The sequence below is a fragment of the Euprymna scolopes genome, chromosome 31 (assembly GCF_053919585.1).
Source record: "Euprymna scolopes isolate OS-2025 chromosome 31, ASM5391958v1, whole genome shotgun sequence".
NCBI lineage: Eukaryota > Metazoa > Mollusca > Cephalopoda > Sepiida > Sepiolidae > Euprymna > Euprymna scolopes.
Window position 1 is genome coordinate 63,495,076 of NC_136512.1, and position 144,179 is coordinate 63,639,254.

The following is a 144,179-nucleotide window of genomic DNA, read 5'->3' on the forward strand; positions in this document are numbered from 1 at the left end:
AGAAATATCACACATGTCTACCAGTCAAATTAGTCCACATAGTTAAAAAAAAAGTAACTAAATAAAAGAATAAGTTTACTCATGAATATAATTGCAATAACCATTTTGGAACGTAAACTCTTATCTATACGCCTAAAATCTAGGTATTTAGGGGTATTAATACTCATATTAAAAAGCCTTTTTTATTTAAAAAGAAAATACAACTTTGTTATATATGTCGAATATTGCATTCATCTTAAAAAAAATCTAGCTAATTTGCACATTCTTTTAAACATTCATTTTAATTAAATCCCTATTAGTTTGTCGGGTTTTCTTACGGCGTGGTCATCTTTAGTTAACTATTACGTGTAATTATATTCATGCAGATATTCTACACTTACTTGAGTAATATTTGCGTAAAGAGCTATAGTAAACACAAACCTCTTTCTATATATATTTATGTATGCGTATATATATATATGTTGAAAAAATTTTCCTCCAAAACTCGGCTGTCACATTTTGATCTACAGACATGGAAATAATATATAGGACATACGAACCCATGCGAAACCATATATTTAAGTTTTTGACTTGGAAAATAGGTACAAAAGTGTGAGAATTAAAAAAAAAATGCCAGGTGAAGGTCGAATGACGGTATAACGAATACGCACGCGTAACGTAATAGATATTGGTTCATGTTTTAAGTTGTAGACTTGCAGCGAACATGTCGTCATAGCCCAGGAATTAACAGCAAAGGAAAAGGTAAATCCTGAGCTAAATGTTTTGGTTCGCTTCTCGGTGGTGCCGCACCTCTCATCTGTTTGTTTGTTTAGTTTTTTTTTTTTAAATCATTACTATATATTAGGTCAAATATAATATAGTATAATAACAAATACGAAATCTGCATTAATCAAAATATATTTACGCGTATTTTACAACCGGGCAATGCCGAGTGGCCAGCGAGTAAGTTGATAAACAAAACTCATGATGACTTTAGAAAAGAGGTCGTTTGAATCCGAAGATGCGCTAAGATATGTGGTTTTTGTGGATACAGTTTTTAATACTGCAATGTGAATGATGACATCTGAGTAGTCAAAGAAATACGTTCTTTCGCATACCACATGTACTGGTTATTTAATGCGATATGTCAGTATTGCTTTATTCATTTCTCTTTTGATATTAATTGAATTTGTGAGCGTTATTCACAAGCGCTTTAATTGAATAAAGAATAAAAAGATGACACGTTTGAACTTCAGTTATGTTAAGCGTTCGGCATTTATATTCTATTATTCCTAACCAGCCAATCGAACTGACGTGTAAATAAGATCTAAAGGTAAAGCTTTAGGAGGTCACAGTTAGTAAAAGATAATACGACAGAATTTAAAAAAAATAACCGATAAAAGTCAGCGATGATAAATGTATTCAATGTAAAGAAGTCGTAAATAATTTTCTGCGCGAGTAAAAATTACTCCGAATTAATCCAAGTGCGTCAGTTTACAACTATTCAGGTAGGCCGACAATAATGTAAGAAATTGTATGATCGAATAAAATGGACTGATCATTTTCGTAAACACGCATCAACGATTAGCATGAAGGCTTGTAATATTTAGTGTTATATTATAAGATAAATAAGAATGAGGTAAATTCTCACTTATTTAATTACCATCGTATGTAGATATCCTGTAAGATTTGCATCTCAAAGTTGCCTGTTTTCATTTGTTCTTTTTTTCTTAAATGATTAATTAATTAATTAACAAAGCGAAATGGTTTGATATTCTGGGCAAACACCGCAAAGCAATACATAGCGACGTAAAATCGAATGACGCATTACTTCCTGGCGCGTGAAAGATATCAGTTTCTGTTTAATTAACCTAAGAACGCTGCTATTAATCGGATCAAGAATTTTAGAGAATTGTGAAACACCACAGAAAATTAAAATTCTGATGCAATTATAGTGCATATACTTTTTTCTGTAATCATGATCGCGCCATTAATGAGTGACGTCACAAATTAAGTACACAAATTGAAGTATCAGCGAGATATTTATTACGTTATAGATTGTTAACTATAGTGATTTGTGCAGTGTAACCCGGATATAAGAGATTCCCCCAGATATAAGAGCTATTTCCTCTAGTCCAAAATTATAATCTGTGTTAATGTACAGTGTAAGCCGGATATAAGAACCCTGGATATAAGTGGAACCCGGATATAAGAGCTCTGCACGTTCGGCTTACACTGTAATATTTAACACACGAAATAACCATCATATTATACAGCCAGTTCAAGTTTTCAGTCCATCTCTTTCAAAATATCAAGTGCCTTCCTGTCACGATACGATCTTATTTATCGTGTACTTTTTTCGTATCATATCGATCTGCAGGAACAAGCCCGCAATATAGTTCGGATGGTGACGCAGATGGCTCTAATTATCATCCGAGACATGATCATGTCGATTATTACATAATTTCGCAATATGTAAGTCCTTATGAGAAAAAAGAAATATTATTAGGTTAGTGGAAAAAAATATCATTTTCTAACATATGTTACTTTTATATATGATTTCTGAATTAATTCATTGATGTATATAGCCATTTAATATATCATTTTGAAGCGCGTTCTTCTCTCTATCGAATCGTCACTGTTCTCAATCTCTTCATTCATTTTTGCAGGCTTATCAACAGTATGAATAAAATTCAAATCCGCACGATTTTCTAGTTCCAGTTCAAACTAGATCGAAAAGCTGCCGAAACAGCTCGTGATGCGTTTGGCACAGGAACCACTAACTAACGCGTGGCACAACGGTGGTTCAAGAAATTTTGCAATGGTGACAAGAGCCTCGAAGATAAAGATGGTCGAAGCCGGTTGATATCGATTGATAACGAACATTTGAAAGCGTTAATTGAAGCCGATCCTCGTAAAACCACACATGAAGTTGCTGTTGAATTCGAGGTTGACCACTCAATTCGTCATTTAAAGCAAATAGGGAAGTCCAAAAATGTGAATAAATGGGTACCGCTTGAATTGAATGATAATAAAAATAATGTTCTTTTGAGGTGTCTTCTACGCTCCTTCTCTACAACAAAAACGATCAATTTCTCGAGTGAATTGTGACGTGTGAAAAGAAGTGGATTCTCTAGGACAACCGGCGACGTTCGGCACAGTGGTTGATGCCGAAGAATCTTCACAACATTTCCAGTAGCCGAAATTGCACCAAAAAAGATTATGGTGGCTGTTTGGTAATCTCCGGCCGGTTTCATCCATTAAAGCATCTTGAGTCCGGGCGAAACGATCATTGGGGAGAAGTACTGTCGACAAATTGACTAAATGCACTAGAAGCTCCAACGTATGTGCCCGAGATTGGTCAATATGAAGGAACTAATTCTCCTCCGAGACAACGCATGTTGCTCAAGTGACCATGCAGAAGCTGAACGAATTGGGCTACGAGACGCTGCCTCATCCACCCTATTCACCGGACTTTTCGCCCACCGATTATCACTTTTTAAAGCTCCTTGACACCTTCCTGTGCGAAAAAGGCTTCAAAAGTAGAGATTATGCTGAATCTGCCTTATGTGACTCCATCGCTTCCAGAACTCCGGAGATTTTGCTAATGGGATGAATAAAATTGTCTCTCATTAACAAAACTGTGTCGATTCTAATGGTTCTTATTTCGATTAATAAAGATTATTATGAAAGGAATTATGATCTTTTGAATTTGAACGTCAAAAATCGACATTATTTTTGCACCAACGTGATAAAATGTTTAATCAGGGAACTATTTTGTTTAAATATACGCGCAATGCCATGCCTTAGATTGAGAAGTGGTCGTTCGGGCCTCAACTGTAAACTGTAATAAATCCTCGCATAATCAAGATAATTACTCGTAAACGTACTTTGTCTCACAATACGATTCAAGTTTAGTTCTCGGTTTAATTGTTTATTTTTCAGATATCATTTTGTGTTCGACGTTTTACTGCTAGTGGATAGCTGGAATGTAACGCCGGGATACAGCATTTTAAGCTGGCCGACGAAACACTTTCCGTTGTTCTCCAGTGTCACTTTGAATAACGGTTGATACCTATTTTGGTGTGGAGATGTAGTTTTCTTTATAGAAGTTCTGTTATCTTTTTCAATATTATATTTCAATCAGATGCAGCTCGATGCAACCACACAAAGTAATATTATTCAGCTTGACTTTCTTCCTAATCTGCCAACTACTTAACCTTTCCATTAAAAATCTAAACATTAATCTTTTTTCTACATTGTGATTCAAAGTTTGACAATTCTTTAAAAAGACATATTGTATGTTGTACATGTGATATAGAAGACTATGACAAGAGAATACTATTTTCATTATTTTAACTCTCAAGTATATATCAGTTAATATCTTATGTTTTTATAAATACTGGTGTAGTTCTCGATTTATTGACCGTGTCTGTGTCGGATATATACTCGAGAGTCAAAACAGTAATATAAATATTCTCTTGTCATAGCCCTAGTGATAAGTGATGGATTTAAATATTTTCAGAACAGTTTAAAAGAATTGATTAAGATTGTCGGACTGATTTCCTCATCTTGGTTGTTATAGTCACAACGTTCGGCCGTTTTGCCCTCCCGCCTCCATCAGGTGTTTTGTATCGAACTGGGCAACCGTATGTTAGGAGTCTCGAACCCAACCTTTATTATTATTACGGGGGTACCGTGTTCGGACTCCAGCTAGGCTCTGGGACATAGTTGCTGATTCTCTGTTTTGAATGTTACTTTTCACTGCCTTCATTCAGGATTGAACTCAGCACATTTGGGTAGCTGTAAACTTTGATACAACGTCTAGGACCACTCGGCCATATGTCACTGGGACCTGATGAAGGTCGGAGGGCAAAACGGCCAAAACGTTGTTACTATAACAACCAAGATGAGGAAGTCAGTCCGACAATCTCAATCAATGAAAACACCTCATCTCAAAAATTCAGACAATTACTAGTTTAAAAGAATGTTTGTATTTTGATTAATCGGACAAATATTCTCATCTTGAGTATTATTGGCACAATATTTCGGTCGCTGCACCCAGCGATCTTCTTCGGGTGTTGAATACATGTTGCATTGTGTATTCAAAACCCGAATAAGGTCACTGAGTGCAGTGACCGAAACGTTGTGCTAATAACACCCAGGATGAGAACAATTGTTCGATTAATCAAAATAATACAAACATTCACATTTCATCTCCAAAAAATTCTGAATTCCAGTTTAAAAGAAAGTTTTAATACACAAGTTGGGTCGTTTCATACATTTTAACACTCAAGAATCGAAACTTCACCGCAAGATTAAAGTTTTGTATTACCGAAACACCATACAATGAAGTTAAACAAAGTTGAGCCTCGTCATTAGTAAATAGGTAACCAATTTTGGAATTCCAGGTGCTGTATGTAGAAGGACGTCGACACTTCCCTGCAAGAGTTGCAAAAACCTAATGTCGTCACCTCCCCTAACAGGGATATACATGTGACTGGGGACCGCTTATGAATTTCATACTCCCATGAAACTTCCTCTTTCGGAGGAAGGCGGTTACACCCGAATACGGTTAGTGCCCACGCGTACACATACACACCCACTAAATAATAGCTGTTGAGTTTGCTGAGGATTAAAATCAACTAAATGATGAATTACACTAACCAATGCCACGAAATAAATCATAACACTCTATTTTTATCTTGTATAAAAAAGCATAGTATTCCCAATCTAAAATATCAAGAAAATAACTACCCAGGACGTCTACACTTTCATTAATACAGAAAGAATCAGCTGAAGCGTTTTTACAAACCATACGTATTTCGGTTGGTATACACTAGTTGTCCCACCTGTAAAACACTGTTTATTTCGAATGCCGTTCTTAAAGTGCGTAGGTTGAAAATAAGAAAATGTCTTTCGGAATAAACATCCTCAACCTCCCCATATTAAGACCGGTTTTCGGAATAAACATCCACCTACATACCCATGTTAAGAATGGTTTTCGGAATAAACACCTCCAAACTCTCAATGTTAAGGACGGCTTTCGCCATGAATAGCCACCAACTTCTCCATTTTAAAAACGGCTTTCGGAATAACCACCTTTTGCTTGTTCGACAACCAATGCACATTGACACTATATTGTTATCTTCTAACGTTCAGCAAAACTAAACGTGTTCATTTGGGGCTATATTAAGAGAAAAAAAAACATGGAATAAAATTCACCTTTTACTGATTATAAGAGATTAGTTAATTATCTTTTACAACAGAAGAATATCTACGTATTTTTTTTACCTAACATTTTTATCTCTAAGATGATCTCACGAAAACTATACTTGTTTAGGCACAACACTGTAAATTCCAACGATCTATGCTTCTCGTTCGTGAATGAACCTATATACACCATTGTGACAAAAGTACGTAAACATAATTTTTATCACGTTTACTCAAAACAAGGCACATCGCCACTTAGACGTGTAGGGCTAGTATTTGGGTTCATCTTTACCGGAGATGAATAAGATGTGGGTTTACGTTACGTTAGGTAAAGACTTCTGCGTGTCATTACAGTCAGATAAGCAGGTAGCAAGAAAGGAATTCCAAAATTTATCTGTCAGAGGGAAGAAAGATTTCCAGCATTTATGGACCGCCACAATAAATGGGTGTGGTTTTGTTGCTAAGCGGGTGGTATATACATCGAGCAAGTGCAATGAGTTCATCAGGGCATATTTCATTTAAAGACTTGTAAAACAGATGCAGGGATGCAACATAGCGGCGATAAGACAGGGGTTGGAGAGTCTTCTTTGTCTTCTATCCAAGAAAGAGGGATGAGTGGTATATGTATCAGTCCAGATGTGTCAACAGTACTCTATGCATCGGTGAATACTGTCTGTGTAAAGGTACAAAACTCTATTTTATGAGAGTAACCTTCTGGCACGATAAAATGGATCCATATTCTTTTCAGACATGTAACAATAGTAATTTATGCATTTTTTAAAAGTAACACCTCATTTCTTCTGCTTTCATCGACACTAAGAATGCGAAAGCATATAAAGCGGCAATAAAAGTTTAAACACATCGATGTTATAGATTGCAGTTTTTATGCTATATATTGCAATATATATTAAACTAGCTGGACGCCCGGTGTTACCCGGTCGTACAAAACGCTTAAACATGATATTTTAAATCATGCACATTGCTTATGTATTAATATAGAATCAATCCTCTATTTATTATTATATATTATGAAGAATAACTTGCCGGTGGACTAATTCGCAAGAAAATAATAAAAAAATAATAATAATGATGATAATGTCGTTCATCAAATTTCGTCTGGGTTTCTTTACAATATCACCTCAGCTGATATTTGGGTTTGATGATAAATGCCCTGGGAAAGTTATTCTGATTAATGTTTAGTTTTAATTTACGCAAACGAAGAAATGATTTGTGGCGATTTTAAATGTTACCTCTTCTGTTATCGTAAATTGAACCTATTAATGAGAAAAAAATTAAAATAATATGGAAGGGGTGTTCGTGTGATTGAACAGGGGGTCATTTGATCCGTAGTCGAATGCTCTACCACTAAGCTATACATCCAGATGTCAATAATCATGTTATTTTTTTAAAAGAAATGATTTGCTGGAATATTATTATCGCCCTTTGGCTGGTATAACGTAAAATATTCCCTATAAAATGGCTTTATTTATTTATTCATGTAAAAGAAAGGAATACTATTTTTAAGATCGTTTTTTTTTCGGTTTTCGATAATTATCAGCTTAATTTCTAAACAAAACATATTTAAGAACACTGCCAGATTATTAGATTAGCTTTGTGTGAAATTTGCAAAAGATAGGCTCAACCGTTTCAGAACCTATAAGGACGAGACTCATACACACAAAATGTGGCTTTTATATAATAGTAGCAATACTAACACAGTTTCCCGACGTTTCCCGGGATTGCATGTTGATCAACGAACGTTTTACACTCCCATATTTTTTATTGTCCTTGCAGTCTATGAAATCGCACATTTTTTCAATCAAATCGATTGATTGCATCCCCTAGTTGAAAACCTGTCCCAGTGCACAAGAAAAAGGTTTCACATGCCTCTCTGCAGTGACTTAGTCCGCAATATAGTGTAGTCTACATTGCACTGCAGAGAACCTACTGCTTATTTTATAAAATTATTTTTATCTATAACAGCTTGCATTAAAATTTAACTAACAAAGGCCAAGCATCAATCTTTTATTGTGTTTTAAACATTCCGAACGCTTTTCTCATATCAAAGTATCTACTGTTGGTTCATATGCCTGACCTTACTTTGTGCAGTGATACTGGCTTGAGTTAAAGTTTCAAATGAAAAAAGTAATATATCATGATGCATTTATGCTTTAAACAGAAACAATAATTTCGAACGCGCCCCTGTAATATCAAAGAACATACTACTGAGTTTTTTTATGTAGGACCTTTCGCCTCGTGTGATATAAAAGTTCTCATATGCACTTGTGATGTTAGGCTGTGTAAGGTGTTAACTTTGCTTTAAATCGCCTGTTCCTTCTTTCATTGGATTAGTTCGATTATCAGTTATCAATACCCATTGAAGACATCCCGATACACACCTATCTAAGAACACTGCTTGTCACATGAAGTTCCATTCATGCGAAATTTCATAAAATTTCAGTCCATAATGAAAGCACATACACACAAGCTCACACACGTATGATTGCACGCACGTACGCAAACACATACGAACGCGCGCATACACGCACATAAAGTTCTTTTGATACGATAGTAGAAACTTCACTATTTTGATATAACTCCACGGCAATCTGTATTTAAATTATGTGATTATCCAGATTAATTTCGTTTAAATATGGACGTTATCAACATCAAAAAGCAGCAACTCATCAGATTCCATGTTTTACTAGTAAGCAAATGATTGTCGAGTCCATCATGTAAGGAAGATTTCGCCTCTCGCCTACGTTTATCAAAAGTCTCTGACAGCAGTCTCTATTTATGGCTGGAACCATGCTGCGAGAAGACCAACATTTATTGACGTGGCCCGAAATTTAATGCACAATACTTAACATTTCAATTTTATTTCACACTAGTAGGTTTCCCGTCGTTTCCCGATCGCTTAAATATCATATTTTCATGTATGCAAATTCCCTATTGATTATTACATAATACATTTATTATTATACTGTACCCAATAAATGATATATGATTTTGCTGTCATCAGTTAGAATATAACAAATAATACAGCTCTCCAGCCTTAATGGTTACTATCTGAGCTAAGCTGTCCCTGCCTAAACCTAAACGTAGATTCAATGAACAAATCTTCTTTCTTAGAACTGTCTTCCGTTTGCTTGTTTTCCAAATGATTAAAATATGGTCGTCTTAGTATTTCAATTTGATCACATAGTAGTTATTTTACTAGTATTTATTTAGTATTTAATTTTGATCACTTAGCAGTTATTTTTACTAGTATTTATTTAGTATTTAATTTTGATCACTTAGCAGTTATTTTTACTAGTATTTATTTAGTATTTAATTTTGATCACTTAGCAGTTATTTTACTAGTATTTATATAGTATTTAATTTTGATCACTTAGCAGTTATTTTTACTCGTATTTATTTAGTATTTAATTTTGATCACTTAGCAGTTATTTTTACTAGTATTTATTTAGTATTTAATTTGGATCACTTAGCAGTTATTTTTACTAGTATTTATTTAGTATTTAGTTTTGATCACTTAGCAGTTATTTTTACAAGTATTTATTTAGTATTTAATTTGATCACTTAGAAGTTATGTTTACTGGTATTTATTTAGTATTTAATTTGATCACTTAGCAGTTATTTTTACTCGTATTTATTTAGTATTTAATTTTGATCACTTAGCAGTTATTTTTACAAGTATTTATTTAGTATTTAATTTGATCACTTAGAAGTTATGTTTACTGGTATTTATTTAGTATTTAATTTTGATCACTTAGCAGTTATTTTTACTCGTATTTATTTAGTATTTAATTTTGATCACTTAGCAGTTATTTTTACAAGTATTTATTTAGTATTTAATTTGATCACTTAGCAGTTATTTTTACGAGTAGTTATTTAGTATTTAATTTTGATTACTAAACAGTTATTTTTACTAGTATTTATTTAGTATTTAATTTTGATCACTTAGCAGTTATTTTTACTAGTATTTATTTAGTATTTAATTTTGATCACTTAGCAGTTATTTTTACTAGTATTTATTTAGTATTTAATTTTGATCACTTAGCAGTTATTTTTACAAGTATTTATTTAGTATTTAATTTGATCACTTAGAAGTTACGTTTACTGGTATTTATTTAGTATTTAATTTGATCACTTAGCAGTTATTTTTACTCGTATTTATTTAGTATTTAATTTTGATCACTTAGCAGTTATTTTTACAAGTATTTATTTAGTATTTAATTTGATCACTTAGAAGTTATGTTTACTGGTATTTATTTAGTATTTAATTTGATCACTTAGCAGTTATTTTTACTCGTATTTATTTAGTATTTAATTTTGATCACTTAGCAGTTATTTTTACAAGTATTTATTTAGTATTTAATTTGATCACTTAGAAGTTATGTTTACTGGTATTTATTTAGTATTTAATTTTGATCACTTAGCAGTTATTTTTACTCGTATTTATTTAGTATTTAATTTTGATCACTTAGCAGTTATTTTTACAAGTATTTATTTAGTATTTAATTTGATCACTTAGCAGTTATTTTTACGAGTAGTTATTTAGTATTTAATTTTGATTACTAAACAGTTATTTTTACTAGTATTTATTTAGTATTTAATTTTGATCACTTAGCAGTTATTTTTACTGGTATTTATTTAGTATTTAATTTTGATCACTTAGCAGTTATTTTTACTAGTATTTATTTAGTATTTAGTTTTGATCACTTAGCAGTTATTTTTACAAGTATTTATTTAGTATTTAATTTGATCACTTAGAAGTTATGTTTACTGGTATTTATTTAGTATTTAATTTGATCACTTAGCAGTTATTTTTACTCGTATTTATTTAGTATTTAATTTTGATCACTTAGCAGTTATTTTTACAAGTATTTATTTAGTATTTAATTTGATCACTTAGAAGTTATGTTTACTGGTATTTATTTAGTATTTAATTTTGATCACTTAGCAGTTATTTTTACTCGTATTTATTTAGTATTTAATTTTGATCACTTAGCAGTTATTTTTACTAGTAATCATTTAGTATTCAATTTTGATCACTTAGCAGTTATTTTTACAAGTATTTATTTAGTATTTAATTTGATCACTTAGAAGTTATGTTTACTGGTATTTATTTAGTATTTAATTTTGATCACTTAGCAGTTATTTTTACTCGTATTTATTTAGTATTTAATTTTGATCACTTAGCAGTTATTTTTACACGTATTTATTTAGTATTTAATTTGATCACTTAGCAGTTATTTTTACGAGTAGTTATTTAGTATTTAATTTTGATTACTAAACAGTTATTTTTACTATTCTTTATTTAGTATTTAATTTTGATCACTTAGCCGTTATTTTTACTAGTATTTATTTAGTATTTAATTCGGATCACTTATCAGTTATTTTTACTAGTAATTATTTTATAAATCTAATTTGTTATACTGGCCCGAATCCCCTATATATCAAGTTTCAAATCTCTAAAGCGAAAACTGACAGAGTACCTTAGTAGAGATCGTTCTGCACACAGACAGACACAATCAGTTTTTTGTATTTTGTATCAGTTTATAAGAGTAATATATTTACCGTGTATTTAGGACGACGTGTATAAATAAAGCGACATTAAATTTGTATATTTCCTATTAATGTTTTATCTTGGGAGTCATGCCAAGCTTTAAACGTTTAGCATTTATGTTTTTTTTATTTATATATAGTTTTTTAATTTATATATATATATATATATATATATTTATTTATTTATTTTATGTTGTTTTTTGTTTAATTTTTATATATACTTTTTTTAATTTTAAATTGTTGTTTTTATTTTTATGTTTTTTGTTTTTTAATATTTATATTGTTTTTGTTTAAATTTTTATATTGTCTTTTCGTAAGTCTTTTATGTTGTTTGTTTGTTTTTTACTCTTAATAGTGTTTTTTAAATTTGTTATTGATTTTTTTTATTTTTATGTTGTTTGTTTTCTAATTTTTATATTAGTTTTTTGTTTAATTTTTATATTGATTTTTTTTATTTTTATGCTGTTTGGTTTTTTAACGTTTATATGGGTTTTTTATTTTTGTATTTTTTTATTTTTGTATTGTTTTTTAAATTTTTATGTTGTTTTTTTATTTTTTTATTTTTAAGCTATATAATAAAAAATGTCATATCTATTTTCATAGATTCAATTACAACACGAAATTACTACACTCCATTACTATACCAAATAGAATATGATCCAAATACTGTTGCCCGTTTAGCTATGAAAATCTATCTTTATTTTCAAGAAAAAGATTAAATAATTTTTGATGCAAACGGAGATCCAATGGTATTGATCTAATTCAATTATTTGATTTAAAAAAAAAATACATGCATTTCTTGTTTTTTTAAGCGATGTTTTAAAACAGCTTTTAATTAATAAGTTACAGCAGTTATTATGTTAGAGTTTTTGTATCTCTGTGTCTGCTTATATAGAAAGGGCCCGTTGTCTATGTGTGTATGCGTGTGGAATTCGTTACCTATGAACTCCGAAATCGTTTTCGAATGTCATTATCTGTAATAATAAATCTGTATTCCTGTCGTATTTGTTTGTTTGTTTGTTTGTTCATAATGACGTCATAAGATATATGCTATGTACGCTATAATAGCAGATGACATCATGTATGATGTCACGTATGAAGTGACATAGCATACATTCATTGAATATGGGTGCAAAATTGAACGTAGATACCCTGGGCAACTCTGGGCAGCTTGCTAGTAATAATATATGATCATTGTTTTGATGTTGTAAAAAAAGAACTGGTAGAATTTTGTAATGTTTTGATCATAGCGTAGTATCTGTGTTAAGTGTGGCAAGAAGTCCCAAGGGTCAAAAGCTTATTATTAATAATAATAATAATAATAATAATAATAATAATAATAATAATAATAATAACAATTATAAAAAAAACAATAATATTAATTGATTCGAGCGACGGCGTGTCGCTGGATCAATTATTATGATTAGAAAAATAAACAATTACATTGGGAGAAATATTTTACATACAATATAATAATATCGCAAAGGAACTGTAAAAATAGAAAATAGATGTAAAAATGATTTTTGGGTTTGCATAAATAAATAACTAGATTGGGGTTACATCGGCTGTTGATCTGAGTCGCATAACGAAAAACGTGATGAAATGTAGATTTGAGGAGATGCTAGGAGTCTTTAACTGGACATAAGAGAAAACAGACGTCTCGCAAAGGGGAGTTGGCCTCTCCATGGCGCAGGGGGCGGCGTCATTATAAGCAGCTAATTTATAAAAACGTGTAATCTTCGAAGATGGCGACCGGATCGTGAAAATAAATGTTCATAAATAGTTCAGGTATGCGTTGTGTTATGTACATCTGTTAAAAAGAATGTTTGTCTACAACTGTTTCGATACGTCCACGTCACTCGTTTCCTGTTAGAACCGCTACATAAATGTTAAAATATACATATTAGACGATTAGCTAAATGATACGATGTATATACATACACGCATTTACACGTACATGAATCTACAGATAAAATATAAAACCCAACTATTAAACATGTACGTCGTTATAGAACGTGTGGATGCACACTATGCAAGAATTTCGGCACCGGTTTTCCACCAAATGAAAGAAACCAATAAAACATTCCATAAAAAGGGAACCTTCGAAAAAAACAGAGCATTAAAAGAAAAACATTGTCTTCCAAATGATACTAGACTGGGAGAATAAATTAAAGATTATCTCTTACATTGCTATTCTATTATTTTTATTGAACTATGTAGCACAATATTACCGTCTGTGTATTTATTAGTACTTATAATTTGCACTATTTGGATTAGTGCTATATTTAAAATACGATGGTCAATATTTTAACAGAAATGTTCTGCCCACAAAACAAAACTCATTAGGCTATCCGGAAAAAAATATTTGTTTATAAAAACATACTTGTTGATGAAATATATATTTTTATTCCATATAATTTCCACGCGCTATACTAGTAAACATTAAGTGGTTTAATATAACGAGATATTATTTAAAATAGAATAAAATAAAACAACACAGACGTAGCGTAGGTACAGCGAGCTAATCAATAATATTGCACAACTAATAAGAGTTCTTAATGTCTCTTAGAAACGTGTCGTGTCAAAGAAGGTTTGACTTTACGCATACAATAAGTGTAGTTAATAAAGGAGAATTTCTATAAAGCGATAAGCAGGTAAGTAATTTATTTAAGTTCATTAATGACATATTATGTTTACTTTTTTGCAACACCATTATAATACAAATAGAAATACGTATTTTTGGCAACCATTGATTTGTTGTTTTTTTTAGAAAAACTTGTTTACATTGGACTTGAAGATTACTATATTGTAATCAGCTAGAAAACAGGCAAAGGGAAGACAGTTCCACGAGTGTGGAATTCTAAGAAAGAAGCTTTATTCATGGGATCTAGGTTTCGGTTTGGGCACGGATAAAGAGAGAAGGAAATTATTGATAGTTTTTTTTTAGCTAGACAAGTGTTTCTAGTGAAGGTTTGGGGAGGGGTGTGGAACATAGATTGGAGCTCAAGCGAGACTCCTTTACAAAAAAAAAGGATCACATTCCTAACCCGTCTCTGCCTACATTGTAATCAGCATAATAGAAATCTCAGCACTTTACAAATTAATTTTCAACGCACGGGAAAAACAGAAGACACAAAACGCCGTTTACTTTATGTTTTACATCAGGTTAACAATCAGTCTTAATCAACATCAATTTGCTCATCAATTTTTTCGCGAGGAAATGGGTGCAACATGTGTCTCTTGCACAATGCAATTTGCTTTGTCAAATGATATTCTCTAATAACAAGAGAACACTATCGGCAAATGAGATTAAACAATGTTGACAAGTCGGACGATAATGTCAGTTAGAATAAAGCAAATCCGGTGATGTGGAAAATACACGAATGCCTTCAATGAAATTTCTGCATGGAACAGTTAGTTTGTAACAGCTTGTTTGGTTTGCTTACGGCATATCAACCCTTTATAGGGTTATTTACTGCCGAATCCAGTTATTTTCTAGAAGAGTTTTATTCTGAAAGCATTGTGTGTATTGAATATATTCATATTTATTAACAATAAAATTGATTTTTTTTCTTTTAAATTTTTGAATAATAAAATATTCATGTTTAGGAAATTTGAAAGTTTGTTCTTTTTCTTCGTTTTTTCTTCTTGTGTTGATATCGATGTATTTGTACCAAAATAAACTGGTTTTAAAATAGCGACTTCCTTCTTACTGTCAATTTAATATTCCTTTTTAAAAAAAATAAAAATTAACTTTCAAAAACATATTTACCAAACAGTCAACCATTTATACGTATCATAATAATATTAGAATAAAAAGATGGCAAAATTTAGAGTGAATGTTTAGAATGTTTAGGATACATAAAATGCTTCAAGTTTGTAGTGTTTGGTCTGGTTGTTTTATAGTGGATTTTATCGTTTTCTGTTCCATGCCCTGCAGAACATGAATGAGTTTTGCAGTGGGAGAGGGAGCAGGGTAACATTATTAATGTTTGCTACAATTTAAGTTATGAAACCAGTGAAGGAGATAGAAAGAGAAAGAGGAACTGGGAAGGAGGAAAAAAAAGGAAAAGGTGGGTTGTTGTCGTTTATGGTTCTGCAGAACCTAATTAAGTTTTTAAAACGGAAGTAGAAGAACAAAAAGCATCCATGTTAAGTGTAAATCGTCTCAGTGAGCCAATATATTCAGACAGCCTGACCTGGTAGCAGCAGGTAACATCCTGTAAGACCGAATAAGCATCTAGTGGATCTGTCTATAAAGGTATTTGATAATTATAGCCATTGTTTTGCTATATAAGTAAGCTGTAACCTTCTACATCACGAATAGTACCTTGCTTTTATTACATACGATGAACTAGGAAATAAATCACTGCCATACGCTTAGAAATAACTCCATGTTTGAAGACTTGAATGATTTATGTAACGTAGCTTACTTATTTCTTTTATCTTTATTCATTTAATTTAGTCAATTTATATTTCGTTTTTATTGTTAAAAATAAACAGTTCTAGATAATGCGAGCCCGAGTATCGTATATGATAGCTGTAATTATAAATTTAGTATTTGGACTCTTCCAGATAACCTCTTATCGGATGGATAATTACGTCACAAGATTGTCCAAGTTCGTTTAACATTTTAATAAGTTAAACTTTTGTACAAAATGTCAATATTTTTCGCCGTACGATAAAAACAATTTTAAAAAGTAATAAAAAGCAATTCATTGTTTAACACTCGATAATAAATAAAGACTAAACGGTTAGAAAGACCAGACGAGTGTGAAATTATTTTTTAATAAATATTGCTATTTAATAAAATAAAATTGGATTTTTTGGTCCTTCGGCAAAAACGGTGGTAGACCTGTCAATTCAGCATTGTCCGTTCGTCCTTCGTATGTTCTACTGTCCTCACTTTTCTCAATAAGTACGCCTTGGAATTGTTTGAAATTTAGCAGAAATATTTAGCATGATATAATAATTTTTTGGGTAAAATCTGGTTCCGCCCACCTCAACGGTGCCTAAAATTGCTAAAATTGACACCTTTGTGCTTATTATAAAAAAATGATGCCTTGGATTTCAATAAAACATTCTGAAAAGTTGTAACTAACTGATTTCTATATAATTTTGTTTGTCTATACTGTGCGATAATTCTTAGGTGGGCCGCAGGGGCTCTTTTAGGGATAATAAGAAAACTCCATTTTCGGGACTATTTTAATATATCTGTCCAAAATTTTCCGTGCATGTCTATTTAGCAGTTTTGTATGGTGTTGAACTCAAATTTAAATATGTTAAGACCCTGAGGAATTTTGGGACTACATGTGAGAGGCAAACGATGGACTTAGTCATTTCTTTTTTTGCATGGTGCAGAACTGAAATTTGCATATGTTAAAGCCTAAAACTGCGCCGTTTGTTCGTTTTCACTCGGATTTGACGTCGCCTGGGGACTTTTAGGGCTAAAAATGTGGGGAGGCAAAAGCTTAAGTTAGTCATTCTTGATGCCTCGTTTACTGTGTACTCAAAGGGTGGGGGCCATGCCTGCTTCACATGTTCTTTAAAATTTTGTAATAGTAAAATATTTATTTTTAGTACATTGAACAGTTGTTCTTTTCTTTCGTTTTTTCTTCTTATCTTGCTATTGATGAATTTGTACACAAATAAACTGATTTTAAAATAGCGCCTTCCTTCTTACATTATAATAATTGTCAATTAAATAATCTTCTTAAAAACAATTAAAAATGAACTTTCAAAAATATATTTGCCAAACATTCTAACAATTGATACTTAACATAATAATCTATACTATTAATAAAATTCTTAATCATTATTTATTAATTTATATATATATATATATATATATATATATATATATATATATATATATATATAGCGCATAAGTCTGAAGGGTCCTAGAGTGGATGAAACGCGGAATATTCAGTGTAACTTAATCGCCATGTATATTTTATAACTTACTAACCAGCTCTACCTACGTTTTGAGCACTTTTGAAGTAAATACTTACAGTTTACGCATGAATTTATACTTCCGTATATTAATTTTATGTGAGTAAATGAAGTAGTTACATATATATACATATATATATATATACATATATACACACACACACACACACACACACACACACACACACATATATATATATATATATATATATATATATATATATATATATAAAACTTTCGAACGGATGCACCGATGCACCGAATTGAAAAATTCTTTTTTTCCCTTAAAGATGTGAGTTCCGAGATTGTTCTTATCTATATATGGTTCGTTACGAACAACGCCGATTCACACAAAATGCCCGAAATAAGGGGGTTTGGGCCGTTTTGTTTTTGTCGAAAAAGTTTCCTGCCTATGTCAACGGAATTTAACCCTGCTGTATACAGTCGCGGTAAAAACCTTCAAGCGTACGGACAGGACTTGTGGCGTAATGAATAACGCTTCTGACTAAAGGTTACAAGCTTCCAGGTACGAATCCTGGCAAGTTCGTAATAATTTTAATCATCATTTTATCCAATGTTTACTCATTATCCTTACTCTTAGGGTATGTTTGTTTTTTTTCAGTGATTTTGTTTTGTGCATATGGCATTCGCATACTCCGAGTTCGCTGGGTAAGCGTTGTTGGTAAGATGTACTCGATTTTGTGTCTGATTCGGCGTTGTATGTGTCGACACGGCGCAGCCGGTAGTATTAGAATAAAAGATGTCAGAGTTTAGAGTAATTATTTAGAATAACACATATTAAATAAAACATTACTAGTGCAGTTACTGTTCCGTGCTGAAATAATAACGTTAATGTTTAGAAAGCAAACTGATGTTTGTCAACACATTATCCTAAATATGTTTTTAAAAGAAAAACTGTTTTATTAACAACATATATCGATTACCTAATAGAAGCATCGATTAGTATAAATTGAATGGTGGGTATTGATAAATATGAGTATGCGCAACTTGCGCTTTGCTTCATCATTGTTCAAGATTCATGCATTGATCTTCGGTTTCTCATGAAATGCTTCTCCTCAGATTCCAACAGTAGTCAGCCATTATAACTGCATCCAAGTGATCCTGATACCTTGTTTTCATCTTTTTCCGATCATGATGCGTTTTGTCACTTGCTCGTCACACATTGAACCCATTTCCCCTGGAACCCGATCCAATTGTGACAATATGTAATGCATTTTAATGCTCGTGTTGCAGCCCAGATTTCTGAAAGCAGTCACCATGCTGTTGACAAGTCCTTATTAATCGTATTATTTGGATTCATCGGACTACTGTTCTTATCTTGAGTGTCATTTTCACAACGTTTCGGTCGATGTAACCTCCGACCTTCTTCAGTTGTATCATATGTAACTCTGGAACGTTTCTGTTAAACTCGAGAGTTTTGACGGAATTTACAACGGAACCTTTCATTCATCTCACAGACGTAGCGTGTTCTTTTTTCGTCAGCCATGACTGTATAGAGGTCCTAAGTAATTCTAAATTTATACCGTGGTGCAGTGGTTGATGAGCTGTTCCACTTGCGTTAACAGATTTGCCGAATTTTCATTACTAACAATTACTATATTGTCCAATTGACTACTGTACGCTATTTAAGCCTTTTCCCCGTTCAATTACTTCATAACAATGTTTTGTCGCTTCTGCAGCACCAAAAGATGAGAATATTTTTATGAGAGTTTATCAACGATCGTCAAAGATAGTTTGTGCCATCAACTCTAACGACGTCGGTTACTGTATCTATATATCTTAAATGAAAATGACTGTGATAGCGCAATATTTCATCCTTATTTGTAGTGCAGTAATTGATTTTCTTCCTGAATATCTGAGTACAACTTTTTATTATTGATCATTAACTGTGTAACCAACTGAACCCGTCTATGTCAATGAATTGATCGAGTGGAAAATTTTACGAGATTCACAATTAAAGTGGGACACGTTTCATTATTTTCTTTATGTTTACAGACGTCTTATGGTAATGGTCGGGTAGAGCGAAAAGCAAAGGTCAAGTGGGAGGCTGCTGTTCAGTCGTTGGCCCAAGCCAGTCCTATTACAAGTGTCCCTCAGTTAGAGAGAGAGAAAAACAAGATAAAAAGAAAGAATAAAAAGCGATAGAAAGAAAAAGAAATAGAGAGACAGTATATGTTTAAAAACTTGCTTTCTTTAAAAATTTTTCTTAGATTGAAATCGAGTTTAAAACAAGGCCGATAGCCATTAATCGCGTGCTCTCGCGTAATGAATGAATGCTTAAATGTAGAATTGGCATGAAATTCTTAAAAATGAACTAAAATGACCGAAAAAATAGGCTGAAATGACTTAAATAAATAAAAGGTAAATGACTTAGAATGACTTTAATGAACTTAAGGATGAATTGAATGGCCTTAAAAATGACTTGAATGCTTAAAAAAATAACTGGAATCCTTCAAAAACAACTCGAATGATTTAGAGCATTACTTCAATAGCTTTGAGACTGACTCGTTGTAAAGTGGGTAATAATTGTACATTAAATTAATGCATAAAAGTGATCCCCCGCTTTATATCACAAAGTTACAAACATAAGTAAAGCATATAGTAAAAACAGATACTACACTTTGATCTTTGCCAAGTAGCCAAGAAAATTGTATTTATTGCTCCCCCACCGAGCAAATTAGGCGCAAGGCTGATTTTTAATGTGAGGATGAAAGGGGAAATGGGGACCAGCTCCCCGGGAGTTGGGGAGTTCGATAGTGACAATTGGTATAAAGTGCTCCCCTACATTGACCAAGGTCTCATATGTGGGGCTGCCCTCACATATGGTCTTTTGACAATAGACCTTTGATCTTAACCAAAAAGGTCAAGCACAAATGTGTTACGGACAGACCGACAGACCGACCGACTGACCGACGGAGTGACTTATAGAGTCGCTTGCACGCGACTAAAAAGTAAAAAAAAAAAAAAAAAGTAGAGTTTACGTAAAAGTAGTTGTCGTTCGCCATTGTAGTTTACTGAGTAGTCAATTAAAAATGTTGAAGGAATGTTCGACATTGGCGCGAAAATTGCAAAGAATGTCAAAATAATGGCGGACATACCGAAATATTTCCGACAAGACATAAATTGCGAGGACAATTCCGGACGTCGCTGTCGGGTTAGAGATTAAATGTTTACTAGCCAGGATATGATCAAGGAATGGTAAAAACTGACAGGGGTCATCGTGTGGATGGAAATAACGTAAATGCATTCCAGCTTGTTGATTGAAGTACGATCTAAAAAAAAATGAATGAAAAAAAACGAATGGATCTATTCGGGTTTTGTATCTGCTTCATACATTATTGTACTGCTCAGGGGACTATGCGACAAGAAAATGTTTATGGGCCAAGTTTTGATATGCTTGGCAATTACATATTGTGTATTCGTCAACTAATATCGATTTGAATATATAAGTTCCTAGATATAGTATTCCTAAGTAAGGCATGATTAAAGAGTTGGCGGTTAATTTTGTATGTCGTCGTATTTTATAGGAAACTATCTAGAGAAAATTCTTCAGAAGAAAATAATAATCGAAATTAATCGGAAGCTAAAAAGCAAAATAAAAGAAAACCAATTAATGCAGGGTGGCATGATAAAAAGACGACACGATTCCATTTCCTTTGATAAAACAGTTTTTGTATTTTTTTTTTGCAGACACTAGTTTACTAGTTAACCAGTTTTTGGGGTTTTTTTTGCAGACACTAGTTTACTAGTTAGCCGGTGTGTGCAAATCCCTAGGGATAGAGGAGCCTTCTATCATGTCTAAAAGTGACAAAATGTTCAAGGAACGAGATCAAAGCTGCACTGTTTTACAACTCTTTCTCTCTATTGATCCACAACATGACTTTTGCCAGCACCCTCAAAATGCAAATCCGAACAGTTCAACGCTTGAGGGCACAGATCAACGCATATTACGACCAACGATTATGGCTTTTGGTGTGGTTTCAAGACAGGGCCATATTATGCCACCTCCAATTATCGAAGTCTGCTTGAAAGTCAACACCAACGTGTACCTGGATTTGATAAAGAGTGTGGTGATCCCCTGGTGCAATCAGGTGGCCGCTGGACAACAATGGGTGTGTAAGCAGGACTCGATGCCGACTAAAGTGACCCAGGCTTGGCTTGAGAAGGAGTGCTACGACTTTGTGTTGCATTGTTGTATCATAAACGGGGATCGTGTGTGATCGTCTAATCAGAGTTAACGTTGTGTTATCGTCTAGTTGTTCTGTCTATTTGTTCATATGCCGCTGTGTGTGTGTTGTACATGTATTTTATACATACCTTCTGCGTCGAGGATGTTGGTCCATCTGAATTCATCTCGTCTTAGAGGGAGACTGGTACCTGTTTTGGGGACGAAGATGCATTTCACTCCAAACTATGAATTTGTTTTATAGTTTTTATTTCACTTTCCAGATGTCTCGCAGAAGGATGGAAAGTGAATCTTGGCTTATGTGGTATACGTCAGCATCCCCCCAGTGAAGGGGAGGAGTCCAAACCAAATCTCAACGATTCAGCTAACCTGATCACGTGACATACGCAATCCTATCAGCTGATCCTGACATCCGGTCAACGAGTCTACAATATAATTTACACACCTCTATCTCTCTCCCTCTCTCTCTCTCTCCTTCTATCCTTATTTTCCAAAAAAATGTACGCATTTTTAATTCCAATACATGTTTTCTATATCTACACAACCACACGACTAAGAAAGAGCAGGTTAAAAAAAATTTCTTTACTAAGCCCTTTTCAACTAACTTCACAATTATTATTATTTATTTTATTTTATTTATTTTTTATTAGATCAGACCCTCTCTGATCTTCTTGGCATTTACTTTTTGGGTGCAAGGTATTCCTCCCCTGATCTGAGTCAGCTGCCCTTATATCTCTCGAAATTGACGACTCCTTTCCTCCCAAAAGTGCCCTGATCGTATCGTTTGCCCGGTTGTTCTATTAATTATGGCGTTCTTTTTATTTTGTAACTATCTTATCCGGGACATCTCAAAGCTCATAATTAATATTCATGGTTGGCTTACAAATTTTAAGATATACCTGTCATCCACTGATTTACTTGGATTTCCTTGCTCAGACTCTTGAAATTTTTATGAAGATGTAGAGAATATCACCCTTAACTAATTAACTCCTTTCCTTTGCGCCATGATTCCTATTTGCGCCTAATTTCGAGCTATGGCCCGATTTTTTTGATTTTTCTTTTCTCTACTCAGAGCTTCCAAGATCCAGCAGATATATCCCGCATTCATGCATCTCTAAAAATATAAGGTTATATATTCTTACGTACCTACGGTATATTTTACTTTTCTCTCACCTCACTAAGCAATATGTGATTTGCCTACGGAACCGACTCTAATAGGTCCCTGGTACCCTTAAGGATTCTCGTATCCTCTCCACGCCTGTCTCTAATTAATTGAGCCAAATCTTACCTCCTGCTTGGAATCGTCACATGCGACCATCTTTTTTTCTCAAGCACTCAATTCCACCGGGTCCATTTTATTCTCCTAACGGGCATCTCTAATGCTTACCCGGCAAGTTACGCTTCTTGCGAAAATATTTATAGACTTAAAAAAAACACGAAAAACAAGTTATTAAACAAGAAAATCTCTCTTTTGGCTTATCACATTTGTAAAAACTTCTCAAAAATACCCGCTTACGTAATTGCTATTTTAGGCCCACTCTTAAATTCTAATTTATTCTAAGCCAACAATCTTCAGTAGCATCTTATTTTTTCCTAAATCATTTCAATTCTAATGTATATACCTAATAATTACTACGCATCTGGAGAAAAATCCCACGAAAAAATGACACACACAAAAAACATTCTACAACCTTTTCGAAAATTAGAATAAATATCGACTGAACCTTTGACTCTTCCAAAACTTAAGAATTAGTGTACCGTATATTCAACTCAGTAGTGTGTTTTTCTCTTACACTGCTTAAATCTAATTTCTTTCTCTTTTAATTACTTTTATTATTATTACTATCATTATTAATTAATTAACAACATCTTCTTACTTTTTAAATGTTTCATTATTTCAATAAACCCACAAGGCAAAGATTCGATCCTCCATTCTGCGAATAAAATACATGTCAAAGAACAAGAAAATTCTGCAAATACCGGTTCGAGAAAAAATCAATTATATAAAAAAATATATAAAATCTTCTTATAAGTATTCACAAAGTCTCATCTCACCCAGAATAAAATTTCGAATAATAAAACACAGATTCCTGGAAACACAAAATTGTCAACGTCAACAAATTCTGATGTCGGCTGCATCACCTTTACCACCTCACAGAATATCAAAAATAAAAAAACACAGTCGTTTACAAGAAAATACAAAGACATTTGTAATTAAAATACATAGTTGTTTCCAAAAACAAAAAAAAACGACCTACTTATAAACTTCCAGACAATCCTTCACAAGACAAAAGTTCAAATCGATGGAAACTAAAATTGTCCACGTCGCCCAACTCTGTTTTTTTAAAGAAAAAAATCACATTTTAGTTATCCGTGGTTTCCTCTGCCATTTCTTAAAAAAACATACATTTTAACATTTCATAAAATAGTTTACATCGATTTATATACAATGAATAACATTTTTCCATACCAGAAAAAAAAATTGCTAAAAACGAACGTACAATTAGAGAGAAAACTTCATTGACAGAACCTGTTCATTGTTTCTTCACAAAAGACACCGATTTTTACAAAATTGCAACATTTTTAGTATGTATAATTGTGTAACTTCTAACTCATATCAAATATTTTTGATTGACGTGTTTTCTCTCTGGTAAAGTAACAGGCAATTTCACCAACACACTGTAACTAAAGTTCATATGTTCTATTTCTTTTTTTTTCTTTCTGGTTTGTTTTACACATTGGCTGTATTAATATTTTTTTCTTTCTTCTGTGTTTTCAATTATCATATTCAAAATCAACAATTCGTTATCTGTATGTCGATCGAGCTATCTGTTTTTTTCAATTTCTTCTATTTATTTTTTCTACAGATAACGTTCTTTTTACTTCCTTTTTATTTTACACATTGGCTGTATTAATATTTTTCTTTCTTCAACAATCCGTTATCTGTATGCCGATCAAGCTATCTGTTTTTATTTTCAATTGTTCTTAATTTAGCATATAAATCTATCTATATATAATTTTAATGTGTCTATTTTTCTTCTTTTTTCCGTTGTGTCTATATTTTTTCTTACTATGGTAACCTCCACGTTCGATTTTTTACTTTAATTTCTTTATCTTTTCATCGTAATGTCTAGTGTACAATATTTATTTTTTCGTTGTCTCTATATTTTTTCACTGTGGTCCTCCAGGTTCGACTTTTTTCACATCCTTGTATGAGTGCCCTAGTACACGAACAGCGCCAAAATGTGTATTTGTTGTTCGTGTTAGAGTGTTCATGTTGGTGTACAGATATATCTCGTATATATAAAGAGAGAGACAGTTCTGTATATATAAAAAGACAGGGTACATGTTAATACAGGAGAGCCGACGGCATGTAATACACAATGAGAGGAGATTTATGATACATAGATAGATAGACCGAAATTTTGATTGTGATATTGACATTTATACTGTTGACAGTTCTGTGAGTGGGAGTGTTGCTATAACATTGACACATATATTTCTTTACTTATTTTAGAGATGATGATTTTCACAAAGTTCTTATAATATAAATTGACAATACCTTTCTGTTGAATAACATAGCACGAAGACGCAGATACAAAAAGATGGTGATGTTTGTTTATTCCATACGACCGGTCAATGACTTTACATGATTTTCTTCTTCTCCCCCTCGCTTCCAAGGTTCGATGTAAGATCTGTCTCTGACTCATCTTCACCCTTAGTGACTGACTTATCTAACTAAAGCTCTCTATATTGAGAACTCATGACGTAACTGCGTGACCAACATGTGCATACCTGACTCTTGGCCTGACATGCCTCCGTGTTTAAGCATGCATTGTTACTCACATGTTTCAACCCGATTTCTCTAACCTACTTTAAAATATGTTTTATATTTTCTCTTGTTCAGATCTAGATTCCTTATTTTTATTTCATTTCTTTAACAGGGACAAAATTCTCTTCTCTTACTGGCCCCATTCTTCTGCCACAACCATAACACGCTGGACTACTTCATATGGTCACGTCGAGAACATCACCCAGTTTACTTCTCACAACACCAAAAACAGCCTTATCGCCGCCATTTCTAAAGTATTCGCGAAAATCCCGCCGGTGCTTCTGAAAAAGGCCTGCTCCCAATTCTGATCCCGTATCGACGCGGTGATATATGCTGAAGGGGGCTGCATCGCACAGCTGTTAGCTCTATTACATTATCAAGTTACCTGAATTGATTTTTTAAAATAAAAGATGTAATATAAAGCTGTAATATCTTTTTCTTTAAGATAACAGCTTTATCGTTCAACACTGTACAATTATTTAGGTTTCAGTGAAAACAAACAATCTGCCAGGAATGACCGCGTCTATAATTCTCTAGCATCGTATTCCTCGCCGCCAGCAAATATTTTCAGAATATAATTAGGCTTGATAAATATAGTTGTTCTTTCTAAATTGATTGCGTTCATTAGGTTTGATATTTTCTACAAAACGAACACACAACCCTCAGTTTGGGTGGATTGTAGTAAGTGAAAGTTTAAAGACGCTTGAAGTACATTGATTTTGATATGATAATTGCTGGAACTCCTCTGGGATTTAGAATAATATAAAAAATACACAGCAAATGTCACTATTATTTGTTTATTAAAAAATGTTAGTATTGTTTGTTTATTTAAAAAAAAGTTACTATTTAAAAATGCTAATATCTATATTTAACCGTTTAATCTTAGATGATCGATCAATTTATATTTTAAAAACATTGAAAATAGTAACATATGTTCAAACGAATAAATTTGTATTGTTTTGCCATCTGTTATTATACAAATGTGTGTGTCAGTACTTACTCTATCATGGGAGTATGAAATTCACAAACGGTCCCCAGCCGAATGTATATCCCTGGAAGGGAAGATGGCGAGTTTAGGTTTTTGCAACTCTTGCAGAGAGATGTCAACATCCTCGTAAATACAGCGCCTGGAATCCTCAAATTGGTCACCCATTTTATTAATAACCATGCTCAACGTTGCTTAAGTTATCTGACAGAAACCGCTGTGTCAACGTGACTGTGCTGTATATATACCTATGTGTGCACACATATAACCATTTGTATGACCGTTTTTCTACCTTACTATTTCCATGTTGGTCTCATGGCAAATAATAAGCGTTTATTTTTTTCTTAGACTATATTTGTACCGCATAATGATGTTTGGCACAACGATCCCTGTAAGTTCACCGAAGGTAAGCACCGATGAGCCTGGCCAGTACCAGATGGGTGACTATTTGGGAGTTTCAGGTTGTGTATGTGCTCTACGCTTATCTCGGCATTGTTTCCAGACGTCCTGGACTTCTCCTTGCAACTGGACTCAAACAGTGCGATTCAGGAGATGTGCAGTTAGGATTGCGCAACCTTTGCCACACAAACACGTAGCTGTTCCTACAGGGGGTATCTATTGTCTTTTGAGACTGAACTGAAATATCGAGACCATATCTAACAAGTGCCCTATGTGCCAACGAGCTCTGTCTATCAGGTTTAATTCTTCAACAAAGCCCCATTTTGCAATTCTGAAAAAAAGGGAGTAATCATTCCCCAATGTGGAATGATGTCAAAATGCACGATACATAAGAAAGATGGCGGATAAAAAAATTTTAAGAGGAAGTACATATGATAGATAATAATAACATTATTAGTCACCCCAGCAGAGATCTAGTCTTAATTTGGACGCCTTTAATTACAAAATCACAGAAAAAGAAAACATGATATATGCCCATCCCAATGAAGGTAACTTCACAATGCCAAAAAGCACTTTTTTCCTAGAGTTGCCCTCCGTTTACATCGTTTAAAAATGCATGTGTACCGATCCTCTGTTTCATAAAACACTTTTTTTACAAATATTAAGAATTAGTATAGATATCCCGAAAATTTAAGCCATAAAAAATCCTTTAAGAAATATCTTAGTGACCCATGATGATTGAACATTCTTTTCGATCTACGAACCCACCCTCAAACTAACGGTTCGAATTCTTGTAATGCAGAGCGAGCCCTCGTTGTCCTTAGCTGGAAAAGAAGCATGTTCTCAACACACGAAGAAGATCGGAGGTTGTAGCGACCGAAACGTTGTGTTAATAACACCCAATATGAGAATAATAGTCCGATTAAACAAAGGCTTATTTTTTTTCCAGATCTGCTTTCTAGAAAATGGCAGAAGAACTGATCTACCCCCACAATATAAGAGAAAGACTTATATGTGCAAAACCTTGATTAAAAGTGAAACCGAACATTGGTGTTTCTGAAGTATTATACATGCTTACTTGAGTGCATACAGTATCTAGTCTTCCCGAATGGTCACCCATCTGGTGTTGGCCAGACTTTATGCATGCTAGATGATCAAGTTTTTATCTTGTACAGAGTTAATATATGCCTAACAATAATAGCAATGACATTAAAAAATATTTAATCAACAAAAGTGTTTTAACGTTGTCTCTAAAGTGGACGTCTGAATTGTTCATCGATGAAGACTAATGAAATATTAATAAAATTACTGATAATAAACGTCTTTCGAAAACTAATTTATTAAAAGGAAGAATTTAAATGGATAACAGCATTAGAATGAAAATGTTCTGTCAGTTCTCGTTATCGAGATATGATAATTAATTTAACTCATTGATTCAATTTGCAGAAATCATCAAACTAATGCAAATTGACTTCGTTAATAAACGTTTATCGATGCTTTGTTCAAACGCTTTTAATTAATCGAATTATACTTCTATAACACAATCAAATTGATATTATTTCTCTTTCAACTCAAGAAAGCGCCATCTCGATGGACTTAAATATTTCAGAACTGCTAAAAAAAACTCGACGTTGTAAGGAAACATGTTTAAGCTATCCGTCTCTTATCCTCCTTTGTTTCATACTCATTAAATAACGCCATACAAGTATTACGTATAATATTAAACCAAATAAAATGCATTGAAAAGTTCCGGTATAGTTTCAACACGTTGCGAGATCATCCAATTAAACAGGTAAACACGGGAGACCGATGAAACTTCTGCTTACGACACATATTTGTAAGCAGTGGTTTTATATGTATATATCTACATATATATAACTTCGTATTCCTGTATCTGCGTTTGTTTGTTTGTCTACTATTTGATTAATATATACAAAAGGTTCCCCACTTTACTCTCTCATTTATTTATTTCAAACTAGATACAATAAAGAGATCATCTCATTTGCATATACTTTAAGAAAAATATTTTATTAAATAGCGGTATCTTAGTTAATGCTTCTAGCGAGAGAATTGTTATAAGTGTTCTATTTAAAATCGTTATTTAATAAATTTGAAACAACAATTATAATGATAACATATTTAATTAAATTTATTTTGAATTATTATCCCAAGATCGATTTTTTAAAAAAATCTCTGTTTTTGAGTTATTTGTCCCTTCGGAACATAAACAAAAAAATAAAACTATCACCTAATAAAATAATTTTATAATCTCAATAAAATTCTAGCTTTAGAAAAAATAATTCCGAGTAGATAGAAAAATGTTTGGCTTTTATTGTTTTTTTTTTAAATATTCAACAAAAGAAACACTTACGAAAAACTGAAGAAAAGCTTTCATGTGTTTATTTTTATTATTCTATAAACGACTATCCAGAAATCGGTACTTTTTTTACAATGTGACTCACCTAAGAAAAATAAAGATCTATTTTTTGCCTAATACGTTTAAATAGCCTTTATAAATAATATGAAAGAAATTTTGAATAGAAAGAAAATTAATATTTAAGAGTGGTGGAACACTTTACCATATTAATTTAACGTAAAATGAGCACCCACTGGGCGTCCGACGAGACATGTCAACTCTAGCATCTTTTCAAGTTTGGCGATCGAGGGGTGGGGGAAAAACATTACAAATACAACTTGTCTTTGGGGAGGTTGTGGTGATGGCCGAGGGCGGGAATTTCATTTAAAACATAAAATAACGATACATTTAATTGATTTTTATGAGAACACTTTGTACTGTCACGTAAGAATTTCATAAACAAAATGAACCCCAACATATGACAAATTAAATGGGGGGGGCATTACAATGGCGAAAAATTTAATTTAATTGTTTTTGGAATTAATTTTTGGTAGAACTTCATTTTTTTAGTGGTTCTGCGTACTTGGCTACTTTTTTTGTTGTTTTTATCTTACGATCGCAACTTTTGTATTGAAACGAAAGTTGTAATGATTAATTTTTAATTATTATTTTTGGGTGGATTTTTTTAATATATAGAAATTTATATACATACAGGCCCGCGAAAAAATTATGCACTCGAATCCCCCAACAACCTTTGAAGAAAAACGCTTTAACTTTATTCTTGTTGCGGGTTTCCTGAATACATCAGCGATATTTTGTTCTGCTGATATGTAATTTAAAATAATGGATTCCTTTTGCACCTCGTTCTTTATGAAATGGTATTTTTATATCTATATGCTTAGATCTTTGGTTGAGTATCGTGTTTTGTGCTAATACTGTACTGGCTTTATTATCACAATTAATTACTACGGGGATTGTAGTTAATTCTGGCTCTAGAATAGTCTTTAGGATATTTTTCAGGAAGAGTGCTTCCTGGGTCGTGTGTGTGATCGCGATAAATTCTGCTTCACACGTAGAGAGAGATACAATCTTTTGCTGTTTAAATGTCCATGAAATAATAGGCCCATTTTCTGAGAGTCTGTAACAATATCCAGATATACTTTTTAGATCTTCGTCGTTTCCCCAATCTGAATCCGAAATTCCTTCTAATTTTAGGGGATTCTTTTTATTTTCTAAATACTAAATTCTGTTCTTTAGTTCCTTTTAAATGACGAAGGACTTGTTTAGCTCTGTATAAATCCTCCATTGTCGGTCTTGATAATTTTTGTGACAGTTTTGTTACTGTATAGCATATGTCGGTCTGGTCGCAGTCATAAAATATACAAGACTACCTATAAGTTTTCGGTATAATTTATCATTTAATACTTCGGATTCTGTGTGTATATTTTATTAATATCAATTTCGACCGGTGTAAAGCGTTTCTTGCACTCTACCATTTCAAATTTTAATAGTATTTTCCCAATGTATCTCGATTGATTCATCGTAATAAGTCCTTTGCTGTGAGTAAATTCTATCCCAAAAAAAAACAGGATATTTTGCCAAGATCGGTTATTTTGAATTTTTTACTTAATTTGTTCTTAACATCGGTCGAAATTATGTCACAATTTGTTGCGATTAAAATATCATCGACCCAAAAAAAACAAAATCAGTAGTTTATCGTCTTTGTGTTGGGTATGTAAACAGGGGTCTACAGCGCATTTTTTTTTTAATTGTTGTTTAAACATATAATCATGAAATACTGTATTCAAACACTGAGCACTCTGCATTAGACCATATAATGACTTGTTAAGTCGCCACACGTTATTTTTATTTTTCATTATAAATCCCTCTGGAGGGGTAATATAAATTTCACAGTCTATTGGGGCATTCAAATAAGCATTTTTTTCGTCCATTTGATGGATGTTTTGGTCATATTGCGATGCGATTTGCAATAAAATTCTAATTGTCGTCAGGTTTTGGGTAGGTGAAAACATAGAAAAATATTCTATACCGTAAATCTGAGAGTATTCGCTTGCAACAAATGTAGCTTTGTACTGTTCAACGTCTGATGCTGTAGTCTTTTTTGTAAAGACCCATCTTGTAGAAATAACATGTTTATCTTTTGGGAGAGGTACTACCGTATAGGTATTATTTTCGGTCAAAGCTTCTATTTCTTATTTCATGGCTATTTTCCATTGATCACAATGTTCTGAATTAATTGCTTCGTTAAAGCTTTTTGGCGTACTTTCCATGGAAGAGCAATAGTCGATTTGATAATCTTTTATATTGTCGACTATAATAATAAGGTCGCCTTCTATTTCTTTTGGGATATCTTTCAATGTTAACATCACCACCATCATCATCATAATGGTTACTCTTGTCTCGGTCATCTTTATTGTCTTCATTTGTTTTAATAATTTGAGGAAATATAATGTCATCCTCTTCATATGACGGGATTTCGTCTTTAAAATTAAACGTGTCTATGAATCTAACACATCAGATTCTTTTTATTTTATTTTTCTCTGGAAAAATACTAAATTGGCTAGACTGTTTTTTATCGTATCCGAGGAATATACCTCTATCGGTTTTAATATTTAATTTACTCTTTATATATATGCGAAGAAGTTGAACCAAATATATGCATTCTGCTTGAATAATTTTTTTACCACAGAAAGCTTCATATGGGGCTTTAGATAGTGTTTTATTAAAGCACCTGTTGCGTATATAGGCAGCCGCCATAAGTGCGTACGTCCAGAGGTTTTTGTGGAATTTAGATTCAATGAGTAAGCATTTTGCCATTTCAAAAAGTGTACGCCATGCACTTTCAGCAGTCCCGTTTTGGTGTGGCGACCTTGGAGCCGATTTTTCATGCTTGATACGATGGTTAATTACTAAAAGTTCAAAGGCTTTATTAGTGAATTCCGTACGTTGTCAGATCGAATACACTCTACTTTACCGTATAGAGCCATGTCGGCTAAATATTTTTTAGTTGCTAGCAGGATATCAGATTTGTTCTGTAAAAAGTAAACCATTATAAAACCTTAATGGTCATATCTATAATGGCAATCGGTTCCACGGGTCCGTTCAAGTCACAATGCACCATTGATAGGATCGTTTGGCCTTCTTGTTTTGGTGTCTTGCTTTGATAGTTTGTCATTTTCCCTCGCGTACAGACGTCGCAGTTGAAGTGTTTTTATGTTTTTATTTTCATTCGATCAACTACAGTCGGCAACCTTTTGATATAAGAATATTGCAGTGTCCAAGAATTTTATGCCATGTCTGTAGATCATGGTGGGCGATTTTCGATGGGACTACGCTATTTAAATAATATAGTCTACCATTTTCTTTAATGTCGAATACAGTTCCATTCGACTACACTAGTTTTGATTTATTTGGGATAAAGTTTATATTTGCACCTTGTTTAGTGGCAGCTTGTACAAAAATATATTTTGTTTAAATTTTTGAATTAGAAGAGCGTTTTCTAGAATACAGAAACATAAGTCACCTTTATTGTTCCTTAGCGAGATTTTAGCATCGCCTCTTTTCAAAACGATATCATTTACTCGACTCCCGTTAGCTAGTTCTACAAAATGATTTTGTGGCTTAAAGTTGGGATCAATATTGATAAAATCAGATTCCTTTGCCGTGGCGGCACAATCGACAAGAAAATTATTATTGTTTGTTAAAGAGTTAAACTTACATGCAAATAAGAATGTATGTTCGCTAATGAAACTCTCCACATTTTTAATAGAGTCGCCATTCTGAGTCCTGTATTTACATTGGAAACTCTTGTGATTAGGTCGTCTACAATTATAGCAAATAATTTTTGCACTTTTCTTAGGAGCAAAATTGTTCTTGGCAAAGTTGCGGTTTTTATTCCCGGCATGGGTATAATTCGATTTTGGTGGTTTTATGTGTGTATTTTTAAATTACATGATATTTGTAGATTCATTTTTTTCTGTGATCATTTTTTTCAGTTTCCTCGTAAATTCTGGGTGTTTCCTTCAATTGGCTAAAAGTCGTGGGTTTTTCCTTCTGGGTTTTCCCGGTGGTAAATGGCTTGAAATCACTCGGTAATTCCTTAATGACCAAGAAATTAACAGACTGTCGCTTATAACTTCACCAGATATTTTTAAAGAATTTTCAGTCGTTACAGCTTTTATAATATAATCAGTAAGGGTTTCGGCTTCCATTTGCTTTAGAGAGGTCAGTTCAGTATATAAAGAAATAATTTTGGGTTTTCCTTTCGATAAATAATGCTCTCTCAATATATTCAATGTTTGCAGCCATCGTCCAGGACTTCTCTCATTACCAGTGATAGACTTCGGTCATCTAAGCACTGTATTGATTCCGCAAAGACAGTTGCGTTCTTTTCAATGAGTTCAGGTTGAGTTTGAAGTACTTTGTGTAGCTTTTGAATTCGTAGATAACCGAGAAATTTAACTTGCCACAATTCGAATTTTTATTCGGATCCATCGGAATAAAGACGCAGGCTGGGCCCATAACCTCTAGAAGTGTAATCCCTGTTTAGTTCCAGAACAGTTTCCGGTGGTTCGTTGTTCTAAAAAGGTCCCAGCAGTTGACTGGTTTGCAGTGGACCGTTCTCGAGTTGGAATCCACAGAGCAAAAGATTCTTCCGTGTCGAGACGAAAAAAAAAAAAACATATGCGAAATTGCATCAGAACGGCTTAATAGTTATGGGGCAATTCTGGTTTCTGATTGGTTGGTAACAGAACGTGAATTAATTCGATTCGTCAGTTCCTAGCAGCATCGTTTATAAATAGAATCTCCCAACTGTGCGAAATCATATCCCATTATACGACAAATATTGTAACAGGTTCTTTCCAGTGCTCAATATGCGGAGAATAGTTTCTTCTCTTTGTATCCCTTCTGCCGAAAGATCTAGTGGAGAATATATAACATAATAAATTTTGGGGGCGATGTTTTTATCCATTCTTTTATTTTTGGAATTATTGTGGGGGTATCCACGTTGCCCATGACGAAAATGATTAGTATAGCAGGTGTGTTCCAAACGGATCTTCATGTCAACCCAGGCTACGTCGGGTACCCATGCTAGTATATATATATATATATACAAGAGCCATTGCAGTCCACGAATCGGAAGTCCCAGACTCGAGTTTCGCCCTCATTTGTGTTTGTCAGTTAGAATTTCTTGTGTGCGGGGCGTTTACTCAGTTGACAGAATGCTTGTTTCGCATGCAAGCGGCTCAGATTCGAATCCTGAGACCGGGTTGTCTAACGGATAAGCCAAAATGAAGGCGAAACTCGTGTGCACTGCGACGTTTTTTGGTTGTTGAAATTATTATATAATCTCTCACTTATTGAAACTTATATATATATATATATATATATATATATATATATATATGTGTGTATTTGTATAGGAAAATATGCTTATAAAATTATATTTCATATTTTATCCATACCAACTCTTTCATTCATGAAGCTCAATATAATTACAGAGAATATACAAATAAATGACAAAAATGCTATATTCCAAATTGCAAGATGTTGTCCATCCTACCTTGTATTTTTTTCGGCATGTTAAAATGTTTAATTAACGGTTCGTAGCGCAAAATCCCTCGATCTAATTATTATGCCAATTTTGGAAATTATTCTGACCTTACTAATCATAAAAGTAGTCATTCATTAACTTAAAAAAAATAATAATATAAGAATGATTACTGAATCCGAAAACTTCAGGAGAGTAATTGATATTGTGTTTTGTTTTAGTTACACCATCTTTGAATTATATATCCAAATCCAGACAACGTCGCAGCTCACAAGATTCATTATCGCCAATAAACCGAAAGTCTTAAATTCCAATTTCACCCTAATTTGGGTTAATCAGTTAGACATATAGGAACTCGGGATTTTAAACCCGAACCTCTCGGATGAGGTCGGTATCAGGTAGGTGCATTCCACTGTCGGATTTCTCCGCAGTTCGCCTGATCTGTGTAAGTTAATAGGCGTTCTTGTGTGTGTGGCGTGTTTACTTAGTTGGTATAGAGCTCGCCTAGCATGCGAGAGACTCGGGTTTACAAATACCGAGTTCGGAGGTGTCTGACTTATGCGCTAAATTGAGGACGAAACTCGGGTCTTTGACTTACGGTTTGTTAGGTTTCATGGCCCTTTTGAGCTGCGACATCGTACTGTTATGGAAATAATTATATATTCTCTCTCACATTCTGAAGTTTGTATATATATATACATATATATACATATATATGTATATATATATATATATATAGTGAGAGAGAGAGAGAGAGAGAAAGAAAGAAAGAGATATAGGAATAAAACAAGTTATGTGCTCATCAACACGTGTTTTTTTTTTAATAGCGATTCATTCTTATATTGCAAGAAGATTTTATTTCGTAATGTACGCTTACTTTTTCTATTCACTTCGATTTTTAGGTGATTTTTTTATTTTTATTTTTATATATAAAAAAATGGACTCATTTTCCCCCTATGATTTTGACCTTAATAGGATTAAATATAAACACATTTCATGCGAATGTAATATGCACAAACTGCAGTTCAATATCTGAGTTATGTTATACGTATATTACCTCTCCACTTCCTCGATAATCGTAGATTCACATATTTTTCTGTTGAGAATTAATTGCCACAATCGGTTACAATCAATGCAAGTAGTAAAATATTTTCTCTATAATTAATTCCTCCTTCCCCCGCCATCACTTACCCCGTTTCCGGAATCGTTCACAAGGGGCAGTTACGAAGAAACACCGGTTTGGGCTTTCTTTACTTAATAGTTTCTTAAAAAACTGGAATGGCATTTATTTACATTGGCATCAGCACTTATCAATGCCTTGAGGTCCCTCGAGGATAAGGGTTAAAGAGTACACAGTAGAAATTGAACAATATAGTAATCATTAGTAATGGAAATTTGGTGAATTTGTTAACTTATATGGAACGGCTCATCAAAACTTGTTTACGTTAGACTTGAAGACAACCATATTGAAATCAGCTGGAAAGCAGGAACACAGAACACAATTCTATAGGTGTGTAGTTGTAATAAAGAAGCTTTGCTCATGGAATCTACGTTTAGGTTTAGGTACATATAAAGAGTGGGGGAAATTATTGATAGTGATTTCTGCTAGACGGGTGTTTCCTGTGAAAGTTTGGCGAGGGGGGCATAGATTGGAGCTCAGCCGAGCACTTGCCATGAAAATAACGATAAAGCAGAGACAAACTCGCAACATTTCTTCTGTGAAAAAAGAGGTTGCAAGAAAGAGAAAAGGACGTCCCCTACGAGGCTACGAAGTGTATTTTGAGCTCTATCAAGGCAGAATAAGTACTTTATACCAGCTCCTGCCCAGCTGTGGCACTAGTACTCCATCCTTGGACGTAGCTGGCTCTTATATAGATAGAGAATTGCATCAGCAGTGATATTTCTACTGGATCGATAGAAGAATCCCACCATTTTTCCAGCGGCTTTGGCAACGGATTTAATGTATGTGTTCCATTTAAGATCAGGAGTAAAAGTCAAACCCAGAAGCTTGTCAAAACATGAGGCCTCCCCAAGACGAGAGCCATTCATTTTAATTGATGTCAGATGGGGATCAGAGCATTGATGATGTAAAGATAAAAACTTGGTTTTAAATGCATTAATAGTAACCAGCCCCTCCTGTCCCCATTGCACCACATGCTCCAGATGAGAGGAGAAAGAATCAGAATTTTTTTGTTTTGGTTTTTCCAATATTGTTTTAGAATTTTTAACATCGTGTTTTAGAAAAAATAATTTATTAATTAGCTTATTCTTTACTTTACTCCCCCTTACACACACCTTAGAACACCCGGGCAACGCCGGGTACCCCCGCGAGTTGTTAATATTTTAGAAGTAGAATTTCCTGCGAAATCCAATTCTTTTCCTTATTTTTGAAAGACTAGTTCAGAGTCGAAATTTCAAAAAAATTTTCTGATCTTTTTTTAAATGTGGAGATTTAAGATGTTTCCCGCGTGTTTTTTTTTTTTTAATTCAATTATATGTTGAAGGGGTTTCTGTAAACACTGCGATAAATGAAATGCTTTTTTTTACAGATTTTACACTCATCAATTCCCATTTTTATTACCATTTTCATCATTCTATATAAAAAGCGTTCTCGCAGATTTGGATGAACATTTATTCGCCTCTAATAATAAGTGATCAACTAATCAACGAAACACGTGTAAGACTAATTGCACGAAAAAATCAGATGGTTGTATAATAAACTTTAAAAAATGTGAATTCACTACATTTATGGGTTTTCCAATGATAATTAATAGTACACATGCTCTGAATTTGAAAATTCATTTTTATTGAGCTTTTTTCATAATTATAAATACTATTCATAGAATATATACCTCAATGGGATATTTTTACTCGTATATATATATATATATATATATATATATATATATATATATATAAATATATATATATGTATATATGTATGTATATATATATATATATATATAATTTAGTTAAACAAACATTAAAGGCTGTGTATGTGCATAGATGTTTCTGTAATCACCCGTTTTAGGCAGAGTACATTTTCAGACACATAATTTCGCTCGAAATCTGGCTCTGATGACGTAGTTTCCCTAAAAGGGTTGATTATAGAAACATGTACGCACATATGTAGCTATTAATGTCTGTATAAATAAATTTAATATACCTGCTCTGTTAACGCATTGACCACTTTCTGGTATACATTGTTGTATGTACTTCTAGGAAACCAACGTACACTGCCATAATATATATATATATATATATATATATATATATATATATATATATTTATACATATATGTATATATATGTGTGTGTGTGACAAAAGTCTATATTCCAAATTTCAAGGTGTTATCATTATCTCGTTTCTTCTATGAATACATTTAAATGCACAATTTCTGACAACACCTGTTTCGTAGTGCAGAATAGTTCGTGTAACAACTAAAGAAGAGGAAGAAAAAAGAAAATAAGAAAATAAGAAAAAAGGTTGAGGTTAAATTAAAGAAAGCTTTAACCAGACACGACACGGATTTCCAGTACATGTAAAAAAAAGAGATAGATGGAGATAGATGGAGAGAGGGGAGGGGATAAGTGGAGAGAGGTAGAGGGAAGTATACAGTTTAACAAGAGAAAGGTGTGGAGGTAACTAAGATGCGTCTTCTTAAGGTTTGATAGTTATAAGATATGCAAAGAAATTCAGTTCATGTATATAGGTGATAGTAGTAGTAGTAGTAGTAGTAGTAGTAGTAGTAGTAGTAGTAGTAGTAAGAAAAAATATTAAGTATAATAATAAAGATTATGACAGTAACAGAGAACGATACTAATAATAGGATAATAAAGATAAAAATAATAGTAAAAATGAATGAAAATGTGATAAACAAATACATATATATACACATATATATACATATATATATATACATATTCATACATATATGCATACATATACCTATTATATACACATACACACATACATATACATAGTCATACAAACACATACTCATACAACCACATGTATGTATAGAAATAGAGGTGGGATACTAATAAATAGATACAAATAAAAATAAGTATAATTAACTAGGCGGGTATAATTCCAAATGTAACGCAGGTACATACATTGTACACAGAAGCAGACGAAAATTCATATAAACACACATACACACATATACATATATATCCACATCCACACATATATACATATATATATATAATTATATAATAACACAAGCATATACACATACACATAGACATACATATATAAACATATGAATACACATACAAAATATACATACATACACACAGATTTATATAAAAAGGGGAGGGATAATCTAAAAGTCAGATATATAAGTGAGTATAATTAATTAGGTGATTCTTTGTACCAAATATTTCACATACATACATGTGTACACAAGTATACTTAAGCACGTATACATATATCTGCATAGACATATACGCAAGTATACATAAATACGCGCATACACATACGCATACATAAATACAAACACATGCATACAAACACATATATACAGGTGCATACAAACATATATATATACAAGTGCACGTACGCACCCATATATGAACGCATATACACACATATACATACACATAACATATACAAATAAATATAAATAAAGACAAACATACATATAAATATAAATAAATATATACACATATATATATACCAATACTCACACATATACAAATACATACATCACATACAGAAGCATATAGACGTGCGAACACACGCATACGTATAGATTTGGGGACCAAGTAAATAACCTGAATTTAGTAAGAGAAAAATGAGTAAGATGTATTAATAATGACGGTGTTCTGTGTATACTCGTATGAATACATAAATAAGTGGGTGAATTGGTAATATAATTAATTTATGGGTATTTCGGAGTATTTTAGGCTATATTCCTAGAAAAGTAGGGAGGGCGTGTGGCTTCTAGATACTTATATAGTTAATAGTTGGGCGGGATGGTGGTCTCCGGAATGTATAATTATAGAGTTTGAGGAGAGGTCTAGCGTAATTTTATGTTGGTTGAATATTTCACTTATGGCACAAGTTTATATGTATTTTAACTATATTATAAAATAAATTACATTATAGAAAATGTCATGCCCGTACTAATATTGAGATATATGTATAACGTATATACATATGTATGTAGATGTAATATTTTCCAACATGTTGGGGAAATTGTATTGGGAATAGGTGTATAAATTAAACTCAGAATAGCAATGGACGTAAATTACTAGGTAGTTTTAGTAGGTAAAAAGTTAAATTGATAATAGTCGGAAGTCTGGGTTGTTTTGTTTGATTTAGTGTAGAGTATGGTCTGACACAGTGAAAGTGGGGTAAGGGGGTTTGATTGTGTAGATGTTCCAGTAATTAGTTTTCCGTGGTAAATGGTAAAAACCTTTGTGTGTGGAGTGTTTCAGAAAGGTCCAAATTGTTAAGGAGGTGGGATTTGTAATGACGACAGTTTATGGTGGTTTCGTGTTTCCTATTAAGTAATATATCTCTATCTTTAAAATTAAAAAAAAGTTGTTCGTTTAGTCAAAGGGGACATGGAGAATTTAATGATTTACATATACTAGATGTTTTTAGGATTTCTCAAGTAATTGTTCGTGTTCGGTTATTTTGGATTAAATGTAGATAATGGGACGTTGGTGAGGTTTTGTTAGGATGATTGGGGTTTGTAAAGAAGCATATATGTACTCTAAATCTTTCTTTAAAAGAGGTGCCAGCTAGGCCAATATAGTATTTTTTTGTCGTTTGGGTTTTCTATGGAGGTAATTGTAGCTTTATACACTACTTCTTTTTGTAGACATTGTTGATTAGGTGGGCATTCTGATTTATTGGTGCGATTACAATTAGTATTGTTGCTGTTGTTTGTATTCTTATCCATGTTGAGTATAACCTATTATGTTTCTTGATTATTTTTCCATGTTATCAGTACAGCTGTAGCTAAGTTTAATTGTGGTTTTATTAAAGATTTTTGTCGTGTGTGGTTAAGTAGGGAAGTGGGTGTTTTTAAGGTGAAACATGTTTTATCTAGTTTGGTTTTAAGCATTTTATATAAGGGAGGTTGAACTAGATGACATTTCTAGGTCTATTTTTCTTTTTTAAAGTATTTGATGAGTCTGGTTAAGTGTAATTAATGGTAGGATTTGGGTATCCACTTTTCCTAAGTGCATTCTCATAGAATAGTTTATGTTTGTTGAATATTTCAGGCTGAGTCTTTTTTCGACTAAATTGGGGATATGTTTAATGATATGTTTTGGATGGTTTGATAGTGGGTGCATATATAGTGGATAGGTATTATCTTTGGTGTATGGTTCATTTGAGTTATTCAAGAGGTTGAGAGTTATATCAAGAAAGTTCACAGTTTTAACGTTTGACTTAATATCTACATCTAGGCGTATTATACTCGTTGTTTTTTTATTTTCTCACATGTAGGGCTATTTGAATTTCAACTACGATAAGGACATCGTCTCTCTCTCTCTTTCTCTCTCTCTCTATATATATATATGTATATATATATATATATATATACATTAGAGGGAATTAGACTTGGAGTCTAAACAGTAGAGTTTACTTTAATGTACTAGTAAATGTATTAATACTATTTAAAGAAAACAGTGCTCGCTGTACCATAGATATATAATAAGCTCAATAGGTATAGATCCGTTAGAGATATTTTAAGATTAAATAAAATGATTGCTAATTTTGAATTTAAAAAATACAAAATCCACTAGAGTGTACGATTGTGTCAGAAACGATGTTTATTTTATTTAAATTGACAATAAATATTGACAATAATTTGACAAAATATTTTCCTTTAAGAACATCAGGAAAAATAGGCAGGAGCAGTTAAAGACACCTAAAACTAGCATTTTAGCCGTGTGTACGGCAGATTTCCTTTATAAAATCTGTTTCAATTATGATTCAGTCTATCCGTTGCCATGCTGTTATATTTTTCATACATATATAATATATATATATATATATATATATATATATATGACTACTTCATTGAATCACATAATTTAATATACGAAAGTATAATTTATTAGTAAACTTAAAGTATTTACTTTCAGTATTTTCTTTAACTGTGCTCAATAAATAGGTAGAGCTGCATAGTAAGTTATAAAATGTGTATGGCAATGAAGATACACAGAATATTCCGCGTTTCATCCACAGTAATCTTGACGAATTATAGCGTGGATGAAACGCGGAATATTCTGTGTAGCTTTATTGACATGCATATTTTTATAACCATCTCTCTCTCTTTCTCTCTCTCTCTCTCTCTCTCTATATATATATATATATATATATATATATATATATATATATATATATATATATTATTGTTTCTTACGGAGAAAGATTAGCAAACACTTGCGGTAACGAAAAATCGCATATGTACGCTAGATTAAATATGCAGTTTTTATCGCTAAATAAGAAAAATGTAAAGAAAGACAGTTTGGCAACATAAAAATAGATATTTTACAATGTGAATTTAAACCAATATACGATAAATTTTGCCTCATTTCTAAACGACAAAGATGACGTCAGTAGAGATTTGGGAAACCCCAACGACCGATCAACAGGGTGAATCAGAGCAGTAAAACAAATAAAAATACACATAGTAATGAAAATAACGGACTACCGGACATGCATCTGTTGACGACTGAAAATATAATTACATTTGCAACTATAAAGAAGTATGGCTATTTATCGTTGTTTATAAAGCCATACCCGGAATGTTTACTGTGTGATTTAATTATATACACATTTTAAGAACTTAAGTAAGCAGTCTGGTTGGATTGACTGTATCATCCTCATATGTTTACTTTATGTGTAAACACCCTCGCATATACGCGCACCCACACCCGCATAGAAACAACCACACGCAGTATGTTATATTGATATGCAGTATGTAATATTTATAGGCAGTATGTTATATATCATATAACATACACATGTAGTATATTATATGATAAATAGTATGTTATATGATATACATTATGTTATATTGATATGCGGTATGTTATATTGATAGGCAGTACGTTATGTGATAGTTAGTATGTTATATTGAGAGGCAATATGTTATATTTATAGGCAGTATGTTATATTGATACGTAGTATGTTATATGATAGATAGTATGTTATATTGATAGGCAGTAGTTAATATGATAGGCGGCATGTTATATTGAGAGGTTGTATATTATATCGATAAGGAGTATGTTATATTTATAAGCAGTATGTCATATTGATAGGCATTATGTTATATTAATAGGAAGTATCTTATATTGATACACATACTGTTATATTGATAGGCAGTATGTTATATTGATAGGCAATATTGTTTTATTGATAAGCATTATGTTATATGATAGGTAGTATGTTATATTGATAGGCACTATGCTTTTTGTATATGGAGTATGTTATATTGATAAGTCGCATGTTATATGATAGGTCGTAGGTAGTATGTTATATTGATAGGCAGTATTGTGGCAATGAGGTATGCACTTTAAACAAATATTTAAAGACACGCATTGTACATGTAACGTTACTCTATTTTAACTGAAATAGAATCGTGTCTCAACAGAAACTTTATCTTTTTAGGTGAATATATATTTGATTTAGACGAAATGATTAACTCATTGAGTGTTTTGTTTTGCTTTTGTGCTTGTTAACCAGACACCATTGTCATTTATTTGGCTTCAATTACTTTGGAGACGGTTGCGACTTTTATTGATAAAACACATTTTATGTGGACAGAAAATACAAAAGTCGTCGGGAAACTAATTACAAATTAAATGAGTCTATGTTTGGCCACGACATAATAAACGTAAATAGCAACCGTAAGTACATTTCCCATTAACATTGTGTATAAATTGTGTTTGTGTTCGTAAAAAGTATATATCATTATTAAATAAATATACAGCGATTTTAATTTAGTAGGCTATAGAAGTATATATACAAACATATAAATATACATATATATATATATGCATATACATGTATAAATATACATATGTATATATATGCATATATATATACATATAGACATATATATACATATAAACACATGCATATGTATACATATACATATATATACGCATACATATCCATATATATATACATATATATACATAATTATATATATATACATATGAATATATATATGGATATACATATATATACATACACACACACACACACACATATATATATATATATATATATATATCCCAACCACATGTAGTTGCTCGTCTAGCCAAACTGAAAAGTTGTGATATAGCGAAACAGTGTAGATAACTAAAATATGCTCTTATTTTGTACTTGAACAATAACAAACTTCTACCAGCATATAATGCAAGGTTTTTTTTTTCTGTAAACAAATCGAGCTTAAAGTATTGGACAATGTTTTCATTGTGACTAACAAGCCTAAGACATAGTTTAATAGCGTAGGTGTATAAGTGCCAAGTTTCGTCTAGATAGTCGAGTTTCAGAATCACCTAGCCAAGATCTATGATTTTTTTTATTCAATCTTCACCCAAAACAAGGCAAGTGCCACTTTGAAGTATGGGAGCTACTATCGGGGACAATTTGCGGGGGCATTAAGGAGGGAGATGCGTAGAAAGATGTTTGTTCACATTACACTTGAACTTCTGCATATCAGTACAGTAGAGAAAGCAGTATCCCGGAAGGGAGTTCCAAAGACTTGCAGTTCTAGGGAAGAAACTATTGAAATGAAAGTATTTCTTACACCTAGGGATTTCTACTGTAAAAGGGTGGGACTGAGTTGCTTGTCGGGTTTGTCGTAGGTAGTCACGTCGAGGAGGTACAAGTGCTTGCAGTTCGTCAGAGCAGCCACAATTAAAGTATTTTTAGAACAGGCAGAGGGATTCAAAATTTCGTCGATGGGACAGAGGCAGAAGCTTAGATGACAGTTCAGGATCTATCAGGTTGGCGACTCTCTTTTTAACCCTGTCCAGGAGTGAGAGGCAGGCAGCAGATGCACCAGCCCAAATGTGACAGCAATACTCCATATATGGGCGAATAGTGGTCTTACAGAGGTACACAATACTTTCAGGCGTAAGTAATTTTCTGGCACGGTAGAGAGAGCCCACCTTCTTTGCAGCAGCCCTGGCAATGTTCTCAATGTATATATTCCAGTTCATGTTCCCTGTAAACGTTAGGCCGAGGAGTTTAAAGGAAGTACTTTCAGGCAGTGTATTCTTAGCCATTGCTATTGGTGGTAGAAAAGGTTTCTTGTAGTTATTTAAGAAAACAAAGAAAAGCGTCTGTCTATACATGACAATATAATATATATATATATATGTGTGTGTGTGTGTGTGTGTGTGTGTAGGTGGATTAAGATATTTGTTAACTCTACTGAATTAATAATAGGTCGATGTAAATAAATATGATAAAAAAAACTGCAAGTGAAAATACAAATGGAGAAGATGGAGAAAGACGGAAAAAATGCAAAGAAGATTGAGACGAAGAGCGGAAAATAACGGAAGAAAAGAAGACAGTTGTAAAAGATGGAGAGTGAATACGAGTGACTATAACTATTACAATGTATTCTTTAATCTTGATTTTATATAAGGATGGTAGAATTCCTAGAGTAGCTCATGTCGGATATGTATAAACACTATTAAAAGGAACTTTGTGTGTGTGTGTGTGTGTGTGTGTGTGCGTGCGTATGTGTGTGTGTGAAAGTTAAGACAAATCCATTAGAATCGTTAAATCAGTTATTATTCCTCATGTGACTGTGACTAAATATATATTTTCTTGATAAAAATCATATATTTATTTTTAATTCCAATCCCATGTTATGTAAGTTTCTCATCTCCTCCATAAAAAAATTGATAAAACTTATGCAGAAAAATTACTGCAATATTAATGGCAGTTCACGTAAAACTCCGGAATGTGCCGAACTGAAGTTTGATATTTTTTGTGTCAATTTTATCCATAGAAAATTACATAATTTCGGTTATTACGAAGATAACGCAATGAACAACAGTATTCTTTTTCGTATTATTTGGATTTATTGAACTACTGTTCTCATCTTGAGCATATGCTTTTCACAACGGTCGATTTAATCTCCGAACTTCTTCAGTTGTTTCTTGTCGAACTCGGGAATGTTTCTGTCGAACTCGGGAATTTGAACGGAATTTCGAACAAAACCCTTTATTTACTTCTCGGAGATCGCATGCTCTTGTTCTGTCTGTCATGACTGAATAGAGGTCCTTAGTAATTCGCAATTGTGTTTTTTTACGGTCGCCCACACTGAGAATTGAACCTTCAACGTTTAGGTGTATATAACATTTTACAATTGATTTTTGCAATTACCTTTTACAGTGCGCCACAGAGAGAAACATTCCAGAGTTTGTCTAGAGTACTCTATTTATTAGAACCCTGTAGTTCCTGGTGAAAACCGATTAAAATGTTTTCAACAGGTCTGAATACCCTATATACAAAATTTCAAGTCTGTAAATAAAAGTATTGAGTATATAGGTTGAAAAGTGCCATCGAACACACACCTTTAACTTTTATATATATATATGATAGAATATTTTATATATATATATATATATATATATATATATATATATATATATTAAATATATTCATGTACATATATACACACATATATATTCAGAATTTATCCCAAGCATTTCAAAACGTTAAATGTGTCTTTTTGATGACACTTTTCAACCTATACACATGATGAGAAACTAACATAACATGGGATTGGAATTTTATAAAAATATATTGTTTTCATCAAGAACATATATATTTAGTCACAGTCACATGAGGAAGAATAACTGACTTAACGATTCTAATTGATTTGACGTTATATAAATCAACGCAGTTTCACTAGAAAGACAAATGAGGGAGATAATTCGAAAAGAGCGAATAAATTAAATGATCATTATTTAGTAAACAATTACATAGCTTATAATATTACAAATACCAACATAACAAGTCAGGGGTTATTTATTACCAGGATGGAATGATAAAAGTGTCGCCCTAAAGAAAACAATACTACAGCTTTATTTTTAAACTTGTATTGAAAAAAAAAATCAATTCAGGTAATTTGATTATGTGGTAGAGTTGACATTAATCTAATGTAGCCGCCTTCAGCCTTAATCACCGTCTCAACACGGGTCCGGAACTTGGAGTATGCCTTTTCCACGGGCGCCGGCGGAAACTTGACGAATACTCATTCGATGCCTTTGGTGTTGTGGGAAGTCATGTTGGTTATATTCTCGACGTATGACCAAATGTCCAGTGGGTTCAGGTCGGGGGAGGAGGAGGCAGTGGGAGAAAGGTACAAAGTCGTTGCACTCGTTCTGAAGCCAAGCTTGGGTCTCTTTGATCTTTGGGCCGGCGCCAAGTTTGTTGAACCACGCAGAGTCTGTCACTATCCACCTGATTGCACCTTGGGGTATACAACGCTTTTCAGCACATCCAGGTTCACTTTGGTGTTGACTTTCAACCCGACTTTGAAGATGTGAGTTGACATGATATGGCTTTCACTTTAAACACCGCCAAAAACAATAACCGTAGCCGGAAACTTTGTTTTCCTAACCCAGGGCACGTCTCTGTTATTCCTGGAAATCCAGCGATACAATGGTCCTGTTGTCATAACGTGGATCAGTAGAGAACATGAGTTGTACAACGGCGCATCTCCGACCTCGCTCGTTGAACATTGAGTCACTTTCAGACATGATAGAAAGCTCTTATCGCTCTTGGGATTTGTACACAACTTGCCAACTGGTAGATGGTCTACAACAACAGAAAAAGAAAATTGGTCTTCATCAAACGGAAATGGAATTATGTCGTTCTGTATTTCAAAGTAGGTAAAATCAAAATGCTATCAGATAAGATTCAATAAATCGTTTTGCTGTTGATCTTTATGAGTTTGTTCTCTTACACTAATTTTTCAATGTAGGTTTACATTTGATGTTGCTATAATAGACCATTTTATGTCTGTCTGTGCAAATCTCTATCGCAACGATGGTGTTTAAGTGTTTCCAACATGTTTAGTCTAATTGCATACGTTTCTAATAATCTAGAAGAAAAATGTATTCGCCAGAAATATCACTGATATGATCTACTTTAATTAACGAAAAATAAAACATGTTCAAGCATTCGTTACTGTGATTCATTGTCTATTTCGTCATTTAATCATAAGCTGTTGGTAAGGATATTCAATTTTAAATAAAACTTCACGCAAAACATTGTTTTGATTTCTTGTATCAAATTCATAGCACTTAATGAACTTCTGCTGACGATTTACGTCAAAGCGTTAAGATTTTAGTTTTTTTGTTTGTTCAACCCTCCACACAACTTCCATAAGCGATGTTTTTTTCACCTGTTTGTTTTTGCTCCATTTTCGATCAAACTTATGTTAAACAGAATAATTAAAACTAATCACTTAAAATGAGAACAGTAGTCCGGTGAATCCAAATAATACAAACAACCAATACTCCCCCACTCTTTATCTGTGCCTAAATCAAAACGTAGATTCTATGAACAAAGCTTATTTCTTAGAACTGCACGCCTGTGGAACCCTGTTCCGTCTGTCTGCTTCCCACCTGACTGCAACTTGGATGTCTTTAAGTCGAACGTTTACAAATTCCTAATGAACCGCCCTCTTAAGTAAACACTAAATTTCCACACTAATGTACTGTACTTGCAATAACGCTTATCCCTGAGTGGCTTCCGGGCCTTGATAAGTGGTGACCACCATGTAAAAAAAAACTCATCTCTAAAATTCAGAAACGTAAAATCAAAAGTAATTTAGTGCAACCTACTCATTAGATTAATGGTGGCGATTTTGTGGACCAGAAATTATTTTCTTTATTTATTTTGTAAAAAAATATTGGGATCAATTCTTCAGACATTTATTGCCTGTTTATTTTCTCATAAAAGAATAAGCGTTCTCCAATATTTTAACGTGTTTCATTAATTCCAGCAAGTGATTCCCTATGTAATAATTCGTCATCGATTTCTAATCGACCTAACACAACATTACTGACACAATGGATTAGTGTTAAAATAATATTATTTTATAAATAGGACAATGTTTATTGATCACATTCAATGCTGCAAATACTAAGCTTGTTTCCTTCAATAATTACAAGAAACCTTCACTAGCACCATAGCAATAGCCAAAAACACATTACCTGAAAGTACTTCCTTTAAACTCTGCGGCCTACCGTTTGCAAGGAACATGAGTTGTAATAGATGCATTGAGAGTATTACCAAGGCTGTTGGAAATAAGGTGGGTTCTCTCTACCGTGCTAGAAGCTACTTACGCCTGAAAGTATCCTGTATCTCTATAAGGCCACCAATGGTGAACGCTCTGACGAGTTACAAGCACTTCTGCCCCCTCGACGTAAATACCCCTATACAGTAAAGATACCTACGTGTAAGAAAGCCTTCTACTCCAGTAGTTTCTTCCCCAGATCTGCTAGACTTTGGAACTCCCTTCCGGGATTCTGCTTTCCAAACTGTACTGACATGCAGAAGTTCAAGTGTAACGTGAACAGACATCTTGCTACTTATCTTCCTTCATAATACCCCTGCAACTTATGTCCTCGATAGTAGCCCCCTACTTCAAAGTGGCACTGTGCCTTTTAAGGGGTTAAAATTGAATTTTAAAAAAAGGTAAACAGATACCAAACCAGCCCAATATAAATTTAAGTACTTTAAATAAGTGCATAATCAATAAGGAGTCAGTGAATGCTGCCAGGTGAGTTTTCACTTGTCTTTTGTCGGAAAAACCTATTGGGTGATAATCAACTCTTGTTCAGATTATTAGGTCAGATTAGCTTTATTTGTCCATTTATTCCAGAATAAACATTCTGCAATACTTGAATGCGTTTCATTAATTCCAGTAAGTAGGATCTTATACAATCATTAATTACCGATTTCTTATCTTCGACAGTACATTCACTATCTAACACAACATTATTGACAACATTGTTAGTGTTTATCTGCTATTCTATAAAAAGGACCTTTGTCTGCGTGTGTCTGTGTTTTTGAGTTCGTTTCCTATAGACTCTATAACTGCTGGGCCAATTTTAATGAAATTTCACACAAAGCTACTTTATGTGTCTAGCAGTGTTCCTAGATAGGTTTGACATCGGAATGTTTTTGATGGGTCTCGATAAATGATAATCGAAATAATGCGACAAAAGCCGAAACAGACGATTTTGACGGAGTTAACGCGTTACAAAGCCTAACATCATATTTTCATTTAAGAAGTTTTATTACCACAAAAGCCGAGGGGCCCGATATATAAACTCAACAGTAAGTTATTTGATATGACAGTGGCGCGTTCGAAATGCATGTTTCTATTTAAAGAACAATTACACCATGAAACGTGACTAATTTTTATTCTTGGCCTTACTGCTTGTGCGGTGATAATGGCTTAAATATAAGTTTAAAATGAAACTTAAATTTAAGCCATGATCACATCACAGACAGTAGGGCCAAGAATAAAAATCAGCAGTATGTTCTTTGATATGACAGGAGCGCGTTTAAAATAGTTTCTGTTTAGACCAAAATTGCAACATCATATTTTACTCTCGCATTTTAAACTTTAATTCAAGCCATTATATACAAAAGTAAGTTCATAAAATCAACAATTTGTAAGTGTTAATCTTATATGTTTTTCTAAAAATGGGGTGATACTCTTTAAAAGTTAACCTGATACAAAACTAACCCGATGAAATTTAAAGTACAATAAATGCTTTGCGAATAAATCATTTTATCGTTTTGTTTTCATTTTCTTATAACTTTGTTCCTACTGGAAATATGGACATTCTACCGGATGTAAAATATTCTCACGTTAGTTTACTTACTCAAACCGAGATATCTTTTTAACATTTTAACCGTCCATTTCAGTGTTGTTGTTTGTATTTCCTTTGGCACTTGGTTCACCGGGTATATTCGCCAAATAGTTTTTGAAAATCTTTTTCATTAGCCAGGTTGCTCCTATAATGACTTGTATAATTGATCCTTTCTTAAGATTCCAGCTTCTTTTCTTGTCCCACATAAGTCCTTGGTATTTTGTTATTTTCTCCCTATCTGCTCTATTAAAGCCAGCATCATTAGGGACGCTTACTTCAACTAGGGTTGCCACTTTCTCCCCCTTGTCTCATATAACTATGTAAGGCTTAATAGACCCTTTTTCTAGGCATGTGGCTGTAGGAATTTCGTTGTCATAGTTGATAGTCTATGGACTTATTTCTGGTACATGTTCCCAAGACTTGCTACTATATTGCATATTAAAGTTTGTACACATTTTCCAGTGGAGATATTTACACACTATATTGTGTGGTATTGTATAATAGCCGTCCCCCAACAGGACGTTACAACTGGTAGCTCACACTCTCTACTTCTGCGTGGCAGAACCTGCTAAAAGATGACGTTTGTAAAAAAAACAAACAAAAAAAAACAAGGGTTTCAACTCCATAAGATAATTAAGAGTTTTCAAATCAGTCGCAAATCTAGATAAAAATAAATAATAACATCGAAAACTTCTAAGTGCTATCGACAACTAATAGACGATATTTTTGTTGAAGTAATATTTATGTCGTATTATTTTGTTATGAGTCTAGAGAGTGAGATTTAATACAACGTGAATAAACACAACAAGCCTCCTTCATTTATCCGTTTCAGGTTAAGATAATAACAAGCCTCTTTCGTCACTTGAACACGTTCTTATTCAATCCAGAAAGTGATTTCCGATACTCTAAGAAATACGTCTCAATACTTGACCTTTGTGTTCATCGCATCATTAATAACGTTTGTTATTGAATGTTTATTGTCAGTACTTGGCAACATTGGCGAGTAAGAACTATACGTTCGCCCGAAGGCCAAATCAATTAGAAGTTCATTTCATGAACTCTAATATCGATCAAAAGATTTGTTTGGCTTGCTAATGCATGATGTATAACAAGCCAAGGTCAAGTCAATAGCAGACTTCCGCATTGATAACGGAGTTAGAAAGTGTTCATTATTATTGTATAATGGGAGGGACGATTCTAGCCAAGGAACACACATATTTATAAATTACAAATGTATATGTTACATACCTACGGACACTATTTGTTTTATGTGTACGCAATCATCTGTGAGATAACAATCAACGCAGGTCGAAGGATTTGAACCTTTCAAAGAAGCCACCATTGGACCAAGCAAATAAACATACCCCATCGCCACCATTCCTCGCCAAGAAATATAGGGAAACTTTAATATAAATGAAGCTTAACGTTTAATGCAGTCGATCTTAAAGTGATTACGTAGCATACACGCACGCACAAAACATAAAAAATATAACTTTGATGCTATTAGCTAGTATCGAAAGCAGGGCATACGGCTCTCCAGCATCATTGCTTATCAACTGATCTAAGCCCATACGTATATAAGAACTTGAAACATAACGTGGTTGTATGTATGCGCATGCGTTGAAGTAACAAATTTGGTCGTCATTCCGATTAGCGAGTTTGGATTTTTGCAATTTTCATATTGTAGCAGCTATTTTTACCTTCAAAATCGAATTTGTTCTACAAGTCTAAATCCATTATATATCACGCTTGAAGTCTGTAGACAAAAAAAAAGACAGATTAGTTGCATAGAGACCGTTCTGAATACAGACCGACAAGGTACGTTTGTATATATGTTCTAGCAGGTTTCCTGGTGGTTCCCGGTTGTAAAATATGGAATTTTGATATATACATACTGTGTATAAAGTTTTATACAATCTGTATAAAGTAAAATGTGTGTTACGACTAGAAAAAGCCAGAAAATGTGCTAGTACACACACATACACACAAGTATATATATACTAACGCACGTGTATGCTAGAATATACGGACTTTATTTTTTCATAAACAATATCTTCTGAGAAAGACTAGTTACTTTTAACTAGGTGACCGAAATATGCTCATGATTGTGTAACGTGATATAATGCTTAACAATGTAAGACAATAAATAAGTATATCTTGAATGAAGCTCGTAAATAATTCATCAATTTATCAGGGAAGCATTAACCTAGAAATTAAATATATATATATATATATATATATATATATATATATATATTTATATATATATATATAGTCATCCACATAATGTACTGTTTCGCTGTTTCACAGCTCATCAGTGCGGCTAGACAGGCAACTACCTCAAGCCAGGATTGAAACCCGACCGTTTGTACGGCAGTCAAGGCTCCTAACCATTACGCTATTGGCGGCTGCTTGAACGAGTAGTGAGTTTAACGATGTTTTGACATTGTCCGAAATACCTCCGCTCGATTTGTTTACACAAAGAGCGTCGCTTATATGCTAATGGTAATTCGTGTTTCACTTCTCAATATGCTCAACTCAAGGTGAGGAGCATTATAGTCATCCACATACAGTACTGTTTCGCTGTTTCACAGCTCATCAGTACGGCTGGACAGGCAACTACCTCAAGCCAGGATTGAAACCCGACCGTTTGTACCGCAGTCAGGGAAATATTAACCTAGAAATTATATATATATATATATATATATATATATATATATTTCTAATTATATATATATATATATATATATATAATTTCTAGGTTAATATTTCCCTGAGAAAGTGATGAATTATTTACGAGCTTCATTCAAGATATACTTATTTATAATATATATATATATATATATATATATATATATATATATATATATATATATATATATATATATGTTTAAAGAAAAAATAGAAAAAACCGAATGAAATTATTAAAAAATCAACGTTTCGTCCTCGTTTCAGAGGACATCTTCAGGATAATTGAAATAAAAATGTGAGAAAAGAAAAAGTTATAGATCGTGCGAAAAAAGACAGTTTTTAAATCCAACCCATGTCGGGAAAGGACGAATATGTATGCGTATGGGAAGGTTGGGTGGTTTGATGTCTATATATACACTTTTAAAAATGCATTAAAATAAATATGTACATTTTTTTTTCTTCTGCGAAACTACTCATTTTCCTGAAACATTCAAGGAAAAACGGCTAGCCAGGATCCACCCTGCTACCTTGGGACTTCCGGGTGCTGTATATGCTCTCCGCTTATCTTGACATTATTTCCAGTCGTCCTGGACTTCTTAATACTGGGCTCAAACAGTATTGATTCAAGGAATGTTTGGTAAGTGATTGCAAAATCCTTGCCTCACAATTACACGTGCAGCTGCCCCTACAGGGGATATCCTTTGTTATTCCAGATAGAACCGAGGCATCAAAAATTGATTATTATATATTACTAGGAATAATTTGGCCGGTGGACTAATTTGCAAAAGAATATAAAAATAAAAAAAGAATAATAATGATAATATCGTTCATTAAATTTCGTCTATGTTTGTTTACAATATCACGTCAGCTTATATTTGGGCTTGACGATGAATGCCCTGGAAAATTTAATTCTGATTAATGTTTATTTTTAAAATATAAAAAAAAGAAGAAATTATTTGCGGCGATTTTGTTTTGTCGTAAGTGGAACTTATTAATAAGAAAAAATAATATAAAATGATAAGGTACACCGGGCTTAAACCGGGGATCATTCGATCTGTAGTTTAATGCTCTACGACTGAACTATATCTCCAGATGACTGTAAGAAATGGTTTGCTGAGATTTTATTATTTCTCTTAGCCAGTGTAACGTAAAATATTTCCCTGTAAAAATCCTTCTTTTCTCTCTCTATATAAATAAAATGAACTCATTTTTCCCGTCTGATTTTGACCTTAATAGGATTAAAAATCAAGATATTTCATGCAAATATAATATGCACAAACGGCAGAACAATATATGAGGTGTGTCATAGGCTTATTATTTCTCAAATTCCTCGATAATCTTAGATTTCTATAATTTTTCTGCTGAGAAGTCACGGCCAAAATCGGTTAAGATCAATGGAAGCGGTAAAATATTTTCTCTCTTATAAATTCCTCCTCTCCCTGCCACCACTTAACACCGTTTGGGGATCGTTCACAAGGAACAGTTGAGAAGAGAACACCGGTTTGGCTTCGTAGTTCTTTCATGTAAAGTTATTTAAAATCACTAAACTAAGCTGCAGTGCTCTGTGGCGTAGTGGTTAGCATGCTGGACAATTCACATTATATTTTCACGTTCGCGCCGACCTACCGTGGTCGTTTTTTTTTTTTTTTTTTTTTTTTTCCTAAACAACTGGAATGGACTTTTCTTGGTGGCCGAACTGTTAACGTTGCAGATGTTTTTTTTTTTTTCACACTTTATTTTCCTACTTTTACTCATGACTCCGGGTTTGATCCTTCCTACTTACCTACCATAACATTTTTAAAACTCCCCCCCGTCCCGGAAACAAACACTCGGGCAACGCCGGGTACCCCCGCTAGTTATCTATAAGAGAGAAAAGACTCTAATAAAGATCGGATTTTTTCAATTTTCGATACTTATACAAAACATATCTAAGAACACTGCCAGACATATAAATTACCTTTATGTGAAATTTGCAAAAATTAGGCTAAGCCGTGTCGAAACCTATCAGAAGGGAACTTATACAAATTAACTTTTAAATGATATATATATATATATATATATATATATATATATATATATATATGATTTTTTTTATTCATATAGACAACTATTATAAACTCGCTACACTACAAAGTTCCTAATGTTTCAGACGACGGAATAAAGCCTGCGTTCCTCTGAAGAAGTCTGGTTCTTAACTGAAGGAATAGGGGAGATATTTTAAAAAGTAAAATAAGAACGTTTAATTCAAAGGGAAGGGTGTGGGGCAAGTGACATTTTAGACTGTAGACATTGAAAGAAGATAAGAAATATACGGCAAGAGAAAAAATAGAAAGAAAGAAAAAAGAAAAAAGAGAAAAGAAAAGCAAAAGAAAAGCGGGAACACAATGTGTACAAAAGAAGGTTAGTGAAGATTACAACCTCAATAAAACATGAGGACTGTTACGAAAGGACAATTATAGAGAAAGGAAAGAGTTTAATTAAAGAAGGGGCGGAGAAAAATAAATGTAAACATAAAAACATTAATTTAAATATAAACACACACATGCATGTACGTATATATACATTAGCAGAGCGAATATAGACACATACACATATGTGCGCAATATATGAAAATATCTCCACCGCTCTAAAGAAGGCCTGTGTTCCGGACCGACCACTCACTTGTCTGAAACATTAACATGTTCAGTGTAGCGACCATGTAATATTTGTCTATATAAATAAATATATTATATTTGCTCTTTTTTATTGAGCACTCTCAATAACCTCGTTTTACTTCACGTAGATTCTCTCCTGAATACCTTTAAGATGATATATACATATATATATATATATATATATATATATGTATATATATATATATATATATATATATATATAAAGGTATCATATGTCGATTATTGTAATAATGTTTTCTAATCATTGAAATAATTTCAAAGCATTATTACAATGATCGAAATATGATACATTTTTTTAAATGAAAATCAAAACACGGAATAATCAAATAATATTTAAAAATAGATACCAATTGTTGGTGAATTTTCTTATTTAAATATACATCTTCTCTCGTTGGAATCTCTCAACCAATTTTATATACATATACATATATATATATATATATGTGTGTGTGTGTGTGTGTGTGTGTGTGTGTGTGTATATGTTTTATTGTTATCACCGTTTCATATGTTTGGTTACAAACATATGAAACGGTAATAAAAGGAATAAAACACATATTTGCTCTGCAATAGTACTGAGCACTCTTTTCAGATTTTTACTAATTACCAGTTTCACTATATATATATATATATATATATATATATATATATATATATATATATATATATATATATATATATATATATTCCATTAACGTGGCATTTTATTCTTAGACGGGGGAGGATTTAAAAAGTCAAATTTCAAAGGTTAAACTCTACGCTTTCGGTTGTAAGGATAATCAGTTGAATGATATGTTTATAAAGCTGAAAGTTCTATAAGAAACCGACCATTACTCTTACATCCGGCTGCTGAAAGGGCGTATCCAACCATAACGCTTGTATTGCTTCGATCAATGTTGCTGACAGATTCTTGTGTCTATTCCGGCTGCTTACCTTTCAAGGCAAAGTGGGATCTATGATAAAACTATTTTCTAGCACATTAAACACAGTTAATATGTCGACTTCGAAATGATATTTCGAACCAAATTGAAGACAAATGCTTCCATTCGCTTCATTGAGCAATGTTAGAGTTAGCATCTGTTTTGGAATAGTGCAAAGTTTAGGATCGGGTTAACTTTACCATTCTTTAATTTGTTGAATGGACAGCTGGATGTAAACGGGCACTAATATAAAGTATTTTGATTTTTGTATTAATAATATTGGTAATTCTTTTATATATTATAGTTTAATACTGGGGAAGGCAGTTAACTAAGATTGGACGAGTTTTCGTCTAAAAGGACTCACTTTAATTGCCAGCGCTCACAAACAAACAAGTTAAGACAAATGCTGATTCCGAGAAAAACTTTTTGTCGTTTTTGTTGTTGTTTTTCCGTTTCAGTTGTTGTATTTTCGTTTCGTTGTGCCGTTTCTGCTGTTATTGAGACTGTTGAGCATCGTTTGTATCTGAGCATTGTTTTGTCATTCATTTCTGATATTTGGTTACTAACATAAGAATCAACACACTTGTGCCAGCGCAAAACAAATGTGTTTATGCCAGTAACGTAAAAATCTTGCATTCTGGTGGCGACGAAATCTCTGAACAGGATTTTGATATCGCTTAGGATTTTTAAACATTTCCCACGAAGAATTCTGTCGAGATTCTTGAAAAGGCGGCAGTCGGTAGGTGATAGGTCTGAAGGGTATGGCGGATGAGACAGTTTCGTAACCCAATTCCTTCAACTTCTTCAGGGTCAGTTTATCTACGTGTGGTGGGGCATTATCATGACGGAGAATTGGACCTTCTGTTGACTAATGTTCGGTAGTGTTGTCGATATTTCTGGTGTAAAATCATGATTACCTTCCTCTGATTTAAGACTAATGTTATTTAATGCTACTAAACCTTTACATATCTAAACTGACTTTTTTAAAAATAAACATACAAATAGCTATATTCATCGAAACCCAACAGCCTACAATTAATAATATTGTATATGAAATCCGTAATAATATTTTAAAATAATAGACGTAATATAATGTTATTTGTGTTGTGTCTATTCTGGCCTCACAGAATTTACATTGTTAATAATGTTCCTAGAGCAGAGTTCAAACGTGCTCATTACATCAAATTGCCAGTAGAAACCTTTCTTCAGATCAATCGAAGTAAGCGATAAAAATAGTACTGTTTAGTGTCCATTTAGCGCAGTAGTTAATAATAGGTTCCAATGGATGACGTAAAGACTACTGAGGAGATTGGAGGTGAAAATAAAATTATCGCGAAGCATTTAGCGCTCAAAAGAGAAATGGTAAAGTTTTGGGGTTTTCTGTCATAGCGCAGATCCGATAGACAATGCAGCATTCGAGTAGCGAGTTTTTAAACACTCTCTTATATTTTAAGTATTGGATATAGAGCAGAAACTCTGATGCCATATTCCAACAATCGTCTATTTAAAGAGTTTGCAAAAAGAACATCGTTTCTGATATTAAAAAAAATATTATTACTTTGTTTTTTTTTCACAGTGCAATCTATAATATAAAATAATAAACGTAACATTAAGTATTTCCGTATTTCTCCAAGGTGTATTGGATAGCAACATAAGGCTTTCGTAAATATATTTTATAAAAAAAAATGACAATCAGATTTCTATGTGTAAATTGAGGTTATTGATTAAATATTTGCTTTTCAGAAGACAGTTCGATATTTGGTATCAATAACTGACGAAATACATATGTATGCTTAAAATTAAAATGAAGGCACACACCACACACACACACACACACACACACACATATATATATATATATATATATATATATATATATATATATACTTACACACTATATTGCTGAATAGTATTAATATCATAATCGTGCTTATTTTTATTTAAAACTAGTGGCTTGGCCGCGTCGGCACACACAACGCCGACTCAAACACAAAATCGAGTACACTCAACATCAAGTACACTCAACATCGTCTTACCATCAACGATTACCTTATGAACTCAGAGTGTCGAAAATTTCCATATGCAGAAAGCAAAATGACTGAAAAGACAGAAATACCCTTAATAAGGGTAAGGATGATGAGTAAACATTGGATAGAATGATGGTTAAAATTATTACGAACTTGCCTTGGATTCGAACCTGAAGTATCCTGATCAGTAGACAGACGCGTCATCCATTGCGTCACAAGCCCTTACCATATGCTGAAAGTTGTTACCGCGAGTCTATACAGACAGTGCTAAATTCCGTTGATATGGGCAGGTAAATTTTTCGACAACTGCATGAAACGGCCCCAACACCCTTATTTCGGTTTTCTGTGTGACTTGGCGTTGTTCGTTACGAACCATGTACAGATAAGGACTCACAACTTTCTGGGGAAAAAGAATTGTTCAATTCGGTGCACCCGTTCGAAAGATTTATTAGTATATATGCACACACATATAACTAAATGAATCAATAAACATTTAGAATCATATTAAGAGTAAGATTATTTTTTAACTCTATTCCGCTTCGCCATAAATACGGTAAATAATGTAGCAAGTACATATTCGATAATCTTCGTCCAATCAACCGAATTCGTACACGTTATTATAACTATAGTCTTTTGGAATAATGTAACACCTTATACTGTTAAAGAGATATTGGTTTTACGGTCACTGCCTATTAAACATTTCACAATCCATTTTGTAAAAGCTAGCTAAATTTATCAACATTTAAAAAAGCATGATTGTTTTCTACTGATTTAAGACTAATCTTAGTTAACACCACTAAAACAATAATTCTTAAATTGATATAAAAAATAAAAATGAAAATATGTGAAGCTGTCCTAATTAAAACCTAGCGACTTACAGTTTATAATATTGTATATGAAACCATTAATAATATTTTATATGAAACATTAAAACGATGAACATGATAGAATTTTATCTTGTGATATGTATCCCGGCTTCCCAGAATAAAAATTGTAAACATTGTTCTTGAAGCATACTTTAAATTCTCTTACGGCGTCAAATTGACTTCACTCTATCTTTTAGAATATTATTAGAGGGGGTGGTGATAACTGGTCGAAAGAATACGGTTAAATAAAAAATACCGGCCTTGGGTGCCATCAACCGAAAGCAAAATTTTGTAATAAAAAAAAAATGAAAAGAAACATGGTGGACGCCAACTCACAAAGATGAAGCCTGTTAGAGAACACATTATCGACAGAACCACTATGACACAGATGATATGACGTTGCTAATTTAGCTTTTTTAAAATGGAACAATGAATCGAATGTTCGCGCATGCGCGATTTACAAACAGCGTCAAAAGCAAAGTTTTCACCTGACCCTCCTTCAAAGAAAACGATATGTCTACTGAAATAATTGATGCTTTTTTTTCTATATTATGTTTCCGATAGGAAACTTTTTTTCTGTCAGTGCCACACTTGTGCCGCATCGATGCGGACAACAAAAGTTTTTAGCAGACATACTAACATACAAACATATTAACAACCCCTCCACATACACAGGCGGCTGAGATTAATAGATTATTAATTTTTTTTTTACACAGTGATCACCACTTATACAAGGCCCGGAAGCCACTCAGGGATAAGGGTTAATAGATTAATTGATTTTCTACAGTTTCTGTGATCATGTGTATTTTAACCTGATGATTTGACGAAGAATTGAAAACGTTTCTGATGCACATGCAGCCTATATTATTATTAGGGAAGACTAAATCCTTTCTTTATAAAATCATATCAAGATGCCCTATTTATCTTGATTATAAGCGGTAGATATTCTATCGTAACACAATCGATTAAAACTTGCCGTTTCGAATGAAAACGAGTGGATGTTTTGTTATTCGTTTTTTTTTTTAGTTCCTTTGTGACATTTGTCTATCTCCATTTTCATTATGCTTCTAATCAATTTAGCTTCGGTTTTCAATTATATCATTATGTTTCTTTTAGTTTTGTTTATGATATTTTGAAGACAATAAAACCTTTTAAGCACAAATGTATGTTAGACGGGATTTTTATCCTTGTAAATGTTTCTGCCATTGTTATAGCGGGAAAACAAATTTATGACACATTAGATATGATAGTTTATGCTCAACTGGATTCTGCATTTCAATATTAAATCATTGAAAAAACTGCATTCAAAATATTTCTATGAAAGAATTGATTTTACAGTAGAAATTAAAAGATTTCCCAGTTCAAAACATGTGATAACATCATACATAGCAGTACTTATCAAAAACCTTAATATTTACAATCTGATGTTATATCCCAATTATATATATATATATATATATATATATATATATATATATATATATATATATATATATATATATATATATATATAAAGCTGAACGTCTCTGTGTGTGTCTGGTCGCGAATAGGTTCCTATATGGTTGACTATTATAGAAAACTGCTAACATATAATGAAAGAAGATGTATCGAGACTCAGGAATGGGTATGTTTGATCTGGCATAATGATGATTCATTAAAATTGCGGGGTCTGCGTACGCGCCTAGTCCATAAAGCATGGAAATAAAAAACTAAAAATTAAAAAAAAAAACGTTTACAAGTGTATTTTTTATATAGATGTACATAATAATACTTTGATAAGTATGTTTTTACTTAAATAGAGATGGTATAATAAAATTGTGGGGTCTCCGTTCGCGCCTGGCCTCCATAAAATGGAAATAGGCACAAACTTTAATAAAGACTTAACTTTTCATATCTATCTGCGTGAGTATACTTTGATAATTATGTTTCTGTTTGAAGAAATATGGTATAATAAAATTATGGGATGTTCGTTCGCGCCTGACCTCCATAGAATGTAAATATGTCACAAAGTTTAACAAGTTTTTTTTTTTTTAATATAGATCCATAGAATATTGTGATAAGTGTTTCAGTGTGAACAGGTATGGTATAATAAATTATGGGGTTTATCTATTTTATTTTTACTTTCATCATATTTTGCTCTGGTTTTGATATCCCCAAATTCGAAGCTATCTCTTTATAACCCTTCCTTTTCATAAGCTATCATACTTTCATAAATCAGAGTCCATTTTCTGTAGGCTGTTTTTGAACCCAGTCAACGACGGGTACATTTTCTAGTATATATATATATATATATATATATATATATATATATATATATATATATATATATATGTTCTGTTGTTATTTTAATCGAAATTAGCAGTAGAAATTCTGTTTTTTTTTGTATTGAATCTTTCTAACCTAAACGATGATGAGGAGTTACCTACACTTAGTTTTAAATATGAATACGTTGCCCTTTTTCTTGAGACGACGTATTTATTTATATATTTTTATTTTTAAATATTAAGATATTTTAATATTTATTCGTGCATCAAAGTTATCCATAGGAACGCGTGTTTCAATATATAACTTCTTAATTAATATTCTTGAAAATAATGGTAAAATATATAAGTTCACATGTTTCTATGTCCAATATCCTAGAAAATGGCCTTCCACCCTGTTGTAATGACAATCGTGGATATAAAAAAATGCTTTTCTGTCTTTCTTGGGGATTTTTTTTATATTGCGCATTGATATTTAAAGGACAAGCCCTGATGTGATTTCTGAAAGGACATACAGACGAGCAACATTCTCGTATATTATATACACACATATATATATATATATATATATATATATATATATATATATATATATCTTTATTAGAATAGCTAAATCTTTAAAGATTGAGAAAAAAGTAAACTATAATCGAATGTTAAAAAATGATACATAAGTCGATTGAACCAATCTTTTCTTTCTATTAAACTTATTTCACTCCTGACTCTTTTCGTTTTGCTTTGACAATGAAGAAGTTTCCTCTTTCTAGTAATTATTGTTACCTTATCTCTTTTGACATTAATAATATATTTACAAATGTCCCTCTTGACGAGGTCATGCTTATTTGTGCTGACTTTTTATATAGAGGCGCCGGTCCTCTTCCTTCGTTTCCTGAGGTGGTATTTGTTGAACTTATGGAATTGGCTACTAAGTCCGTTGCTTTCAGTTACAACAACGCTATATATCGTCTGGCCGACCGGATATCGATAGCCAACCCTCTGGGACCAACTCTAGCCAATGTTTTTGTTGGTCTCTTGGAACAGTTGACGTTTAATAAGTGGCCAAGACCGACTTTTTACATGCCTTACGTTGACGACACGTTTTCTTGTTTCGCTACGCATGACGAAAGTGTGTCTTTCTTTAAATTATTAAATGATTTGCACCCTTCTATCTCATTTACGATGGAGGTAGAAAAAACAACTCCCTTCCTTTCGAAATGTGGGTCTTCCTTTGTCACGCCCGTTTATAGAAAACCTACTTTTACTGGTCTGTACCTGAGTTAGGATTCTTTCGCACCTACAACTAGGAAGCTTAATATTATTAGAAATTTAACCCATCGGGCACTTGCCATTTGCTCTCCTTTTGGTATCGATTCAGAAATCGATAATATTAAACGAATTTTCATTATGTATGAGTATCCGCCTCCATTTTTTAACAAAGTTGTAAACAAGAAAATAAATCCTTCTATAAGCAACCCAAATATGGTTCATCTAGATTTCAAGTATACCTCAAGTAACCGTGAATTTCCTCTCTTGTCACTTCGAATTTTGGTGCTTTAATCCTTCGAATTGCTTTCTTTACAAAGCGTGCTTTTCCCTCTTTTCGTAAGGACGTCTTGTCTATCTCGCAGTCAAGTAATATTGTTTATAAATTTCAATGTCGGGGTGGTGCCGTCTATATAGGCAAGACGACCCAGCTTCTTCAGGTTAGAATCGCCCAGCATGTGCCGCGTTACATCCGAGATCATCAGCCTATTTCCCAATTACTAGAATCGGCTATTGGACAACTCTTAGATTGTTTTCTGTTTTACACAGAGGACGCACTAAGTTCCACCTGTCTGTCCTCGAGGCGCTTGCAATCAGTATCAGCCCCGGTACTTTGTACTTTGTTACCTTGGCTGGTAATTGGAACTATTTCGCGGGACACATTCCATCTAAGGTTCTTTTATTTATTATTACAACAATTCTACAACAACAAACATTCTATAACTCTTTACAAACGTAAAGTCCGTCTTTACGAAAAGCGCTTTAGGTGTCGTTCTTTTTGAATTTCGTGTTTTTTTCTTTTTTTTAATCGACTTATTTTATAACATTTGGTTCACTTTTTTCTTAATCGACTTATGTATTATTTTTTAACATTCGATTATGCTTCAATTCTTTCTCAATATATATATATATATATATATATGTGTGTGTGTGTGTGTGCGTGTGTGTGTGCATGTGTGTGTGTTTGTCTGTGTATACAAACATGTTAGAAAATAATAGACACTAAGATAAATATTTTCCTTAGATTAATATAATCTTATTTATATTTTCATATAAGAATATTGCTGAAATAACTTAGAATATTTGATGAAAATTACATCTAACCACATTTAAGCATACCATTAACCCAAGGAACATCAAACCTTATCAGAATCTCAACGAGGGCGCATTGTGTGTCAACATGAAGGTAAAATAGCAGGAAATCTTTCAATAATTCTTTTCTATTGTTAAACAAAGTGATCCAAAAATTCGCCAGAGATACAAAAGCCACACAAAACCTCATCGTGGCCGCTCCAGGACCTCTAAAAAACCTTGCATCTTGTGAAAAGAAATGTTGAAAAGGACCCTCAGTGCAAAGCCTCTGACATTGCAACACAAGATGGTGTCAGTACACGAACAGCTGTCAGGTATCTTTACAAACTATGATACTATGGTAGAGCTGCCAGAAGGAAACATTTTATTCGTCCCAGTGATATCAAACGCAGAAAGAATTGGGATCGCGAGATAATATAGAGATCTATGTCCTTTTTTTATCGATGTCATTTTCTCTGATGAGTCACGATTTTCATTATTTCCCGACAGCGGAAGTGTATAGGTACAGAAGTTCCCTAAACAAGATATTTACTTAAAAAGACTTAAAAAGCAAGATATTTACTTAAAAAGACTTAAAAAGCAAGATATTTACTTAAAAATACTGCAGCCATGCTGAAATGTGGGGATTTCTCGGTTATGGTATGGGGTTGTGGTTGATTTCCCCTCAAAGTACTTAAGATGCTTCTACTGTCTTCAGTGAAGAACAGTTGATTTAGCGATACAATCCTGAGTTATTCTAAACTAAGCACAACAATCGTACGTTTCAGTCATCTGTATACTTGTATTCATGACCTCTCTATTGTAGTAATTTAGTTATTTAGTGTGAGTTATGTCTAAAACAATTTTTTATTAAGTTAAAAAAATCTAGGATTGCCCTAACATTGTATTTATGCTTTATAAGATGCCCATGTGCTTAGGAATATTCCATACCCTTGGTGTATGGAATTTGCTGAAGGATTCAACCATACAAACTAATAGGTGTTTAACATGAATCAGGCTTTCCTTCTTTATGTTTTACCTCTCCATCTATTTTTTACCAATAAATTTGTCATCTTCTATAATATAAATCTCACCTGTCTGTTTAAATGTATGTGTGTATGTATGTATGTATGTATGTATGTTTGTAAGTCTTCCTAAAACTTTTATTCAGAGGCTACAAATTTCATAAGATTTGGTATCGTTTTTAAGCTCGACGCTTCGGACAACAAATATTGAAGAATTGGTTAATAACATTAATTCCTTCACTTTCAACTAGGCACCTATCTGCAGGGAAGGGTCACTTTTTTCACCGATTCGTGAGAATACTCGTGAAAATTTAACTACGACATGGAGAGTATGAAAGTTTCGCAACATACAATCAACTATGTGTATTCATCACTATTGCGGACTGTTGCCCTTATCATCATAGTTGTTGGTTTACCACGTTTCGGCCAATTCATTATTTGTCCTTCTTCAAGTGATTAATCGCGACTTGATCGGATGCTGCGTCGCCAGTAACTACTGTCTTTTACATAGTTGCTGTGTCACCAAGTTTTGGCCAATTCATTCTCTCGTCTGTTTGGATGGGATTTAAACTGCTATCCTCAGAAAATGCTTATCTGGTACCGTAGAGTCAACGCCTTTATCCACTGCGACACGGGCCCAAAACGTTGCAAAACAATAAATATGGGAGGCGGTAATTCGTGGAAATGCAGTTACTGTGCTCAGCATTTCTATTTCGTCGTAGTTAGTCAGCTGAGGAAGGCCTGCGGATAAGTTGACCGGAACGTAGTGAAACAACAACAACAACAACAACAACTATGAAGATGATGACAACAAGAACAGATTATGAAACTTCATCTGAAAAAAAAAAGAGAAATACAATATGCCATCAATTATAGTTTGTTTCCTGATTTTACATTAAGAGTTTCTAATTTATGTTATTTTAGATTTTCATTTTCGTTTTAATTCTCACGTTTCAGCCGATAGATACCTTGACCTTTTTCAAGTATATATTGGCGTACTCGGAAACTTCAAATAATTTCGAATAGAAACCTTCATTTAATCCACGGTAATAACATGCTTTCGTCCCGTCAGCAATGACCGGGTAATGGTTTATTTGTATTTTTATATTGACCGCAATGAAAATTAAAGCAGCACCTTACAGAAGTGTATCTCCGCGAACTAAGTCTTTTCTTTATTATACCACGCGAAACAGGTAAATTTCTTTAAGTTTTAATGTTATATATGAACAAACACAGGTTCCATCTCTTCTAAATGCCATCTTGCTTTTGTCCTCTACGAAATAAGTGATAAACCAGGAAAGTATGCAGGATGAAGCAAGATTTCCCAACCAAATTGGTTTAGGATATCTTTAGTCTGTCAGACGAGCATTATCATAATGAAAGATGACCCCTTTTCTGTTGACTAATAAATCTCGTATTCAGATAAATATATTGATGCCTCCGTTCAGTCTTGAAAAACAAAGGATATTCCCTGTAGGGGTAGTTTTGCGTATAATTATGTAGAACGAGTCGCGCAATCCTCAACCACACGTCTCCTGAATCGGCACTGCTTTATTTTAGTGGCAAGGAGAAGACTGGAAACAATACCGAGATAAGCGCAGAGCACATACATCACTTGGAAGTCCCAAATGGTCACCCATCTGGTACTGGCCAGGTTCATTGTTGCTTAACTTCGGTGATTTGACGGGAACCTGTGTGTCAAACGTGATATACAGTTAAATATATATAACTTTGTAAACTAGGCCAAGCAAACAAAGAGTTGGGATATTTATCTGAATCCTACGATGCAAGAATGTAGCTACGTACCTTTTAGAATAGTATGTAAAGCTCATCTTATTCTTGTGACATTAAAGCAAAGAAGAAGCGCAAAAAGTAAATTTTAATTTTGTCGTTTATAATTTTTCAGCACAAACCAACATTATCAAAAAGAATAAGCAATTAAAAAAGTCAGAACAAAAAGAGGAATTAACTGTATCCGATTCAAGTGTTCTCAAAGGTAAATCTATTTTAACTAAAAAGAAAAATAAAGATAAAAGACATATCGACTTTCATGTCGTAAAAAAATAAAAAATAATAATGAAAAATTGCCGAGTAGTTTCCGAGAATTGAAGTGCAGTTCAAAGAACTGCTGACGGGGTTACTTATATCAAGTAAATTGTTGCTGGCTTTTATTTATATGAAGTAAATTAAATAAAGCAGAAATAAGAACAAAAATATCGCCTACCGCAATCGATCAAAGAAGTACAAGAATTCAACGCAAGAAATTCTTTAACGATATAACTGTTTTAAATAGAATAACTAGCTTTCCATAATCTAATAATACTATCATAATACAAACTAATATGATAAAAGCCAGTAATAATCTTACACTTTCGTCAACAAATTGTTAATCTATATATTAATACGATAGCGCGTGTGTTTTTTTGTGTGCCACGTTTACATCCAAGTCATTTAAGTGTTATGTTCTTCTATTTCTTGTCATAAATAATTTTAGTAACAATTCTTCATAAGTTTGGGTTTGGGTTTCGACTATAACTAATGGCACTTAAATCATGTATTTTTTAATAAATAATTTTATCAAGAATTCTTCATAAGTTTTGGTTTCGGTTTCGATTATGACTGAAGGAACTCAAGTTATATACATGTATACATATATATTTTTTCATAAGTTTTTATATCGGTTTCGATTCAAACTAATGCACCCAAGACATATGGATATATTTTTTTTATTTTTGAAATCGCAACTCTATACCATATACAAATCAACAGAACATTAACGCTATAATAATATATACGAAATCTGCATAAATTAAAATATCATATATAAGCGTAATTTACGATCGGGCTTTACCGGGCATTCGTGCTAACTTAAATAAATAACTTTGCATTTTAATTTTAAAAAAAGCTACAATAATATCAGAGTGCTAACATCAATATATTACATATGAATGAGTCTCCTGTGGAATTTCCACAGGTCCCGCTAGTATTTATTCATAAATATCATCTTTATAAAAAGGTCGTTTCACAAATTAAAGTTGGGCACTTTTTTACATAATTGCGAAAAAAAAAGGTAAACCTAAGTGCAAAATTGAGTATTCAAACTTTCTGTCGTTGAATAATCTCTGAGTTTTTACTGTTTATGCCCACTAACCTTATAGCTTTCTAAGTTCTCCAAATCCGCGTGTTAATTACTGGTAGCCTAAAAGGAAAACTTTACCCTACTGAATCAAAGTTTGACTTTCTTACTAGGATCGAATATCCCAATCGTCAGTAACTCTTACCTTCTACTTTATGATTGCATAAGCCTAAGATAGCGGCGCGTATGTATAAAATAACACTTTTAATGTGTGTGTATATATATATATATATATATATTCCATTAACGTGGCATTTATATATATATATATATATATATATATATATACATATATAGTAAGTTATGAAAATATATATGGAAATTAAGTTACACAGAATCTTTCGCGTTTCATTCTCCTGAGAATTCTTCAGGCTTATACATAAGCCCACAGAATTCTCAGGAGAAAAAAACGCGGAATATTCTGTGTAGCTTTATTTCACTATATATATATATATATATATATATATATATATATTAATGAAATGATGTAGTGTTTTCCTGATACACGCAATGGTAAACTTCAAACTAATATAAATAACAGTATTTATATATATAAATTTAATCATAACCGAATTAAAAAAAAGCTCAATACGCAATAGAGAGTAGAGCTTATTATAAGTTAAAGAAAATTAAAACTGTAAGTTGAACTTTACAATCCAAATTTATTGTTCGACTGAATACTCGAAAAGACAATTTGCAACGTCCTTATTCGGCGGAGTTTCAAAGAATGCTATTCTGGTTATTCTTCTAATCAGAGGATATAAAGAAATCAGCAAATTATATTTTTAGCAATGCTATAATTTGCTAGTTAAGTCATCAAGTGAAACCGCAATGTATTGTAGTTATAAATTGCCAAATAAAAAAGTGAAAAATGTTGGATATGTAAAAAAAAATATATAAAAACAAACCGCGTATAATAATTCAGCTTGCATGAAAATCTTTTCAAGTTAATCCGAAATGCAAAATAGTTCTTTAGAGAGAATGGATTTCAATAGAAGTCCAGCGTGACGATGTATATAATCCGATTGGAAAGCCTTCAAAACATGATTAATGAAGCTTTAAAACAACTACTCCAAAATTCAACTTGAAATCACCCCCAACTAAGCCGATGATGAAGGTCCTCATAATGGTCCTCCCTCCCCCCACCACTAGGTATCATTTGACTGGGTACAAACTACTCCCTGGGCCATCGCACCGCCCGGATAAAACCAATTTTCACCATTTCAGCCGCTCTGAACGCCCTCCAATCAGACCGTATGCATCGTCACTCTGGACCCACCTTGGAATCAACTCTCTCCAAAGAACCACCCTGCACCTCAGAGCAACCTGTGAGGACCCTCACGCAAATTGGGGAGGGTGATTTTAAGTTGAACTTTGGAGTAGATGGGTTCAGGCTGAGCCTAACCTCATCATTTCAGCTGTTTTGAAGACTTTCAAATCGGATTATATGAATCGTCACGCTGGACTTATTTTGGAATCTATTCGCTCTAAAGAACTATTTCGGATCAACGTGTTATTTTGCGTTTGATGTTCATAGATGCGGATGGGTGTATTTTATGCTTCTATTAATCAAACATGTGGTCACTTTTGGTTATACGTTAAGATATTCGGTGTATCTTAATTAGTATGTGACAAATCTCCCGGCAAGCAGTGTTTCGACCGGACAACGCCGTGTATATACACAGCTAGTTATAATCTATTATATAAAGTAGGGGTGCCTGTGTGTTAGTGTGTGCGTTTTTATGTCTACTAAAACTTTTTCCCATCCAGTACCATCTGAATACGCAATGCTCCGGATGCATAATATGTGAAAATCAGAAAAAAAAAAAAAAAAAAAGAATTCGTTCTGTGGCGGTCTACTGGCCACTATTTGGAAGGAGGGTCCATTTTTTTTTTTTTTTGCAAGCCACTCACGGTTATAAAATTGAAACTATGTATACAGCGCTTATTTTGCAACGTCATGACGTCATAAGAACTCGAGGCCGTGTGGGAAAAAGCATTTTTCGTAAGTTTTTGCCTACCTCCCTTCTTTCGCGTGTTACGTCCGAGCACGGACATCGCGACTCATTTTTTTCTGTCGCACGATCACTGCCTGCTATTTTGATTGAAAGAAAAGTTATTTTCGTTTATTTTTTTTTTTAATTTGGAGTGGGGAGATTTTTTCCAGCTCACGGGAAGCAAAAAATGCTACATTTCCAGCGAATAGTTTCTACTCTTCGTATCGAAATATCTGGTGGGGAGGTTGTCACGTACATTTTCTTTTGGGGGGGGGGACGATTACATTTTCGTGTTTTTATTTCTTCTTTTTTTTTTGGAAATTGTTTTGGGTGTATCGACGTTACCCATGATGACACATAATAATGAAAAACTGCTCAATATCCTTAGTATAGCAAGTGTATCGAAACGGAACTTCGTGGACCCGGGCAACGCGAGGTATCCATGCTAATATAAAATAAAAGAGACAGCAAAAGACACTCCGATGATTCTACCGAGGATCAGATGTACATACATGAGAATTAAGAAAATATGGACAATTTAAAATAGATATTTTACCTACGTCAACAACATTTTAACCGTAAAAGGTATGCCTACTTTTATGTTAACAAAAAAGAAAGAAAAATTACCGAGCTGTTTCCGGGAATCGAATGCAGTTCAAAGAATTGCTGGGGGGGTACTTATATGAATTTAATTGTGCCTAGCTTTTACTTATATGATGTAAATTTAATAAAGCAGAAATAAAACTTTAAAAAATACAACGTTTTAGAAACCAAAGTTCTTTTTTTTTCCTTCTTCACCATTAACATTCGAATCTCATGATTCACCGTCGTTGAAACAATTATTTTCTTTATGAAACCTCTTGTTTTGATAAGCTCGTTAGAATAACTTTCCCTCGATATTGTGGAAGCATTATGATTTCTATAGGTCTTGAATAAATGATAGATTTCTTTCTTACGTTTAAGATATATTGCCGGATCAAATATCTACCTATGTCAAATGCCTTCTTAAATTTCGTAGAATTATAACATTTAAAAGTGCTGATAATCAACACCAGTAATTTATTGAATATTCTAATAAATTGTGTACAAAATATTTGAATATTCTATATCTATCCTAAAACAACCATGTACACCGGGTATACACATTTTTACTCTAACAATTTACATTACAAAAAGCTGGTATCTTAAGGCGTTTTCGCTGGCTCAGTCATGGTCTTTGTCAACATCGAGATCGTTTTATCTCCAAAGCCAACACCTCGTCAGGGCTAGAGGAAACGACTAGGAGGCCAGTTAAAAACATACATAAAGACAGTGGCACATGGTGCTGTGCTGATCCTGGGCCCCGGTGGAATCGTGATTGGTAAACACTTGTGTTTGATACTGTGGTGGATGGTCGCTCCCGGTCAGCATTCGTTTGGAACGCTTTTACTTATTAAGATGAAGCCGATTCGAACAATGCACAAAGAAAACAAATATAAATATTCCAACTATAACAAAAATAAATAGTTTCAAATTTTGCAAAACTTCCAAAACTGGGCCTAAAACACTGAAGGTAGTCCCATTTTTCTTTTAATTTTTTTTTTACAAGGTGGTCACCATTTATCAAGGCCCGGAAGCCACTCAGAGATAAGGGTTATTGTAAGTGCAGTACGTTAGTGTGGATATTTAACGTGTCTACTTAAGGGGGCGGTTCATCAGGAATTTGTTTACGTTGGGCAAAGCTCTATAAATGATAAATACATGTGATACCAGGTTACATTACATATGCTTCGAAAATGTTCGTCATTCGTTTTTAGCACACTAATTTTCCCTCATTAATTTTTTAATGTTAAATTGATGTTTATACTTATTATGTATTGTTAATATACAATGCATTCGCATGACAAAGTTACATGTATTGAAATGAGTTGTCAGTTTTATATGTTCCAACAAGTACTTTTCATAAGGTGAACAGGTTTTATTAATAATCTACGACAAATTAATTCGCAACACATGTACGGCAAATTAAGTCACAAGACATGTACGACAACTGAAGTCACAACACACGTACGACAAACGACAAACCAACTCACAACACATGCACGACAAATTAAGGCATAACACATGTACAACAAATATTTCCAATTGTTCCTGATGATTCTCTATTCGTGTGATATTTAGGCACGTCATACGACCAACCTTGGATGTTGTGTCAAGAACCACAAGAAGAAATCGATTTTGATTTAGACTGTCTTGTACGTTGGTTTATTTTCCTAAACATATCTTTGGAAAAAATATTCAATATTTTGGAGAGATGATAGCCAGAGAGTTTAAGGGGAGCAGATAATTTGTTAATATACTCATTGTCACTTTTTGGCAAATATATACTATGACAAACAATCAATAATATTAAAAGAAAACCTTTACTATTAAAAATAAAAAAGTGAGCAAATATTTTATTTTTATTTAAATATCAGAAACCATTCTATCTTTTAGGGTTTCACTTGTATTTTATGATATTATTCTCTGAAAGAAAAATGCATAATTTGTACAGAAAGTTTTAGAAGAAAACTAACAGTTCGAGAAATTTGCCAGGGCTTTATTTTCTAGTGCCTAAATTTGCAGTGTTTTAATATGTAAAATTAGTTTAGGCAGTTTCTGTGATTTGTCGTAGATTTTTCGTGCCTTAATTTGTCGTACATAAATATTATAACCGCTGGCTAAACGGTGAAATAATATTGTTTTGGTGTATTTTTGCAGCACATTGATCGACAAAGAGAAACGCATATCTCACGGTCTTTCAAGTCACGAAGTTTCATTATTGTCCTTCCGCTAACAAATCAACTGTATTCGTAGCGCAGTAACAAGCCGCCTATTACCTAATTCGACCAACTCGTGTCTACTTGAGCAGCTCAGGGCAACAAAGAACTTAATTGATCAATCAAAACATGGTTCGCTTACGTAGTTATCCTCTGTTTCCAATCCATCTGACAAATGCGCATTCCCATCTTCCACCTGCAAATGATTGCATTGTAATCAGTGAAACTGATCATAGCGTAAAATATTTTTTTAAGAAATACGTTTAAAGCTTGTATTTATTGAAAGGAAAAAACATATCATTATATATACATATGTACACACACAGAAATATGTATATGCATACTAGTCATTACTATTTGATGTATATAAACTCATATCAAATATAATATAATATGTATATATATATATATATATACATATATATATATATATATATATATATATATATATATATATATATATATATATATATATATATATATATAAGCAGGACAAGCAGTTTCCTACCAGCTTTGGAGTATTCTGCCGAATAATAAAAACTTTTTTTGTAAATTTCTACTTTACATCCCTGATGTAATATATATGTATATATATGTGTGTGTGTGTGTGTGTGTATACGAGGAGCGTGCAATAAGTAATGCCCCTGACCCACTTCCTATAGAAGTAAAGCAACGAAACTTGGCACAGTTATTAGTCTTTCATAGGAACCACCCAGAGTTATGCATTTCTCACATCCTTTGATGCAGCTCTAAAGACCGTTTTTGTAGAACACCCCAGGTTTGTCCTCTAACCACGACGTGACTTCAGAAATTAAGGCTGCAGCATCTGGGAAACGCTTTCTTTTTAAAAACAACTTCATAGCTGGGAAGAGGTGAAAGTCAGAGGGTGCAAGGTTAGGAGAGTATGGAGAATGAGGGATGATTTCATAACCACACACTCGTGCTTCTGATCTGGCGACATGCGAGTTGTGGACCGGCGGATTGTCCTGCAGGAGGAGGGTAACTTTGCTGATCTTGTCACGCCTCTTGATTTTGATAGCTTCCCTTAATTTCCTCAAAAGTGAAGCATAATCGGCTCCTGTGATTGTAGTACACTTTGCCAGGAAATCTGTCATTACTACGCCGCCCTGGTCTTAGAAGACTGTGAGCATAACTTTGCCACCGGATGGCTGCACCCTTGCCTTCTCTGGATGTGGTGAGTCCAAGTGCTTCCAATGCATTGACTAGGCTTTGGTCTCTGGATCATAGTGATGGACCCAGGTTACATCCTGTGTAATCAGCCTTTTGAAAACTTTGACTCATCTTCTTGGAAGATCTCCAAATTCATCCTCGAGCACTCGACGCGTTCTTGCTTCTGGAATGGTGTGAGCAACCTGGGAATCCCTCTGGCAGACACCTTATTCATAAGCAAATGGTCCTGAATGATAATTTCCACCGACCCTGTACTAATCTTGACATCTTGGGCTATTTGGCGAATAGTAATGCGCCGATATTCCAAAATGACCGCCTCAAACTTACGGACAGATGCCTCATCAATGGCAGAAGGGGGGGGCGACAAGGTATGGGAGTTGTTTCCACAGACTTTCGGTCATTTTTGAGTTCACGATGCCAGCGTTTTACAAGGATATATCATGGGGCATTATCACCAAGTTTCTTTCATTTCATCGAAAGTCTCCTGTGGTGCGCGTCCTTTCAAATACAAAAACCACTGCTCGACATTCAACAGGCTCCATTTAACATCTGACTCAGTTCAACAACTGTAAAAAAGAAACCACAATTAGTTCACAGCTGTATTTTGCCACATAACTCGTAGATATATAAATCATTGCACATAAAAATTTCATCTAAATGAGACAATTGGAAGTGGGGCAGGGGCATTACTTATTGCACGCCCCTCGTGTATATATATATATATATATATATATATATATATATATATATATATATATATATATATATAGCGTCCCCACCTTGGACATCTTGTTTCCTAGAAAATTGCCCTTATTTCTAATTAGACGCAAACAAATAATATTTTTTAATTATTTTTTTAATTTGTTATTTTTCTTATTTATTTATGCATGTCCGTACATTACTGTTTTAAAAAATTAAAATAATGAATAAATAATATATATATATATATATATATATATATATATATATATATATAACTACTTCATTTACTCACATAAAATTAATATACGAATATATTAATTTATGCGTGAACTTAAAGTATTTACTTCAAAAGTGCTCAATACGTAGGTAGAGCTAGTTAGTAAGTTATAAAATATATATGGCGATTAAGCTACACTGAATATCCTGCGTTTCATCCACTCTAGGGTTCGTCAGGCTTATGCGCATAAGCCTGAAGAGTCCTACAGTGGATGAAACGCGGAATATTCAGTGTAGCTTAATCGCCACATATATTTTATAACTTACTATATATATATATATATATATATATATATATATATATATATATATATATATATATATATATATAAGTAAAGACTACAATACGAAAAATGGAAAGAACCTAATGTCAAATTAATAGACTAAAACGTCTACTTAATTTACTTAACTATATATAAACGTGTGTGTGTATATATATATATATGTATGTGTGTATGTGTGTGTATGTTGGCTTGTGTGTGTGTGTGTATGTGTGGCCTATCTAAAATGTATCCCACCTTAGGCCAGATAAAATATTCAACATACTTGACGGGGTTGGACCCTAATCCCTTTTAAAGTAGGCCCCTTATGCTTGCACACACTAAGCAACCGGTTTGCTTGAAACATCTCTGGAGATCTTGTCTTGTATTGGTGTTCATCGCGTTCCATATTATCTCTTCTATACTCTCAAAACGGGATCGTTTCACTGGCGTCTTCCATTTTGGAAACACCTAGAAGTGGATGACTGGAGATGAATCATGGATGTATAGGTACGACCAGGAAACAAAAAGATAGCGGTCGCAATGGAAGCGTCCCGAATCTCCCAGGCCTAAAATCCGCGACAGGAGCGAAGTAAAATCAAAGTGATGCTGTCTTTTTGATATCCCTTGAATGGCGCATCATGAATACGCACTGCAAAACACGCAGCTACAAAGGAGTTTTATCAAGATGTTCTCCGCCATTTCTGCGACGCAGTTCGGCGCAAAAAAAACTAGACATGTAGGCTGCGAAAAGTTGGCTACTTCCGACGACAACGCCCTCGCAAATTCATCCTATTTGATCCAACTTTCATCCTATTTGATCCAACATTCATCCTATTTGATCCAAAATTCATCCTATTTGATCCAACATTCATCCTATTTGATCCAACATTCATCCCATTTGATACAACATTCATCCTATTTGATACAACATTCATCCTATTTGATCCAACATTCATCCCATTTGATCCAACATTCATCCTATTTGATCCAACATTCATCCTATTTGATCCAACATTCATCCTACTTGATACAACATTCATCCTATTTGATCCAACATTCATCCTATTTGATCCAACATTCATCCGATTTTATCCAACATTCATCCTATTTGATACAACATTCATCCTACTTGATACAACATTCATCCTATTTGATCCAACATTCATCCTATTTGATACAACATTCATCCTATTTGATACAACATTCATCCTATTTGATCCAACATTCATTCTATTTGATCCAACATTCATTCTATTTGATACAACATTCATCCTATTTGATACAACATTCATCCTATTTGATACAACATTCATCCCATTTGATCCAACATTCATCCTATTTGATACAATATTCATCCTATTTGATACAACATTCATCCTATTTGATCCAACATTCATCCTATTTGATACAACATTCATCCTATTTGATACAACATTCATCCTATTTGATACAACATTCATCCTATTTGATCCAACATTCATCCTATTTGATCCAACATTCATTCTATTTGATACAACATTCATCCTATTTGATACAACATTCATCCTATTTGATACAACATTCATCCCATTTGATCCAACATTCATCCTATTTGATAGAACATTCATCCTATTTGATACAACATTCATCCTATTTGATCCAACATTCATCCTATTTGATACAACATTCATCCTATTTGATCCAACATTCATTCTATTTGATCCAACATTCATCCTATTTGATCCAACATTCATCCCATTTGATACAACATTCATCCTATTTGATCCAACATTCATCCTATTTGATCCAACATTCATCCTATTTGATACAATATTCATCCTATTTGATACAACATTCATCCTATTTGATCCAACATTCATCCTATTTGATACAACATTCATCCTATTTGATACAACATTCATCCTATTTGATACAACATTCATCCTATTTGATCCAACATTCATCCTATTTGATCCAACATTCATTCTATTTGATACAACATTCATCCTATTTGATACAACATTCATCCTATTTGATACAACATTCATCCCATTTGATCCAACATTCATCCTATTTGATAGAACATTCATCCTATTTGATACAACATTCATCCTATTTGATCCAACATTCATCCTATTTGATACAACATTCATCCTATTTGATCCAACATTCATTCTATTTGATCCAACATTCATCCTATTTGATCCAACATTCATCCCATTTGATACAACATTCATCCTATTTGATCCAACATTCATCCTATTTGATCCAACATTCATCCTATTTGATCCAACATTCATTCTATTTGATTCAACATTCATCCTATTTGATCCAACATTCATCCTATTTGATCCAACATTCATCCTATTTGATCCAACATTCATTCCATTTGATCCAACATTCATCCTATTTGATCCAACATTCATTCCATTTGATCCAACATTCATTCTATTTGTCAAACATGGAACTCCAGTTGTTCGCTAACCTCCCTACTCTCCAGACATGGCTCCTTGTTACTTCTGGTTGTTCTCAAATTGGAAAACGCTACTGAAATGATTCCGTTTTGAGAGTAGAAAAGAGATAATGCGGAACGACGGCGGAGATGAACACCATTCTGAAAGAAAAATACTTCCAGAGGTGTTTCTGGCAGTAGAATGATCGTTGGACTAAGTTGTGCAAGCATAAAGGGGCTTACTTTAAGGGGATTAAAGTCCAAACGCCGTCAGTTATGTGAAATATTTTTTCTAACCTAAGGTCAAATACTCTTCAGACAGGCCTCGTAAATACCTGTAAAGTCGAGTTTTTTTCTCAGTTTGGCATTTCATATAAAAGTCCATTTTCCTTATTTAAAAACTATTAAAACGAAGGTTTGGATATATTCAGCCATTGATATTCCGTTACAAAAACTTTCTAAGAATATTCTTAGATACGTAAAATGTATTTGAGTGAAATTTCAAAATAAATTGGAGCAATCGTATTGGAGTCCATGAGGAACGAACTCATAAACATTACACACACACATACAGTTTTTTTTTAATAGATAGAGATGAAATTTATGAAGATATAAGTTTTTAAGGCAATAAATGGATAAAACTTTATTAAAAATAGAATTGTTTCTATTTAAGAGTTTTAAATTTTAGCCATAGTTGATTACTGTCTTGTTAGGTTTTTCTTGGTCATATTTTCGACACTACAATTGCCTTCTGGTTCTTTTTTCTTTGTTTTTGATTTTTTTTCGCTTGTGTCTTTCCTTTCTTCTTTATTTTCTATTTCCTCTCAATTTTATTGCTTTACAGTTTTCTCCAATTTTCCTTATCTTTTTCTTTTTTCAAATGAATACTAAAACCGTTGTAAATTTCTCATTTTCTACATAAGATGTTAACAGTGAAAAACGAATTGAGAGACTGAGTTACGTGTATGTTGTGTTGTTTTCTTTTAACTCTTATATATAGCTAGAAATTTGATTTAGTGATCAAACGGTTATTTTAAAATTGACCACCTTATAAGTAAGAAAGTAGCATTTAAACTAACATTCTGAATATTTTCATAAATTCGAAACAATAAGCATAAAATAGAGACTAACTAACAGAATACGAAAATATCTATGGAGCCAGTAATAGTTCTTTTTAAAACAATAACCAACATGCCTGAGGACGGTCGCAGGCCAATCCTACCGAAACGTTGCACACATAACACTCACAATTCGAACAACATTTCAAACAATACAAGTAATATAAACCATTTCAACTTTTTATCAGCATATTTAAGACAAAAGAATGAATGGTTATATATTGCCAATTATCAGCTATCTATCATGGTCGAGTCTTTTTCAATAAAGTAATTCAGCATAAGTTGGGTCTGTTATCTCTTCTTATATTTCAGAGACATAACTACACTCAAATCTTGGGGGGACAGATTTGAATATTAGTGCAGAAATAATACTTACACTATTTGCACTGCTTCATTGTGCTTAGAAAACTTATTCGAAACTTACAGTGTTAATCGGCGTTATCGTGACTTGTATCCAAAATAATAACAGTAATAAAAATGAATTATCAAATTGTTTAAACAATTAAAGATTTACCGAATGTATATATATATATATATATATATATATATATATATGTGTGTGTGTGTGGGTGTGTGTGTGCGTGTGTGTGTCTGTCTGTGTGTGTATATGTATATATATATATAATGAGTTCTCAGCTCATTGATACTGAGGATATCCCGGATAAATGTTTTTAGATACTTATGCAGTATAAGGATCATTCTATCGTCGGAATCGTCTCGACGTTTTCCGCAAACCGCCGGAAGATTCCGAGGTTCAGAACGCATTAACTCGAATACAAACAGATCATTAATTATTTTTTGCTTTCATTGGTTTATTATATTTAAAAATGTAAGTAGTTTTCTTTATTTGAAAAAAAAATCATCCAAATTATACGATGAAAAAAGTAAAAGCGTACAACAATTATTTCCATCAGTTTTTCTTTTTCCACAAAATATTCACATATGATTTTTTTTCTCGATTTGAATTTCAATTCATTGGGTGTGAGTTTAGTCCGCAAATGAAAAATCTGGGAAAGAGTGCTTTGCTGGTCTAAGGTGACGTTGGGCAAGCAGGTGTGCCTTCTCATTCTCCGTGCAAATAACTTCAAGGTTGTTTGATAGTGTAAAAATTGTTCACTGCCCATTATTTACTACGCTGTTATAGATTTTCCAGAAATCACGAATTCCTATTTTCTACAAGTATATTCGTTTTCTGGTGGTTTCGATATGTCTCCCTCTTGCTGTGGTTATCTCGCTCTTACTATTATTTTCTAGCTTCTGTAAAAATTGTATCTATTTGTACTGGATTTATGTTTGACAAAACTGCTGTATACATGCTGCCTTTGAGCAATGATTGCTTCGCAAGTAGAGGTGAACCATTAGGGAGAATGGGTTTGCTATAGAACTTCAGTGTCGGAACCTGAGCTTCAATTGCTGCTTTGGACCATTCAGTAGCCTCATTTGCGCACGGTTCTGCATAGAGGTAAAACTATTTCTTATCATGGAACATCACTGCTGTGATCCTTGATTGCTTCACAGTCAGCTTTCTTGTAGTAACAACAATGGCTCTTTAAATTAGGGTCGTGGGTATAGGGCGATATCAATATCATAGCATGATCAGTATTCCCGAGTGGGCAATATAAATTTGTTACAAAATTTTGGGAACTGTGGTTAGAAATTTCTGCTCCTGTCGTTCTGGGCGACGGATTAGGAATAATACAGTCTGTGTCAGGTTATATAATAAAGAAAGGTTATGCGTAATTGTTGTGTTGTAACACAATAGTAAAATAAAAAAATCAAGTCGAGGTTGGTTAACAAACAAAGTATATTAACATCACAGGTACAAAGTTTGGAATACGAGTATAATGGACTGGCGCTCAGTTAGGCAGTGGAGTACTGTCGCTTCTTCTTACTGCTGTAGCCATTCCTCGCACTATATATATATATATATATATATATATATATAGTGAGAACAGGGGTAATTTCCCTTATGCATAAAAAAGCCGGTATAACAGTAATGGTCCCAGTTGTGTTTGTGTAACAAGAGAAACCAGACCAGTTGCCATAGTGGCCATTACAGTATGCAGGTACATGAACTTAACCTTAACGTCAATAGCATCGCAATTAAATCAAACTAAAAACAATATGTTTACTCTTAACTTTTCGACGTGGTTCCCCCTACTTAAAGATTTTCCAACTGATGTCCGTCCCTAAAGAGAAGATTGTCCATTTTGTCCTGTCGAGAAGCTTCCATTTTATCTGGATGATAATCGGTCAAATGATGAGAACCTCTTGAAGGGCTGTGGTGTTTTTAACTGTAGATGGTCTTCTTACTCGTCCAGGAGCCTCAGCTTTCTTACCATCGCATGAACTAGAGCGCCTCATATTTGAGATTTACTGAAACGAAAACATAAGTTTAAATTTATAAAAGGCAAAATAATGCAATGGTGATTGACACAAATTGAAGCAAATTTAGATATAATTGTGGAATAAGCTATGTACGGTCACCTTTATTAATACAGTGCGTGTATGCGTATATATATATATATATATATATATATATATATATATATATATATATAAGGGCTCTACAGACAAACTAAGTCGTCAGAGATATGGTTGATTAGTCCTTGAACGAGGGAGAACAGTAGAGAAAATATAACTAACGCTATGTTCAGAATTAGTCTAAAGCCTAGGAAAGTCCTGAGTGTCTAATTCTAGTTTGGATTCCCTAGTCAAATGGAGGGTGTTTCGAATATAGACTCCGTGCATGTGTCTGAGTCCTTATGGCAAAGTGAGAGATAACTACACACGCTAATATGGTTAGAGGAGATAGATGAGTACATGTAATTTTCACTTAGTGTTCAGATGTCCGAGGAGTTTTGTAGGAGAAATGATTCTAAATTAGTTCTAATTCGCAGATATTTGTGAATGAAAATTACAAGGAGAAGGCGATTTGGTTCTGTTTTAGTTTTTGTCTGCTTTATCATAGATTTTTATTATTATTATTATTATTATTATTATTATTATTATGTCATGTTATTTATAATGGACAAAGTAAACGTGTATAATACCAAACACGCAACACAAGTAGACCGTCAGTCGGCTCTTCGTCCACAGGATTGTGGCATCAGAAATGACAACCGCTAGAAGAACTGCTTCCACACTATCTAAAGTAGTTCCAATTCCACGAATATTTGCGAATACGAGTCTTAAAGTAAGAGTTGTGACCCAATCCTTAGGGGGCGAAATATCGACAATAAGAGGGCAAGAACGGATTGAAGCTTTTGTATGAAAAATCTTCCGGACAGCAGTGGATGACCTGATGAGAATTAATACATCAAATACGTAAGCGTTAAAATTGAAATATGGCGTATAACTTCTTAATCGCAGGTGTAGGGAATTGCAAAAAAATAAATAAATAAAAACGTTGTGTTGTCTTCATCTAAGGCCGGATGTGGCCTGAGGTCGGGGGGTTGACCTTTATTTCGTGTGAAAGATATTATCTACACAATTCTTTTGACAATGATCCTTAATTAATATGCAAGGATATGCTTGCTAATGAACCAACCAGAAAAGGCCGCGTTGAGGGATGTAGCGAGAATATTGGCCGACTGGGGGGACCCAACATCCGTCAGGCCTCACACCATCCACAACTATTTTAGTCGTTGGGCGAGTAAATTTAGCCGGTTTTTTTTTGTTGTTTGTTTTGAGTTCGAGGTGAAGTCGCCAAGGTGAATTCGCCACGCTTCTCCAATGCCTGTTGCCCGTCGTCACCCGTCAACTGAAGCAAAAATTAGAAATTTCGAGACCGCGAAAAGAATTATCCAAAACTTCTAAAAAGAAATTGTAAATATTTTTTGGACTGAATAATTAGAGAAGAAAAAAAAACGAAGTTTGTTTGTTTGTTTGTTTGTTTTGTATGTGAAACTGATTTTTATCTCTTTTCGCCTAAGTGGCGACACCCTGAATTATTAACTTTTCAGTGAACGATCGGCGCTATAAAACAGACGGCATATCAACCCTTTATTCCAGAAGTGAGTGACAGAACATCTGACCACTATTGAAGACTGGCCATGCGTGATCAAAGTAAAGGATCACATTTGGATTCGTGACAAGGACAGATCATTTTTGGTCCCGTGACCGAGGATTGACACATAGGTGTCAAAGGTCCTTTTACAATGGTAATTGATTTTCTTTTCATCTGCGCTTAATTTAATCGTTATTTTTTTATTGAGCTATCATTTTATTTTATTTAATAGTTTCAGTTTTAGAGTGGAAGGTGTTGGGCAAAGTTGATGTGCATAATAGCAAACCATCAATGGATTACTTATCCACATAAATGTGGCCTCGGAAAAATCTACAGGAGATGAGTCCAAGGTCATTTTCCATGCGCGTTGTAGCACTACTAACATTGCTATATTATACAACTGATAGAAAGATCAGCCGCTTTAACGCTACCGAAAAGTTAGGGCACCTGTACTGTCAGTCGGTGTACAGCAGCTACACAATCTGTCAAACCTGTGCCGTCAAACCTGAAAAAAAGAATGACCCAGTCCAATCATGTAGACATACATGGCAAATAAGTACCCCAAGTCGCCTAGTTTTAGAGGAAGTAAATAAAGTGTGGTACAGCGTGCATTGCCTTTGTCAGGAAACACGGCCAAGTTATGAGTGTATTTATTGGGTCCCTGTGATCGCACCTCTGCATCTGGTTAATAGGCAAAGAAAAAGTATGTAAACCGGTCGATCGACGCAGTTTACCTACAACTTAATCAGTTTAGGTTTAATAATTTGTATGAGTCACCAACTTTAGGGAGGTCATCGACCAGGATTAAGGACGCCTCTCTCCCCCATTTGATTTGTGCCAACACATATGAGGTAAGTGGCGCAGGTTTAACACCAGAATTTCCTTCTTTTAGATGGATTACCCGACGAGATTTGCGGGTCCATTAGCACCGAGAGGGGTAGCTCTACGCCTGGGTTAAAATCAGCTATTTTTACGCACTAGCTGTGATTGACTGAGTAAGCATTAAAGATAATTAGTATCGGCTATAAAGCTACACTTCTCAATAATATTCAAATTAGGATAGAATAAAAGTCGGGGTTCCCCACTCATTTTTGAGTGGGAAAAAGTGGTGCAAATATTATCTTTGGGTGTAGGTTTAAGATTGGTACGTAATAATTAGGTTTAAATGAGGAATTATATTGTTTACCGGAACTATGTAACAGGGAATGTTAGTAATCAGATTACTCATAATCTCAGTAAGAAAAAAAAGGGAAGTTTCTGTAAGAGAAATGTATATAATTAACATCTTCTATAATATAATGGATTAAAAAGTGCGGTTAATTAAATTGTATAGATAGTTTTAGTGTGGTTGAAAATTAACTTAGTATTTCGCTGAACGTATTTTATTTTACAAAGGAATCACCACATATCAAGGCCTCGATGACACTTGAGGATAAGGGTTAATGGGTATACATTAGTTGATGTGATTATAGCGTTTTTAATATAGGTATTGGGATTTTTGTAAGTTGGATTATATAAACCGAGACTTGCCATTTTAGATGATTTTCTGGTGAAATAATTTATTCTTGAATCATAGTAGCAATAAAAGCCACTTATTATATGGTTGGAAGGCTATGCATAGTCATAAATATTAATTTGACTTTGTTCTGTCAAACAAGCCTATCCTGTTGTTTATAAAAATATGATTTTCATATATGATCGATGGTACCATAGCTACTCATACGATCAGAGTAGATACCAGGTTACGGGGCGTTTAAAATATAGTGCTTTGGTTAGAAGACATTCAACAGCCTAAGAAAAAACAACTAATCGGTGTGGAAAAACTGGTCTCAAGACTCCATAAGCTTGTCACTATTTCGAAACATGAGTTAACCGAATAGTTTACATCTGAGAATGATGCTGAGGAGAGGCTGTCGTAAATTAGGATCTCTTTTTTATTATGCTTAACAATTTCTTGAGTGTACTTTGCGTATGTATGTTAAACAAGACTGAGCTAACATGTCTATGGAGGGATTGGACCATTGCTTTGTAAGATGACTGGTCATAGGAAAGCTATTTCTGGAAATTCATAACAATTACGGGATTTAAGCAAACCGAATTTCATAGAACCCGGGACCGGAACTACGTAACAGGGAATTTTAGTAATCAGATTACTCATAATCTCAGTAAGAAAAACAAGGGAAGTTTCTGTAAGAGAAATGTATATAATTAACGACATCTTCTATAATATAAATCTCAATTGTCTGTTTAAATGTATGTACGTGTGTATGCATGTATGTATTATGTCTGCCTAAAACTTTCGACAGAGGCGTCGGATTTTCACGAGATTGGTACTGTTTTGAAGCGCAACCGCCTCGGACGACAAATATCAAAGAATTGGATAAAAACATTAATTCATAAACCTTCGACTGGACACTTTTCTACAGGGGAGGTCAGCTTTGTTCGCCGATATTTTCGAAAATCATCTCCTCTTTTCAATTAATTAGCCTTAATTTAAACATTCGCCACTTCCGTTTTGGCGATGGATGCAACGGCAAAGATGTCACTTCTTTCACATTCTTTTCCTCCTTCGCGATTCGGGTTCGAACCTGCCTGTCTACTACCAATTTTTTTTTTTTTTTTTGCTCAACACACACCTCCAAACACCCGGACAACGCCGGGCACGCAGGCTACTACGTACTAAAGAGTAAACGATACTGAATCAATGCCATTTTATTTCATCTTATAATAAATACAAAATGTGCTTTGTCTTTCTCGTCTGTTGATAACGTATGGGCATGTATATGAATCACATTAAACTAAGACGCTGCGGTTATCCATACGTTTGTGTTTTAATGACGTACGAGCAGCAAATTTATGCCCGACTAATTTTCTACGTCATGTAGAATTTAAATTTGCGATGGATATTTACACCTTACTATAATTGGCTCCCTAGGATGGCTGCATGTGACACGTGTGTCGAACTTTCTCAGTTGCGAACTGATTATTGAAGAGCACGTGGGCATTCATTACCGGAAACGGATCTCTATTTTTCATTGCCTCCTGTCATCAGGTATCCCCTTAGCTGAGCATTCCACTTTAATAAACGACTTGCTACATTACGTGATGAGTTTATTAATTCTCATTTAAATAGTGTGTCGTCTCGTTAACATTAAACGTCTTTCAATAACGGTTACATGTTATATATAGTTGTTTAGTGTAAATTTTGGTTTGGTTGTTTTGTTTTCTGGCATTTAAACCCTTTTCGGGTAATTTAATACCGAATTCATTTATTTTGGAAATAGTATCCGTGTTGCATCCAGTTATTTTGTAGTAGGGTTTTATTCTTCAAGCTCTTTTATCTTCAATCACTAGTTTGTGGCATTTGGTTTATTTTGGTTGATTTATACTTGATTTTATCGGTGTTGCTTTATAATTGATTTTATCGCGTTTGTTCCCTGCCCTGCAGAACATGAATGAGTTTTGCAACGGGAGAGGGAAATGGGTTACAGTATAAATGTTTGGTACAATTTAATAAGGAAACCAGTTCGGAAGTGGGGGGGATAGAAAGAGAAAGGGAAAACGGAAAGAAGGAAAAGGGGGGAAAGGTGGTTGTTGTTTTTGGTGTTGGTTTTGCAGAACATAATTAAGCTTTGAGTAAGTAGAAAAACGAAAGTCTTCAATGTTAGGGGCATTTCGTCTCAGGAAGCCAATATCTTCACACAGCCTGATCTGGTAGAACTAGTTTGTGTAAAGTAACGTCTGTTGTGGTGGAGATGTGCTATCCCCAGAGGATTTCACGACCAGAAACATAATATTTATATAATGATTAACAATGAGGAAAAAAAACGAAAACAATCATCTTGCTTAAAGACGACATTTTCTACAATGCTATGTTACTATATGAAACTTTAAACTTGATGGAATGAAAAACGAAGAGGAAAATCAGAAAAAAGCGAAACTTTCGGATAAAAAACTTTACACTGATTTTGTAACGTGTCACTCCGCAACGCTATTTCTTATACACCTTTTATACTCTAAGTCTCTTTATTTTATTCTAGTACAGTTTCCCTATTTTTTTAGGCTGATACCCCTATTGCCTTCATACATAAACTTCTAACGCCCTCTAGGCTTCTAGAAAAAACTACTAGCAACCCTATCCCATAAACACGTGCAAGTTTTTTTTTTTCGAAGTAAAAACAACAATATCATGAACAAAATATGTATTTCCAAACAATGATATAGTACACCAGTTCAACTTTGGCATTTTATTTGATCTTGACAATAATCATCAATAAACTACATTAACGATTACTTTTCAAATTGAAAATAATATTACACACAAATTGTGTTTTTCAAAAGTAATAACTAATCTAATAAACCATTTTCTGTCTTTAATTTACCCTTAATTTCCATATGATTTTTTAAATTTGAAGACAACAATATCAAACAGAAAACGTATTATTATTATTATTATTATTATTATTATTGATATAATATGCACGTATATACACATTCAACTGCATCGTTACATTCTTACACATGCACACATGCAATATATATATACATACCTATATATACATATATATATTTATATATATATACGTATATATATATATATATATATATATATATATATATATAGTACAAACACACTTATGTGTGTGTGTGTTCTTTATCATAAAAAATAGTTTGCCCATTGTCTCTCTATATCTCTTTTGCGTTACTGCCTCGTCAGATACCAAACACCGCCCCCGCGGGAGGGGGTACCGTCTACTTTCGGAAACATTGTTCAACTTGGTATATCAATAGGTTTATTACCACTAGTTGCACGTATACATATCAAATGTTTAACTTTTTTTCACACAATATTTCTCTGTTTGCTACATTAAAAATGAGATTTTTTTTAAAACAGAAACATACGAGCAACTAACCTACCCTATTTTCTCTTAGACTCTTTCAACGTTGTCGTTATATTCAAAGAAACACACGCAGGAAAGAAAAAAAACAAAACGCCTTTATATCTGATATTTCCAACATCGCAGTTTTTTTTAAATATTTCAACAGTATATTTCTCCTTCTACGCCTGCGTGTGACTTTTAATCCATGCTGTGATGTCATCCATGTGTCTCTAATACATGGTTTTTAAGACATACGCAGTTACTCCCACCCGTGCTTCTCTAATCTCGAACCTTTAATCCTCCGAACACCACTGATTCTCCTGCCACACGTCTCTGTCGTGACGTCACTTTGCTCACCGGCTTGGTCATTTGCACAACTTTACGCAGCTACTGCTCTCTGCGTCATCAGCTCTGTTACACATTAACATACACAGCTTAATAATTGCTTCTTATAACTGGAAATAAACGTGATCCTGTGCATGGTCGGTGGGGCAGTATCCTGAACATCCAATTCTCGAAACTCAAATTTTATGTAATTTTTCTTTCCTCCTGTCATATCGTAGTCTTACTTTTTTATGAGATTTTTCTTGCGATATTTTAAATAAACACATTTCTGTAATTTATTTCAGACAAAAACCTCTCGAATAGAAATAATGTAATAACAGGACGCGTCATTCAGCCAATTCATAATATACATAATTGCTAGTCTATATCGGTTTTCATTTATATGTTGCCTCAGGTGTGAATTTCTATTCGCTATATTCAAATTGGTAGGATAACAAAGACCGATATTACCTCAGGGTACAGCATTTCATCTATTAGTAATGTTGGGCGAGTTTATATATTCGTGTTATTTTCGAGACGCTCGAGGGCTTGGATCTTGCAGGAAAGCCGGAAGCGTTTCATAATCATACACTTTTCTTCTTATATTCTGGATAAAAATGAACGCAGTCTATAATGTATAAAATTATCGTATCTATGCCACGTTTATCCGGAAAATTTTATTTTCATTTTTATTTCGCCTTTACTTTAAAAAAAATAATATTAAAGTATAATTTAGACTATTATGCTAATCTTAGTTCTAGACTCAAAATTGTGATTGGGGCCTTGTATATACATGTATACACACACACACACACACACACACACATACATATATATATATATATATATATATATATATATATATATATATATATATAGTCATTCACAGGGAGACTGTTTTTCTGCATCACAGCACATGACAATAATATCAACGAAATTTGTAAACTAAATATAGTTTAATTGACCTTATTTTCGAAATTCTAAAAACAAGCAAGCCGGATGAGCTTGCAGTAAGGAGTTGCCAGTTATTAAGGCTCGATGACCACTCGAGGATAAGAGTTAATGAGTGTACAGTAGTCAATGGGACAATATCGCAGTAATCATTAGTAGTGGACATTTGGTAAATTGGATTACTTAAGAGGACAGCTCATCAAGAACTGTTTTACATTGGACTTGAAAACGAGAGTAGTGTAGTAAGCTGGAAAGTAGACAAACGGAAAGGAGTTCCAGATGCGTGCCGTTCTTAGACAGAAGCCTTGTTCATGAAATCTACGTTTAGGTTTAGGCTCAGATAAAACGCGGGAAAAATTATTGATAGTGGTTTCAATAAGACGAATGTTTCACGATCATTATCAGTAAATGTTTATCCAATTTTTTACATACACTGCTGATCAAAAATTTAAGACCACTTTTAAATTTAAAAAAAAAAAACTTTATGTTAAGGATAGATTTTAAACTCTTCCGACTTAAGGTTACCAATACTAAAATCTAAATGGTTATTGAAACAGGAAGCTACATTTCAAAGATTTATTTTTAAAATGTACATTTTTATTAAATTAAGCTGTTTACACATGATTAAAATCATAAGACCAGGCACAAAAATTTTATTAAATTGTACAAAAAGTGTATGAAAACATTCAACAATCAAACTTAATAATGAGTTCTACCTCCACTGCTTTTGATGAATTCAAAAATTCTTTGAGGCATGTTAAAAATAAGTATTTCCATTAAAGGACGGGGGATCCTGCTCCAGTTTTTGAAGATGACTTCATGAAAATAATTTTTTGTTGAATATTGTTTACCATTTCGATAAACCTCTCTTGTCATCCATCCCCAAACATTTTCAATTGCGGTAAAGTCCGGTAAGCATGCAGGATGTCCCAAGGGATGTAATCGATTTTCTTGTAGAAAGGTCAAAGTTCGGCTTGCAGTATAGATTGCAGCATTATCCTGTGGGAATTACCATCCATCATCACACAAACAATGACCCTCCATCATCAGAGATGCTTTTGGTAGCATGCTAACATAACCAGATACTGTTTGACGACCCTGCACAACCTGGAGCTCCATCGTCCCTCTGTAAGAAAAGGCACCCCATACCATTACGGACCCTCCACCACTATGACGTGTGGAAACATTTTCAAGGGGCATGTTTTTGTCATGCGAATATCGCTGGAAGCCATCAGAATCATCTAAATTATTTTTTTCTAGTCAGAAAACAAGACTTTTTCCACTTCTCAACATCACAGATTTGGTACTCACGACAAAATGTTAAGCGGTCCACTTTGTTTACGCGTTTTATTTACCATGCCTTTTTGTTTTAAGTGTCTTCTGGTGGTTATTGGGCTGCAATCAGAATCTGTAACCGCCTTAATTTGACTAGATTAAAGTCCTCTGTCATTCATAACAACCCGTCTGATTCTCCTACTTAATGCAGGAGAAATGGGTGGGGGGGCTACCAAAGGATGTTGCTTTTCCATAATTCTCAGTGTTCTTTAGAAAGTTGCAAATAACAGTTTTACTGCGATTTACCTTAACTGCTATCGCTCGCTGTGACAAACCTTGCTTATGGAATCCTAAAATTCGGGAGCGCTCAACTTCGGTTAGTTTACTTGCCGTAGGAATGGTAACATCTTTACACAGTGATTGCTAATCTCTAACTGAACTAAAAGCATTAGAATTACCATAAATCTAACAATTTATGCCCTTGGACTTATAACTTTGATCATGTGTGAAATCCTAATTTAATAAAATTGCAAATTTTAAAATAAAATCTTTGGAATGTACCTTTTTGTTTCCATAACATTTTTGATTGTTGTATTAGTAACCTTAAGTCTGAAGTGTGTAAAATCTATCCTTAAAAAGAAGGTTTCTTTTTAAAGATTTTTAAGTGGTCTTAAATTTTTGATCAGCAGGGTATATCGTCGTTTGGTAGCATTGGATGCGTTCGTGTATTTGCATGGTTTTGAGATTTACTAGGGTTCGCCTTATACATGAAGAGCAATAAATCTTAACAATATGTATACATTTTTAAAATAATTTTTCTGTAAGAATGGACACAATTGTTATTATTGCAATGTCAGATATACTTATATGACATTGCTCGAACATATTTTTTAATATTTAGTTTCGCTTTTTTAAAATATGTATTGTTCCAAAGAAATTAGAATTGTTTCTGCGTTATTTTAACTATTTACACAATTATGTTAAATTTACTTCCTATTTTTATGACGTATCGGCCGATTTAAGCATCGACTATCTTTTGAAGTATCATGTACATCTGAGAGTATTTATGTCGAGCATGAGATTCTATACAGAATTTCGAATTTTATTGGTTTTACACACATGCGACATCTTTCTCATTCAGTCAAGCATGATATGGTAAAAATCTTCTGTAATTGGTTAATTGTTTATTATTAAGTAAGTTACGTTCGGATGAATACTATTGGAGAAAATGAAAAGTGTCCGATCTGTTTCGTTGTAAAACAAATAAGAAGTGCCATCAATGTAACAAAATGTCCGGATTTTGTAAACCAGGTTGTATATATATATATATATATATATATATATATATATATATATATATATATATGTATATATATATATATATATATGTATTACAAACAGCAATAAGTGGTTGAATTTTTTTAAATAAAGCTCAAATATTTTCAAACAAAAAGGACTAAGGAAAATTTTGCAATTATCGTATGGAATATTATATATCATTTGCTTATATGGATATTCTTTTCATATTCTTAGTATTGCCTACAATAGATTTAGGTGTTGAAATAAAAAGATGGTATAATAATCCTCACTAAAAATGCTATTACAATTACTACAACTAATACTACTATCCTTACAACTTATTATTATTATTATTACAACTACTACTAATCAGGGTTATTAGAAATAAAACACAATGGCAATAAAAACAATGAATTTGCTTTCATTTGTTTAGACTCTATTGGCTCAAATTCAATTGCACATAGCTAATGTATGGAGTATCTGATATATCTATTTAAAAAATAATGGACTTGCCCGGAGACTATGGAAATTGTTACATCTAACTCTTCGTTGGTAGTTATTTGAGGCTTTTTAACCGACGGGCCCCTAAATGAAGAAAGATTGCAGCGTAATGCCGGTTGTGTGCAGTTCTCCAGGGTCAACCTTTCCAGGATTTGCCTTCTATTTTTTGAAAGGAGATGGTTTATTGTTAATCGCCGAAGGTGTCTTCCGGAAGTTCCGACGCAGCGGCACAGGTATCTTTTGAAGTGTCAGAATAGTCCGCCTATTGGGCGCTAATTGTCCAATCGCACTTTCTGACTCTAGTGCTACAGTTCACGCCGTAGCAGGAACTTAAAGATCAGCTGTTAGTGGCAATTATGACGGCAAAATCGTCCCACTAAGAAGCAACTGTACGGCAATCTACCTGCCATATCTAATAACATGAGGGGAAGGGGCCTACGACTTGTAGTCTGAGGAGCAAGCATGAATTGGTGAGTGATGTATTGCTATGGACTCCACGACATGGACGCGCAAGCAAAAGACGGCCTAGATCAACGTATATCCAGTAAATTGCACACGAGGCCAACTATGAACCTGAAGACCTTAGGCAGCTGATGGAAGACAAAAAACTCTGGAAAGGAAGAGTCACATTGGTCGGGGCAAGGAGCCCGTCCTGATGATGATGATGATGATGATGATGATGATGATGATGATGATGATGATGATGATGATGATGGTGGTGGTGGTGGTGGTGACTTACGAAAATCATGACGTGTATTTCTATAAAATACTTTTGCTACTACACTGTTTGTTATTTATTCTACTGGGTTTATCCTAATAATTATTTGCCTGCAAGGCTATAATTAAGTAATTACAATCGGATCAAATACATTGACCTGATGACATGCCCAGTATCGTCAGAGTTCAATTAATAATGGATGCTAATTCCTATAACTCATGCATAGACAACGATTGCTTACCAGTGTATCACATACGTAATGCATTCTGTGTTATATAAGCATACATGTCTTGATCAATGTCTGGTGAAGTTCTCCTGCTAAAATTTTCCATATACACCTAACATTTATATAAAAAAAACTACGACAGTGTTAACTTATATTCTATTGTATTCACATAATAAATGCAGGTGTATTTTGCGGAAGAAAAAATACTGAAAGTTTAAAAGAAATTTGTCATAAGAGTAGAAAGTGAATATTGAGTTTATTTTCCGGGGCCTCGTAAGTCTTGCTTAACTTATTTTGTCCTTTAGTCCTCACATTCCACAAGTTTCTGACAAAGGGTAAAAGAATTGCAGTTTTATGGGTCTAAATCTATCCATATAATACTTATCGTTGCTTATATATACGTTTTCTTTTTACATTTAGATGGTAATAATCAACTTCATACACTGTAACACTCTTTAATATGAAGTTACGCAAGGACCCCTGATCTTTGCAAACTTGGCTTGTGTTGTCTTCGTACTTCTGGCGGCCGTCACATTGAATCTGGTATGCTGAAAACGAATAACAAAACTCACGCAGGCAAGAACGACAACAGACGCTTGAGTTCTATTCTACGAAAGGTTAATTTCACAAAGTTTACAGACTTTTAACATATATGTACACATGAAGTTCTTTGTAAGGTTTTAAAAGTCTCAAACCTCACTTCTCTTCGGAGATAGCGTCAGACGGGTTGGAGGAGGGGCGTGTTCATCACGTATTCAGAGAACGGCGAGTTTCCACACGATCTGTGCCCTTTGGAGTCAAATGGGAATCTGCTTAATTCCTGAGCGGTTTAGCATTATATAGGGGGGAGTGGAGAGTCTCTTAAGCCAATCAAATTACGCCACGCACTTATGGAACAACCAAGACTGCGGGTGTGCAATCCAGCCTTGTCGCTAGCTTGCAAATTGAGATTCAAATAAACATTACACTCCCATGACCCCCATTGATCATCGGCTGTCAGTCAGAACATCTCGCACCGAGTTCGTCGGTGCCAGACAAATTCTATCGTATATTTATATATATATCTGACTTCCAAACAATAAGCAAATATGTCTATTTTGACTATGAAATAAAATATATATTTATATCCTCTATTTTAAATCTTTGCGATATCTTCTGTTACCCGAGAGATATAAAAATAATCTTAGCATAGTTATGCGGTCCCCGATGAGGGGCAATTCGCTCCCTCAGGTCGATAACGTTACAACATGAAATGGCTTCAAGTTTTGTCTGGAGCGATTTCGATAAAAAGTACCTTGTGTTCGAACTCCGCTAAAATTTTGGATGCAATTATAATTAACCTCAAATAATCATGATAAAACACGTTTCAACTAATCTATATTTTATTTTTCCTTATCTTACCGTTTGTTTCACTTTTTCCATGAAACTCCAAGGCTGATCTAGATGATATTTAATACAGCTGTTTGTCATGATTATGTGTTGCGAACTAAGTATTATGGTATCCGATCGATGTACAGTAAGATATTTATAAAGGAATAATAAGCATTAGTCACTACAGTGTTACATTTGCCCGTTAAAAATGGACCAAAGTTCTATTAAATATATATTTCCCGTATATGGTTCTAGCTTGATATAATATATTCTCTGATCAGTTTTTTTTTCATAATTGTGTAAATCTACCGTGTTATATTCCATAACTTCAGCATGATATGCACATAGTAGCCTATCACGTTGTAAGATTATTCTTTGTTGTGTTAATGACACGCAACAGTAGATCTTTGTCCTCCCTTTTTACTTGTTAATAATCGCCGTACGTGGTGCCTTCAATGTTTCCAGACGTTTTCATATAGCTACTTTTATTGATAGAACACGCGTGAAACTCTATTCCCCTTCGAAGTAATCTTCTCCGGCTGCAATGCACGTGTAGTATTATTACACAAACTTCTTGAAGGCCCCTATAAAAAGTCCTCTTGTATGAGAGTGTCAATGACACTCGTCAACGCCTCTTTTATTTCTTAACTGTTGGAGACGTCCCACCATGGGATTAATGCATTATCTCATGACGTCACTTCCTCTGGTCATATCACTTCCAGTAACGAGTACCGGTGCCCGGCAGTAAGAGTTTGGTACACGGCTAAGCAGGTCGTGTGCAAAAAAAAGTCACAATACGTTCTGGACTATAGGTTGGACTATAGGAATGGCGAGAAATGGTCTTGATACCTGTCTTCGTCAAATAGTTCGAGACAAGTATGCAGTCGAAGACTGGTGCATTCGCACACATTTTTTGCATCTTCGATTCCTGGCAATGTGTGTACAGTTTCCACACTGTCATCAAATTGTGCACGTATTGTTTCTATAGACACACGACAGTCCTTCATACGGTAATTATTTATTTGGCTAGTCAACTCTGGTGTTCTGACTTCCTTACTCCTTTCACACTCCTCATCATGCCTTCATTGAATGTTTTATGTTGCTAAAAACTGATACTCGATTCATGCAAGATGATTCAAAAGCAATTTGAAGTAGTCCATTGATTTTTATGCCATTTTTGCCAAAGTTTCTAACAGAACACATTCAATATCGTTCTTTAAATGTCCTCACGTCCAGATTGCGTGAAAATTAGGCTTTTGTATGGTGTAATCCAATTCCTGTTGTAGCTGTTAATTTGAACTGAAATAAAAAAGTCTGAAACTTTTTGACCTCGTACATATATCATGATGCCTAATCAGTTTCGCCCTAAGTCTTGCAAATATAGAAAAGGATAATAGAATCAATTCACGTTTAACTACAGTATGCAGGTATACATTAATGTTACATGCTGCTTTGTGAGTGTCTTTTAAGCACACCTTCATATAGAGAGGCATCTGTTCCAAATATGACGGTTCTTTCTTTCTGAAACAGAAACATGTAAAAGCTTCAATGATCGTAATGTTTACGTGACACTGAAGACTTCCATCGCTGATGCAGATTCATGAACACGAAAACATAATTCCAATATTTTTTAAGCACACCTTCATATAGAGAGGCATCTCTTCTAAATATGACGGTTCTTTCTTTCTGATACAGAAACATGTAAAAGCTTCAATGATCGTAATGTTTACGTGACACTGAAGACTTCCATCGCTGATGCAGATTCATGAACACGAAAACATAATTCCAATATTTTACCCCAAAAGAATATTATGCAGTTATGTGTGATTCAAGTTTATATAAAAATTGAAAACTTTATTTCAGAGAAAAATAAAACGCTGCGAAACTTTGTATTTGTATATTAGTGTTGTGGTGGCACCCACTCATTTACATATGTGGATAATATTACACATAAATAACAAGACTCGGTTAGTCTGAGTGTGTGTTAACCAGAAGCCACCGAAGGCCGAGCCAGGAGCAGATATGTTCTTCAGCCAAGACTCTCTTACCTGACAACCATTATGTAATATACTGTAAATATACTTTTCCTAATACACTTCTTATTGATCTACCTTTGTTTGCTTCATTTGTATTACCTTTTACGTTATTTGGTTCAACCTGAAAACATAACAGTTGGCGACGAAGATGCACGTCAAACATATATATATATATATATATATATATATATATATATATATATATATATATGTATGTATGTATTAATGCAAACATAACAATTATTAAATCACAGACACACTTACCGTTGTATTGAATAACAACACATTATTTTGGAATAAAAAAGCCAATAAATCGTTTTTGTCTATTATTCGTCATCTCATCTCTGTCGTCTTTCAGGACGCTTTCATTTGCTGAAGTTGTTTGCTAGTTCATATTGCTTGTCTTTACTTCTAATTGTTCTTGCATTGAATTTTGCTACATGCCATCATTCGTCCCATTTGCGACAGGAATTGTCTGAACATCGAGGCCTGTGTTTACATAGGCATGAACCATGGTGCTGTATTCGTGTGTATTCATAGTGCAGTTTCGGTAACGCATTGCATACAAGCATGGCGCGCTGCTAAACTAAATTGTTTCAGATAATACCTGTATACTAAATTACAAGTAAACAAACTAACACTATGTTACGTAATTCTAAATAGTCCTTGAGTTATCCGCATTTAAAATCATTGTATTAATATTTCATTGCTATCACGAGAAGACAAGTAAACTGAAGTGATGTGCTCATCTCGGAATGTCTGCGCACATCAGCTCGGATCATGTTTACAGATGTTTATGAAATCTCAGCCGTGTCAAAGCAATCGAGTAACACATTTGCAAAAAAAACGTAGTCTACTTATCCGACGCAAATATTTGAAAAATATAACATTTCAGTCTCTTTAATTTTAATGTGTGCCTATCTACTCACCTCGCCTCTAGTTTTTACTTCCTTACTCTTTCCAACCATTCTGTATTTTTTCTATGCTTACCATGGAGATAAATTATAATTCAGTTGGTATTTTGGTTACTGTTTTCGACGGGTCGATCCATAACTCAGCCAACACTCAATTTAAATAAAATGCCATTTCTTGAATGCTAAATAAATCTGTATATTTATAAAAAAAAATGTGTCTGTCGCTTATTTTATGAAAGCGTCAAGTTTCAGTGCTCAATTCTCAATTAATTAGGAGATAATTAATTTCCAGTAGAGAATTAATGGATAATTCTAAACAGTAATGATGCTCAAACAGATGCATCCTGTGTCATATCAATTCTTTGGTGTAAGGGATGTCCTATCCTCTATGATTTATCGTGTTAAACACGTGGGGAGCTGGTTTCCGTGACAGAACGTAACAGAAGTTTCAGAAATATCTCCATTGTGCCGACGAACCAAGATACTCTACGCGGCAAAAGATCAGTTACAAAGCTGCGTAATTGTACTGTTGTGAACCTTTGGGCTGTGATCATAGCGTAGTATCTGTGTTAACTGTCGCAAACAGGGCCAAGGGTTAAAACATTATTATTATTATTATTATTATTATTATTATTATTATTATTATTATTATTATTATTATTATTATTATTAAGTGATTCGAGCGACGGTGGTCGCTGGATCAATTATTATGATAAGAAAAATAAACAATTAAATTGGGAAAAATTGTTGTACATATAATAATATGGCAAAAAGAAAAGTGACAATAGAAACTAGATGTAAACATGATTTTGATTTTCATAAACAAATAACTAGATTGAGGTCATCAGCTGTTGGTTTGAGACACGTACTGAAACACATGATGAAATGTTGATTTGTGGAGATCATCAGAGAGAACGGATGACTCAAAATGACGTGGGGAGCGGCGTCATTTCAGACAGCCAAGATGTAAAGACGTATAATCTCTGAAAATGCCGTCCGGATCATGAAAATAAATGTTCGTAAATAATTCAGGTAGGTGCTGTGTTATTTACATCTGTTAAAATGAACTGTCTGTCTACAACTGTTTCGATACGTCCACGTCAATCGTTTCCTGTTGGAACTGCTGCAAATATACACATTAGACGATGAACTAAATGATACGACGTATATACATACACGCATTTACACGTACATGAATATACAGGAATAGATTAACCCTACTATTCAACATGTACGTCATTATGGAATATATTCACATACACATTACACCACAACATATATATGTGTATATATATATATATATATATATATATATATATATATATATATATATATATACTAGCAGGCTGCCCGGCATTGTCCGGTCGTAAAATATGCTTATATATGATATTTTGATTAATGCAGATTTCGTATCTATTATTATACTAGCGTTTCCCGAGTGTTTGGAGGTGTGTCTGAGGGGGGGGGGTAAAAACCGTTGGCCCGGTGTTTGTAGGTGTAAAAGAAAAAAAAATTATTAGGAAAGTAGGCTTGAACCCGGAAGCCTTGACGCGGAGGTGGAAAGGAAATGAAAAAAAAAGCCTGAGACTTAGCAATCCCGGCCACGAAGGAATAGGAATATACAGGTGCGAGGAAGTTAAGTCGCGTGATGTTTGACCTAGTTTGGAGCTGCAAGCCAGTTACTGTTTCCCCTGCCCCATCCTTCGCGTTTCGAAGGCGCGGCGATGAAAAAATATCACGGAAATAGCGCGTAAAAGTCGGCCAAATAAACGATAGCCGCGACTCCCGTTCTCAAGTTGTAAATATTACGATTTAGACGTGATATAAAAAGTTTTAAGAAAGAGCGAGCCGACGAAAAAAAGCTTTTTGTGGACACACAAAAAATACACACACACACATACGCAAACATATATTTTCGCATTAATATGTATAGATTATATTGGACACAATATATAGTAAAGATTTTAAAAGTTAAAAACAAAAAATGACTCGTGCGCCACCTCTGAGAATCTAAACCGAAACGTTTAGCTTACGATTTATTTTTTCTTTTGACATTTATACGTTAGCTATGAAGACATATTTGCTGCACGACTAAAAATTAAAACATAAACCCATAACTATTACATTACGCATGCATATTCGTAATGTAGTCGTTCAACCTTTACCTGGCAAATTTCATTTTTTTAATGGTCAGTTTTGCACCGCTTTTTCCCAGCTGAAAAACAAATATAAAGATTGTCATGGGTTCGAATACCCTATGTAGTTTCATGTTTGTAGACAAAAAAAATGACAGAAGAGTTAAGTAGGGAAATTTGTTTAAACAAACGTATCTACGCATGCATAATTTTTTTTTACACGGAGTTCACCACTTATCAAGGCCCGATGGCCACTCAGGGATAAGGGTTATTGTGTGTACAGTAATCAAAGCGATAGTGTAGCAATAGTATTGGAGAATAAGTAAGGTGTCATTACTTAGTGGGGGCGGTTCATCAGGAATTTGTTTCTGTTGGACTTGAAGACATCCAGGTTGAAGTCGGGAGGGAAACAGGCAAGCGGAACAGAGTTCCACAGGCGTGCAGTTCTAAGAAAGAGGCTTTGTTCATGGTATCTACGTTTTGATTTGGGCAAATTATGGTATCTACGTTTTGATTTGGGGAAAATTATTGATGGTGGTTTCAGCTAGTCGGGTGTTTTTTGAGAAAGATTGGCGAGGGGGGACCAGAGAATGGAGCTCAGACGAGCACCTGCCATGGAAGTAATGATAGAACAATGACAGGCTCGCTACGTCTCTTCTGTGGGAAAGAAGTTGCAGGGTAGAGAACAGGCATCCCCCACCAAGCCACGGAGTCTATTTTGTACTCCGTCAATGCAGGCTATGCTGTTTTTTGCAGCCCCCGCCCAGGTGTGGCAGCAGTACTCCATCTTTGGACGTACTTGGCTCTTATATAGATAGAGAATTGCATCATTAGTGAGATATCTTCTGGAGCGGTAGAAGGATCGCACCATTTTCCCAGCGACCTTGGCAACAGACTTGATGTATGTGTTCCATTTCAGATCAGGTGTAAAGGTCAAACCCAGGAGCTTATCAAATCCTGGGGCCTCCCTTAGACGAGAGCCATCCATTTCAATTGATGCCAGATGGGGATAAGAGCGTTTATGATGTAGAGATAGGAGTTTGGTTTTAGATGCATTAAAGGTAACCAGCCACCTCTTTCCCAACTGTACCATGCGCTCAAGATCAGAGGATAGAGAATCAGAGAGAACATCATCATTTACGGCCTTTGATGTGTTGCCATAGATGGTCGTGTCATCAGCATAGATGTCAACAAAAGATTTTAGTATGTGTTTTGGGAGATCATTGATGTAGATCAGGAAGAGAGTTGGGCCCAGTATTGACCTCTGAGGGATTCCAGCATTAATACTGTGGGCCTCTGATTTCTGCCCATCAACCACTACTCTTATGAGCCTATGAGAGAGAAATGATTTAATGATAGAGAAAACATATCCAGTTATACCATAGCTGGAAATCTTGTGTAGTAGGCCTTTATGCCAAACCTTATCGAAGGCCTTTGATATGTCGAGAGCAATTGCCCTAGAAATGAAGCCTTTGTCGATAGATTCGCTAATCCTATGAGATATAACCGTTAGAACATCTGCTGTAGATCTAGGAGAGCGGAAACCATATTGCGTGTCGCTAAGAAGTTATTTCTGCTGAGGTGGTTGACTACTTCTCTATTTATTGTGGATTCCAGGAACTTACTCATGACACACAGGAGACTTATTCGTCTGTATTGAGAGGGGGATGACTTATCACCTGAATTCTTAAATACAGGGCATACTGATTAGGTTTTCCAGGGTGTTTGAAAGCACTCCTCATTAAGGCAACGCTTAAACAGTTTGGAAAGTATGGGGGCAAGTTCTCGTTGTATTTTTTTAACACTATAATTGGAATACCGTCGGGACCAGTTGCTTTACTGGAGTCAAGGTTCTTGATTAGCTTGGCAACCTCACGCACAGATATTTGTATGTTGCATAGCGTTTGTCTGTTATAGGAGGGAATATGCGGAGTTGATGGCCTTCGTCACACAGGGTAGAATTTGCCGCAAAGTTTTTGGCAAATAGTTTGGCCTTGTCGGATGCTGTCGAGATAACCTCTGGTCCATTGATAATGGTTGGGATAGAGCGCACGTTTCGGTTCAAGATCCTGTTTGCTATTTGCCAGAACTGGTGGGAACCAAGCCGCTGCTCAGCTACTTCGAACTTAACGGATTACGCATATAGTTCTCTTGCATTTTTTATTACTCTTTTACAATGGTTGCTGGCGGTTCTGAAAGCAGCTTTAGTTTCAGTGCATCTATTACGTTGGTAGCTATGGAAAAAGTGATTTTTGTGTGCGATGGCAGCAGCACATTCGGGCGAGAACCATGGCTGGCTGTTAGGTTTTTGTTGGAATTTTTTGGATAGTATGTTCGTGTTTAATATAACCTTTTAACACAAATACTGGGTAAGTATAATTCACGTAGAATATCTACATGAATATAATTACATGTAACAGATGATCATCTCATAAGAAAAACTTAAAAAACTAAGAGGGAATTTATTAAAGTGAATGTTTAAAAGAATATGCAAATTAGCTAGATGTTTTGCAGATGAATGCAATGCCACGAACCATATATAACTAAGTTTATTTTCTATTTAAATACATCCAAAAATGTGTTTTAATATGATACACAAATATGCCCAAAGTTATATATATATATATATATATATATATATATATATCGCAATAGAAATAGGTAAGCATGAAAAGTAATATGGTTAAGCTTAAACAAGTAAAAGTAAAGTAGTTGTTAAAACTGGAAAAGAAAAAGAACAATATATACTAGTAAAATATATAAAAATGTATTACTTAAAATATTGCAGCATTAAAAATTTATTAAATAATGTTAAGTTGAATGTTAAAAAATGAAGGCTGGAATATTTCAAGTAAGGAATTTATTATATTTTTACTAGAAATCTTGTCCTTTTTTTTCAGTTTTAGCAACTAGTCCTTTACTTTTCCATATTCGAGCTTAACCATATTACATTTCATGCTAGCATTTTTCTATTGTAATCCATGATTTTTGAAGGTTTCCAATAAATTCACCATAAACATTGAATGCGCATGTACGGCACTCGTCTGCTTCAATGAAATCATCCCAATTATCTCACTTTTATTCTTTTGTCATGTCTGTTTCACTTAGTATTTCTCTTTTCGTGACAGCAGTGAATTAATAGCAACACTAGTCGATGTAGCGACGTGATTGCTATGGAAACCAGTCATAAAAACGTCACTCACTTTCTGAAGTTTTTTATGATTTTGAGCACCATTCAATTCATTATGACTTTTGGTTTGCTGAGCGAAAATTGATTTTTTTTTTCATAATATAGCCGAGAATGTGATCTATAAACTGTAATAATTGTTTGGAATTTAGTTGGAGAATAAGTGAGCGGTGGAGCATTAAAGCAGTTCTAAATGACTAAAACTGCCACTTAACCATATATTCAAACACTACCGTGTTTGAATGATATATATGCTTTGATATGTACTGCTTACATTTTCTATACATGTTTATGCATATTTCCAATACAAATATCATTTTGCCATCGAATGGTTCGAACTAATTCCTCCCGGAAAGTAATCTAAAACAGAGTCGACATTTTAAGAGCAAAGTGACGCAAATGTGTATTCATCGAATACAGTTGTTCTTTTGTTTTGAGAATGTGGAGAAAATTTGTAAAAATATACAAATTCTTAAGGGTTTGAATTCCATATAGAAACGTTGATTTAATTCGAATAAAATAAAATACACATTAATTTCGCTTGAAAGCCAAATCATAACGTAATAGTAGGTAAATAAACAAATATTTTACTTGTTTGAAATTTGAAACAAAATATTTCTTTATATTCCTACTATTTCGTTGTGATTTGGCTTTCAAGCGAAATTAATGTGTATTTTATTTTATTCAAATTCTTAGTTTGCATTGATTTTTTTTTTAATTTTTTATCGAAATCACTTCAGATAAAGCATGAAGTGACGGTGTGTACTGTGCTAAAATACTCCAAGATTTAAAACTTACAAACGATAAGTGTAAGGCAAATATATTCCGGCCTAGGAAACATCAATATTTAATGGGTATTTTACAGGAAAATTGCTCATTGAATCGGATGACTAAAAAACAAAATACCGGAAGCGGAAGTTATGAGGCTGACGAAATAAAATTCACTGTCGACTTTCAATTCTCCTTAAATTGTTTAGAATAGATATTATTAAAAAAAATAAATTCCAGAAGTAAAGATATAAAAATAATATAAGTAAATCGTCTATTATTATTTTTATTTATTTATTTAGGAAGTAAATAATATTATGCATGACACATTTACATCTTTTTTGGTTGAAAAATATATCAATTTAGAAAAAAAAATGGCGTAATTTAAAATTAAATACATAAAGAAAATATGCAAGAAAATACACCATCATCAGGCTAGGTAGTTGTACCAAGTGTCTTATTAACAATTGGTTGCTTAAAGTATGCATGCAGTTCTTAAAAAATAACATTCTCCCTCCCAATGCAATCACCTATCTATATAATAGCCAAATATGTCATAATATATAGTACTGTAGTCACATATATAGATAACCCCTAAGAGAACATTTATCGTGTATTGAAAGGCTTAGAACAGGGTTTAAAATCTAGTGAGCGTAGATCTTTCCCTTGCTTACAGAAAAGCTGTCACGCTATCGTTATTTACATCGAAGCTGGTCGACTCACCTACTATCTACTGCCGTTTCCTTTAAAATCTTTGCAAGTCACAACTTGGCAAGACACAATATCAATCAATAATTTCGCTCTGTTTCCGGCTAAAACTAAGCGAAAATTTTATGAGCAAATTTTATTTCCTAGTACTGTACGTCTATGAAACACAATACAATGAGTTTGCTGCTCAGTTGACTATAATATGGTCGTTTCAAATCTTATGTAAATAAGTTTTGTTGAACAGTTCTCTTATACAATTAAACTTTGCCCAAATTCCTCTATTACTGGGTATCACTGTGTTGTCTTAATGTTCACCAAGCACTAATTAACCCTTCCCTAACAGTGACCCCTAATTCAAAACAAAGCTTACAAATATACATAGGTTTTGATGAATATTTCGAGATTGAGCTTTAAGTACCGATCTTTGAAATTTATTGTTTCATCCATCCATCCAGCGCGGCCGTAGCCGAGATTGAACTCACTATACGAGTTTGTAATGTAATTCGAATTTTGTCGGTAGCTGAATATTTGATGCTTCGCCAGTTCTGTCAAGGGTATTTTTTCATCGTGACGCCATCACTAGACGGAGTACCTAACACGGCTGAGGAGAATCCCATCTATCCTCAATAATCATACAGCACCTCGCCTTCCCAAACAGTCACCTATCTGGTACTGGCCCAGCTCAACGTTGCTTAACTTCGTTGATCTGGCGAGAACCGGTGTGACAGCGTGAGTGTGCCGTATCTCATTTCAATAAGATGAATGTTATATATAAATTGAACAAATTCAAATAGAACATTGTTTTATATTTCTTTGCGCTCGTTTCTGCTATCAGATGAAATAAAAATTCACCCACATATCCAATAGCATTCCAACTCTATGAACTCTGTTAATCTGAAATTGCCCGCTTACTATCATTTTATTCCGATCTGAGAAATGCCAGAAAAAGAAATCGCGTTTAACTAAAACTTCCTACAACTACCTTCCTGACGAATATACATAGAAGAAATGGAAGGCAAATGATTTATAGGAAATCTACACTGAATCTCTTCTTAAATAAAGACGAAAAAAAGGTTTCGTATTTCTCTTATATAATTGTTCGATATATTCAAGTTTCTGCAGGGAGATATTTCATGAACTTCCAAAGTGCATACGAGATCAATTTCTCTATGTGCATTCTCGAAAAAATTTCCGTTCAAACATGTAAGATATCTAGCAATCTATATATAACGCGGTTTTATATTTCTTATTCAAGTACCAAACTATTAGGTCATACCGTAAGACTTTTCCGACCTATGATTCTTTAAAATATAACAGTAACCGTAAATATATAATATAACTAATGAAGAATTGTGTATTATATCAGTAGGACGCTCGGCGTTGCCCGGTCGTAAAATACGCTTGAATATTATATTTCCATTTATGCGGATTTCGTATTTGTTATTATAAATCCAATTCTCTATCGATTATTATATTGTACCTAATTTTATAGTAGTGATTTCGAAAGTTAAAAAAGGACCTGTGTGCCATCAGCTAGAATTGACACCAAAAGATATAATTATATAATCTTCTTCGACTTAAATCTATCCTTATATAGAAATGCAAAAATAATGTAGACCAAAAGATCTAGAGAGCAGTTTTGTAGAGAGTTTTCGCACACACCCACAAAGTCACTTAGAGAGAGAGGAAAAATAAAAATAAATCGATAGATAGATAAAAATAAGTCTGTGTTCATGAAAGTTTTCAGCTCAAATTCAACGCGATGATGCAGAATGTAGGAACTATGCATAAATTGAATTTAGCGTAATAGTAAATTTTTAAAACACATAATGTATAAAATGAATATAAATAAGATAAAACAAATAACGACGAATTTAAAATAGTTCTTAGTAAATTATTTTTTTCTTTATAAATCTTAAAAGAATTTATTTAAAAGATACATTTTTTAATGAAAATTCAACGCATTTCTGAATAAATGTCAAAAGCAGATGTCAATTTACTTGCCCTTTGTTTAATTTTAAAACGAATGTATAATACAAAGAAATTGCAGTCTGTTCTCAACATGACTTTTTTTAAATTACAAAATAAAATAGCCTATTTGAATCCGTAAACAGACGGGCATGTTTTTCTTTTAATTTTTGAACATTTGGGGGGGGGATGGTTTCAATGCGTTTTAACTGATAAATCTCTCTCATCTCCGTCTTCTTCCAGGACGCTTCACCAACGAATCTACACGAGTCCATTCCTGTGTAATCATAGTGAAGTTTTGGTTGCACATTGCATAAAATCATGGGGCGCTACTTCACATGCAGTTTCACCGTTTTCCGCTAAATAGAGCTTAAATGTCTTCCCATTGGCAATTAAATCTGATCATCTGCGAAGCCGTGTTGTTCTTTGATCCACAACATCAGTTTGTCGGTGAGTGCAACTGGAACGACTGTTACCCATGGAATAACAGGATTGAGTATCAAGGTTAACTCCTGTCCATGCCTAACCATAATAACAGGGTAGCCTCGAGAACGATGTGGCTCTTCATCACGCACGGACGTTCATTCACTATGGAGAGGCTGTGTATTGAACTTCACATAACGCTTGATTCATGGAGACCAGTCGAGGTACGCTTGATAGCACTGCGAAAAGGTACTACTCCTCTACATGATATCCTTTCCTCTATACCTGATATAGAGCGACTATAAATGGAGGTAATTCGTAAATGTTTGCGATGATGAGGTTTATTTTATGACACCGGATGTCGGACAATTACATCAATATTTGGATTATTATCTATTGGCGTTAACCAACGGTTCACGTTAATAAATGGCATGGGATTCATGTGCAGGAGCTAAAAACATTTACAACATTATTATCTGATTCACTATATTAGTTTTACGAAGTGTCTATTCAGGAATATCTCTCTCTCTCTCTCTCTCTCTCTCTCACACACACACACACACACTCACTCACTCACTCACTCTCTGGCAGTCCGTCGATTTCGACGATGGCGCGAAGCTCGGTTAGTGTCTGTGTCGAAGGTGCGATGTGAGTCCGATCGGAGCTCTGAAACCCCGGCCGCAGATGTGACAGCTGATGGCAGGAAGTTCGGATAGTGGCGTCCGTAGTCGCGCTCTTTTTGCTTCCTCTCTCGGGCAGCCCGTCGATTTCGACGATGGCGGCTTCAGCAAGAGCACGACCATCATACTCCAATCGCTTGAGTGCAGAGATCACGCCGCGGCTTCCAGTCCATTAAATCTGCCGGTACGACCTCACTCCATCGCCACAGGACTTTCACCTCTCTCCCAGTCTAGGCAAATAGTAATAAGCAGCTTGCCCAGTACTGCTAGCACCCTCTCCGCTGAAAGCAAAAAGTACAGAGGCAAGGACGGGCCAGGGCAGCCTGCACACATGTAATCAGCCGTATCCGATGGCTGAGAAAGATCCGAGTGGAGTTGTACATCAACCTTGTTGACCGCGTCGGTACTGCAGTGCTGGTTCATCCGCTGCGCAAGCCGTTGGGATTCCTTCCTCATCCGCCATCGTATACCAGGATTTCAGGAATAACGATAATGAAATAACCAAGTCAATATTTATGCATTCAATGTCCTCTTAAAATTTTCAAGTACGAATAAGGAACAGTAAGTGTTTATAAATAAACTTGTCCAATCCATCCAATCCAGCGCGACCGTAGCCAAGATTGAACACGCTACGACGAGTTTCTAGTGTAATTCAAATATTTCCGGTAACTGAATACTTGATGCTTCGTCATGGTTATAAAAGGTATCTTTACCGAGTCGCCATCACTAGACTAGATGGTGTGCTTACCACGGCTTTAGAAAGCTCCATCTACTCTCGAGAGAAGGAGAGACCGCGCCAGTTTCTCAACCTGGTATTTTACCTCGTGGTATATACAGTGCCTCGCCTTCCCAAATGATCACCTATCTGGTACTGGTCATAAGCAACGCTGCTTAACTTCGGTGATCTGGCGAGAACCAGTGTGTGAACGTGACTGTGTCGTTTATATATAAACTTGTCGGTTGAAAGTATATTTAGGTTGACAGATTTTATTTCATTAATATGATTTTACAAGAACAAAGAACAAAAATATAACGTGTGAAGGTTCCTGTAGAAAACGCTTTTGAGGCGCATACGATTTATAGCCGAAAAAGGTTAAATTCGTGGTTGAAGCGACTACAAATAGCCACGAATCGCATGAAGAAGAAGCAAGTATAACAAACATTCATAAAATATGTTTTACAAAAGTGCCTGCTGCATTTCTTTGAAGATTTTTTTTTTGTTAACCGTATTTAGATAAATCAATGAAAATACATTTTATAAGAAAGCAAATATAGTACAGGTGATACACAGAGCAAATTGCCAAGCATTTTCTGTGGGTTGACGGTTCGTTCTCTTCTAATAAAACCTTGCCGTTTTGTGTGTAGTGGCTCTGATATAAGAGTACACGTTGATTTTTCTTTCAAAAGCAGATGTCGTCTCGGATAAAGTAATGGATATAAACATTTCGTATTCGCAATTTTTACTGGTATAAAGATCCGCGTTTATAAGACTCTGCTTTCCCCACAAATCAAGGTTATGTTAAAGAGCATCTCTCCCCCCCCTCTCTGGCTTTCTTACTCTTTCTATTTTCTCTCTGTGTGTCTCTATTAGAGAATAGAGAAAGAGAGAGGGAGAGGGAGAGAGAGAGAGAGAGAGAGAGAGGTGAATAACGTGGACAGTGGACACGTTTGCAAAAGAAGGGTCAGCTGACCAGATGACGTGGTATCATGTGATGAGGTTAGCTGATTCTTTCTTGGCAGTTTGGTTTCGGGTGTTGAATAAGACAGACGGCTTTTCAGCTGTCCCCCCCCCTGGGCTGGGGAGGACGCTGACGTGTATCATCAAACAAGCAAGGTTCACCTCCATTCTGTGTCGACCTTTGGAAGGTGAATAAAAACTATAAAACCATTTCATCGTCTTGGAGTGAATTCTTCATCCAACAGGCCAGCTCCCCTCCAAGAGACAATGAAAACCAGAGGAACAACCGACGACACATGAATAAAGGTATGTTAAGAAATACATGTACACAAACACACACCCACGAGACATGAACAATAAGGTTAGAAACTAGACGATCACGTACACGAATCTCCTTGACAAAATCTCCTTTATGACACCACCGAATATATAACATATTCGTTTTGGTGCTCGTGACTAAGTTCACATCATCGATGTGAAGTCGAACCTGTGTTTAAGAAATACGACGTGGAAACAGGTCCTTAAAAGGGAAAGGAGATTTTAAGACAAGAAAAAAACAAAAACAAAAAAAAAACTATACAACGCAATAAAATGTCTGGAAGAAAAAAAAAAAGAGAAAGAACATTATTAGAAAAAAAGAAGAAATACAAATCAACACACACACAACGATGGTCCGTTAAAACACTAAGTAATAAGGAAAAATAATAGTAAAGAGAAAAAAAAAAGAAAAGAAAAGAAAAAAAAATTCTGTGAGAAAAACAGTAGAATAACTTGGAAAAAAAAACAGCTATAACGAAAGACAAACTGATAAAATATTGTTAATTTTGAATTAAACAGCAAGTGTAAAACAGAAGGACAGAAAGAAAGAAAAAGAAAAAGAAAATAGAACATATGACTTGTTAGCTACAACGTGTGTGTCAGAAATGAGCCTGTCACCTTACTAAAAAAAAAAAACATGTCAATCACGAAAGATTTGTTGTTAATAATAAATTTTGTTGCAATTTTGAACTGCGAAACTTCATGTGCTTTTAGTGAAAAAACAATATGAACTGTTGATGAAAAGACAATGATCATGTCCTGTAAAATGATTTTTTTTTCTTTTTCGCTGATTGTGCGATTTTTTTCGTAGGAATTTTTTTTTGCTGACATGGACAAAATTTTGTTGTTTGGATTTTATTTATTGCTAAGATGGGTCTTTCTGAATGCTTATAGGATATTTTTGTATTTTTTTCATTTATTTTCTTTATGTAATTGATGTGTTCTAAAATGGTATTGTGCAGGATTTTCTTACTCTGTGACATGTATTTTTTTTTCGCAGAATGGGGAGGTGGAATCTTGCTTGTGGGGTCTATGGAAAGAAGGATTAATAAAAGAAAAAATGTGTTTTTAATTAATTAAATAGTAATAATAAAATAGGGAGAAAGAAATAAGATTTAAACAGTGTAATAAATGATTTAAAAAAAAAAAAAAGTTTCGGAAGAGTCAAAGGTTCAGTCGGTATTAATTTCAATTTTCGAAAAGTAGAATAAATGTTCTATTCGACATGAGTGACGTTTTGACCACATAAGTAAGGTAAAAAAAAAAAGGATAAATATAGGGTTAAATAAACTATATGAAGAAATGAAAGAAAAAAGTGGGGCGTGAATGGAATTTAATTTCTGTGGCAAGCATGTTAGAATTTTGGAGAGGTGTTGAATTACATGGGTAGTTATTAATTTCATTATTCTCGGGAAATGATTCGAATTTTATTTTTTTTTATCGTGATTTCTGTTGATTTCGAGTAGAATCAACATGGAGCAAGTTTGAGTACTTCATGTGTGGAAATCCGATGTTTTCCGTGAAGCTATGTGTCTTCAAGGCAGGTTGCGCTTACCGACTTTGGAAAAAAAAAAGAAAGTTTTTTCTGACATAGCAGTGAACGGAATGTATTCTGTCCAGCGTGAGCGGATCTAGTTGTAATCAACTTCAGGGAGCAAATGAAATGCCCTCTGACATGGTGTAAGGGGCAGAGGGGGTGCAATGGCTGACGTGGCCATTATGTTACGAATCGCTCAAGAGAAGATGAATGAAATATGTATGCAAGTACTTAGGAAAATAAAATGTTACCATATTGTGAATTAAAGGTACCAAAATTAAAATAAAACCATGCTGGGTGAATTTAATTGGTATTATTAAATTAAATTATTTTGGAATAGATTTGGTTGGTTTAGTTATATTTTAGGGACGTTTAGCGCGTAGTTGCATTTTTTTTCATGAGAATTACAAGGCGATTAGGCTGTAGAAAGCAGTTTTTTCTGTTGTTTTATTTTTTTTTTATAAGCCACGGTATTGTCACAAATTAGAAAATTTGGCAGGGGAAATACTATTTTAGAGTAATGAGAACCCTGTTAAAACAATACTAGTGGTTCCAGTGAGTTGGAAGATGCCACGTAGGCCCAAGCAACGGCAATAAGTCTTGTCCAACAAAAGTCTGGCGTGCGAGGTCGCGATAATTCCTCAGGGTACGGAGCGACTGGACAGTCGGTACCAAGCCTAAGCACGGGGAGATAGAAGAAAGAGAAAGATGCAGATTACGTAAGGGACAAGATAGAGCCTTATTATTTTTTTTATTTTTTTAGAGGAATGTGTGAGGGATATCTGGGTTGGAATCTTGGGACTTGCTGGGAATGCGGAAAAATCACAAAGGGAAAACTACTTAGTTAGAAATCGATGGCGCATTAGTTAGGGAGTGATGATTCCGTATCTTGTCGGGTTCCAGGAACTCAAACAGGCTCCGAGTGAATCAGTGTGAAGGCGTATCTTGACTTAGACCAACCAAGGGAGTTAGTAGAAGAGCTTTGTGAAGTCCCGAAGTAGTAGATTGAATAGAACAAAGCTCCAGTAATAGGACCACTCAGAGAAAAACGTCAGGGCATTACAGTAAAGGAAAAAAAACTGGGACTTAGGCCTATGCTGAAAGTCGAGAACGCGAGTGGGATGGTTGGGTCGGTAGAGCATCAGACTATTAATCTGAGGGTCTGGGGTTCGAGTCCCCATGCGATAAAGCTACCACCAACATGGAGCATCCGACGTTCTGGTCGTAATTGCGATATGCTGGCCCCATTTCGAAAAAGTGATCGAAAATGGAGTCTCCATTTGTTTGGCCAAGTGGTCCAAATAAAGAGCAGAGTCAGTGGAAAATATCCAACAATGCGACCGCCTAGACAAGATGTATATCTGCAAAGCTGTATCTTTGTCTAACTTGGAAGCAAGTTAATGTCTAGGAGGGACTTTTGAGAAGCAGCAGAAGGGTTGATAGTGTTGTAGAAGAGTACTGGTGCCTGATCTTTCTTAAAACAGGGGTGAGTCCGGAAAGTGAAAAAATAAAGATGTACTTCGGACATAATTATTTTTTTTAGTTAGTTAGTTATTAAAAATGTATGGCTTGCCATACATTTTGATAAAAAAGGGGTGGAGGAATGTTAAAGAGCATCTCTCCCCCCCTCTCTGGCTTTCTTACTCTTTCTATTTTCTCTCTGTGTGTCTCTATTAGAGAATAGAGAAAGAGAGAGGGAGAGAGAGAGAGAGAGAGAGAGAGGTGAATAACGTGGACAGTGGACACGTTTGCAAAAGAAGGGTCAGCTGACCAGATGACGTGGTATCATGTGATGAGGTTAGCTGATTCTTTCTTGGCAGTTTGGTTTCGGGTGTTGAATAAGACAGACGGCTTTTCAGCTGCCCCCCCTGGGCTGGGGAGGACGCTGACGTGTATCATCAAACAAGCAAGGTTCACCTCCATTCTGTGTCGACCTTTGGAAGGTGAATAAAAACTATAAAACCATTTCATCGTCTTGGAGTGAATTCTTCATCCAACAGGCCAGCTCCCCTTCAAGAGACAATGAAAACCAGAGGAACAACCGACGACACATGAATAAAGGTATGTTAAGAAATACATGTACACAAACACACACCCACGAGACATGAACAATAAGGTTAGAAACTAGACGATCACGTACACGAATCTCCTTGACAAAATCTCCTTTATGACACCCCCGAATATATAACAGTTATATATATATATATATATATATATATATATATATATATATATATATATACTTCAGAATAATTCTTTTATTGAACAATCAGTTGGTATGGAAATATGTGATTATAATATTTACAAAATATTACTGGCGGTAATATTCTATAAGTTATCCCATCTGAATAAGAACTGCTCGATATGCAAGATAGAGCAAATAAATTACATAGTGATTCAATGAATTTCAAAAAACCATTATTGAAATGAAGTGTTTGAGTTTCATATCAAAGATTTTTATTATTCTAAGCAAGACAAAGAATACTTTTGAAAATTAATCTCCTTAACCTATAGAGTTTCGATGTCTACCATCTCATCAGAGGAGAGAAAATATTAGCAAATATTTATAAAGGTATGTATCCTATTTGCTAAAGTAAGTGAGACATGGAAAATCAAAGTCAAAATAATTAATTAATCAGAAGTCCTGTAGCAAAGGGATTTGAAGGAAAGGATATGAAAATTGTAGATCCAGATTGCGTGGTAAAATCCATGGTGGACATTCTTTACAGCAGTTGGGTAATTTGATCCAAGTTGTATATTTTATAATCCGCATAGCTGAGTAGATATCCGAATCGGGAAGTTCTTGTATAAATTTGTTTGTGGGTCCTGCGAAAATAATTCAAAGTCTGGTGGAAGCCTTATCATTACAAGTCTATATTATTATTAGTGGGGGGAGGGGTTAGTTGTAGGGAGAGGAGATAGTGGTGAAAGGTGAGAAGCGGGGTGAATACATGTGCATATATATCTATATATACATACAAACGCCCACATATATACATACATACATACACATACACACAGAAATATATATATATATATGTGTATATATATATATATATATATATATATATATATATATATATATATATATATATATATAGCAGAATAGTTATCTCTTTAAATAAATTTCAAAGACTCATAAAAAAGTTTGACCGGTCGCTTAATTGAGGTCAGGTTGTGTACTGTGCCATTTCAAATTGAAGGAAATATTCTTATCTTTGAGTCGTCAAATATGTTTGGATAGAGTGGTTTGGTTCAACAGGGAGTTTTTTTTTGTAGAATGCTTATGGGTTGAAATCCTATGCTTAATAAGTCCAAATGTGGAACCAAAGTAGATTGCATCTTGTTTAATGTATTTATTTTCAGGTAGATCATGGGTTGTATTGTTTTGTGATGGGTTGATCTGTATTTGATTGGTAGATTGGTTAAAGTTGGTGTAGTTATTTAATCGAGTGGTCGAGTTATGGTTGCTGTTAACCTCATTTAAATTTGGGGGTTGTGATTCTGTACAGCTATAAACTACATTTTTTATTTTGCATGAACCTTGTAGAGGGCATCTATTTTTTCTTCTACAGTTACAGCCTATTATTTTCTGATGAAGGTTTGGCATAGTTGAGTAAGACACTATATATATATATATATATATATATATATATATATATATATATACACACTTGTGCCCGATATTATTCACAATCCTCGGATCTTTGAGATTTCTATAAGAATATTGCTCAAACCAGAAGGTAGACAATATTAAAGAGATTTCAAACAATAAATCAAGCGTAAGCATTTAATTTAAACTCAACAAATAAATAAATTATGCAAGTTTGAAACATTATACAACGAAAAACAATAATGGCACTAGTTCAAAATTATTCATACCTCTCTTACTAATAGTCAATAGCATGCCCTTTATTCTTAATACCTGCCTGTAACCGTTTTGGATATTTATCAACAAGGCTTTTTACAAGCATCAACACTGATTTTTGACCATTCTTCAATGCAGTAGTTCTCCAAATCCCTCAAATTTTTAGGTTTCCGCTTTTTAACCTCAGTTTTCAATATGTGCCAGAGGTTTTCGATAGGGTTCAGGTCAGGACTCTAGCTACGTCATTCCAAAACATTAATTTGATTATCCTCAAACCATTTCTTGACTATTTTGGCAGTATGTTTTGGATCATTATCCTGTTGAAGGACCAGTTTGGTCCTCAATGGAGCTTCTCCGCATCCTGTCTAATGTTTTTCTGGAGTATCTCCAAATATTGCTCCTTCTTCATGGTTCCATCTATCTAGACTAAACTACCTGGACCACTAGCCGAAAAGGAGCCCCAAAACATTAGGCTACCACCACCATGTTTCACAGTGGGTATGGTGTTCTTTGGGTTGTAAGCTTCTCCTTTCTTCCTCCAAACGTAAGAAGCATCCATATGGCCAAACAATTAAATTTTTGTTTCGTCAGTCCACAAAATACTTGAGAAAACGGACTCGGGAGAATTCACATGGGTCCTAGCAAACTTTAGACGTGCTGCAAGGTGTTTTCCGGTGTGCAATGAAGTCCTTCTTGGTCTTCTTCCTTTCAGACCATTTTCATGCAGAGTCCTTTGCAATGTTTGCCTTGATATTTTTATGCCAGAAGACTCCAGATTTTCTAAAATGTCCTTAGTAGTGGTGATTGGATTTGCATTAACACTTCTTACAATATCCCTGGTGGCTCTAGCAGACAGTTTCCTTTTCCTTCCTCTACCAATCAAGTTGTTTGTTGTGTGGTGGCTCTGGAATTTTTTGATGATGCTCTGTACTGTTGCTGTAGGGACCTCAAATTTCTTGGAAATTGACTTGTAACCTAAACCATCCTTATGTGAATTCATAATTTTAGTCCTAAGATCATTACTAAGCTCCTTTTTCTTCCCCATTCTAATAATTTTTATTCTTTTATTGGTTTTCAGTTGATATAATTTTAATTTCTGAAAAATGCAAAAAACGAAATGAAATTAATCAAAGGTTGTATAAAAGCATTCAAAATAAGAATCAAACAGGAAACAAACAGTCAGAAACTCGATTAATACTGAAAAAATAAGGGGGTATGATTATTTTTGAACATTGCAGATTTTATAAATAGCTGTATATTTCTTTTATTACAAGTATCCCGAGATTTTAAAATGACAAAAATTATCAGAAGAGGTTTATTAAGAATATGTATCAATATGGACGTAAACAATAAATTCTTACAAAGTTACACCTAATAAACTCAATTTTCAGGGGGGGGATATGAATAATATCGGGCACAAGTGTATATATATATATATATATATATATATATATATATATATATATATATATTGAGAGAGAAAAGAGGGGTAGATACGTGTTAAAAAAAGATCAATCATATTTCCTCCTCAACAGCTTAATTACATTTTACATTTCTTTTTCATATTTTCACCCTCCATAACTGCTTACACTGTATTACTCGATGCCTCCGTTCAGCCGCGAAAGACATAGGATACCTACTTGTAGGGGCAGCTGCGCGGGTAATTGTGTGGCAAAGGTTCCGCAATCACCAACCACACTTCTGAATAGACACTGCTGGAATCCAGTAGCAAGTATAAGTCCAGGACGACTGGAAACAATACCGAGATAAGCGGAGAATACATAGATTACCTGGAAGTTCCAAATGGTCACCCATCTTGTACTTGCCACGGTTATCGTTGCTTAACTTTTTTTACAAGGTGATCACCACTTATCAAGAGCCGGAAGCCACTCAGGGATAAGGGTTATTGCATGTAAAGTACGTTAGTGTGGGGATTTAATAAAAATGTCTACTTAAGAGGGCGGTTAATCAGAAATTTGTTAACGTTGGACTTGAAGACATCCAGGTTGTAGTCAGGTGGGAAGCAGGCAAACGGAACAAAGTTCCACGGGCGTGCAGTTCTAAGAAAGAAGCTTTGTTCATGGAATCTACGTTTTGACAGAAACCGCTGTGTTAAACGTAAGCATGCCGTACTAGCGGCACCTGTGGAAATTCTACGGCGGACTCTTTAATATGTAATATATGGATATTGGTATTCAGCATGAATGGATACGTCTTATAGCTCTTTTATTAAAACTGCAAAAGTATTTATATAAGGAAGCAGGGACACCCGGCGTAGACCAGTCGTGAACTACGCTTAAATATGATATTTGAATACATGCCAATTTACTGCCTTATGGTTGCCTTGAAAAAGGCTAAGGGAGTAAACCCCGCCAAAAATCTGGTCTCGAGTTCCAATAGGCGAATGGTGAAGCTCTGCAAAATCTTTCCGGCAACTCCTGCAGCCGCGCTGGCACCGACTGTATGGGCTCGCTCTACCTGAAACGCCCAGTGATAGTGGGCAAACCAAAGTTCTCTAAATACCTGGTTAGCCACAGCAGATGCTGAAGTAAACCAAACTAAGTGCAAAATGCCATTGTCTCACGTGATAGATTTTCATCACACACACACACACACACACACACACACGCACACACACACACACACACATATATATATATATATATATATATATATATATATATGGTATTTTTTTTAGTTTACCGACCCCTCGACATTCACTTCTAATTTATCGACTTATAAAGATTTTCGGGTACGCTGAGAACGAATATCGTATTTATTTTTTGCGCAAACGTGCAGTTATCCATATTTGAAAACATTCAGTATCCAACATAATCACTATTGTGTTTGCTGACGGCCATCTTGTTTTCCATTTAGGAGAAAAACGCCAAAAATAAACCAAACGGAGTCAAAACATGGCTCCCAAAACATTTTTCGGCTTCAATGCTAAAATGACCCCCCCCCATCCTTCCGGATATTTTTCTGCTTCCCGATATCGAAACGGACAATCTTTTTCACTTTTTTAATTACATTAATTTTTTCACTTTCTTCATTATATTCATTTTTTTCACTTTCTTGCTAAAATGCGCGCAGGCGCGTAGTCACTTGACGTTTCACAAGGTGCATGAATACATGGCGGACATTTTAAATGACAAATATTTTTCATAAAATAGAGTTTTCACCTCATTTAAGAGTACAAATACTGCTGTCAGTAAGTTTTCACGAGCGGTTTAGAAAAGCATATTTAATGTTTTTCGTTCTTTTAGGGGGGTATTCAAATATAGAACTTGTGCAGTTTAACAAGTGCTTATGCAGTTTAATTAACCGTTTTTCCATGGAGGGGGCTCGTGAAAACTTTATTTTTTTAGATCAATTTAAAGGGGTAACTACTATGCACACCCTAAATCTGCGACGGATTTGATTATCAGAGTTGTGGCCAGCAACATCGAATATCCATAAAGCAACAAATTAATACTAGGTGTCTGTTGTACTCTAAATTCTGTTTTTAATTTGTGGTCTTTCTTTACGTTCTTCCCTTTCGCTCAAGATTTCTTGGAATTTACCACATCCCCCTCCAATAAACTTTATTTTTTTTTTTGCGCCTACACCGGTGGTGGTGGTTGGGTGGATTCCAGTTATATGTGGCATATTAAGCTTCTTTTGGCATATTTTCGTTATTTGGAAACAAGATAGTATCCATTCAAAATGTTAAGGATTACGTTGGATACTGAATGTCTTCAAATATGGATAACTGCGTGTTTGCGATATTCGTCCTCAGCGTACCCTATAAAAGTCGACAAATTAGAGATGAATGCCGAGGGGTCGGTAAACTAAAAATTTAATATATATATATATATATTTATTTATTTATTTATTTATATATATATATAACTTTATTCGATTGGCAAAATATTAGAAGAATTATAAAGAAGTGAACCATCGTGTAAATTCAATCGACTAAAATAAGATCGAAAACGGGGTGAGGAAATGGAAATATATATATATATATATATATATATATATATATATATATATATATATATATATAATGTGTGTGTGTGTGTGCATATGCTTATGTCCATGAACGCATATATTTTTTTCACAGCTCATCAGTGCGTCTAGACAAGTAATTTCCTCAAACCAGGATCAGAACCCGATGCCAAACGACAGTCGGGGCTTCTAACCGCTACGCTATTTGGCTGCTGCTATGCGGGCAGTGAATTAACAACATTTTGACATTGTCCAAATACTTAAGCTCAAAGAGCATCGCTAATATGCGAATCGTAATTTGTATATCACTTCCCAATATGCACAATCCAAGATATGTAGCATTATAGTCATCCACATACAGTACTGTTTCGATGTTTCCCAGTTCATCAGAGCAACTACCTCAAGCTAGAATCGAAACCCGACCGCTTAAACGTCAGTCGGAGCTTCTAATCGTTGTGCTATGTGGATGAGAGAAACCGTATATATCTTAAGTGAAGAGACTTACACATCATTTTATGGAATAAATTCAAATTAAAGATACAAAAATGTAAATATATTTTTGTAGACATTACTTTAAGAAAAACCGAAGAATATTTTTACATGCATTTTCTGTTACTGAAAGATATAGTAACTTGTATTGTGGAAATTAACATTGATTAAATACGCGGTTTTTATTGTGGTCTATATTCTTAACATAATGGATGATTTATATGGAATTCCTAGTTAATTCTGTTAACGCATCACATAATCGCATGACAATCTCTTCCGGCATCTGCCTCCCCGAAAACGTCAGTCACTTAATTAATTCCCATTGAAATAACTTAAATAATGTTCAACCAAACATCTTGCTGGTAGACGCTTTCCAACAATCATAGATTCTCTTGAAAACATATACAAGATACCGTTATCACAAAAAATGACAAACACAAGAGATTATCTCGTCAACGGATATATTCTTCCAAGTGCAGTTTAGAGTTTTCGTAAGAAGATTATAGGTAAGTCGATACAGCTTATGTTTGATGAAGAATACCAGTAAAAGATTACACACGTAGGCGGCACAGCAGAAAGAAAATGTAAGTTATAAAGAATCAAGAAAATGATGCTTATATAAAAATATCAATTTTGCAGAAAATCTAAGAACTGGAATTCAATGGTAAAGTTTAATATTTTGCTTAAACTTAAAGTTTAAATTACTATCGAACTTATATACACACATACACTCACACACGCATAAATATATACATATATATGTGTGTGTATGTGTGTGTGTCTGTGTGTGTGTGTGTGTGTAAGCAGCAGAGCTAAAGCTGGTAAGACAATATATATAGAAATGTATTCTACTTTACGCATAATAGGACATTTTCGATAAATGAGAAAATAATGTGCGTAAAATAAAAGTAATAGAAAACAAATTGTAATTTATGCGCGCCTTAAAAAAAGCATGCAATATATATATATATATATATATATATATATATATATATATATATATATATATATATGTATATATATATAAAATATATAATTTCAAATAATATATATATATAAAATATATAATTTCAAATAATATATATATAATTTCATATAAATATATAATTTCAAATAATATATATATAATTTCATATAAAATATATAATTTCAAATAATATATATATATAATTTCATATAATATATATAATTTCAAATAATATATATATATATATATATATATAATTTCATATAAAATATATAATTGTTGGTTTAAAAATATAGGTACTTTTCAACAATTGTCATAATTTTTTAACTACCGAATAGTATTACAATCTTTAAAAAGCCTGCAAATTGCAATTTAGTTTCGTCCCAAAGAAAAGATCAGCATTTCAGTATTCTATCTGGCTACGAGTATATATATATATATATATATATATATATATATATATATATATATATATATATACATATTTATATATATATGTATATATATATAAAACTACTTAATTTACTCACATAAAATTAATATACGAAAGTATAGATTTATGCGTAAACTTTAAGTATTTACTTCAAAAGTGCTCAATACGTAGGTAGAGCTAGTTAGTAATTTATAAAATATATATGGCGATTAAGCTACACTGAATATTCATATATTATGAGTAATATGCATATATTATAATATATAATATATTATGCATAGGCCTTAAGAGTCCTAGAGTGGATGAAACGCGGAATATTTAGTGTAGCTTAATCGCCATATATATTTTATAAATTACTATATATAAAATAAAAATAATCCATTCACGTGAAATTACATTTTTCTTCACCATATTCCCTCTGCTTCACTTTTTGTTATCAAGTAAGATCTTTGACTTACTTGCAGTTTCATAAAATACCTTTGTATGCAAAATCCGACCCCGCATTTTGCTAATTTCTACCCTCTGATGAGAAGGAAAGTATTTCTTCGAAACTCCGCGGATTAAGGATATCTACTTATTAAGTGTTTCCTTTTCAGATTAAATATGTTTTTAACTCTTTTTCAATGTGTTTTTAACATGTTTTTTTAACTATTTGCCTTTATATATATGTATATATATATATATATATATATATATATATATATATATATATATGACTACTTCATTTAATCGCATAAATTAATATAGGAAAGTATAATTTTATGCGTAAACTTTAAGTATTTACTTCAAAAGTGCTCAATACATAGGTAGAGCTTGGTAGTAATTTAAAAATATATATATATATATAGCAATTAAGCTACACATTTCATCCACGCTAGGATTCGTCAGGCTTATACGAAGAGTTGTGGTTGTCTCGCGTTTTTATATAGGCACATTCTATTGAGTTTTTAGTTAGCCAATCAGCTTCCTAGTTTCCACCAACCCCTTACTAATCAGCAAATGGACAGACAATTAGAGGTTCATGACTGTCTAGCAAAATTTTACTGCTTATGTAAAAAAATAAATAGTATATATATATATATATATATATATATATATATATACATGTATGTATATAATAGGAATCAATACAGTGTCAGTATATAGGGGTTATAAAAGCTATTTATACCAGGAATTTCGAAGATTAATGCATCGAAAGAGGAAGAAGGTTTTTAGGTAACAAAATTAGGATGCAATAGACACATTGTATAGGTTCAATATATTTAGACCGAAAGAGAAGTTTGTTTAGAAGATTGTCAGTTAATTATGGTATTTTTAATGTGTTAGAGAAAGGGTGTTTATAGGATTAAGCTATAGAAGAGGGAGTACGCCTTAGGGAGTATTTACTATGTGATATGAGATCTCATTAACTAATTAATTTATTAATTAATTGAATAATCAATTAGGGTTCAATGAGAGTAACGTGTTCTGATCTGGTCAAGTCAATAAAGAATAAAGGGTAAAAAGGAAAAGATAAAATTGTGCGAAAGAATATAAATAGAAGGTAAAAGTTTTAAAAAATTCAAAGCGAAATAAAACATAGGGTATGTATATAAGAGGTGAAATAGGTTGCTGACTAGTGATTATCCCATTTATCAAAGCTCTATATCCATATTGAGCTTTTAACTTTCCGAAAAGTATATATTTAAATAATCCTTATATACGTATATACTTCTTTATCCCACTTTATCTATATATATATAAAAGGCAAAATTTATGTATGTATGTATGTATGTATGTTCGCTTTTTGTGTATGTCTACAAAAGGTTTGCTTCGCCGTGATTCTCGGTCGGCTCGCTCATTCTTAAAACTTTTTATATCGCGTCTAAATCATAATAACTACGGTTTAACAATGGGATCGCGTGTGTATTGATTTTGCCCGACTTTTGCTAGCTTACCGCGTCTTGAAAAGCGAATGACCTGGCTTGCAGCGCAAAATAGATGAAATATAACACCACTGCCTCGCACCTGTTTATTTTGATTTATAAAGCTTCACATAACGCCTTTATCAGTTCCTCTCCATCGTGTCCCAGATGGTTAGGTGTCTGGATTTTGTTCCCGTTTGTTTCCACCTTCGCGTCAAGGCTTCGGGGTTCAATCCCACCTTCCAACTAAAACTTTTTTTTTAATAGACACACCTCCAAATACCCGGTTAACGCCGGGTACTCCCCACTAATATATATATATATATATATATATATATATATATATATATATATATAAAAGCACCAAAGCACCCACACATACACACACACACACACATATACATATATATATATATATATATATATATATATATATATATATATATATAGTTGGGTGTGACTGTGTGTGATTAATTAATTAATTCATATTAAAGTGTTAAAAAGTGTTTCATAAAATGAAGCCTGAAATGTAGACAATTATAAAAAGTCATACCAATGAAAGTACACGTGTTTAATAAGTGATCCCCGGTTAAACAATGAATTTGTCCAGAAAACATGGCCCAGGATCACGTACTGAATATTCGTATTGTCAAGGACGGCAAACAAAAATGTCGGTGACAAGTCTAGGAGATCCCGGAGATGACCTCAAAGCGAAACAATGCCGATTTGAATGTCAGCCGATTGAAAACTGTCATTTTACGACGCATAAAAATGAGCCACACCGCGAGAGACACGTGCCAACAACAACAGTCTACTACACAACTAACCAACCAACCAACCCCGTCAGGCGAAATCAGATTTCTCAATCTGTCATTAAAAACATAAATGTACAGGAATAAATAATATATATATAATTAAAAATATACATAAAACATATAATATATATAAAATACATTATATATATGCATATATATATGTATATAAATATATATAAAATACATAAAACATATAATATATATAAAATACATTATATATATATATATGTGTTTGTGTTAAAGAATAAATAATATCACTTCCAGCAGGATGCAGCGCTTCTCCACTATCATCATCACGTAAGAGCATATCTTGTCAGTCACCTGCGAAACAGTTATGACGAAGAGGTAGTATTGAGTACTTTCCTCGCTCATCGGATTTGACTCTCACAATGATTTTTTCTCATGTTTTTCTTTTTTTTTTTTTGCATGTTAAACACAGAGTTCACACTACAAAACGACCTACAATGAATGAGTGAAAATCAACCATCGAAAGAAGACGTGTCAAAATAACAATTGAACTTATTAGTTTTCGATTAAATCAGTGAGCGTTGTCAGCTGTTCATGGACCACAATAGCCAATAGTTTGAACACTTTCGATAATTAACTGGTTTCTATATTTTTTCACAGTATATTGATGTATGAAACTTTTTTTCTTATAATAACCTAGCGAAGGTTTCAGGTGTTGCTCGGGTTTTTAGCTGGTGTTGTAAAGAAGGCGGAGGGGTCAAAACAGCAGTATCGAAGGTGTTCAGGTGTTTTTAGGTGGTGTCATAAGGAATTCCGTAAAAATGGTAGTAGGGGGGAACCAAAACAACAGAAGACAGCGGTGTTTAAAAAAGTGGTAGAAGGCAGGAAGGCCCGAACCCGTAACATGGAAGAGAAAAAAAACGTGACGTCTTAGCCGATGTCTCCATGGTCCGACTGGAAGTCAAGAGACTATTTAATTAAGTTAAGTAAATCTACGATGACTTGGTAAAATATCTTCGAGAAAAATCGACCCTTCCTTGTAGAAAACGACCGAGTTTAGGGTAAGAAAATCATGTTTTTTACCAATTCTCCGATATTTGTCGTCCAAGAGGGCGTGCTTCAAAACGATACCGATCTTGTTAGGATCTGTTGCGTATGCCTAAAGTTTTATCGATCCATTCATACATCCATCTATCCATACATGATGATTGCAACGTCTTGTCAGACGAGTGCCACTCCATCAGACATTTAAAATCCATGAGCCCAAATGCCTGAGGTAGTATCTATACAAAGATGATGTTACAGAGTCTTAGCTTTGTACGACAGTTAAGTCTCTCTCTCGGTTCAAAATGTTGAGATCCAGCAACAAGCAAGAGCAAGATAGCCAGCAACAAATTAAACTGCAGACCAGCTTAATGCGGGCACTGGTCTCCCGCTTTATGGTTTTTAAATCAGAGATTTGCTTCTCCTAGAAAGGTTGCCTTCACCACGGCTTACGGGAGCCCTTTCCACCCCAATACACATATACACACACAGAAATATACAGGGTACTAGTTGGCCGTTGACCCAGAAAAAGAGTTCATTCGCCCTTTCATTTCATTATCCATCCATACATACATACATACATACATGATCATTGCATCGTCTTGTCAGACGAGAGCCACTCCCTCAGTCACTAAAATCCATGTGCCCGAATATGACATTTTAGCCCTGCCAGTGACTTGCACACCCTCAAGCAGACATGGCACTGAAAACGTTCACTGATTTGTATGAAACTAACAGCCGCGGAACCTGTATTATCGTGGGCTTTCATGTGATTAACAAAACCTGCCTTAGACAACAGAGCCCGATCACACACCTTACAGATCCAGAGATCTCCATGATTGAGCGGCAATGTTTGGCATTTCCTACATGCTCTCTTAAGCTTCGCTCGGTCTATTTTGGCTGCTTCAAAGTGTTCTGCACCCCCTGTATATCAGTGTCCTCCACTGCTTGCGATCATACGCTAGTGACTCCCAACTGTCAACAGGAATATGAAAGCTCACCAGACTCTCCTTGATGCTATCACGAAAACGTTTTTTGGGCTTATGTTGGGGTCTTTTTCAAGAAAGAGCTCACCATAGAACAATTGTTTTGGGAGTCGATAGTCTTCAAACCGGATGAGATGACCCGCCCAACGCAACTGGTTCTTAATAACAATGGTAGCAATACTGGTTGCTTTGGCCTTTTTTTTAAAGACATATGTATCAGGGACAAAGCTATACCACTTTAAACCAAGAATGTGTCTAAAGCAGTGCTGATGGAACCTCTCGAGCCATTCTATATGTGACCGGTACAAGGTACAAGTTTCAGATGTGTAGAGTAGGGATGGTACTACACATGCTTAATATACTGAAATTTTAGTTGTCAGAGTTAGATCACCATCAGACCAGGCTCTATCTTGTAACCTTCCAAAAGCATCAGATGCCTTGCTGATTCTCTGTCTTATTTCCACTTTAAGAGTGCCATCATTTGATAAGACAATTTTTTTACGACTTCAAGGCGCTTTCCACAGACGAAGATATCAGGTTCCATATACAGATCATCAGGAGCCGGAGTGTACATGACTTTAGTTTTCTTAATGCTGTCAGTCCGAAGCAGGTACAATCATTTGTAAAGAGATCCATCACTAGTTGCATATCTACTGGGGAGTGCGTTACCAGGTCAGCCTTATCAGCATACAACAGTTCCCTAACAAGTCCATCACTAACAAGTGTTTTGGCTTGGAATTTTCTGAGGTTGAACACCTTTCCCGTCGTTCGGAATCTAATATAAACACCCATATCACAATCGTGGAAACCATACCAGAGCACAGCAGTCAAATAGAGCGAAAACAATATTGTTGCAGCTATATCACCCTGCTTCATACCATTATCAATGGGGAATTCTTCCGAAAGCCTACCATTGAAGTTGACGCGACCTTTCATACTATGATGAAGTTGCTTGAACTTGTCTGCAAAAGCAGGTGTACAGCCACATTTTTCCAGCACTTTCCAGAGAACCTCACGGTTGACTGTGTCAAACGCCTTGGTTAAGTCCACAAACACTTGGCAAAGAGGCATACGCTGTTCGATACATTTCTCCAAGAGCTGTCTAGCAGAAAACACCATATCCACAGTTCCTCGCCCACCTCTAAATCCAAGGATATTAGGACATACATACTTTTCCAATCGGTTTAGCAAAAGCCGTGCAAATACCTATCCAACCGCACTTAGCAGCGAGATACCTCGATAATTTCCACAATCAGACCTTGTACCCTTTCCATTGTACAACATAACCAAGATGGCATCTCCCCAATCTTGGGCAACCGGGTCACCCTGCCACACTGACAGTATCAAAGAGTGGACCACACAATGTACAGTGACACCACCATGTATCAGCAGCTCAACAGGGATGCCATCCAACCCAGGGGCTTTGTTCGAGTTTATCTGTTTTATGCAGTCAACTGTTTTCGCAATAGTCGGTTCAACATCAAGTTCCGGACAAAAGGAACATTGAGGGATACTTTCTATTGCAGCAACATCAACATTGGATGGGTTATGAAAAAGATCATGAAAGTGTTCATGCCATCGATGCATAATTTCATCTGAGGTTTTCAGCAAGCTTTTCCCGTCCTTCGCCAGGAGTGGTGTAGTTGAAGAGGATTTCGGACCATAAGCCTGATGAAGCAGAGTGTAGAATGTCTTGACATCTCTATGATCGTAGGCAGTCTGTATCTCCCTGGAGAGGTCAGACCACCATTTGTTTTTTATTTGGCGCACACAACGCTGAACCTCACTCCGAACAGAAGAAAAGTCGGCAGCGAGCGCTGGCTCGTTCAGAGGTGAAGAGTTGAGAAGTTTAAAATATGCTTTCCGCTTTCTATCAATTTGAGGCTTAATTTGATTGTAATTATCAGCAAACCAATCTCTATGTCTGGGAACCTTCAACCCAACAGCTTCAACACCGTTTTGGTATATTGTATCTCTTACTGTCTCCCAGTCACAATCTGAGAAATCCACCTGGTTGAAAGCAGATTTCAAGGAACTTCGTAGGACTGGACCCTTCAATTTGGAAACATCAATATGTTTAGGCACTTTGACACCATTGAAACGGCTTTTTTGCGAACTGTAATTCTCAGTTTAGCTCTGACCATTAAATGATCAGTACCACAGCCAGCACCACGCATTACTTTAACTTTGCAAAAATTTCCAAGATCACCACGTTTACACAGTATGTAATCAAGCAAATGGCCATGTTTAGATTGGGGATGGAACCATGTCTCCTTTTCTTTCTGGTGGGAAAAATGTTGGTGATAACAAGATTTAGTTCACTGAAGAGATGGTGAAGCAGCATACCATTTGAATTGACTTTACCTATGCCATATGGACCCAATGGAGACCAAGTCTCATTGTTTGATCCAACCCGTGCATTGAAGTCAGCAAGAACCACCAAACTCTCAGCACTTGGCAAACCGGTGATAATAGATATAAGCATATGATAAAAGGAAGTAATATCGTCTTTAGGCGAAGTAAGAGTCGGCGCATAGACAGAAAGAACATTCATATAACGACCAGCAGCGAGGGGCATTCTCAATGTCATTGCACGGTCATTTATGCCTACTGGCTGCTCGATGTTGTCAATTAAGGTGTTCTTAACTACAAAACCAACACCAGCCTCACGCCTCTCCTTTTCAGCTCTACCAGACCAGAAGATCTTGTAGTCCGACTCGCGCTCAACCAGTTGATCCTCACCTGCGAAACGTGTCTCAGAGAGTGCAGCAATGTCTATGTTGTATCTTTACATTTCCTTAGTCAAAATTGCAGTTTTCCGTTCTAGTCTTTTACCATTGTCAATAAGTGTTCTAACATTCCAGCAACAGAGTTGGAGTGGGTTTCGTTTAGAATAATATCTTCTGTTCCTGTTAATAGTGACAGCCATCGCCAATAGGACATTTTCTTTCTTTCTTTTTTTTTTTTGACAAATATCTGAGGCAGTATCTGTACAAAGATGTTATTCCAGAGATTTAGCTTTGTACGACAACTAGTCTCTCTCTCGGTTCAAAATGTTGATATCCAGTAACAAGTAAGAGCAAGATAGCCAGCAACAAATCAAACTGCAGACCGGCTTAATGCGGGTACTGGTCTTCCGCTTTATGTTTTTTTTTATATCAGAGATTTACTTCTCCTAGAGAGGCTGCCTTCGCCATGGCTTTCTGGGGCCCTCTCCACCCCAGATAAAACAAATGCATCGCATGCAACATGTAAAACAGAGCAGTCATGAATCTTGGTGTTCTTCGTGTTTCTTTGAGAGAAGTTTTTAAAAACGGTATAATTCCTCAATGATCATGACGATAGTGGTGATGTTCACAATTCAACGAATACACACGATAATAAAAATGAAAACAAATCCAAACATCGAAACGATAACATACATACATACATACATGCAAAGAAACAGATGAAATTTCTAAAATAAATGTTGGTTTTATGGTCAATTTAAGAGTATATACAATTTATTGGGTCACCCTCTGTATATATATATATATATATATATATATATATATATATATAAGTGAACGCGTCTGTGTGTGTATCTGTGTGTCTGTCTGTGTGTGTGTCTGTGTACATTTCCTTACGCAATAACTGTCAATTTTAAGTCTACCGACTCGAAATTTGATATACGGGGAACTGAGATTTGAGAAAATCTTTGTAATCCATTTTCGGCCAGAAATGTAGCTATTAATTGGTCAAAGTTCAAAGATTTGACCTTTGAGAACTCTACCAAACTCCTCCGACAAATTTGGGTATAAACACTTGCAATTTTAGATATAAATTCCTTGCACATGGATCTAACTTAATAACTTCAGTTGAGCCCAAAACAATAAATTTTAAGAGGTCATAATAGGGGTAAAAGTTAAAAAAATGTTTTTACATCGTTCATTTCCGTATTACGTTTAAGTTATTTTAACGCAATTTTCTTACAAATAAATCTACATAAACCCGTTGAAAAACCATAAGAGCATTTTACAACGTATTGTTTTACTGTGTACGTTTTCAGCGTCTCAATTGTTTTTCTTTCACGTTTAAATTAAAAGATATATCTATATTTGAATTTAATTTTAAGTATTATGCTATCTATTCAGTGCACATTTACCTGTAAGTATAGCAAACAAACCACTTATAGTTCAATGGCTGTAATTTCTTATCTTATCAAAAATAAACAATTATAAACAGAACGATGAATTATTTCTGCGTAAAACTACTAAATACAGTGAAAACCTCCAACAACAAATAAAAAAGGTATGTACTCATGCAAAGAGTGATGCAGACGTAACTCAGCGCACGCCTCGCTTTCTCCGGAACATGCCGTCAACAGCCGGAGTAAGCCGAGCGTCGCCGAGAAAATTAAGCCGTCTGGCGAAACATAAAGCTGAACCAATGATAATGTAGCGCGATGGTTTTCAACACTACGCGCGTTCGCGTGAGTTGAAAATTCAAAGCACCAGACGACAATTTAGAAGAGGAGGAAAAGAAAATATAGTAAAAAAAAAGCAAACCATTTCGTACTTTAACGTCAGAAAAAAACATGAATTTTACAGCCTTAAGTGAGCAGCTGGAAACACCAACTGGAGTCCTCGACTGTGGAGCCCCCTAATGTAAACAGAATTTATGTGAAATATTAAACGATTCTGCTTCAATTGTTTAATGGTTAATGTTGGCACGTTGCTTACGAAAAAACGGTTAATTCAACTACAGAAGCACCTATTAAAATCTATACGGGTTCTATAATTGAATACCCACCTTAAAAAATGGATCATGTAAGCTTACTGACGGCATTATTAGCGTTCTAACTAAAAAACAAAGAAAAATACAGCGCCGGTTTTCGGGGGTGCTAAAAAAGAAAATCACAGTTAAATTTGTTTATAATATGAAGAATTTATTAGTTGGCCAGAAAGTGGGTGCTCATTTTACGTCAAATTTATATAGGACAGTGATCCCCTACTCTTTGAAAAAGTAATTTCTTCATATCATGCCCAAAATTTAAATGTGATATTCGTTATCAGCGCCACAGGAGAGACGTTGCGAGCCTTTGTTTTATCGTTACTTCTCTGGCAGGTGATTGTCTGAGCTCCAATCCCTGGTCTTCCCTCGTCGATATTTCACAAAAAACACTCGTCTAGCTGAAACCACTGTCAAATTTTCCCCACTCCTTATATGTGCCAAAACCAAAAGGTAGATGTTATGAACAAAGCTTCTTTCTTAGAAGTGCACGCCTGTGGAACTCTGTCTGCCTGTTTCCCACCTGACTACAACTTGGGTGTGTTCAAGTCCAACATAAACAAATTCCTGATGAACCGCCCCCTTAAGTAGACAATTTATCAAATCTCAACATTAATGTACTGTACAGGCATTAACCCTTATCCCCGAGTGACTTCCGGGTCTTGATAAATGGTGACCACCTTGTAAAAAAAAAGAAAAACACCGAAAACCTATAAAAGTCGTCATTTTAAAGTTTTTTGAGGAGTTGGAAAGAACCAAAAATCGACCAAAATCTTTAACATGATTTATCTAAAAAATATATGGTGCTAATGCAGATAATGATCCGCGCTATTTTTTAAATCGTTTAATTAAAGTTTTATTAAATGTTATTCTTATTCAATTGTAAGATTAAAGTACAGAATAGATACAAAACACCCTCCCCTCCCCATGTTAAGAATGGCTTTTTAAATAATAAGGTTATTATTTCAGCACGGATCACTCTCTGCATGAATACCATATATATATATATAGCAAAAACAAAACAAAACAAAAAAATAGTATTATAATTTTTTTCTTTACAGTTAATAAAATTTAAAATTTAATGTAGGTTTTCTTTTCTTGTTATGCTTTCATCGGCGACGCTCGGCTTGATTTCCTCAGCGACGCTTGGTTTACTCCGGCATGTTCCGAAAAAGCGACGCTTGGTTTACTCCGGCATGTTCCGAAAAAGCCGGGTGGACCCTGAGTTCATTCTTTGCATCAGTACCAAAAGGTTACTTAAAAATTAAGAATAAGCGAATAAAATTACCTCCGAATTAAAAATAAAAATGACAATTCAACTAAGAAGAATATTTCGAAATGAAAACAAATCTATTATAGGAAATATTTAATAATGTGCTCAAAGAATTAATCTATCCCAGCTATTCCCCTTGGTTTTCTGGTTTGAAAATTAAAAGTTTCAGATTTACAATAATATTAAGTAAATTTAAGTTAAATAAAATATAAATGAAAATGAAAATAAATTAAATAATTACATTTTAAATTATATTTTTAAATAGTACAGTATTAACGAGGCTATTATGTCGAATGAGTAATATAATTGAGCTAATTATTTAAACTGATTTAATTTAATGTTATATGCTAATAACCATAATTTAATCGATGTATATGTGATATGAAGAATGCCATATCTAGAAGTTACACATAAAAATAAATATCTCCTTTGACAGAAGTATCCTACAATGGGCATTAATATTTCTTAACCAGTGGAGGTGTACACTCACACTATAGACACTTTATATTTCTTTGATCATAGGCAACACACACAGACAAACACACAAACGAACGCTATTACTTTATATATCTATATAGATAGATAAATATATATAGAGAGAGATAAAATATTAGTGGTGATTTAATGTTTTTTTTAATCAAAACATAATACTTATTCTATTTGTGCATCGAAACGCTTGATAATTCTGGTCCGACAAACCTTTTTAACCATAAAAAAAATCATTGTCTAATGGTTAGTGTCATCAAGGGGGATAACTTTGTTTGATTTATAATGTTTAATCATGCCTTGGCTTTTTCTTTACCCGTCAAACGTAGACTGATCGTCTACCTTATGGGAAACCAATATACATGTCCATGATAGTTTAATGGACCGTGAGTAAACTGTCTGAAAACACTTAATAACTCTTAAACGCCGTTTAAGCGGAGCCATTTTCTGGTTGTTTATTTTACGAGTAGATCTGAGAGCTTACAAGCCTGAAAGTCAATGTTTACTTACTGGCCTCTTTATTGCTAAACTAATTTTGCATTTTATGGGATTTTTGTTTTTCTGATATATGTGCTCCTTCAATTTTGTTGTCCTTACTGTCATCTAGATAGTGACTCCATATAAGCATGAGCTATCTATGCGTTCATAAATTAATAACCAGAAAAGAAAGACAAAAACATTTCACTGCCTTAAACTCAACTATAAAAAAGTTTCTGCCTATTATTCCTTGTTATAAAATCAATATTATGCAAGGCACGATCTTATTGAATGTATTAGCGTTTATAAAATAAATAGCGGTTAGACTCGACGTTGGCCGGGATTGAATGATGATCAAGAAATATTTTATACACTGCTATATTTGTAAAAACAATTTTTCAAATAAAATCGAGTGATTACCTGATCTAGTTTGGGACCAATCGCGGTGCACGGGGATAAAGCTTCACCTACATAATCACAGTGACTTAGTCCATAATACATTGTAGTCTACATTGCACTGTAGAGAAACTACTGTTAATTTTATAAAATTATATTTAGATATAATCGCTATAATTAACGATTAAAATGCAAAAGTCAAGTATCATGCGTCAAGTGTGCTCAAAACCGAAACATTCATTTTGAACGCACTCCTATCATATCAAGAAACCTACTATTCATTTTATATGCCTGGGCTTTCCGCTTGTGTGGTAATTAAACTTCTCAATTGCGCTTGTGACGCTAGGCTGTGTAAAGTGTAAACTTTGGTCAAAATCGCTTGTTCATTCTTACATCCGATTATTTCGATTCTCGATACTTATCGGAGACATTCCGTTACATACCCTATCTATGAACACTGCCTAGCACAAAAAGTATCTACGAGTGAAATTTTATAAAAAATTCAGCCCAGGCACACTTAGTTATATACGTCCATATGTTAGTACACTTCATTGTATATGCAAACTTGCATCTCATGATTGATGATTGCCAAATAAGAAACACAAACTGAACTTTCAGATCGTACTATTCTCATCTCCTAATCATTTTTTTTACAAGGGAATCATCATTATCAAGGTCCAGAGGCCAGTCGAGATCAATGTGTGAGTATCAAGTGTTAATAAATGAACACCATGATAACCAGTAATGGTGGAAAATGGGTAGAATTGGCTCAACAAGAATTTGTTTATGTTGGACTTGAAAACGACCAGTCAGCTTGGAAACAGTCCCACGGTATTGTGTTTCACAGACAGGCAACTATACGAGAACCTTTGCTCCTAAAATTTTCATTTAGTTTTAGGTAAAGATAGAGAATAAAAGAAATTATTGGTAGTGATTGTAACTAGACAAACATTTGATGCAATTTTTTTACAGGGGTTTGGGCAATAGATTGAAGTTCAGTCTAGCACCTGTCATGAAAATAATGATAGAGCAAAGATACTCATAACGGCTCTTCTATTAGAAGCTAGCATCAAGGAGGAGAGTACACCTTCTACTGGATTTGAAAGCCGGTGTTGTGTCTCGTCAAGGCAGGCAATGGTGTTCTGAGCAGTCCCTCCTCAGATTTGACAACTGTTCTCAATTATAAGAGGTATTTGGCTCTTATACAGGGAGATCCCCTCGGTAGTGTATCTTATACAAGTTCATATAAAAAGAGACATGAGCTAATGAGACAGCCTCTATTTTTTTTCAAGATGCTCTCCAAACACATCTGAACACGTTATCCTTAACAAATAGATTTTGTATACTTCTATAATCACATTGACACATTGGTTTCCATTAAATCATTGACAGAAAAAGGTCAGTATTAAATGGATGACCATTTGGGAATATCATGTGCTATATATGGATATATGATACTTTTATGAAAGCCTCACTGCAAAACTAACATTGTCAAGACTTACGGACTGACAACCACAAATAGAGATTATCCTTTATATATTATTTGATTTTCTCGATGGCTGTAAAAAAACCGGAGGATGATTCAGATTGGCACAGTTTTTAAAAAGGAATAGATTTTATAAGGTTTTACATGAAATTTTGATTGTGTGATCATGTATGTCATGTCACTTCTTGCATCAACTCCAGAACATGCTTGGATACTGAAGGCACTATGAAGCATGGCAGACTAAGGATGACCTGGCTTGAGTAGGTAAGAATTGAATTGGTTGCATACAGCATGACTGATATCAGCCCTCTGAATCAGACTGCACCTAGTACAAGTGTGAGACATTGCCTAGTACTGACTATCTCAGAATCCATGACTCTTTCAACACCTTGTATATCAAAACTGGATGGTTATTATCTACTTATTTACTGTTGTTAACTGAATTCAGTCGACGTTTGTTTATATGAAATTCATGATCAATTTTTGGAATTGTTTAGCTTACTGAAATTTGTGAATTTTCTTGTAAAGCTTTTTTATTCAATGTAAATGTTCAACGAACCAAATAAAAATTTTCTTGCAAAAAAAAAAAAAAAAAACGTTTTAATTTAAGCAATAGGAATTTTCTTTTTTTTTTTTTACTAATGGATTATAGCCTATCAACACCTGGTGCCCACCACAGGATAAGTGTTAAAAAGCTTAAATTAAGAAATCAATTGGAAAGCAAACTTATCTTTGTACAAATTACTACATAATATGTTTCATTTCTTTTAATTCTGAATTATGTAAAACAAATTCAGACTACTGTTCATATCTGGAGTGCTATTTTTATAATGGTTCCGTAAATATGACCCCTCACCTTATTCAGGTGTATCTTATCGAACTTAGTAATCTTTCTATCGAACTTGGGAGTTTGCATGCAATTTCAAATGGAACCCTTTATTTACGGAATGTAAATTAAGGTTTTTTTCTTAAACATTTAACTTCTTTTCTTTTTTGTAAAACCTTGAAAATAAGTTTTGAGGAGAATCTAATTCTTTTCATATCTGAAAGAAATATATATATAATTTCATATAATAGTAGATTACGGCAAATATATCGGATTGCCTGATACAGTTTTTCAATTTTATGACCCGTTTTTACTAAGTAATAATTGCTTCCTGTTGTTCAGAATTTATTGGTGATTGATGATGGCATCTCCGGTTCTGTGGGAATTGAAACTCCCAGGCTAATTCGATTGTCGCCCTTTAACTGATAACCGGGGAGCGATACAGCCATGTGACTTCCTGTTTCTCATATTTCTCTCCCTTTTTCGCTGAACTCTCGACCAATCAACATGTAACCAAGAACTGCTCCGGTTGGAATGTCCACCCAACCAGCGCTCCTGACTAACCTGCCAGCCTCTCATCAATCGCAAGTAACATTATTTCCTTCTCAACGAACTCTTATTCTTACTATCTATATCTTCATTATTTCTCATGTCTATATATATGTAAATAAATCTACATCTTTCATTGTCATAAATCATTTAGCAACCTTTTGCTTTTCTCTATACCTCTGCTATTCAATTCATCACACTACAAATACAAGATGAGATCCCAATGACATAATCATGCCATCCTTTCCTCCCAAAAGTGGTGACCTTGACGTGATTTCGAACATTCCTCATTAACGCTGAACAATATACGTTAAAAAAAAACATTTTAAAACGTTATCACTGTCGCAATTGAAATATGCCGATATCGTTAAATAACCAGCGAAATATACATACACAAAAAAAGAACAAGAAAAAACAAAAAAAAACAATTTAAAAAAGTAGGAACACACTTCTTCGTCGCATTTTCAACTTTATCGCCCAACACGTGCGTATTTTATCTTATTGATCCCAATTATATAAAGGGTCTATCATGTCATCCACAATTCTTTACAAACAACAAAAATAGCAATACACTGAATTAAATTCAAATAAATTTTGTAAGCTGAAACGCGGCGTCTGGTGATCGGTAAACTAGTAAATTGAAGCTCAATCGATCCCTGGTTGTGTTTAAAGTGTCCGGAGATCATCCGTCTTGTTTAAACTATTTCCTATTTTCGGCGTATCTCATGACGCCACCAAATGTTATCCATGAGTCATTTAGTAACAGAAGATTATCTTTATTAATTGCCCCTGTATCTACAGTATTTTTCACAAACGAAAACATTAAATTCCGTTTCAGCTTGGAAAGCGTGTTATTTTCTTTTAAAAATTTATTCCTGCTCCGAACATGTATTAAGCTCTAATATAATGTAACTCCGATGCTGATCAGTCAATCCTACATGGACCATATTAATTCGAAACCCACACTAAGCTAAGCAAATTATCCTTTGAAATATATATATATATATATATATATATATATATATATATATATAAGTTACACCAACCGACAAATAAATTAATTTTCACGTAATACATTCAAATAGACTTTCTAAAGAATTTACGTATCTTATTAGATAAAGTCCACTTCTACAAAAATTATATATATATATATATATTAAAAAGTGAACGTGTCTGTCTGTTTGTGTGTCTGTGTGTCTGTGTACATTTCCCTACGCAATAACTCTGCCAATTTTTAGTCTATAGACTCGAAATTTGAAATACCGGGTACTGAGATTTGGGAAAATCGATGTGACGGATGTCAGCCAGAAATTTGGCTGTTAAGGGGTCAAATTTCAACGATTTGACCTTTAAGAACTCTACCAAACTCCTCCGACAATTTTGGGTCTAGACACTTGAAATTTTAGATATAGGTTTCTTGAACCTGGATCTAACTTAATAAAGTGATTTGAGCCCGAAACTATAAATTTTAAGGGGTCATAATAGGGGTCAAAGTTTTAAAAAATTAACCATTTTTTTGTTTTTTGCACAGCATATATCTCCAAACACCCGAGCAACGCCGGGCACCCCTGCTAGTATATATATATATATATATATATATATATATATATATATATATATATATATATATATATATATATATTTAAACGCTTCTCTCAATTCAAAAATTAACAAACACCTGGATTAATGACTGCTTCTTTTATGTGTTGTATGTGTTGGATTTGTTTATATTTTTATTCATCGTTTGGATTCATTTAATTGTAAACATCATCACTATGGTCATGATCATTGAGGAATACTACCGTTTTTAAACGCTTCTCTCAATTCAAAAAGTTACAAAACCGAGATTCATGACTGCTTGTTTTACGTGTTGCGTGTGTTGTATTTGTTTTTTATTTATTCATTGTTGGGGATCTGATAAACAGTAAGTGTCCCGCGCCATATAACTGTAACTGTTTTGTGGACCAAGGTTTTTTAACCAAAGGCTTAGTATGAAGTAACTCTGACAGAAACATCTAGAGGATCTTAGGCCCTGTCTGCTGCAGCATGCATGACCCACAGCCATGTGGAGTAAGCTCTGAAAGCCATCAACCTAAGTCCTAGACATATATCGCATGCTATTGGGGTGAAATCGTAATTTGGTAATTTAAAATTTGTGATTTGAAAAAGTTAAATTTCAAATATAGAAATTTTTATATATGCAAGACAAAGAATACAGTATAGTAAAGTATATTTCCTTAACCCATGAGTTTTCGATGTTTATACCTCTCGGAGGAAAAATTAGCAAATATTATAAAAGGTTTGAACGTAATTTGCTAAAGGTAATAAACATAGAAAATTAAATTAAATTGTTTCAAAGTTTTTGTTTGCTCTATCTAGTATATTGAGCACTTTTATTTTGCTCGGATGGTCTTATATAAAATATTACATCCAATATTTTGTAAGACCGATAATCACTGGATTTGCACACCAGTAGATTTATTGTATTTCATTATTCTGAATAATATATATATATATATATATATATATATATATATATATATATATGCATATATATATATATATATATATATATATATATATATATATATAAACGTCAAAAAACGACATTATTTTTTACCTTACCTAATGGAACAAAAGTGAGTTTACGTTTTTTTCTACAAACAGAATTTCTGATAAGAAAACACTTCACGATCATCGCAGACGCTAATTATCTCCATAGACTCGTTCGCATTAAACTCTAACACAAAGTAGGCAATTACAATTTTTAAATGGAAAATAAATAATCACTTTCACGTTATTTGATGTGGTTACTGACTTATTTAAGACAATCTAGAAATGATTATGCGATTAAAAAGAAAATAATCAAGGTAAACGTTATACGATGAAGTTAGAATTCTTTTTAAGGTACAAAAAAATCTCTAAAAATATTTTATAACGCATTCATTACTTATTTGCCGTTCGTATTGCTTTCCCATACGAGGAGCATTCCAAAAATAATGACTATTTTTTAATTATACCGCCTAAAATAGATTGCAAATTGCTTTGTAATGATTACTGTGTTATGCATTCAGGACTTGATAGTTTCATCTCTCTGTTGCAGATATTGACGGATGGAGATTCAAAGAAGCAACCAGTGTCATGGAAGTAAATTAGAAGCAGGAACGTGTCAATGAAATTTTGACAAAATCCCATTGATAATGGTGGTGACTATGTAGAAAAAATTTGTAGCACAAACTGTCGCTCATGTTAACGGTACAACTCCCGTCTGCGTAGATTTTGAACATTTTATTTAAGAAAACAGTAGGAAGTTAAAGTTTTTGGAGCAACCCTTATAAGACAAAGCGTATTTCGGGCGCCAACGCACAGTCATTGTAAATCGCTCGCAAAACTGCATTGGAATCGGTCGTGAAATGTAGAAATATAAATACTCGAGCACAAAAAGGGTGATGATTTTTGTTGCACAGCTCCCGTCTTTGTAGTTCTTAATTTTTTTTTTTACTTAAATAATAAGAGGTGTTACTTTTCGACTTACTAACGTACATAATTGGTTTTGGAGGTATTGATCGTCCGTGATGAATGGGCAGCAAATGTAGTATAATCTATGGCGTTGTGAGATGTTCTTCTCCATCTTAATTGCCATTTGAATCATCTCCATTTATTGGAGTTCCATTAACAGTGGACATTGTGCCAGGTGATTTGGATGGCCTCCAAGTTTAAGAGTACTATTTATACAAGTAAATTGGATAGTAAGAAAAAAAAAATTAAACGCAGATTTTATACTAATAGATAAACAGGAAAATCCGACACACGCACTCACGCACGCATATATATATATATATATATATATATATATATATATATATATATATATATATATATATATATATATATATATATATATCTTTTTCCCAATAAGAATATAAATTTGCGTTCATAGTTTTAAAATTATATTAACGACTATATGACGTCACAAAAATTTCCTTCTCTTTAACAGCGCCAGCCCCCCCCCTCCTTTTTGAATTTCCAGCATCAATTTTCCGTTTCTCTCAAATAGAACTGCGTCACACTGTGCACGTGAAACAATTTCAAATATTTTGTACTGGTATATTTTTTTTTTCTTAATCTCATTCATCCAGAGGAAGTCTCGAAATAAAGACGAAACGTTGATGAATACATAATACGGTTTGTTCCTTTTTATTTTCTCTATTTTGTCGGAATACTATTTCCATTACTTTCATCATATATATATATATATATATATATATATATGTGTGTGTGTGTGTGTGTGTGTGTGTGTGTGTGTGTGTGTGTGTGTTTCTGTGAAAATACACTTTATTTCAGCATAATATATACCAACCCTTATTTAAGAGGCTCAATGTAATTACAGAGCAATATAGTGAATGAATAACGAAAGTCTATATTTTAAAGTTCATGATGTTGACCATCTTATAATTTATTCCTTTTAATTCATATGACATTTACAATTCTTGACAATATCTGTTTCGTAGTACAACATCAATCACTTTATCATACCAATTAGTTAATATATATATATATATATATATATATATATATATATATATATATTGTGTGTCGTGGAACAACAGTGAAAATAATCAAGTCGAGGTTTGATTAAGGAAGAAGTGAATTAACAATAATGTACAAAGATAGGAAAGCGTGTATATCTGCTGGGAACTCGGCTAGTAGTTGAAGCGCAGTCGCATCTCTCTCACCGGTGTTGGAATTACTAGCGCTATTTATAGTGTTAATAGGTGTAAATTCCTCTGTTAAAGGAAGGCCGGTATAACACCCTCCTTTAAAAATATCCTGTCTGGGATTAATAATTGCTGATTTCTGTTTTCTCTTTGATCTTCTGTTCTCCGGAGCTGTCTCTGGTATGGGCACCTTAAAGGTATCAAACACTGTGTCCATTATGTCCTCCTCGGGCGATCTAGTTACTGTTCGAGTATCTTTTCCGAATTCGGTTAGTGTGACGTTTGAGCACGAAGTCTCGTGCCTTAACCATATAGACCATGTTGCCTATTATTTTCTCAACAATGTCGGACTCCCAGAAAGTTTTGTTATTTTTGTTAATCTTGTAGAAGACTTTTTCGCCAACTTTATACCGTTTTTTTTTTTTTTTTTTTTATCGGTTTTTTTTTAGGTTTGGCCAATCCTGGTTTGGTAACAACTTGTGAAAACTCGAACATAACCCCACCAGCTTTCTTCGACATTTCCATGTTTGCATTCGAAGTTACTCTGTAGACTTGTAAAACTGTTGGATTGACTTATCCGTCAGCGAACCACTAGCTTTTTTCAGAGCTCTCTTGAATGTGTCAACGCATTTCTCTGCTTGTCCATTACTTCTTGAGTGGTATGGCGGAATTGTTATATGCTCGGGTAGATGATCCTCGCAAAATGTTTAAATTCGGTAGACATAAATTGCATTCCATTTTCTGTAACAATGCAGTCTATTACTTCAAACCTAGCGAATAGTTCATGCAGGAAGTTGAAAGTAACCTCGGATGTCGGATACTTACATTTTAATACTTCCGGCAATTTAGATAGGCTGTCTACAACAATGAGATAGTAGAACCCATCTAGCGGTCCTGAAAAATCTAAATGAATCCTAGACCAAGGTCGGTCCGGTTTTGCCCACGATCCGAATTGAGTCAGAGGAGCTTTAATAGCCAATGCACATCCTATACACTTCCTGATTTTTCCTTCTATATCCTTATCCATGCATGACCAATAAACGAAAATGCACATAAGGCTTTTCATTCTTGATATACCTGGATGTCCTGCATGGAATTCCTTGAGCATTCTTTTCTGTAATGTCGCAGGAATTACGACACTGTCGCTATATAACAGGACGTTATCGCAAATTGAATAAATTTCTTCATCCAGTTCGTTATTGTTGATCCTTTCTTTCGTGCATATAATACATTCGTCCACCTCTACCTTGCTCTTAATCTCATCAAGTGTTACTGGAAGTTCTCTTATTGTGTCACATAACGTAGTTTTTACTTCAACTTCCGCTTGAATTGCTGTTATTACCATATCCTCTAAGGGTTCTGCGTTCTTAGGTATTAACCTCGATAACCCGTCTCAATGACCAAATTTTTTTAGATGGTACATACTTCATTTGAAAATTGTAATTACGAAGTATAGTAACCCATCTTTGGAGTCTATTCGCCGTATGTTGTGGTAGTCATTTTTTCGATCCGAAAATCGTTAATAATGGTTTGTGGTCTGTTTGTAACAAAAATTGCCTACCGTGCATACTAAACTATGAAATTTCTTTATCGCGAATAAAATATATAGCGCCTCTTTTTCAATTTGTGAGTAGTTCTTTTGGGCTGGCAAAAGTGGTCGGGAATAATGTGCTATGGGTTTCACTTTTCCATCATCCATTTTATGTAAAATGCATGCTCTTAAGTCATAGGAGCTGGCATCGCTTGCAACTATAATTTCACGCTTGGGATTATAATGTGCCAGAAACAAGTCAGGCGTTAAAGTCTCTTTAATTTCCCAAAATGCTTCTGGGCACTCTTGCGTGCAGATTCATTTTTGGTATTTCATTAACAGTTCATTTAAAGGCGACCTTATTTTATGCATATTTGGCACAAATACATTGTAGTAATTTGCCAAACCTAAGAAATTGTGTAAAGACGCAATATTTTCCGGAGCAGTCATATTCTTTATTGCATTTGATCTATCTGTATCCGACCTTCTTCATGTTTATCGATGATTTGCACGAAGTATTTTATTTTCTCCATGAAAAATGTACATTTTTCCTGTTTTACTTTAAATCTATAATCCTGGATCTTTTTGAATACTTGGTTTACATGAGCTTCGTGTTGTTCTTTGCTAGCGCTTTTCATTAACACATCGTCCAGGTACCCTACTGCGAAATGGAACCCATTTAACATAATATTCATAATTTGTTGAAAAATCGCAGCGGCGACTTGGACCCCAAAAGGAAGTCTGTTAAACTTGTACAATCCCTTATGGGTATTAATACATAGCAGCTTTGAACACTCCTCATTGACTGGAACTTGTAAGTACGCGTCACTGAGGTCGATTTAGGAAAAATATTTTCCTCAACTCAGTTTAGCAAATACAGTAAATCTCCTTTAATTTGAACTTCCTCTAAAGTTGGACTTCCTCACATTTGGACTTCTAAACCTGGACTTTCTCTAAACTTGAACTGCCTCGTCATTGAAATTTTATTAGCATATTTGATGCGGTATTGCAGTACAACTGTGTACATGGTACAGTCAGATATTGCGCAGAAATGATAATATTGGTACTATGTAATTGATGTAGATTAGCTATTGATAATTAATTTACACTAACTGTAATTTTTTCCAGATTTCTATATTTAAAATAGTGTAAAACAACCCATCAGAATGGGTATAGAAAAAATTCTTGAAACCCAACGGTTACCGACCAACCACGATGTTCTTAAATCACTTAATGCAAATGATGAAATGTGGGTGCAACAAGATGAGGAAACTCCTGATCAATATCCTGAAGGCAGTAATGGTGATGAAAATAGCGACATCTCCCATTCTCTTGACCCTCGTGTACATAACCAAGAACAATCTGATGATGCAATATCATGGGATGATGCAGAAAAGTCTATGGAGACGGTTATAAAATTTCTAGAAAAGTCCTTACTTTAGTGACAACTATGTTTTGCAAGCAATGTCACTCCGAAGAGATGTAATCATAAAGAAGCTACTGAACCAAGAAATTGTAGATTTTCGTGATCGCTTACGGAATACAATGGCAGCGCCGGAGAGCTCAATCGATGAAAATAGAAATTGCAATGAGACTCAGTCAATGAATAAATAAAAAAAACTGTATTTTACATAAA